The sequence below is a fragment of the Adiantum capillus-veneris genome, chromosome 10 (genome assembly GCF_014529385.1).
Source record: "Adiantum capillus-veneris isolate H3 chromosome 10, ASM1452938v2, whole genome shotgun sequence".
NCBI lineage: Eukaryota > Viridiplantae > Streptophyta > Polypodiopsida > Polypodiales > Pteridaceae > Adiantum > Adiantum capillus-veneris.
In genome coordinates, this window is record NC_140940.1 from 81,746,117 (window position 1) to 81,890,295 (window position 144,179).

At 43.1% G+C, this 144,179-nt stretch overlaps 1 protein-coding gene across 1 annotated transcript; it reads left to right on the forward strand.

Annotated features, from left to right (window-relative positions):
- The first annotated feature begins 49,866 nt into the window (after positions 1-49,866).
- Positions 49,867-103,815, forward strand: LOC147449146 (protease Do-like 8, chloroplastic). The gene is made up of 13 exons (XM_086521711.1): positions 49,867-50,024; positions 62,643-62,770; positions 63,089-63,171; positions 63,277-63,375; positions 79,579-79,645; positions 100,425-100,500; positions 101,094-101,160; positions 101,267-101,484; positions 101,642-101,709; positions 102,041-102,120; positions 102,289-102,375; positions 102,724-102,831; positions 103,595-103,815. Exons 1-13 carry the CDS (start codon positions 49,915-49,917, stop codon positions 103,721-103,723), a joined length of 1,320 nt encoding a protein of 439 aa, XP_086377837.1. The 5' UTR covers positions 49,867-49,914; the 3' UTR covers positions 103,724-103,815.
- Positions 103,816-144,179: the final 40,364 nt, after the last annotated feature.

Sequence of the window (144,179 nt, forward strand, 5' to 3'; positions counted from 1 at the left end):
AGAGGTAAGTCAGGAGAGATGATCTACTTGTTTATGCTTAACTCCTTTCTTTATTGCAGCCTTAAAGTCAAACTCCAACAATATATGAGCCATCTAACTATTCTTCTTATGGTTTGCTGGCTAAGTAGAGAAAGGCTTGGTCTTTAATAAAGAAGAAAAAATTAGTTGCAACAAAATAGTGCCTAAATTTCCTTATCAAATGTATCATGAATAACCCTTCCCACTCTATGGTCGATATATTCCTTTTTAGTCACATTCAACTTTCGGCTAGCATAGGCAATGGGGAGTCCATGTTGCCTAACCTTGGCTATGTCAAAATGCACCCTATAGTGTCGACACTTGCATCTATATGAGCATGAAATACCTTGCTCCATTTTGGTGCTTTTAAGCACTTAGCCATTGCCATTTCAAGCTTCTCAAAAGTGATGTCAGATTCAAAATTCCACTCAAAGGAGAATAATAGCCAGTACAAGGGTCTTGCTATCTTTGCATATATGTAGATGAAACTCTGAAAATAGCCACAATGGTCCATAAAAACTTGAACATTCCATGAGTTGATAAGATTTGGAGTTTTTGGTCTATTAAAATGGCAATTTTATCATTTAAAAAACATTTTTTGGGAGGCTTATATGTTTTAACATGCATAAGTGATCATTTTAGCTCACCTTGTTTTTTAAAGCAATACCAAGTACATAAGTCCAGAACTTCATAAGGAGCCGCAACCCAAAATGACAACAAAGCACCACCTCATGCAGTACATCTTCGAAGAGGTACTTAACAAGCCCAAAAATCTCGACTTTTGTTAGGGAAGCCGAACCACTTATAGCCACATACTTGTAGCAAGGATGCCACCAGACATTAACCCCCTCTCACAATCACAAGAGAATAGAAAGCACAAGATAATCAAACATACAAGTAGCTTGAGAGGAACGTTTGATTGTGCAAATTATATGTTTCATAAAAAAGAAAGGAGCAAAAATTAACTATATTTTCTTAAATTCGTTTAGTCTCTAAATTGACTTTTCAAAACATCAAACAAACAAAGTTTTGAGCAGAAAGTAAACTCTTCATCAAATTTTAACTTGAAGATTAGCTTCAATTGTTTGTTTTCAAATGACAAAAGCGTACAAATTGCTCATAGTTTGCCTAAGTACGCAGGGCTAGTGATTTAGTCACTTGTTAAGTTGTTTGTTTTAGATTGCCAACGTGACGCTTCACTTTGTTTTCAAAGAAAATAAATAAGCACACTTCAAAGTAATGGAAATATCTTCTAACAAGGTGAAAGGCCCTGTTTGCATTTTTACTAAAAGAAAATAATTAAATGAAGTCATACAAAGCTCTAAATGAAAGGACCTATTGATATGCTAAAACCAGATAGGATTTTAATGATTCACGTGCCAAGGTTTTTCAATAGTAAGTAGAAAAAAACAATACAATTTTCAAATATATGCCTGTCTCCCTTGTTTTCTAAGGCTTGTTCTAGAAAGCCAAAAAAGTGAATATGGCAATATCTTAATAAGCAAGGAGAAAAGAAAGCATGGGGATGATGAGGGAGGTGAGAGGAGGAGGGAGGATGAACACAAGAAAGAGGGAAAGAGGTGGACCATAGGTGCGGGTAAGAGGATAACAAATACGTTTCAGCCAAGTTTTTGGGTAAAAAGAGGAGGAGAGGGAGGGATTGTGTCAAGAGTGGGACAATAAAGGCTAGAGGGATTGAGAGTGAAGAGCAGCGACCTAAGAGAAAGGTGAAAGGGGTCAAGGGTGCTGGGCAAGAAAGATTGAGGATAGACAAGCATGAGAGAGGGGATGAGGGGAGGGTGTTGAGAGGTGGGCGAAGGCACAGGCAAGATGGGATGGAAAGTGAAGACTGGTGGACTGAGAGAAATGGGATGAGGGATCAAGAGGTGGATATGGTCAAAATATGATGGGAATAGCTACAAGAAGAAGAAAAATGATTTAAAATATATTGGAATCTTACCATCTTTGTGAGCTATGGAGGAAGGGTAGAAATGGCTGGAAAAAATAGTCATCTTGCCATCTTCTTTAGTTATAATTGCTTATTTAAGCCCTATATGTGGGTCGACCACAAAGCATAGAGTAAAAAGATGGGATTGAGAGTGAAAATGGTGGGATAAGAGAAAGGTGATAGGGGATCAAGGGGTGGATATGGACAAGATATGTTGGGAATAATTACAAGAAGGGGAAAAATGATTTAAAATATATTGGAATCTTTACATCTTTGCAAGCTATGGAGGAAGGATTGAAATGCCTAAAAAATAGGCATCTTGCCATGTTTTTTATTTATAATTACTAATATGTGTTGGGGTATTACTTGGGCGGGCCACCAGGTATGTACACATATTCTTTTGTAAAAACCTAATAAGAACTCACTATGCTCTACACATTACAGTAGAGCGAGTTCACCATATCGTCGTGCTCTTCTTCTCGCACTCTCTCTCGCGTCGCACTTCCGCTCGTACTCCTTCAACTGGTATCAGAGCTCAGATCGAGGCTCGGGGAAGCACTGCAGGAGGCTAGAGTCACTAGCTCAGATTGGAGTGAAATTCGACAGGCGAAGACACGGCCACCATTCGGCTTCAACAAAGGTCTGCGTAGGCCATTTTCGACTACGTGGTCTCGGCGGGTGCAAATCCGACTCTCCAAATTTGGGGTTTTTGGCCTACAACTGCAGGTGCTGAGGATATCGACACTCCCAGAGTGTTGATTTGTGGCTGTCTACACATCGAAGGACAGCTCATAGTTCTTGGAGGCGTGTCACATACGACACGGGCGCATCTACACATAGACTGTAGGCGACATCCACTAGTTCATCAGGTTGATATTGGTTCAGAGGTCAGTTTACAGGGGAAACTCTGCCGAATTTTTCCCAGGAAAGTAAACCACTGTGAAGCGTAGCTATGGCTGGATCACAGGACACTGCTCTTTACAATATCAAGAAGCTGGATGGAACCAATTTCCCATTGTGGAAGAAGCAGATTTGGCACGTGTTGGTACAAAAGAAGCAGATAAAACCTATAAAGCTCAAGGGGATAAAACCAGAAGATATGGACGAAGATAAATGGAGCGAAATGGATGAATTGGCACTTTTCTACCATTATGCTGACTTTGGCAGAAAGCGTTTACTTCAATGTAGCAGACGAGATGTCGGCTTATCAAGCATGTTTAAAGCTGAGTGATCTTTATGAGAAGCAGAGTGCAGCTTCACAGGTATACTGGCTTAAGAAGCTTGTTGACTTGAAGATGAAAGAAGGGACACCTATGTCCAATCATCTGAATGAATTCAACACAATCTACAGTCAGTTGTCAGCTCAAGGTGTCAAGTTTGATGAACCTGTTAGAGCTATGTTCTTGTTGATCACATTGCCGGAAAGTTGGGACACGTTTCGCACAGCTTTGAGTAATTCTGCACGTCCAGATGGTTTGAACATAGCAGATGTAGAAGGAAGTCTGCTTACTGAAGAAACCAATAGAAAGACAATGGACAAAGGCAAAGGAACAGCCTTAGTTGTCAGGGGAAGGACCAAAGAAAAGTACAAAGATGGAAAGAGGAATCAGTCTCGTAGCAAGTCCCGCAGTGCTAAAGGCAAGAGTGACATAGAATGCTACCATTGTGGCAAGAAGGGTCACATGAAAAGAGACTGCAGAGAATGGAAAGCAGAAAAAGGCAAAGAGAAAGCTGAAGACCATGGTGAGAAGAACAAGTCCTCAGTGCAAATTCAAGAAATAAATGTGGCAAACACTGTTGTAGAGGATGACAGTCTAGTGTCAGGAGACGCCTACTTCTTGAAGAATACAATGGACTCAGCTCTTCTTACAGCATCTGATGGAAATTCACTGAGTAACTGGATTATAGACTCAGGGGCATCACTTCATGTGTCTCCAAACAAGGAGCGGTTTACTTCTTATGTGACCACTAAAGATCATGTTTGGCGAGGCAATGGGCAGACATGCGAGATCTTAGGTGTTGGAGATGTTCAATTGAAGTTTCAGAATGGCTCTTCTTTCACGCTGAAGAATGTGAGACATGTTCCCGCAATTACAAAGAGCTTGATCAGCACAGGTTTACTTGATGATGCTGGCTACGTCACCACTTTTGGACAGAACATGTGGAAGATATCCAAGGGTTCTATGACAGTAGCACATGGAGTAAAGTCTGGAGGACTTTACATGATTTATGTATCAAATGTCTCTAAAAATGTAATCAATGTAACCGAGCAGCCGAACGTTTCTTTGTGGCATAGCCGGTTAGGACATATGTCCAAGAAGGGAATGGAAATCTTGTCTCGTTCTGGTTATTTGCCTGGCTTTTCATTTAATGATTTTGAATTCTGTGAACATTGTCTGTATGGTAAGCAAACACAGCAGCCACATAAGCATAGAAGCAGTAGAAGAGATACACAGTTGGCACTTGTTCATAGTGATTTGTGTGGACCTATGCCTAACCTATCTCTAGGGGAGCTTCTTACTTTATGACATTTATAGATGATTACTCGAGGAAAGTATGGTTTTACTTTCTCAAGCACAAGGATGAAGCGTTTAGTGTTTTCAAAACGTTTGTGACACTTGTGGAGAATCAGAGTGGCAAGAAGCTTAAATGCTTACGCACTGACAATGGTGGAGAGTATGTTTCAAAAGCCTTTCAGGACTTTTGTGAGTCAAAAGGTATAAAACGTGAACTTACTGCTCCTTACAATCCTCCTCAAAATGGTGTTGCTGAGAGGATGAATAGGACCATACAAGAGAAGGTCAGAAGTATGTTGTCTAATGCACAGCTGCCAAATGGGTTTTGGGCTGAAGCTGTATCAACAGTTGTTCATCTTGTAAATAGATCTCCTAGCAAGGTTTTGCAAAAGGATTCAGTGCCAGAGATGGTATGGTCAGGGAAAATGCCCTCATACAAGCATCTCAGAGTCTTTGGCCGTGAGGCATATACTCACGTTCCAAAGGAATTTAGGAACAAACTTGAGCCAAAGAGTAGAAAGTGCATCTTTCTAGGCTATGGTAATTCTGGTGAGATGGGGTACAGACTTTGGGATCCCGAATCCAGAAAGGTTGTCTGCAGCAATGATGTTCACTTTAATGAATCCAAATATCATTCTAAACCAGAGAGGGTTGAGGAGATTAGAAGAGTTGTCTTCCAAGAAGATGGACCTGCACGTGCAAGACAAAATGTCAGGGCTCAAGAGGAGCAAGGACAGGATAGAGTGGAACCATAGGTTGTGGCTGAGCCTGAGCCACCTATTGTGCGTAGATCGGGACGTGTCACGCGACCTCCTAATAGGTTTGTTCCATCTATGAACTATGTCATGTTGACTGATTGCAATGAGCCTTCATGTTACAAGGAAGTAGTGCAAATGAAGGACTCCGGGAATTGGCAATTGGCCATGCAGTCAGAGATGACAGCTCTGCATAAAAACAAGACATGGAAGCTAGTTAAATTACCACAGGGCAAAAAGGCTCTACCTTGTAAATGGGTTTACAGGTATAAGATCACCGCTCATGATAGTCAGCCAAAGTACAAAGCAAGGCTTGTTGCCAAGGGCTTTAAGAAAGAACAAGGCATGGACTTTGATGAAGTCTTCTCTCCGGTGGTCAAGATGACTACATTGAGATGCTTTCTTGCATTGGTTGCCATATTAGATTTGGTGTTGCACCAAATGGATGTCAAGACAGCGTTCTGCATGGTGATTTAGATGTGGAAATTTACATGCAACAGCCAGAAGGGTTTGTTGAGAAAGGCAAGGAAGATTGGGTATGCCAGTTGTTAAAGAGTCTTTATGGCTTAAAACAATCGCCGAGGGCATGGTACCATAAATTCCACAAGTTTATGCTTTCTCAAGGCTACAAACGTAGTGAGTTCGATCACTGTCTATATACAAAGAAGGCTAAGGATGGCAGTTGGCTGATCCTTATTTTGTATGTGGATGACATGTTGATTGCTGGCAAGCACTTGGAAGAAATTTCAGCTTTGAAGTCAAAGATGGCAAAATCGTTTGACATGAAAGACATGGGTGAGGCAAGTCATATACTTGGTATGCGCATTGAGAGAGACAGATCAAAGAAGTTGATTTGGTTATCTCAAACAGAGTATATTGACAAGGTTTTGCAATGTTTCAATATGGAGAAGGGAAAGGCATTGAGTGTTCCATTGCCACCATATGTGAAACTTAGCGAACAAGATTGTCCCGTGTCTGAGGAAGAACGGGCTGAAATGGATAAGATTCCATATGCGTCTGCAGTGGGTAGTTTGATGTATGCAATGATTGCTACTCGCCCAGACATTGCATTTGCAGTGGGAGTAGTAAGTCGATACATGTCAAACCCAGGCAAGAAACATTGGGAGGCAGTGAAAGGAATATTGAGATACCTAAAAGCTACAAAGAGTATGCGTATATGCTATGGGAGTCAGGAGCTAAGTGTAAAGGGTTTTACAGACTCAGATTATGCAGGTGACTTAGACAACCGAAGGTCTACGTCAGGGTATGTCTTTACATTGGCTGGTGGAGCAGTATCATGGCGTTCCAGATTACAAGATTGTGTTACTCAGTCTACTATGCAGCATCAGAGGCATGCAAAGAATCAATTTGGCTTAATCGACTAGTAACAGATTTGGGAATCAAAGAAGAGATGCCTGTGTTATATTGTGATAGTCAAAGTGCTATACAATTGGCTCGCAATCCAGTTTATCACTCAAAGACAAAGCATGTGGATGTGAAGTATCATTTCATCAGGGAAATGCTCGAGGATAAGCAACTTCAGCTTGTCAAAGTTCACACCACAGAAAATCCTGCTGATCTACTTACAAAAGGACTTCCCTCAGAGAGCTTTGCGCATTTTCGCAAGCAGTTAGGTGTAGGGTAGTACATCACTTCTCTACATCTTTTGTATATTAGCTTGTATAGTAGCTTCTTTCACACTTAAAGTACCACATTGGACTTTAAGTGGGAGGTTGTTGGGGTATAAAGCCCAATGTGGTCGCCCAGGTAAGTGGGCGGGCCGCCAGGTATGTACACATATTCTTTTGTAAAAACCTAATAAGAACTCACTATGCTCTACACATTACAGTAGATCGAGTTCACCATATCATCGTGCTCTTCTTCTCGCACTCTCTCTCGTGTCGCACTTCCGCTTGTACTCCTTCAATGTGAGCCCTATATGTGAGAAATTAGAGGAGTTGGTGAGGGGGGGCATAATAAGAGTAGCTTTTATGATGATAAGAGAATGAAGATAGCAACTACACAATGCAAGCAAAAGTAATTACTTTATTATGAAATGAATTAGCAAAAGTGCTAGCGTGTGTACAAGATGTGGCTACTTATATAGAAGTCGTATGGCAAGTACAAGTGGTAGTACAATGGCTAGGTGCACCTCTCAAGGTCCAAAAGGTATCTCCCAAACGGCAAAGAGCCAACTCCCAATGCCGCATCCAAAGGGCACTTCTTTGGCTCCTTGTGAAACTCACCTAAGCCCACATGCTTTCACATGGTCATCTATTGGCTAGATGCTAACTGGATTGCTGAATAAATTGAAGATGATACACACTAATGTTTTGTGTTATAGGTCAAAGGCCACATACCTAACAATGTGTAGGTTTAGAGGGGATGACTATCATGCCATGGCATGCATTTAATGTGAAATAAAAATGTTCCCCTCGCTTTTTATTCTTTTTGATATGTTGACATTAGAAGAAAGTTGGACTCACTTTTGGGCCCTGTAAGAAGTTCCACGTCGGCTTAGAGAGAGAAAATGAAAATGTTAAATTGTGCATTTTATGTGATACTTTTTTGCGCCAACAAAAAGCCAAAATGACATTCTTTGGTAGGTAGCCGCCGTCTTTAACATTCTTATCCTTCGTTCTCTTGTCAGGAATCCAACTAACCGTATGACTAATGATTTGAAATGCCAACTTACAAGCGTTCCCTCCAGAAACATAAGCCACACGAACTCTATCAACTCTAAACATGAGAATATGGCCTTCCCTCCCAAAACCTCAGATATTTCATGAGTTTCGAGTGTCTGTCTATTTCTCTATGAACTCTAGGAATGGAGAACGCTTCTTTTCTGATGAAAACACCATTTCAACTTGCAATCCTCAACCCCTTCATCTATAACACTTACCCAAAGAAAGAACACACATCATCTTCATGTTGATGTATTGCAAGTGTACGCACCATTGCAGAAACGTAGGAGGGTTTCCAATCAACGAGCAAAGAAAACCAAGCAAAGCCAATTTTCGAGCAAATATGAGTAACACCCTTGATAAATTGCTGCAGACGCAAGCTACATTGAAGAAAATAATTATGTCATGATGGATTCGACCTCCCAGCATCTCAATGAAAAATGGTCGTACATCTAAAATTGCCACAAAGTAGCTGAGGCTTCAAAATCTTAAATCTCCTTACATGTTGAGGCCCTAACAAAATCCCAAGTCACAAGAGATCTAAAATGCGGTTAATTATGGATGTGTCATCATAGATAGCTAAGGTTTTCAGCCCTCTCATTTGAAATCCCTTTCCTCTCGCTGCTCTTAAAATTCTTTCCTTGCATTAAATGGGCAACAAAAAGTTGCATGTTAGAACCTTGCAGACGTCAGAAGTGCAAAGGCTTTAGGGGTTGACATGATGGACCTTCTTTTGCTACAACATGTAGGCCAAGTGCATTTTCTTGCGGGTTGGCGACAACATTCCATGTCAAGGGAGCCTTGCCGAGGACACAACTTCCTTTAACGCTTTTTGGACTTGCAAATTTCAACACTAAAGTACATGTTGTACACACAGGTGCACACACACAGAGAGAGAGAGAGAGAGAGAGAGAGAGAGAGAGAGAGAGAGAGAGAGAGTTTTGAACGTGTATGTATTTTTGTCTTCTTTGCGAAAGTGAGACATTGGAAGAGACCAACTGAATATTGAACAAGCATGGTGTGTATGAGCTCTCATAATTTCTCGCTGGATTTTTCTATGGATCTCTAGATAAGCCAGCCCAACAGTATTGTTGTCTTTCTACTGACAAAGTAACTCCAAGGTAACAAATAAAGGAGACTATGAAGTTGCATGGTTTACTCTAGTATCTAGTCTTCCACGTCCTTTTCAATATTTTGACTACCATGAACCAACTGCTCTCTCTATGTCAAAATTGTTAGCATGAACCGGTGCATCATTGAAGGGATTGTCGAGGCCGCCTTGAGAAGGCTGGTATTCCTCACTTGATCTACACTGATCTCCTTGGACACAACAGGAATCATGGCAAATGGCATTTTCTCTAATTTCCTAGATATGCTTCTCGAGATGAGCCCTATTGACAAAAAGAAAAATATGAGCAATGAACACTCAAACGCCAATACCAATCATTACCCATGGTGTGAGCCCCTTGAATTTTCTAAGAGGAAATTTTAGAAAATTATATTTTTTGCCCTCCCCCCCTTGTCTCTACCCTTGTGAAACATGTTGAAACCATTCCGCGCCGGCGCGGACTGGTTCCAACATGCATCGTTGGGGCGCAACAGATGGGCTTCGTCTTCTGAAAGTGAGAGTGTGGAAAAGCTTCGCATAACGGTGAATCAAGTGGAGAGAGCTCACAAACATTGCACATGGGGAGGAGGGCAAGCTAACGGAAGAGGGCATGAAGTGTTGCATGCTCGTAAGGTAGTCAGGCAAGTCGGTGTGTGCTCGAAGGGGAGGTTGCTCAAGGTAGTCAAGCACGTGCTTCCCACAAGCAAGCATGTGCGTACGTCCACTTTGCATGCTAGGGGCCGGTTTCGAGCGCTGATAGACACGTCTCCTTGTTTCAAGCACTAGATGATGCGTGAAGGGAAAGTCAAAAAGCAATTGCAGGTAGCAAAGAGAATTGATACTACCTTTATGGAAAAATGTTGCATGCATATCGTCATATTCAATAGGAGCACGTCTAGCTATACACTCTACATGGATATGGCGGCCTTTGCAGACCAATCTGTGCAGTTGATAAGTCATGAAAGTAGCCACCCGGCCTCCTTCTACGTCGACGTATAATTGTCGGCACCGCTATCCGCGTGCCCGCCCCCCTAATTACCCTTGTGAAACATGTCGAAACCATACCGCACCGGCGTGGAATGGTTCCAACATGCATCCCTACTCCTCATGAGCTGCGCCAGCCTCTCTCACGCACGTGTGCAGGCTTAGCAGTTCTAGGGCTCTCGAAAGACAATTAGAGAGTGACGCGGATGGAGTGCAGGCGCGAAGTGATTTTGACATGCATCCCTACTCCTCTCTCGCGCACGCGCATGTGCAGGCTTAGCAGTTCTAGGGCTCTCGAAAGACAATTAGAGAGTGACGCGGATGGAGTGCAGGCGCGGAGTGATTTTGACATGCATCCCTACTCCTCTCTCGCGCACGCGCATGTGCAGGCTCAACAGTTCTGGGGCTCTCGGAAACCAATTAGAGGGTGAAGTGGCTGGAGTGCAGCTTGTTGTGTTTTACCTGCAAGGAAATGGCAACATGTGCCACAAAATATGGTGCAATAATCAACATACCTACTGGTTTTAAAAAAAAAAGGTAATTTGGTGACGGCTATCGCGTGGGCAGCATGGGGCCGGTTGGTTCTGTGTAGGCACGTGTAGGTCAGGCAAGGCAGCAAAAGGTGTAAGCAATGGCATGGCAGAGTGGGAAACTAAGCTTGTGTTGAACCAGGTGATGAGGTCTACAACTTCAGCTAGTAGCAAGCGGCTCCATGTTGCAAGGATTCTCTCTCTCTCTCTCTCTCTCTCTCTCTCTCTCTCTCTCTCTCTCTCTCTCTCTCTCTCTCTCTCTCTCTCGCACGCGCACGGGTATGTGCAGGCTTAGTAGTTCTGGGGCTCTCGGAAGCCAATTACAGAGTGTAGCGACTGGAGTGCAAGTGCATCTAGATGTGTTTTACTTGCAAGGTAATTGAAACACTAGCGAAAAAATAAGGTACACTGTCAATATATGTTGAACGATGCCGGTGTTGAGGGTGGTCTACATTTGCAGCAGCAAGCGGCTGCCTGCTGCAAGAATCACTGGGTCATGTGTGTGTGTGTGTGTGTGTGTGTGTGTGTGTGTGAGAGAGAGAGAGAGAGAGAGAGAGAGAGAGAGAGAGAGAGAGAGAGAGAGAGAGAGAGAGAGAGAGAGAGAGAGAGAGAGAGAGAGAGAGAGAGAGGGAGAGATCTAGAAGAAGAAGATAATTTTAACGTGGTAGGAAACTATACCAAGAGACCTTAAAAGATCTATCATGAGAGAGAGAGAGATAGAGAGAAATGAAATGTTATATTAACATCTTCAAAAGGCCAAAATGACCTATGAGACCAAATTGTTACAAAATTGTGAATCTGATACCGTGTTTGGGTACAAAAAGACTAGAACAAAATACTACTACTACTAGAATCCATCCTCATCCGCACTCTGGATGTCGAGAGAGTATGGCTCATATTCTCTAATGTAGTCTCTGTCGATGATGTGTAGCCCCTCTCCTCAATCATGGCCATCTAGATTTCCGTAGCTTCAGTGCTCGGTCGATGAGAGTGTTGGTAGTGGTTGAATGAGTGTGGGCCGGAGCTCTGCAGTGATGGCTGCTCCTCTGGCTGTCCCATATCTAGTGAAAAGAAATCTATAATCCGTCTCTAGGAGTGTCTCTCTAGCTCTCCCCAGTAAAGTCTCTCTCTCTCTCTCTCTCTCTCTCTCTCTCTCTCTCTCTCTATATATATATATATATATATATATATATAGCATGCACAAACTAGCCAACTTCTCTCTCTCTCTTTCTCTCTCTCTCTCTCTCTCTCTATATATATATATATATATATATATATATATATATATATATATATATATATATATATATATATATATATATTGAATCCACAGAGATCACCAATGAGCAAGCGCTCTCAGTCTGTTTGTGTGTGTATGTGTGCACATGTGTAGGTGCATTGATTCCAAAAGTGGCCTAACATGGAGGTGGAGTAATTTGATGTGGGTACATGCATGAGGCTTCATGCAACACAAGTGGTTGATGCATGATGAGCTCCTACAAATTTTGGAAAAACCGTCAAATTATAGTCACTTTAGCACAAAGGCTATGGTCGAGGAACTTGAGAGACAAGAGAGAGAGAGAGAGAGAGAGAGAGAGAGAGAGAGAGAGAGAGAGAAACTTAGTTCTAATGCACATGTTCAACACCTACTTAGCTTGTCAGCACCCTATTCAAAGAATTTTTTTTGTTTTTTTGTTTTTAGTTAGGCTCCAACAGGCTATACGAAGATAGATAACCACCACATATGGCCTTGGTGAAACTAGTCCAAATCCCTTTCTAGAGAGCGCAAGTTATATGATGTATAGTTTATGGGAGCCTTGTTCATTGCAAACATCCGCCCATCCTTTCCCATTGATGTTGTTGATCCACCCTCTCACCCTCTTGCATCTAGTAGATATATAACCAAATCCCTTGCTAGAGAGCGCGAGTTACATGATGTACACTTTACGGGAGCCTTGTTCACAGCAAACATCCGTCCATCCTTTCTCGTAGATGTTGTTGATCCACCCTCTTGCATCTAGTAGATCCGTGCAAGCTTGTAAGTTTTGTTCAACCCTAAGAGGATAAGTAGTCGATCAATTCCTTTAAGTCTTTTTAACAATTGTTTTGTTTTTGAAGCAATAAGCTCTTTGGACAAGATCAAGTAGATAACCGTAGAGCATGTGGTTGATGATGTACCTATTGTCACGGGTACAAACATATGCTTGGATGTTAGTACATATTTTTCATGGGTAGAATAGGTGAAAGTATTTATTATACTCTACAACCACTTATCACAATGTTATCACACTATGTCTCTTTTTTCTTATCATTTTTTAAAATCTCATTAATTTACAAATAAATTTATTGAGGGACTTGCTTGTTTTTTTTTGTTGCTTGGAAAAAATCGCTCACCGTCTTGTAAGACTCAAACGTAGGATGGAGTCTTTCTTATCTCAACGGGAGAAAGAACTTAGAAGGACAAACAAAGAACATCATTTGGATTTGTGGACCGATGTGTCTATTTATCCAAAGGATCCTGCGAGACAAATGCTCCACCTCCCTTTGCTAATATCACTAACCTCTTACATTTCACAGGCGATGGCAAGGATGGGCTATTGGGATACACCGAACATTTGGAAACGAGAGGATTGAATGCGGAAAGGAAAAGAAACCTCCTGACGATGGAGAACATGCAGCTGAAGAAACTTAATGAAGCATGCTCTCGAAAGATTTCATCAAACAAAGAGACAATCCAAGGCCTTGAGAAGAAGATCACAACTTTGCGAGAGAAAGACACCGTGCTTGGTAGTCAAAAAAGAAAACGAGATCTATGCAACATTGAGAACATGAAGATTGGTAGTGGTGGCCTGAAAAAACGAATATGAGCTTTAAGGTAAGTCGAAGTTTGTTTTTGCTTTTGCATCTTCAATGTGCTTCATTAAGAAATGGATACACTTTCCTATACATGATCATAACGCATGGTGCTTTTTTGGCAGGTCTTTACTGCATCCAAACTCGAACCGTGTAGGCTTCAATGCCGAAGTGCATTACAGCCGTTTAGTTCCAAAAGAAGTAGTTGAAGAGATGATAACTCAGAAAAAGTTTTGTAAGTTGAAAGGGAGGCTCCTTACCTCCTTCATGAACGAGAATCAGTTGGAACCAATGGAAGTGCAAGCAGTACTTGATGAGAGTGGCATCTCGCAGATGGGATACAGGGCACTCTTCAAAGCATTAGCTAAAAAGTCTCAAAATAAACTACAGAGAGGATCATTGCTGCCAAAGACATCACATGTAAAGGCTGCTCGCTGGCACGTAAACGATGAGGTTCTTGAGAAACTCGGGTCACCATTCCATATTGAAGCAACGTTCTTAGGCAAGGGCGGCAGAGAGGTACAGTTTAACGAGCACAACAACCTCTTTGTTGATCTTGAAGCATTGCAAAGGTATGCAGTTCACTTCTTTGACATCAATCGAGAGGAGTGTGGTGGGGTTCTCAAGTTTGTTTTGAAGCTCGACGAGTGCAAGGTCCTGAAGAACAAGAAGCTGGAGAGAGTCACCATTACCCTCATGAACAGAGCTCTGGATCCATCAAAAACGAAAGAGGATCCACGATACTTCAGCGTGCAATCTGAAAACAACATTCTAACTCTAGGATCATTTCAGGTATACTTAGTTCACTTTATAATAACAAAAATATTGATTATTTGGTTGTTGATTTTATGTTATCGTTTTTCATTGCAGGTTGATAAGGAAAATTTTGAAATCCTCGATTGGGTTTTTAGTCAAACCCAAATTCCTTCCATCATCAATGAACAAAGAAACAGAGTCGTTCTTTCAGTGGAAGGATTTGGTGACTATACAGTGGAATGGCACATAGCAGGTGACTTAAAGACTCTTAAGTGTATGTACAACATAACACATGGAGCAGTTGTGGCAAAATCCATGCTTATATAGCATGGCTGATGCACAAACTCTTGAGAGTGTGCAATGGAATAGAGCTCCCAACAGACATCTTCAAGATAAAACTTCTAGATCGGTGCTTGATATTCCTCTGAGTAGAGTTCACGTCTGTACACTTCATGCACTCTGTCGAATAATTGAAAAGGTGGTTCATTTGTACATATGTTTTCCATGGACATTAAAACCAGAGAGTGAGTCAAAAAGAGTGATCAAAGCATTAGAGGGAGTGCTCTCAGACATTGGTTTGCATGGAGGAAATGTCAAAATTGAAGAGGACCCTAAGATGTCTCAAAGTTGTTACAAGGTACCTAAGAAAGCATCGATAGGTGGTGTGAAGACCAGAAGGTTTCTTGGGTTTAGCCTAAAAGATTCAGATAGAGAAGAGAGGAGAAACCTGTTCAACAAATGGAATAGTTACATAAAGTGGTTAAAGACAACGCTGGTGGTGGAGCAATCCAAAATCACAAGGCGAACGTGTGGAAATCACTAGATAAAATTTTCCACTATGTTGAGCAGCATTCTTGGGACCAAAGTAAGCTCACATCATTTCAGGCAGCCTTGCTGGATTGGAAGAAGGCTTACCTTACAGGGTGGGGTGGGCAACATATCACACATTACATGGTGGGTTAGCATTCTATGTATACAAAATAAAATTTCAAATGGTACTCTACTGACCATTTTGTTTTATTTCAATGCAACACATACTGTTCAACCATGGTCCATACTTTGCAAAGACATACGGCTCACTATCAATATGGTCCACACAAGGCATGGAAAAAATCCACTACATGGCAAGAACGGGCTACTTTAAGCACACTAGACATGGGGGAGGAAAGGATAAGGTCAATGGCCTATTAGAGTTACACCAATGGACTTATAGACGACTAATTCATAGAGCAAGGCAGAAGGAGCTTCTTAAGAGTTCAAAAATTACACGGTCTTTACAACACATCTGCAAAGAGAAGAAACAGGTGGCTTGGGGAAATTCAAATGCGGGGGAGTGCCGTGCGAGGTGGCGGCAGTCACGAGTCAAGAGCGGGAGAAGATGGACCTGAGCCCAATCGTTTTTATCCTCTTCAATGCACCTCCTTCCTCACTTTGTACCTCTTTGATGTGCAAGCTCTGTAGACGAGCTCGTTCCTGTGTTGATGCCAGCATGCCTATGGACATCAGGCATCTTCTTTTCCTCAAAAACAGCTGCTTGTTGTATGGATCTAAGCTCTCCGGGTCTTCAACCCCTACAGCCAGATCCTGAGCTGTGTAGGACATGAAATAGGGGGCTCTGGGTGCTTGGCACCCATACCCAATGCCAAAGACGCATAGAGCAAACTCTTTCTCAATCAGAATTAGTCTTTCTAAGTTTAGTGGGAGGGGGTGCCCACCACACAATCTTGTAATAACTTTCATTGCAAACAGTGGGAACTTTGCATTGTCCTCGAAGTATTCCTTGTGGTATATTATGATCTATAAAACAATAGTACAACATTTATGGTCCGTAAGTGAGATGAGTACAATTTCAAAGTACTTGAATTGTTTCTACAAACATTTTTGTGGTTGAAACACTCGATGTAGTGAGACAACGCCGCATCCTTGCCTTGTACTCCAGTGACAAGCCCTTGCCGTGAGCCTCCCGCTCTTCTAAGGAAACTATCGTCATACACTAGAACCTGTCAACAAAAAGATTGATCATGATATTTTATCACTGGGCCATCTCCAATACCATCTCAATGCCTTTAAAAATTACCATCTGGTTCTCGTTCATTTCCAGCATCGACCTTCCCCACAAGTGAATAGACTGACTATTCATTACCTGAGCTCTGGGTGCCATGGGCCTACCCATGTTTTCCAAGCCGAGTTGTTTTTTTGTCAATTGAAACTGCTCATCTGTTGGCAAATTGGCCTCTCCGGACTTCGCTTCATTGAAAGTATCTTTGATCGGTTGCCACCCTGAAGTGAACTGTGAGTCTTGGACAGCTGTGTCAGCAATAAGATGTTGGCCACTCCATCATCATCCACAAATCCCATGTCTATCTCACAAAAATTCACAATTGGAGCTAGGCAGTAGTCCTCCCGTATATTCAGCTCATGCATGATATCTGTGAGCAGAACGTAGTGGGTGTCGCCCGCCATAGCAAAGTGCAATTCAGAGACAAAGTCACTTCCTTATTTGGGCTTTCTTGCTTGCACCCTAATGCTACATCCACAAGAGAAGCAGGAGTTAAGCCCACATCAAATTTTTCCTTTAATACCTCTACCCGCTCTTCTTCTCGGTCAAACTGCACCTCCACATCCCTCTACCTCTTCCTCCAGCGCAATGGACAACTATCGAAAGTTGTTGACTATGAAGTCTCTGACTCACCATCCGTCTGCAAGTACAAGTAACAGACAAACCCGTGGTAGAATTCCACTAAGCTACACTTTTTTAAGTGCTTCATACACCTGTCTTGTACAAGCAGTGCATTGAAGGGACACTTTTCTAGACAGCGATTTAGTCTCTTTGACGCACTCTTGTCAGGGTCAAGGTCGATTGGGTGCACATATCTCATGCCATCAATTGTCATGGAATTGTCACAAATGACTGCCTCGTAGTGTTGCAAATGGGTTTGTAGGTACTCAAATGAGCAATCTATGATCCTCTGTATAGAAAACTCTGCATTAAACATTCCTGAGAATTATGGTGCATGGTGATGAGCACGGGCGTTGTATAAGAACGTGAATAGTTTTTCTTCACATGTATCCTCGCCCACATCGTCTGTCTCTAGGACTATGATCCTCATGACTGAAAGAAAAAGCAAGCCAAAACTACTATTCAAAATTGGTATGGATTTGGTGTCATAACCAAGCAAATATTGAGCCTCGAGTATCCCTCAAGGTCTCTATTCGCTTGGTTCTGTCCCGTGCGCTAATGTCATAATAGGTGACATCACTTGAGTCAGAACCAGTGAGTCAGAACCAGGCGAATAGGGGCCCCAAGCATCTCCGAAGGGCCCTATTCGCTTGGTTCTGACCCAAGTTGAATTTAGGTTGTACCCACGTCCATTGGGAACAGGTGGATTGAAACAGAGCATTTAATGTTATCAATAAATGCTCTGTATCCTCGCCCACATCGTCTGTCTACAGGACTATGATCCCCATGTCTGAAAGAAAAATCAAGCCAAAACTACTATTCAAAATTGGTCTGTATTTGGCGTCATAACCAAGCGAATATCGAGCCTCGAGTATCTCTCAAGGTCTCTATTCGCTTGGTTCTGTCCCGTGCGCCAATGTCATAATAGGTGACGTCACTTGAGTCAGCACCAGGCGAATAGGGGCCCCAAAAATCTCTGAAGGGCCCTATTCGCTTGGTTCTAACCCAAGTTGAATTTACGCTCTACCCACGTCCATTGGGAACAGGTGGATTGGAACAGAGCATTTAATGTTATCAGTAAAAGATATATAGGCCTACTCACTCACTATGCCCAACATAGCATTGAATAACAACTCATGCACGGTCACATAAGGAGTAATTATTCCAACCATGCGGTGCGAGACTGACTACTAATCTTACCCTAATGACCACTCTTGGCCCTTGGACTGTTGTTCCCCTTGTGCTCTAACCCCGTAACGCAGTGGCTTCGATGCGCACACAGTTAACAACACACAGGCAGGGGGAGGGGGGGAGAGAGAGAGAGAGAGAGAGAGAGAGAGAGAGAGAGAGAGAGAGAGAGAGAGAGAGAGAGAGAGAGAGAGAGAGAGAGAGAACATGTCTCTGCAATATCCAATGGTGCCGAGTTGGATGGTGATGTTGCAAGGGCGTTGGCGAAGGCAAGGGCAATGGTGACGCGGCAGCAAAGGACTCGAACCAGTGGAGATCGCTCAATGTAGGATCGAGAGAGGTGGGCAAGGGAAAGAACGAAAAAATGGCAAAGGCAAGGGCAATCTGTTTGTTATACTTGGAGATATAGACGGCGACTGCAACGGCGATCGGCATCTGACTCTAAACGGTCACTCGAAAAAGGCACGTGGGTTGTGCTCACAAGAACAACCAATAATAAATGGGCTCAGATTCCCATGCAGTACGATCTACCAACCACAATCTCGGGTAAAATCATGCGTATAAGTGAAGTTGTCACCCTCGCCAAGGTAAGCATTCTAAGTTTAGAGGCAGTACCCCCACCAAACATTTTAACTATACCCTCGCCCCAGATGAGCGCTCTTCTACCTCTTTTCGCATCCTCTACTGCCCAGCGTTTTAACTCTGCCCCCGTCGACGCTACGCGGTAAGCAAACCATCTCTTTTGTGCTCCCAACCCTTTTTGCGCATCTCCTCTTACTCTCTAGTGCTCCTCCTTTTTGCGCATCCTCATCTTACTCGTGTTTTGCAGCGCTTTAGTGACGCAAAACTCTACACCCAGTGAAGAGGTATGCTACTACACTTTTGTGCACTTGTATTTTCTGTGGTCAATACCAAGCGAATAAGGGAAGGCAAACTCTGTTCGTTGCACTTGTTCGCTTGGTACTGACCATCGTCTTTATTAATGATGTTTGCTATTACACTTTTCTGAGGTCAGTATCAAGCGAATAAGGGAAGGCAAACTCTATGCGTTGCACCTGTTCGCTTGATACTGAACTCAAAAGATATTAATGATGTTTGTTATTACATTTTTTTGATGTCAGTACGAAGCAAATAAGGGATGGCAAACTATGTTCGTTGCACCTGTTCGCTTGGTACTGACCTCAAAAAATATTAATGATGTTCGCTGTTACACTTTTCTGAGGTCAGTACCAAGTGAATAAGGGAAGGAAAACTCTGTCCGTTGCACATGTTCCCTTAGTACTGACCTAAATATTAATGGTGTTTGCTATTACACTTTTTTGATGTCAGTACCAAGCGAATAAGGGAAGGCAAACTCTGTTCGTTGCACCTATTCGCTTGAGACTGACCTTAATGATGTTTGCTATTACACTTTTCTGAGGTCAATACCAAGCGAATAAGGGAAGGCACTCTGTCTTCGTTTGCACATGTTCTCTTGGTACTGACCATCATCTTTATTAATGATGTTCGCTATTATACTTTTCTGAGGTCAGTACCAAGCGAGTAGAGGCAATACAACCGTATTTGGTGTTCGCTATTATACTTTTCTGAGGTTAGTACCAAGCGAGTAGAGGCAATACAACCATATTTGGTGCACTTCTTCGCTTCATGCTGACCCTAGAAATCTTAAGTCCCTTATGCAACAAATGACATGTCGTTTTCTGTTATGCTATTTGTAGAGATGCCTCATGCAAAGGCCACGCCTAGAAGGGCAACATGTGACTCTTTGAATGCTCAAGCAAGAAGACATCGATATGAGGCGCACAGAGGTGTATTGCAAGAGCTGCGAAGGATCAAATGACACATGCAACCGACCATTCCACGTCTTCCTTTCTAGCGAGTAGTGCGAGAAATTTGCGAGCATTGGAGAGTGGACATGCGATGGGCCAGCAGTGCACTTCTCTGCCTGCAAGAAATTGCAGAAGACTACCTCGTTGAATTCTTCAGCGATGGATATATCCTAGTTGCCCATGCACACCGCGTTACTATCATGCCGCGGGATTTTGACACTCTTCGGAGGCTGCATTTCCACTACGATGGGCTGCTTCAGCCAGTATCTATCCGGGATAGTAGAATCATGGATATTCTTAACATCCCCCCTCTCCATACTCGTGTACGATAGACAGAGCGTTCTAGGGCTGAATTAAACAACAGAAGGACACGATCACAGGTCGAGAGGAATGACACAGATGGACAGGCTGAGCCAGTTGATGAGGGGCATGAGCAGGCCAGGGTGGACCCTGAGGAGGTCATTGAAGAAACCGAGACAGTTATGGAGGAACCTGCTATGAAGCAAAATGAGCAAGGCATGGAGGATCCGGAGCCTGTGCCTGTATGGGAGGAGCCTGTGCTATTAAGGGAGGAGAATGAGGCAGCCACGGATGAAGCTCAAGAAAGGCAAGGGAAAGGCTCTGCTTCACAAGGGCCATCCAACCAAGAGCCTTTATCAGAGGAGTTGATAATTTTAGAGCAAATCAACGAAGAGAACGAAGAGGAGTTGGAAGTTCTGATCAGCGCAGCGCCTCTGCATACATAGATACTGCTGCCTGGAAGGTCAGAGAAGCCCTGCATTTTCAACCTCGATCAACAAGAATTTTTGTGCATGCACAGTTTCTCCAACTCCAACGCAACAGATGCGGTCGTCAATATTGTTTTGTGGTACTTCTCAAGCTCTTTATAAGTCACGCTTGGTTCATATAATGGCTCTCTTTAGCTAAGACATGGGTCAATACGAAGAGAGTCAATGGCTTATGGAATTGGATAGTGATACCACTCGCTCGGTATTGACCCATGTCTTCACGGCAGTCGTCAACGTTGCTATGTGTTACGTCTCAAGTTTTTCTTTATAAGTTACGCTTGGTTCATTAGATGGCTCACTACCGCTAAGACATGGGTCAATACCAAGCGAGTCAATGGCTTATGGAATTCGATAGCTGCCTCAATCGCTCGGTATTGACTCATGGGTTTGTGGCAGTGACAGCCCACTAAAATATCTTAAGTCTAATCTCTGCCATTGATTTATGTTAGGCACGCTATCTCCCTTTTGCCCTCGCTAACGTTTAGAACAAAATATACGTAATAGATCCGCTGATCTCGCCTATGCTGCAAAATAACGGAGTTTCCTTTTTGGCTCTGATGGGCTGGTTTAGCAGAGTCAATTTTGATCTAGCACGTTTTCTGGTCACTGCATACAATCAATCGTGAGTTTCTTCTTGCCTTGTAAAAACCATGTTGGATTTAGGATCTTTCTCCTCATCTTTGATGGTTTTGGTGTAGTGATCATTAGAGTCTGTTATTATTTGACATTGAAGATAAGATTGTCTATTATGCAAACTCCGAGCAAAGTAGGTTGTTTCACGATCGTGTAAAAACATAAGGCACATCTGGGTACATTTGGAAGTAGTATCTCTTTGTAATGTGTTACTGTCTCAAGTGGTTACGTATGTAGTACCGCAAAAAAACTCGTATGCTGTGTAGAGCATGTTTTGTTGAAACATGATCTAGGGACTACCATCCGACACAAACGGGTCACTGTGCCCACCCACGTTGATGACTATAGTTGTGGCTGGCGAATTTGTTTGAATGCCTTGTTGCTCCTCAGTCAAAATTTGGATGTACCAAATGTAAATAATCGTGTTGTTTAATTGTTTATTTGCTGCAATGTTTGTATTAAAAGAAGCAACATCTTTACTTACTTTCCTATTATCACGCTTCTACAGGAACTTCAATTACATAACTACACCCCCAACGATGTGCAACATTTTTCTCTAATGGCCATCCAACATATTATAATCGCGGTAAATAGACGTACAAGAGGGGAAGGGGCGAGAGCTGAGGAGTTCGAACAAGCTCGCATTGACAAAATGGCTCAGCGCTACAATCAGACTCAAGAGGAGGTTCGAAATATGCAAGAATCAATAAATCAATATTATGTAGACGCCACAGAAGTAGAGAAATGGGCTACACGTCAACGACAAGAGCAAGAACAGAGGGACGTTTCATAGGTGCAAGATGCATGGGAAGCCATGGAAGAGGCCCATGATTTTGAACGACGCGAAAGGATGCCCGAGACCAACGTCCCCTGAGCCAGAAGTAGCAGCAACCGGGGGAGAGGGCAGGGGAGCAGTGGCAGCAACCGGGGGAGAGGGCAAGGGACTGGTGGCAGCAACCGGGGGAGAGTGCAGGGGAGCAATAGCAGGGTAAGGAAGCAATAACTTGTATACATCGAAAACAACACAATTTGTAAAGTTTTAAGACAATGAAAAGTGTACATTCTTTAAACATTGTTTGAGCGGCACACAATGTCTCTGTATTAGTCATTTTGAAGAGTACATCATGGTTTGCATGGCATCAAAGCTCATTGCGTGCACAAGGTATGTGACCTAGCTTCCGGTGGAAGCAATTAAGTGAAGTGTATTTGAGAGTGACTCCTTGCACAATGTTGTTTTCTCCTTACATCTTGGAATCTGAGAAGAAAGAGTTAGATTCTGTCTTAATGTATTAAAGACAATCAAAATTCATCCATTTAGAAAGCACCTTTCTATTCTTGAGACTGAATGCATACAATTCTAGCAAAAGTGGAAGTTCTTCACATATAAGATCTACCCTAAGCTGTGCAAGAGTTGTGCTTGACATTGTCTCCATCACAGTAAGTAGGTTGTCTCGAAAGTAGAGCTCCATTGATAAAGGTTTGTTCTTGAGGCTATAGTATGTATCTTGGTCCAGTGGAATAAGCTGCCCACTAAGAAGATGATATCTAAAATAGTAAAATGACACGATGAAATTTTGAGAGCTTATAATGAACTTGCAAATTATGGACTTCTTTTGCAAAATACAGATTTTGCCCTGTTGACTGTTTCCTATCCCAATTATCATCTAAAAAGTCCAAATAGCTCTCAGACTTGCAAATGAACATTGTTGCGGTAGTTCTTATTTGCTCATTGAAGAAGAAATCTACAAACACTTCAAGAGGCATAAATAGTGCGAGCCGAACTATTTTTGTGGCAATTGAATACTTGAGGGACTTTTGTATTTCCTAAAACAACCTATTCCTAAAGCTTTCACTAGTTTGCGAAGCTGGCAGAGACCAATCCTTGCTGTCAAAAGATGGAAGTGACAAAGGAGCTACATGAGCCCAACCAAAGGAAGTTCTCGGTTCCAAATATGACATATCATAAAAGAATATTCCATTATCTGCAAGTTCCTTGTGTTGTCTTCCTCAGTACATTTGCTCACCAATAAATGCATGGAAAGCATCAAAAATCCCAACTATGCTCTCAACTGGTTGCGAATCCGTCCTATTCGATGCATAAATATCTGAAACATACGAAAGATGATATCCACCACTTAACCTTCGAATATAATCATGCACTAAGTGAGATGCTCAAAGTAACTTACAGTTGGGTCGATGCCGTGGAAAACTTGGAGGAGATGTTTGCAACCTTAAGTCTGCATGCTGGAAAGCATGCTGTATAAGGACCTCTTTCACCTGCTTACTTTGTGGACACACTTTAAACTCTTTAACTTGTCCCTTGAAAGCCTCCACAAAATCATTGTGTTGCCTCCTCTTCCTCCTCCTAGTTTGTAGTAGAACCCAACTTATCCATGATTGATCATCTGTAGTATAACTGTTAAAAATGCTAACTTAGTCAATGGTAGTGCTAGGCCTTCGAGAAGTAGTCATGGTGTGCACTAGAATACACAGAAAAGTTAGCGCAAATATGAAAAAGGGAAGAAGTTTTGAGAGGGAAGTAGAGCTACTCAAATTCATATTTGGGCGGGAACATAGATACTAGATAGAGTCTTCAATGAAAGTTCTGAAATTTGTCAGTACAGAGTTAGTGCGACTTATGGCATTTATGCCTTGAAAGCGTGAAATTGTGCAATTTGATGAACAAAAAGAATACTTTCCCCTTTTTTCTAAAAGAGCTTGGCTCCAAAATGTTGATTCTCAACGTAATGTTAGCCTCTTCCTCATTGGTCGAGCACCACTCTCTCCCTAGAACTGAAAGGCCCAAAAGTGAGTCCAACTTTCTCCTAATGACTGAATTCTATAATGTACATAGAGTCGTATTTGAGAAAGCAATTGCCGCAGTTGTAGTCATGTGCATACCTTACTGAGGACTCGAGGCCCTAGATGTGGCTTCATTTCATGTTTTCTTCCTATACCGAATTCCCAATTTGAAAAAGTGGTTTGTGTTGTTATTTTAGCCCAAAGCTCAAGCCACAAACTCTCACAATCAGAGACCTGACACCTTCCTAACCAACCTATGAACTTCTCGACATAACTTTGGTAGATCCAACATAAAACACTCTAGGGGGAGGGTTCAAAAGATTTTTCAAAGTTTTTGATACAAAAATTATAAGACATGGATTGAGAAGAGAAAAACAGATGCACTTTGATGCAATACAGTGCAAATGTCTTAAGCGGTTGCACTATTTATGCAGCAACACCAAGCTATGGAGAGGAGAGAAGTGTCTACCACAATTTCTTTACCCTCAATTGTGGATGAAATGGATCAATTTAATGGGAAAGATATATCATATTTCTTGCAGCATTACGTAAATGGGGTTCCTAGAGCTGAAATGTTAGATGTTTTGAGCTTGCCATAAAGACAAGATGTGGTAAATAGTGCAAATTCTACCTCTTTCCTATACAAGAATGCAGCTATGCTAGCTACTATGAATCAAAAGAGTGATGAGTATTCAATGCTAGATGAACTTGTCAAAGGCAAGTGAAAAATGAAACTCAAACTAGCAAGACATAAGAATAGGGGACACCATATAGGCAAAAGAGTGATGAGTATTCAATGCTAGATGAACTTGTCAAAGGCAAGTGAAAAATGAAACTCAAACTAGCAAGACATAAGAATAGGGGACACCATATAGGCAAAAAATTTAAATTAAAGAAGGCTTCATGCATAGATGTATATGTTGTGATAGCACAAATCATGGTAGAAGAGATTGTGAGAACTATAATGATGGTTTGAAGAGAGATCTTGCTTTCTTCAAGGATGGACAAATCCATTTGAGGAAAATAGGTATGCCATTGGGAACAAACTTTGGAGGAGGAGGTATCAAAAGTTAGTGGTTAATATGTGCAACCAATCATGTCATCTCTATAGTGGAAGACACTACCCATGGGGCAAAGATAGAGGCCATTTGAAGAAAGGATCAAATCTTGATAAAGATATTTTTGATGAGGTTGATGGCTTGTGTCCATATTGAGAAGCATCACTTGAGAAGGAAAGGCGACTAAAGAAGTGCTACATCAAGCTAGTGATTGCATCTGCCACACAATAGGATGGGATGATATAGTTGGCTACTTGCCAGTGCATGTGTATCTTTCCAAATGTCATAACAACAAATCAATTCATAAGAGAAACATAGGCATGACTACTTGTCAGTGCATGCATATCTTTCCAAATGTCATAACAATGCAGCAATTGTAGAAGAGAAGCATAGGTGTAAAAATGGGGTTGAAGGATCCTCAACTCCAAAGAGGGGTACAAGAAGTGGGGGGGAAAAGGACCCAGGACCCTCTCATGAGGCTTCACCACAAGTGCACTTGAGATTGCAAGAAATAGAACAAGTAACACAACAAAATAAAATTTAAAAAATGCTTTAAAACCACTACAAAAAGTTGTTGTGTAGCAAGCCTGCAAAACATACAAAAGCATGCTACGAGCATAGAACCAAACATATTGGCCCAATCCGCTTTGTTGCATCCCCTGCGCTTGTCTTTGCCTACTCATTGTGTTGGCTTGTTCGTTTCCATTCCATTCCTTGCATTCTTTCCTCTTGTGAACATTCATTCGCGTACTTGCTCACTCTTTCCAATGGCTGGTGAAGCACCACTTGCACACATCCATATAACTCACCCCTTTTACACACACACACACACACACACACACACACACACACACACACACACACACACACACACACACACACACACACACACACACGTGTCCTCACATTAACTCACCTTATTAACCTCCAAATTTTCCTCTTAGATGCTTTTCCCTTTCATTAGTTGTTTTCTTCACTCACTCACTCACACACACACACACACACACACACACACACACACACACACACACACACACACACACACACACACACACACACACACACACACACGTGTGTGTGTGTGCGTGTGCATGCACCTACACATGTAAATTATAACTAGATGTTTGGGGGGGGGGGGGGGGGGTAGATGCTTGTGGCCACTCGCTCGTGCCTACACCCTCTACACACTAACTAACTTTACTTGCTCAAGTGTATATACAATAAAGGAAACACAACTTCTCATTGTGTGTTGTTTCTGCCAATTACTCTTCTCGTCTTCTTCCCCTTCCCACATGCACGTGCATGGGCATCGTAGTGAGCTTTGGTGCATAAGCAATTAGGTGGCCATTCTGGAGCTTACAGGTGACATCACTTAAATTTGGAGTAGATTGGAATGGAGAAGCATTAGGTGAGATTCATTTCTAATCACAATGAGTATAGGAGCAGGTATGCTCTTGCATTTGGTTCTTAGGAGCATTTGGGAGTGTATGTGCAGAAAGATTTGTTGGGGTATAGGCGCATGTGCCTTGCCCGACCGCCCAGAGTCTGGGTGCCCACTGACTTGCATACCTTATACATAGCATAAGTGTATAGGGGGCTGCTCACTCTTTGAGTCTCCCCACCCACATCGTGTGTGTGTCTCCTTCTCTCTCTCTCACTCTCCGTCTGTAGTGCTCCCCGATCTCCTTCAAGATTTGCGACAAAAATTTCAGCCCATTTTTGCAAATTTGTTTTGTTGTGCGTAAAGAGCTCATTTTGGCAAGTTTTGTGAGTTTTTGATCGATTTTTTGAAAGCAAGTGTTTCAAAATTCTTCACCGATTTTGATGTAGACTATTCAAATTATCTTTGGGTCATGGGTATGTAGCATTAGATTTTTGTAGCTCTAATTTCTCTTGCTTACAAGTGGCTTTTCATGCTCATTTTCTCAACCTTGACCAATAGTTTTGTGCTCTTCAGCTTTACAGAAGGAAATTTTGGCAAATTTTGAGAAGGTTTAGAAAATATTTGCTTTAGATTGTAGGGTGGTCTACTTTGTAGGCTCATCAACACACTCAACACATAGAGGTCTTGGAATTGGAACACACGATCAACATTGTAGAGAGAGAGAAGGTTTTGATGAGCTGTAGAGAACAAAAGAACCACATTGTTGTATTGATTTGAAACATTACATACAAATAGAACTAGCCAACCATACCATTCCCATGCAAACTCCACAACAAGGAGTGGTTCTCATTGGGTAGTTTCCCACATAGGGTACACACATTTAACTAGGGCTTGAAACCCAAAAATCCCCCCTCAAGCCCAAACCTTTGACAATGGGGTGAGTATAGACCATGGTAGAGTTCAACAAATCACCTGAAACAATGAGCAGAAGCCCCCCCCTGGGACAACAACATCGAGGTGTTTGTGCTTCCCTTGGACGACAATCGGAGTGGAGAACAACAAGAACTAAAACCAAAACTATAATGTCAAAAAAAATTAAGAACTATTGTGTACCTTCTTAAGTACATGCATCGACTTACGTTGCCAAAACTTCCCTTGATCTTGTTTTGTCGATGTCAAAAAAGCACGAGGGCCTTTGCTAATTGGCTCTGAGAAGTCACCAAGAATAATCACTTTGATGTGGTAATAATCATGTTGATTAGTGCCTAATTTGGTATTGAGTTCTTGCCCTCTTTGCTTGAGTATTGCGGCTCAAAACAAAGGTCAAAAATTCTAAACGGGTAGATGCAAAGAGATGGGTGTAATCTTCCACTTTGAATTTCTGTTGTAGAGTTCTTGTGCTTGAATTGTTGACTATGGCAAACTTCACAAATTTAGGTCATCTTGAAAGATTGACTTGCTTAGAATTTTTTGCAAATTTCTGAGATGTTCAAAAATTCAATAAATAACCTTGCTAATGCTTGTGCAGCTCATCCGATCACCACTCTTAAGGTCACCACGGAGACGGATTGTTTGAAGGGGGCGGGGGGGGCACCCTCCCTTGATCAAATTTAATTGCCTAAAGACCAAAGGCCTTAGGGCATTGAGGTATGAAAGGCTTTCCCACTGGCTATGGCGACGAGTTGCACTACTACTGATTCTAATATGCAAGGTGCCAAAACAAGACGACGGCGCTTGGATGGAAAATTCTTTCAAATGCAAAACTCCTTTTGGAGTTCAACTATGCGAAAGAGCATAGAAGTGTTATATTAAGCTTTTTTTAATTATTGTGGATGACAAGGTTCCAATTGCTCAAAGAAAATTCTCTGGAGTCCAAATGTGAATTCTTTGCTCAAGTAGTGAAATATGTTGGTCATATCATTTCTAAAGATGAAATCAGGATGGATCCAGAGAAAGTTCAACAATGGCCTGAACCTAAAAACCTAGAAGAGTTGCATATTTTCTTAGGAATGTCTGGATTTTATGATAGATTCATGAAACGAGAGAGGAGATAGTAAACAAGTAGAGAGAGAGTATCATTCTTCTTCTTCTTCTTCTTCTTCTTCTTCTTCTTCTTCTTCTTCTTCTTCCCATAAATGAGAGAGAAGAGCTTATGGAGATGGTGATGAAGAGCTTATACCACTCCGTATAATAGATAACTATTGCCTTGCGGTAGTAGACGCAACAGATGGCACTAAAAACTGAGCACTACATATGAATTTATAGGCACTTGGCAAGGCTGGAGTGAGCCCCAAGGCAAAAACTAGTGCTACTTCCCTAGCTAGGAATAGTTGTACACCTTTTGGGACTTTTCTAAAAACAAAGCTTGTCTTTTGGTGGTCAACTCTCCCACACTTGCTGGAGCTCTGGGGGCATGAAACGATGGAGATAGCTGTTGTAGGATCGCTCGCAGGAGATATTGATTGCTTTTGGGACCGAGTATAAGAGGGAGAGTGGAACTACATCAAAAGAGATAAAGCTAAAATCGAAGGCCCTAGAAGAAGTGCTATGAGTGTTTAGGGGTCATGAGTTGTCGGTAGGTCCATGATAAAAAAACAAGTGTATAAAGGGTGCTTCTGATGTTGGGAAGGAAATCCACTAGGGGCAGTACATGGAGAAGGGCATGAGGTACACCATCGATCACAAGAGGAGGGGATGGAGTTGAGAACAGAGCCGAGGAAGCTTGGAGTACTATTGCACGAGGATATGGCACTCTTGGCCATAAGGAGGGATGGTAGATATTCGATTGGAGGTTGCTGTGAGCCGAGAAAGGGAAGGAGGCAAACCGGCCATGCTCTCTTGTTCATAATCCACTGCGGATTTTCTCAATGCTACACCAAGGAGTTTCTTTTTAATGGGATTATCGTTATACATGCTCTGGTTTAAGCTTGTTGAATTAAATCTGATCCCTATATACTCATTGTTTAAGTGAATATACATCAGTTTTGAGAGAGCACTACAAGAGGTTGTGTGCTCTTGTGACGCTGTTAGCGACGGAAATACATTGGGTTTTTATAACCCCCGGCGTCGCTAAAAGCGTCGCTACGAGCGTCGCTACGAGAGCGTCGCTATAAGCGTCGCTATATGCGTCGCTATGAGCGTCGCTATATAGCGACGCATATAGCGACGCTTATTGCGACGCCTATAGCGACGTTTACCCAGAAGACTATAGCAACGCTCATAGCGACGCTACAGAGCCATAAATAGCGACGCTTATAGCGACGCCCGAGAGAATATTTTTTTGGTGGCAGGGCATTGAATGCCCTGCCACCCATCAACCATATTGTACTTGATTCACTTTTTAAAAAAAGTGCAAAGGTAGATAATAGACCCAAAATAGTCACCCACAAGACGTATTGTTTGCAAAATTGACAATTGTACACATCATAGGCAAAATGAATTGATTGGCAAATGTAATAATGACAATTGTACAACATCATAGGCATAAAGAATTGATTGGCAAAAGGAACTGCGGTGACAAATGTAATAATATACATGGTTCAAAAAGACGTATAAAATCCGTCTCATGATACATAAGCTATGAGAAACCCTAAACTAATGCTATCTAGCTACGGCTAAACTGACGTCGTCTAGTCAGACGTCCAAGCGGCGTATCTGTCGGATTCTGCAAAAAAAGACAATAAGACAGCTTTCAGTAAGTATAAACATATAACGACATTTATAAAACAATACAAAAAATAAAAAAGAGTAAACCCTAATACTAACCATGCCACCGCGAGAACTGAGAATGTCCATCAGGGCGTTTAAGCCCTTCCTGCCTGCGTACTCGCGCTCGTACGGTGTGGGATCACGTCCTGTCATCGACCACTGTCAAAACATACAAAGATCTCATTATGTTAGAACTAAAAAACTCATAAACCCTAAACTATCGAACATGCATAAAGAGCAATGTGAAAAGACTTACAAAATCGGCCTCAAATGATGCCCATCCACCGCTCCCCAAGTGGTGCGAGCTCCCTACCTCTACTCGCACTCTGGCTGCATCCTTTTGTTGCTTCCACTTGTCGGGATTCTCGCGCGCTGCTTTCTTCGCATTCTTCCAATCTTCTTTGGCCAGCCAATCTGGCCTATTCCACCCATTCTTGATTGCTTTTTGCACTTCGGAACGCTTGTGTTTGCAGTATTCGCGCATTCGAATCTTCATCAGGTCTTCATTGAAGCGTTGATCCCGTGTTGGAACGGGAAACTCATCATGAAGTATGCTGATGACTCTGTTTTTTAAATCACTTGGTACTTCACTCCATTTGTTTAGTATATAGTGTCTAAACAGCTGAGAGCAAAGACCACGCATGCGCGAGATCACCTTCTTGCCGTCATCATCCATGATGATGCCGCCGCTGATGTCGACGGAGTAAGGCAAGCCCTCTGGCCGGTGACGCGTGAACCTGGGTGTCCCGGCAGGGGTCTCTAGCGGCGTGTCGATGGGGGTACGGACGTCAGGTGTCTCCACCGGCGTCTGGGCCCCGAAGCGAGGAGTGTCGAGTGGGGTGGCTCCTGGCGGAGTAGGTAGAGGTGTGTAGCTTCTAGGAACAGTCAACCGTGCAAAACCTGGCGTAGATGGCGATGCTGTGGCTGGTGTGGGGGCGGGCAAAGAAGGGGAGGGTAAAGAGCCTCGTCGAACACGAGGCGGTGTGGAGGCATCGGTGGCGGAATCCCCACAACAACCGCCACCGCCACCACTAGAGCGCCGATGTCTAGACGAGTGTGAAGCTCGTCTCGTCGACGCCGAAGCTTCGGAGCGCGCCGAATGCTCCGAAAGAGAGGGAGATGCGGATGGTGTAGGAACGCGCGATGATGCGCCAGAGCGATGACGCTCCACGTACCACTGTCTCTGCTGCGGTGACAAAGAAGAAAGAAACTCCTCATCATCCATACCTGCATTAAACACACGAATATTTGAACTTAATATTGAATGAATAGAGTAGACAATGACGCAAAGACCATTAAATACAATGACGTAATGACGCATATAAATACAATGACGGAATGAATCGAGTGATAGAAGAGGCAAGTCGAAAACTCAGAATTTTCAATCAAAAGATGTGAGCGCGAGTAGAAAAGAGCGTTATACACCATGGAAGGTACTTAGAGAGCCAGAGCTTTTACAACACAGAGCAAAATTGTTCAAATACAATATTTGTGGCTTTAAGAGATCCGCAGCATTTAGTTTGGCGAATGGTATGGAGTCTACGTTGATCTCCTTTTGTGAGATCCATTGCACCAGCTTTGCAAGTTTGTAGATTGTGTTACGGATGTCGAGAGACAAACATCCCTCAATGGCAACTGGTAAAATAAACTGTAAAGTATGTGCAGCAATGATATTAAAGTCCACATTTTATGCAATGATATTAAAGTCCACTATGAACGTACCTGACACATTTTATGCCAATCGTGTGACTTCAAACCGGTAAGCTTTCCTTCTTTAGTGAAACACGTTCGGAGCGAGTGCATTACGCCAGTGGGGGTCCGCAAAGATCGAATGCCCTCTTTTACTTTTCGTTCTTGGGCTCCTGTGAAAATCCATGGTGCTTTAGGGAGTTTTATCGATCCATCAGACGCTGTTTGCGGCCAATATTGCTCCATACGATCCACATTTCTAAGGTCAACTCTGGCTCCCAAAGTATCTTTCTTGCCGGTCAAATGGTCCCATAGTAGATTACCCACATTCTTGAATATGTGCATTGGATCGAGCAAGTGATTGATCATGAGTCGGGGCCAGTATGGTAACTCGTACCATAGAGATAGTCTCTTCATCCCTGGAGGCAATCCGTCATCGCACATCTCCTTCTGCTCTAACCATGCTTGTGCAGACATCCTTGGTGGCTCTCTTCCCAAAAGCCGTCGCGTAACACATGATTCTCTGGAAGATACGCTTGATGACCTTCGTAGATTTGCTTCTTCAGTGAGGGTGCCCTACGTGCATTTAGTCTAGGTCCACATGTGACACATGCTCTATATCCGCTTGTTTGAAGCCCTGCATGTATACACATGATAATAGATCAACTATGGGAAAAAACAATATTTACAGTGTCTGAGTGAGGAGTGTCAATAGATCACCTGAGCATTCTGTTAGCCTGGGATAGTCATGCATGGTCCACATTAGAATGCCTCTGATCAAAGCATTCCGTCGTCCTGTGTGTCGGCTCATATCCACCACCTCTATGCCAATCCACAATTGTTGTAGCTCTTCCAATAGTGGACGAAGATACACATCCATATTCCCCACTTTATATCGCCCTGGCACAATCAAGCTTAGCCATAGGTGCCCCTTCTTCGTAGTCAACCACGGGGGAATGTTGTAGTTGACGATGACAACGGGCCATACACTGTAAGATGTTGATCTTTGACCAAATGGATTTACGCCATCCATAGCCAGGCCTAAGCGCAAATTTCGAGCTTCCCTGGCAAAATCCGACCATGTTCCATCTATATGTTTCCAGGCTGCGCAATCTGCAGGAATTCGTAGCACACCATCCGAAGATTTATTCTCCTCATGCCATGATGCTAGGGTGGCCATGGACTTACATTCGAAGAAATGCTTGATGCGAGGAAGCAAAGGAAAATGTCGCAAAACCTTTTGTGGAATTTTTGTCCCGTGGAGATCTACTCGATATCTTTCGGAATCACATTTCGGACACTTCTCCATGTCTATGTATTCCCCTCTGAAAAGAATGCAGTCATTAGGACAAGCGTGGATAGAATTGTAATCCATCCCCAAGTTTCGCAAAATCTTTCTTGCTTCATCTCGGGAATCTGGCATCACATTGTCAGCTGGTAGTATGTGCTCTTTCAGCAATCTACACAACATAAAAATATGATATAGTCGTGTAAAAATCTATCAGATCATTATACATTTAGAGTTCTATTAAAGTAAACTAACTGTAATAGATCACCTGAAAAGCGTTGTGACGCTAGTGTCACTCCATCCAAACTTTGCCTGCATGTTGAGAAGAACCAGGAGTGCTTTCAATCTAGACATACGTGCTCCATTATACAATGACGTATCGGCTTCACTTTTCATATCATCATAGATAAGCCTTTCTGAATCCATGATCGTCTCGATCATTTCATCAATCTCGGGCTCAAACATTGCCTCGTTGGGAATGTGCTCTGCATGATCATCCCCCGAGCTGTCAGAGGCTACATCTTGTGGCCTCACATATGCTGCTTGACCAAAGCGCCTGCGAACACGTCTATTGGGTTGCAAGATTGCTGCTTGTTGGCCAGCGTCAGAGTCCGACGAGTTATAATTGGCAACAACTCGATCTATAATAGATGGATCGAACTCACCAAATTCACGAACGTGCTGCAAAGAAACACGTCTTGTCCGTCGCACAGCATGCTTGCATTGATTACAAGGACATAAGACCCTCGTTGAGAGATAGGTGTTTCGGTTGGACGGTCCCACATCCTCGTCGCTACTCATAATGAGGATAAAAAACTTATAACCTGGACAACAAATTTAATATTCTATTGGCATTCTTCGTCTTATCTCTCTCTCTCTCTCTCTCTCTCTCTCTCTCTCTCTCTCTCTCTCTCTCTTTACCTCACATTCTCTAGTCATGTCCAATCCCCGCACACCTCGGTCTAGAGGTGCACGGAGATCAGAACCACCGGGTTATAATCTCGTCTTTATTGGTCAATACCTATATTTGTGGGTACAAGAAATCTACACACCCACGTCTACATGATACTGCATGTAGTGGACAAAATCCCTTTGCCTCTTCTCTAGCTGTAGCACTTCACTTCATCTTAACATCTTTTCACAGTAGATCTTTTCACTGTTCGTCTAACTCTAAACCCTAAACCGTAAGTAATTCTTGCGTGGACTCGATCTAACGTAAATAAGCGTAAATCTAAATAAACGTAAATCTAACTAAAAATAAAGCTAAATCTAATTTAACGTAAGTCTAATGACTAGAGGTTGTCTAGATGGTCATTGTGTCGGGGATGTAGTGACTCTTGCCGCCCTGAAGATCCACCTTCTTCCCTATCTTCTGAAGACATTTCACCAGTACTTTTGGATCGACGGAGCCCACCATGAGTGAAGGCAGCAATACCCTATATTCCATTGAGGGCTTTCTTCACCCGCTTCATGCAGGCATCGCAGTCTATGGAGACCTAAATCTAATCTCATATAACGTAAATCTAAATCTAGCTTAAATAAACGTAAATCTAGTTAAAAATAAACCTAAATCTAATTTAATGTAAGTCTACATATAACTTAATCTTTAACGTCTTTTAAGATAGTTTCCTACGACGTTATAACTCTCTTCTTCTTGTGTGTGTGCGCGTGTGTGGATGTATGTGCCAATAAAAAGAGATAAATGGTATAACCTTTCTATCACCCATGCCAAGTATGATAGATTGATTATGCCATTTCCCTCTTGAATAATAGGTCTTCAGTTCAACTCCTCGTCGGCTAGATCTTTAGGTCTTTTAATTTTAATTAGTTTCCTACGACGTTAAATTAGTTTCTCTCTCTTTCTCTCTCAATGTGTGTGCGTTTTTTTGGATCGTATGCATGTTTTCTCTCTCTTTTCCTCTCTCAATGTGTGCGTTTTTTGTTTATGCATGTTCTCTCTCTCTTTTCCTCTCTCAATGCGTGCGTTTTTTGTTTATGCATGCTCTCTCTCTCTTTTTCTCTCTCAATGTGTGTGTGCATTCTTTGTTTATGTATGTGAGTGTGCGTTTTTGTTTTTGTTTGTACTCTCTCTCTCTCTCTCTCTCTCTCTCTCTCTCAAAAACACTATGTGTGTGTGTGTATGTGTGTGTGAGACAGAGGGAGAGAGAAAGAGGGGAAGGGAACATGAGAATGAGGAGAGGGAAGGAGCATACCTGGCTCTCCTTCCTCTCCTCGTGTGTGTGTGTGTGTGGAGAAGAAAAAGAGAGAGAGAGAGAGAGAGAGAGAGAGAGAGAGAGAGTGAGGGAGAGCGTTACCTGCTCCTTGCTTGAGGGCGCCGAAAAACTCAGATCTGAGATCTGAGTTTTTGGGCGCGCTCGGTTATTTTTTTACCCCAGCCGGCGTCGCTATGAGCGTCGCAAATTTCTTTGTAAATTTGCGACGCTCATAGCGACGCCGGGAAAATTTTTTTTGAGCGTCGCTGTGTGAGCGTCGCTAATATGAAGAGCCTTTTGTAGTGGGGAGAGAGAGAGAGAGAGAGAGAGAGAGAGAGAGAGAGAGAGAGAGAGAGAGAGAGAGAGAGAGAGAGAGAGCTGATGAGCTTTCTTTTCTGGTTGGTGCCGATGGAATGGGTCGTGACGTTGTTGGTGATGATGGATCTGGGTCCATTTTTGAAGCTTGTAACTTTAGCGAGGGTGGGTACTGTAGCAATTACCGTGATCAATCTGGAAAGCACTATTAATGGCATCTACAAAATTCTCAGAATAAGGACTTCAAAGATGGCCTCACCAACTTCAGCAGATCATGTATATATATGCATACATGTATACACACACAAACACACACACATTTATATATATATATATATATATATATATATTATATATATATATATATAGAGAGAGAGAGAGAGAGAGAGAGAGAGAGAGAAATTGAGCGACTAAGAAAAAAAACTCGCTCCAATAATTGCTTAGTTGAGCAAAAATTCTGAAAAAAGCTCCCTCCAAAAGCTCTCTCCATTTCCATCCCCCTCTTGGCCAGTATGATACACAAAACTAGGTGTTGTGGGGTTAGGTTTAGCTAGTGAATTTTATTAGCTACCTATCTCACGTTGTGATCCAATTAATCATCCTCCAAATATGCAAAAATGACATAATTTTTTATTGGCTAATGTAGATAGAGGGACATCTCATGATGTACCGGCTTTAAAGCCAAAGTACTCATAGTTCTTCCATCTCTTGTATTTTTTGGCCTATCCAAAGGGCAGAAGTCTTAGAGGCGACTCCTCTTTTTTGTTGCAAAAATAAATAAATAAATAAATTATTTATTTATTTATTTTTACAAATTTTTTCATTGAAAGATACTATAAATTCTTGGGAGAACCATGATGCAATAATCATATTGACATTATACGGAGAAATGGGAGAGATCTTTCTCAGATACTCCCGTGATCTTGGGGGGGGAGAGAGAGAGAGAGAGAGAGAGAGAGAGAGAGAGAGAGAGATGCTTCATCTTCCTAATCCTTCCTTTCCCCTTAGATTCACTTCACCCCCTGTCCATGCGTTCTCTTACCAAGGTAGTGGCCACAAGTGATCAAGTGTGTTCGCAAGGGCAAGCTTGCTACCTTTGCAGGTCAAGTTAGTTGTCAGGCCTAGGGTAAGACCGGGCAGGCCAAGGGCTAGGATGGAGCCATGCGGTAAAGGGGGCCCTATTATTAGCAAGGCAGGGCCTTTCATAGGGCATGGCTGGGTGGAGAGTTGCAAGCTCCAGTCCCCCTTGTCTTGCGTTGGTATCAAAGCTCAAGGGAGAGGGGAGCTATGGAGGAGCGGGAAAGCTTCTTTGCATGGTGCATGCATGGTATCTCTCTCTCTCTCTCTCTCTCTCTCTCTCTCTCTCTCTCGGGTCGTGGACAAACCCTCTTGCAAGGGAGGAGCTGTGGGTCGTGGGCAGGTGCCCTAACCAGGAGATGGAGGGGCGTGAAGGAAGAAACGTGAGGCTCGCTAGCATGAAGGGGGGATTTTGAGCTTGTTGCGATTGCAGATGCATGCTGAGTAGTTCTCGTTTTTGTAGGTCTTCCAGATTTCCAACACACCTCTCTCTCCCTCTCGATTGTACTCTTGCACAGTTGTCTGTAGCACCATCGTTATGAGTTTTTTTTGGTTTACACTCTGGGCGGTGCCCGAATGGCCAAGGGTCAATATTTTAAAAGTTTAAGGGGTATTCCCCTCCACCTTTGGCACTCCTCCGTGTTCGGGAATTGAGGCAAGCGCATTGATCGACAACGAGGAACAATTCATTTAAAGTTTTAGCGTGCTGAATTCCCTTTATAACCGCCATTCTGATTCTGTTGATTCGTTCCCTATCGATTTTTTTTGGGGCAAATTGATTCAAAGCTTTTTTATTTCCTCATGTTTTGGATGTCAAAAGCAACATAACACAGAAATGGCTTCGGCGATGGAACGAATTTGGACACACAGAGCATTGGACTGGTTTTTAGTAAATCGGTAAAGGATCTCAAAGATGTAATACTAGGCAAGTTCAGAAGTTTTGCCAAGAAGCGATAGAATTGGCAAGGCATGGTGTTTTTTGTGGATCATGATAGACATGCGGGTGAGCGAGTATAGCTTTCACTGATTTGTGAATCGGGCAAGGTCCTTAACAGCATGAAGACAGAAGCAAAGGTATATGTCGACGGCAAGGCAAGTCGGCATAAGGTATGCATGGATTTCAATTTATTTGGAATTTTTTTAATAATATGTTGCATAGTCATGTCATACAATAGCAGTGAGTGCACTTTAAGCACTCCAAGCACAAGCATGGCTTGTGTGACCGTTACCATCAGCATTCCATTTTTGTTGCATATATTATTCTCAAGGACCAATGATTAGTTGCAAACCCAAATCAAGCATGGCTTGAGTACAAACCGCCTCTCTAGCATCTCAAGGAGATCGGCATGGCCTATTGCTAGACTTGATCCTACCGCAAGATGCGACTACTCCAATGGCAAGGTGTAGTATGGAGTTTTTTTTAAATCGATCGCGTAAGACATGCAATGGCTATGAGCCGCAATCAAGACGGGAAAGTCCTCGGACCACTCGTTATAGCTTGAGAAGTTGACAGGGGCTTCTCTATGTCATATTCTGGATTTGCAATTTTGCTAGGACATGGCTTCTCAGCAAATTATTTTTACACATCTATAGATCAAGACAAATCTATATGGTCAAGGACAATAGTAATCAAGCCAAGCAGGTACGAGGTACATACATTGCAAGTATTTTTTTGCTTTTCAAATTCGTTGTACAATCTGACAAGGTTGATTATCTGTGAATGCTCAACAAGGTCGACTTTCCTTTGCTATGACATTTTTCTGTGAGCAAGAGTATCTGTAGCTATGAGCAATGGTAGCATCCAAAGTGGGTCTACTGAGAAGTATCATGCAAAGACAAGACTTCCCGCGTTTGGAATATGCTAGGAGCATACGAACTTGGGGGAGACTTGCCAAGATGTCTATAGGTTAATATGTCCCAAGAAGGCATATATGATACATATGATAACTCACTCGAGCAGTAGATATGTCTATGAGCCATATAAGATGTCTATAGGTTATTACATCCCAAGCAAGCATACATGATACATCTGATAACTCACTTGAGCAGTAGATATGGCTATGAGCCATATTAGAGTGAGTTTTTTACTTATAGATTACCAGACACATGCCTACAACCAGGAAACAAGGTTAGTAAATTTCAATTTATGCTTGTTTCTTCTGTAATTCAACCTTTTATTTGAAAAAAGATTTCTCAATTGTGCAAAGCAAAGTGCTTTGCCAGATTTCATGCAAAGCAAGTCTTCTCTTATGTGCCAAAGTACTATTGAATGATTTCAGATCAACGATAATGACACACATCTTTGGCACTACGTGGATATAAGTTCACAATTTACGCAACGTTGCATTGTGATGTATCCATGCCGGTGTAATCATGGAGGGTACATATACCAGGGGATCACATGGTTGAGACTGTCATTGAAGCCAAGGGCTTATTATTCTATTTTTTGTATATGTATGCATGACATACTAGTATGATGGACGTATGACACCCATCATTGTATACGTTTTTCCTATAGCACTAGCTACTCTATCAAGGACAAAGTAAGTTATTGATGTCTACAAACACTTTTTATTTATGTTTATTCACAGGCAAAGTGCCATATTTACGTCACCCTGATTTAGTCACGATCAACATACAAGGTAAGTGGGTCAAGATGTGACTTATGGTACCTCTCCCTATGAGAGTGTTGTACAAGCACACTGTTGTACACTTATAGGATAAGCTACCACACAGCCATTGTCTACACAAAGGCATACACAAGGTAAGTGGGTCAAGATGTGACTTATGGTACCTCTCCCTATGAGAGTGTTGTACAAGCACACGGTTGTACACTTATAGGATAAGCTACCACACAGCCATTGTCTACACAAAGGCATAGCAGGGGGCATACAATACAGTAGAATAAGGAATTTTCCTTAGTCCAGAATTCTCTCTTTCTCTCCTTCCTAATTCTTTGCATGAAAGGTGAAATTAGGCATGATTTTACTAAAATCTTTTTGTGTCGATATAGTAAAAGGAAGGGCTAAGAGCCATCTATTTTTGAAGGGCTAAGAGCCACCAATTTTGGAATGGCTAAGAACCACCTGTTTGTAATCCATCAATGATTTTCAAGATCGAACAATTCCTATCCAGTTGAGTATCCATCGATTCTAATGGACAAGCAAGAGTCTTGCCATTACTGATTTTTTGGGTGGTCAAGTTGAGTTCTTGACCATTTTAAACTCGTAAGGGCTTATCTCTACCAGGGTGTATAGATGAAGTCAACATTTCAGATAGCACAGCTGCTCACAAAAACCCAAGATTATGGATTTTTGGGTCTAGAAAAGATCCGGTTTTAAATGAGATTCCAACTTCAGTGGATCTCCTATTTTATCTATAGCATTGAAAGTGTCTATACGAGTCCAATTTTGGGGTAAGACCTAGCTCGTGATTACTAAATCACTTATTAAGTGTTGATGGTCAATGCTTGGAATCTTCACACTTGCACTTTCAAGGAAAGAATTCCACAAGCTTCCAAGGGGTAGTGGAATATTTCAACTTCCAAAGTAATGTAATGCCAAGGGAAAACCCAAGGGGGGCCACAGATGTAGGCCAAGCGCTGGCTGCTAGTTGAGTAGTTCCTCTGCAAAGTCTACCAAGGGGTTTTGATTGCAAAGGAAATACCCAAGGTTACATGTGCAATACTACTTGCATTTCACTAACTTTCAATTAGTACTCCTAGGCCTTTGTAGGCAGGAAATTTGGGCAAGCGCCTTTGACTACAAATAAGTGAACACTATGTTCACCCTCAAGGTACACATCTGATTTGGTTTTGTTTACTTTTTTGAATATGTTTTTGTTTGCTTTTCCAAGCCGGATGTATCAACTTCTATTTTTTCATCCATTTTTCTCTTTAAGAGACATGACAAGGTCATGTAAGAGCAAAGTATTTTGGACCATAGTGTCCAATATACTGTTACCATATACATGTGGTAGTGATGTGTGTGAACACACTAGGACTGCCGGGGCATTTTTTCCCTCTTTAGGAGGTTTTTTCCCCCGTGCATTGTATATACGCCCATCACTCTAGGGCTATCTATCTTTCCATTGCGCACTAAGTAACACACTCTCTATTGTGTGCCTTGAGCTTCCTTCGTCTTCTCCAAGCTGTGTGTGTTTCTCTGCAACCCTAATTCCAACAATTGGTATCAGAGCAGGTCACGTCCTCCCGGGCTTAGTCGCCAGCTGCTCCAGCACACGCCTGCTCACTTTCTCCGATTTCAGTGAGCTTTGGCGAGCGTTCGCAGGTCGACAAATATTTTGGGAAAGCTCGAAGAGCTTGGTCTGCTCAGAATTTTGATTTGGGCTCATTTCGGCCTCCGTTTCCACTACGGGCAGTACTGCACAGGCTATTTCGTCATTTTGTGCAGATTTTCTGTCAGTGCCATTTTCTGCATAACAGGTGCCTTATAGTCTTCTACGGTTTGTGCTATATAGCACAAGTTGTTCCCGCTCCATTTCTCCTATTTTCGGGCAGTTTTCACATCAGGTGCAGCATTTACCATGGCTGACAACAACAACACAGATGTGTTCAAGATGTTTGCTGCTGAGGACAGGTTGGATGGGGACAACTACCCTATGTGGGCTTATATGATGCAACATGTTCTTGTGTCAAAAGGTGTCTGGAACATTGTGCAGGGCATTGATGTACGTCCTAGTTCTGAAGATGTAGGCGATGTTGAGGATGTTGCAGGTCTTGCTGCAAGGATTGCAGCTGTTAGAGTTGTTTTGCCTACAGCAGAACAAGCTCGTTGGGATGTTAAGGATGCGCAGGCTCATGCATTGATTGCGTTGTCTGTGAAGCGCACCATTATTCCTCACATCCGTTCAGCAAAATCTGCAAAACAGGCTTGGGATATTCTAGCAAGTCTTTATGCAAGCCGCAATGAGGCTAAAATTGCTTTGCTGCGTAAAGAGCTAGAGTCGAAGATTATGCATGAGGAAGATGATATGGACACTTTCCTTGCTAGTGTCAAGGATATCAATGAGCAACTCATTTCTGCAGGTGAAGTCATTTCTGACAGTTCCCTTGTGCAGACTGTTCTTGATGCCTTACCAGATTCCTACCAGACTTTTGCTAGTACTTGGAGACTGATGACCCAAGGAAATCCTGAAGTTGTCAAGTTTGATGCATTATGCACATTGCTGTTGCAAGAGTCACTTTCTAGAAAAAACAGGACTAGGCAGCGTGCAGTTGAACAGGCTTTTATTGCTTCTCAAAGAAAGGGTGGTAACAGTAATGCAGCCACTTCTTATGGGTCTGCTGCGAGTGGCAAAAATTCTGTTCCTAATGCTTCTGCTGGCAGCACTTCGTCTGGCAATTCTGGTGATAAGGGCAAAAAGAAGATGCGTTGCCATTATTGTAAAGCCAATGATCACTTGATCAAGTCGTGTCCTAAGTTGAAGGCCAAAGAGGCTAAGAGAAAAGAGGGTGGTGCATGGTGGTTCCACTACAAATGCAGCCATGCATGTTGAGTCTTCTGTGAAAGGAGATTGTGATGCTGATGTTGATGCAGAATGGGCTTTTAGCGCAGAGTGCACTTACAATCCTGCTGTCCATGATGCATGCTTGTCAGTTGCTGCAGATTCACATGTGTGGTATTTCGACAGTGGTGCTACAAAGCACATTACCTCACATCGTGAATTGTTTACCTCTCTCGAGTCTGTCCCTCATGGGAATTCAGTCACTTGTGCCAACAACGCCTCTTATCCAGTTCAGGGAGTTGGAAAGATTGTGCTCACTGCTGCTAATGGCAGTTCCTTCACACTTGTTGATGCACTTTATGTACCTGGGATCAAGAAGAATCTCTTGTCTGTATCCGCACTTGCTAGACTTGGACTTGTAGTCAAATTTGTGGATGACAGATGTACAGTTCATGATCTCAGTTTTGGTGATGAAATTGTTGCATCTGGGCTTTTGTGCCGTGGGCTGTATAAGCTCACTTTGTATGACAAGTGTGGACAAAATTTTGCAAATGCTGTTGCAGATTCAAGAGCTATTTCAGATGCAAAACTTTGGCATGCACGTTTTGGTCATCTGAATTTTGCCAGTTTGCTGCGTTTGCAGAAATCTGATATGGTTGCTTCTTTGCCGCCTCTTGAAGCACCTATCAAACATGTTTGTGAAGGCTGTATTCTGGGTAAAATGCAGCGTTCTAAGTTTCCAAAGGATGGTTCAGTTAGGGCCACATGCAGGTTGCAGCTTGTGCATAGTGACGTTTGTGGGCCCATGCAAACTCCGTCCTTGGGCAATTACCTGTACTTCGTGACTTTCATTGATGATTACTCCAGGCATGCGTGGGTATTTCCGCTTAAAGCGAAGTCCGAAGTTTTTATGTGCTTCAAACAATTTTTGGCTACTTGTTCTGCTGTGTCTCAAAATGTACTATGGGCACCCTCCGTTCCGATCGAGGGGGGGAGTATATGTCTCATGAATTTAATGCATTTCTGGCTAGTCGTGGGATAAAACACCAATGTACAGTGCCTTATACACCTCAGCAAAATGGTGTTGCTGAGAGGAAAAACAGGTCACTAACGGAAATGGCACGATGTATGGTCAAAAGTCAAGCTTTGCCGCATTCTTTTTGGCTTGAGGCCATCATGTGTGCCACTTATGTACTTAACAGGTGTCCTACGAAAGCTTTGCAGTCTATTACTCCATATGAAGCATGGCATGATAGAAAACCTTCTATTGAGCACATGCGTGTTTTTGGCTGTTTGGCATATGCTTTGGTGCCACAAGTGCAGCGCAAAAAATTGGATGATAAGGCTGTCAAATGTATTTTTGTTGGTTATAGTGCTGAAAGCAAAGGTTACAGGTTGTATCATCCGCAAACAAAACGTATTTTGGTTTCACGGGATGTAGTGTTTGTGGAAGATTCTGTTCAACCCTTGCTGTCATGTACTAGAGACAGTAATGTAAGCTCACAGGACATTTATGACACTTTGTTGCCTCTTTTCAGTGGTGGAAATACGAATGTAAGTTCCAACGAGGCAAATGTACAGCCTATGGGGGTTTCTGAAAATGTTTTAGAACAGCCTATTACTGATGCAGATGTACATGATGTACTTGATGAGGAAAGGGCTGAAAATGAGCAGGCTAGAGGTATGCCAAAATGGCTGGTGCACACTTTGCGTGACAGTAAATTGGATGCACCTTTATCTAGTCGTACTCGTTCAGGCTCTCGCCATGCATCTTATGCATCAGATTGTTATGCTTTGGCTGTGTCTAGTTTACATGATGTTGAGGAGCCTCTGTCTTTTGATGAAGCACAGAATTCAGAAAATTGGATTGCTGCCATGAAATCAGAATATGATGCACTTATAGAGAATGACACATGGACTTTATGTGATTTGCCTCCTGGCAAAAAGGCCATTGGTACGAAGTGGGTTTACAAGTTGAAACGCAAGCCGGATGGTGAGATCGATCGCCATAAGGCTCGACTTGTTGCAAAGGGTTATGCACAACAAAAAGGCATAGATTATGAAGAGACTTTTGCTCCCACTTGTCGTATGACTACTGTGCGTTTTCTATGTGCATTGGCAGCTCATTTTGGTTGGGATGTACATCAATCAGACATTGTTACTGCTTTCTTGAATGGTGACATATTTGAGGAAGTTTATGTAACGCAGCCTCGCGGTTTTGTCATAAAAGGACAAGAGGACAAAGTGTGCAAATGTAAGAAGGCTTTGTATGGGTTGAAGCAATCTCCTCGTGCTTGGTATGAGAAAGCTGACACTCATTTGGTTAAACGAGGCTTTCGTAACAGTCCAACAGAAAGCACATTGTATGTAAAGCGTGAGGATGATGTATTTCTCATTGTGGTTCTTTATGTTGATGATTTGCTGATCACTGGACCAAATGAGAGACATATTACTGAATTTAAGGCTGATTTGAATGCTACTTTCAAGATGAAAGATTTGGGGCTGTTGCATCATTACTTGGGTATACAGTTTAAGCAGTGTGATGGTGGTATTGCCTTGTGTCAGAAAAGTTACATAGAGACATTGCTATGTAAGTTTGGACTTGAGGATTGCAAACCTATTGCCACTCCCATGGAAACAGGTTTGAAGTTGAGTCTACATGATGCTGGCGATCCTGCTGATGTCACTCTTTACCAAACTGCTGTTGGCTGCCTCATTTATGTATGCAACACGAGGCCAGATATTCAGTTTGCAGTCTCGCAGGTCAGCAGATTTATGCATAGCCCAGGGTCTAAGCATTGGCAGGCTGTCAAGAGGATTTTCCGCTACCTTAGTGGCACTTTACATCTTGGCTTGTTTTATCCCAAGGGGGGATCACTGCCGCCAGACTTACATGCTTTTTCGGACTCAGATTGGGCTGGTTGTTTTGACACGCGAGTGTCCACAAGTGGTTTTTGTTTCATGCTTGGCAGTTCATGTATATCATGGTTGAGCAAGAAGCAACCTACTGTGGCCACTTCGAGTTGTGAGGCTGAGTACAGGGCAGTCTTCACAGCTACGGTTGAGTGTGTATGGCTCAGACGCCTTATGGCTGACTTGGGTGTTGGACAGGACACTGCCAACACTATCTACACTGACAGTCAGAGCGCATTGGCAGTTGCGAGGAACCCAGTTTTTCATGCTCGCACAAAGCACATTGAGGTGCATTACCACTATGTCAGGGAGAGGCTCTCAGCAGGAGAGATCAGCTTGGCTTATGTGCCAACACAGGACAACCTTGCAGATCTTTTCACAAAGGCATTGTCTCGTGAGAAGCTTGAAGCTTTCCGCAAAGCTTTGGGCTTACTCCCCTTTGTGGACTGATCCTGTCCTCAGGGCATGGCACTTCCCTTTACTCATGTGCCAGCTCTCGTTCACCGCATCACTCCAGGGGGGATTTGTTACCATATACATGTGGTAGTGATGTGTGTGAACACACTAGGACTGCCGGGGCATTTTTTCCCTCTTTAGGAGGTTTTTTCCCCCGTGCATTGTATATACGCCCATCACTCTAGGGCTATCTATCTTTCCATTGCGCACTAAGTAACACACTCTCTATTGTGTGCCTTGAGCTTCCTTCGTCTTCTCCAAGCTGTGTGTGTTTCTCTGCAACCCTAATTCCAACATATACATTCCTATATCATGCAATTTTGGCACATGTTGTCACATGAGATACAACATGGTCTAGGAACTCAAGGAGTTCGGTTTAGCTAATGTGGAGCAAAGCTAATGAGGGTCCCTCTCACTCTAGTTGTTGAGTGTTTACAGTTACCCCCACACACTAGTACATCTCGTACTTGAAGGATGTTCTTTTTTTAGACATCTTTAGTTAAGACATATTCCACATGTGGATATGAGTCTCCGGGACTGACATTGGTGCCCTCTATTTTAATTATGTGACGCTGGTGGAATTTGTTTCATAGACCATTTTTAGCACGTCGTATCAGGAACAATTTCAATGGCCAAAAATTGTCAGATACAGAATGACTTATTAAGGTTACAAGTGTTGTTAAACAACATTAATGGCTGGTTGTTTATGCATATAGAAAAGCTATGTGTTGTTAATTAAAAAGTTTCATTGTTTTTACCTAGAAGTGACTTATGTTTCACTTTCTATTATGGTTCAAACATTTCAGCAAGGCTTGCAAATGATTGCAATAGAAATATGTATGCTAGGAGCGTCACATTAGACATAAGTATTGGCAAGTATGACCATGAATATGTAGGTTCGGATCAGTTTGTGTTATATGCATGCACACTAGCTGTTATGGGCCCTAGTGTTTAGCAAAGGCTGATTTGGAGCAGCATGCATATTCATCAGATTAGTTGCTTATGAAGCATTTTACACTCTATGTGCAGTATCTCTATGAGATTACTTTTGGATCTACCAATCACCAATAGAGGTCATGGCTCAGTTTGGGTGCTTATGGATCTTTCAAGTTTAACCAAGATGGTTATTCATGACATTATTGATTCCTCAACAATGTTAAACGATATTGCGATCCCCATTTACCAATCATTTTGGGCGACTGTCTATAAATTGTGGAGAAACACACCTCAATACTGTTAGTTATCCAAAGAGGATAGGCAAACTACAAGTGTAATCTTGTGATAAAGGATGTGCGAAGAGCGTACGTTAGCAACAAGAAATCCAATTTGAAAGCACATGTCGCTCTAGTTAGAGTTTGTTTACCATAAGGTAAAGCATGTTTGTGACTCGATTTAATCCCTTCATGTTTAAGTCAGGTTCTCAACCTTGAATACCAGTTATGGTGGGGTTGTTTACTGATGAAAATTGATAACAAGTCAAGGACTTATATTTTGCCGATAAGTTACATTAGCCAGTTACTTTCATGGAAAGTGAAAAGAGGTACTCTTTCGGGTACATCTTAGTTGTGATAACTCGTTTATACTCAAGTGAGTTCTAAATGGAGTCTACACGCTATGATGGATATGAGCCGGTTACACAAGACGGTTACAAAGGGACAACAATGTGGAAAATCAAGATGTTCTTCTTGATTTCATTGAACCTCCTACTGAGTAGTGTTCTGATCAAACAAATAGTTGGATTCATGAAGGATGCCAATGTGGAAAACATTAGTGTTCTTATGAAGATACAACCACTTTTGTTATTCGAGGACGAAAACGCTTCTCCAAGGGGGGAGTAATGTCAAACCTAGGGTAAGAACAGGCAAGCCAAGGGCCAGGACGGAGTGATGCTGTCAAGGGGCCCTATTATTAGCAAGGCAGGGACTTTATAGGGCATGGCTAGGTGGAGAATTGCATGCTCCAGTCCCCCTTGTCTTACATTCTTGAGGCATGGACACGATGAGGAGTGAGTGCTTGCACTCGTGGTAGTTGGTGTGAGGCAGTGGCAATTTCGGGCGTTGTGTACGGCTCACGGTTAGCTCAAATTGGTGATACGGAAGTAAGTCGATGGACAGAAGAGGGGTCACGAATTGCAACCTTGCCATGGATTGTGGTCATGATGTGCTACTGAGGAAGGTATATGGGGCCCTACTGAGGGTGCACTTTTCGGTGACAATTAATCCCTCATCACCGCTATCAAGACACTAGGATTAGAAGCAAATCATCTTGCTATTTGTGTGCACACATCGCACCCTCCTGGACGACACGCTATTGGTGTGTGGGCCTTCATAAGCAAGGTGTGCAACTTGACCATAGCGTTAGTCTACTATCGAAAATAAAAAATTGCCCATTTGTACCAACCATCACACCCATGGCTATGAGCAAGACACTAGATTGATGTCAAGAATGTATGACTTGCCATGAGCCTTATCTTTTGTGTTTTAGTTCTTTCTGCCGAGCTTACACTTTGGTCTTCAATGGCTATGAGGGTGACTAACAACATGTTCGGGGGCAACAATGTACACATCTACAAGTTGCGATATCTCTTTCTCTTTTTCATGAAGAGCAAGCAAGGAGCATACAAAGGCAAGGGGAAGGACAAGCATGGAGGTGGCAAAGACTGCACAAAAGCATTTGGCCTAGGTGTGGAGTCCAACTCAAGCTAGAGTGACGTAAAGCATAGAGTTTGCCTAGGCATGAAGCGCTCAGCCTAGATGCCAACATCTTTTCAAAAAATGAGACTTGCCTAAATCTTGAAATAGGAAAAACTCTCGAGGCATTCTCTTTCTATATGTTAAAAGTCATTTATATACATTTAGCGACTTGGGCCAAGGATGTTGCTCTCTCTCTCTCTCTCTCTCTCTCTCTCTCTCAATTCCTTCTCTCTCATATTCATGTAGTATGTCATTAATTTCTTTCTAATTGTAAACTCAATGGTTGAGGTGGTTTATACAAAATGCAAGTGATTGACAACACGCAAAATGGGATGATAGAGCCCCGATGTGATTATTGTTGGGAGAGAATCCCGATGCTCGAAAAAAACCTAGGTTGAGTGTAATCTCACCTTCAAATTTTGAGATTTAACATTTTTATATTTCAAGGTGAGAAAACTCCAAAATTTAGAAAAATTAACGTAAATATCTTCAAATATATTCAATTTACCTCCAATATTACTTATATGTATGCTTTCCAAGTTTTTGGGAAAAGGGCTTTTTTAGAGCATTGCTAGTGACATGCAAGGGGAATCTATGTTAAACATTAAATGTTACATGTGTCACCAAAATTGTCTTGCATGGGCGCAAATGATGGGGTCTTTGAAGTAGAACACATATATCATGAACTCATTATGGGAGCTATCGGAGCATGCATTTTACTTCTTAACATAAGAGATGGCCTTGGAATTTGACTATGATATTGGTGCTATTTCTACACAAACAAATACGTCTGGGTCCATGGGATCTACCATGGAGTGATGTGCAATCGAGCTTAGAAATTGTGCAAGATTTTGTTTTGCATGAGTTTATCATAACCAAACATGCTTTTTTGTGCTAGCCTATCATCTTGTAATAGGGTAAAGGGGCCATAAAAAGCCGCCCCTTGAAAGAGGGGCACGACTACCCCAATGAGCAAGACCAAAACAAACCAGTCATGAGCCATCAAGCTGCCAGTGTTGTTGTGGTTAGCCTGAGTGAGGTCAAACCTCCTCCATGGGATCGCGAGATCAAGTGTGGGCCATTGGCTCGCTTCTCACCCTGCAGCGGCTTGCTTTGCACGGCCATTTTTGTTACACATAGAAGATGTTTTGCTGTTGTGCGACGTCGATGATGAGTTGTTCACATTGAGCTTTTTGTTGGTCGTAGCGATGAGCACGGGCCTTCTACTGTGCCATTGCATGATTCATTTGGTGCAGCAAATTTTTCGCAATCTTCCATGCTGCTTAGGTGGCCTTAAGTTGGCCCCTTTACCCTAGTTGTCCCCCATGAGTATGAAAGCTCCTATGATAGCCTGCTTATCATTGCAATCTCCAAAGGGCAGGGCTCGTGATTTAATCACTTGTTAATTTTTGAGCATGCCATCTTTGATTCTTTAATATCTTTTTTTTTTTTTTTTAATAGCAAAACTCACAATTGTGAGTGAATTATATTGATCATCTCAAAAAAAATTCTTTGATATCTTATGCTTAGCATGTCCCTGCGTCTTTAAATGGAGCTTCAAACTTCTATGTAATAGTGGGCGATGGCCACTGCTACATCACCTCATATCTTGTTATCTGCTCGAGCGTGCGCTGGCGAAGCAAAGACAGCCTTGAACGCCCGCGTTCCTGCTCCCCTCCACTCTACTCCTTGGTAAGCTCCATTTGAGAGAGAGAGAGAGAGAGAGAGAGAGAGAGAGAGAGAGAGAGAGAGAGAGAGAGAGAGCGCTAGCCCCCCTCCACTCTATTCCTTGGTAAGCTCCATTGATCACTCTATTTGTATTTGAGAGAGAGAGAGAGAGAGAGCGAGAGAGCGCTCTATGCACGTCATTTCGAGACCAAAGTTGATCCGCAGGACTGATCAAGTACTTTTTCTTGGTTACATTTCACTCAGGGTATCATGCCTTGAGGCATGTAAAAGAAAACATTATGAAAAAACTACACTAGCTCTGGAAAACTGTTACGACTCTAAGAGTCACAATTATGATGATAATCATTTTCATAAGGAGAAATTAGCTGCCATATCCATACTAGGATTATGGGCTTGCAAAAATTACTCTAAAATTGAGTCACTTTTGGGGCCAAGGTGCCATTAGCTCTCAAATTATGTGAGTTGGCTCACGCGAGCAATTGTAACCAATAATTTGGAATAATAAACAAAGAAGTATTGCAAGGGGCGTCTGTTAGATGGTCTAGTGGGGAACTCTACTCCACTATATCTCGCCTCTTTTAATTAAAATTTGCTGTTTTTAGTCAACTTGTGATATTGTTACACTGTTTTATCGCTGTGTTAGGTGAGTCCTGGCTTGCCGGTTGCAGTGGAGTGGTATCATATAACTGGCGAATTTGTCTCCTAGAAGTCGTTTTTGACCTGAAGCTGCAACAATCGACCATGGGCGTAGCACCTCCAAGACTCATGGGAGGAATGCAAGTACATGCAAGAGAACCAACCACCATACATCATGATAAATTGCGAACTCTATCTGAAGGAACTTCGTTGAGACTGAGAGTGAAAAGTGCTAATGATCTTCATCTGTCTGGAACACATTCCGAGAGAGTATCACCCCACTCTCAAAGTGAATCGGGGACATACATCCAACCTAGGAGAATCCAGAAGAACATCTCCCCACTTCGAGAATGCCATGGCTAACTGTAACTGGTTCCTAGTATAAGAAGGACCACTATCCGCCTATTAAAGAGCTACATGCCAATCTAAGGATAAGAGAAATAGGTGTGTCTTGAATGATACAGTCTCCAGGGATCAATCTAGAGGAAAAAACTTCGGAACTATTGCTCGGATGCATTGGGAACGTGTAGGTGCAATCCAATACAATATGTCAAACTCTATATAGATTTGGAGCACGTATACTCTCAGTGTTGTAAGTTGCTTCCTTAGAATCTTTATCAAAATAGTCCTTTCTACTTGTGCTGAAAAGAATGTACCCACACAACTATGTAGTCAATAACAAATACACAATATAACACCTATACTCAAGGGAAGAGTAAAAGAACTGCCTAGGGGGATTGCAACATGCTTATGAAGATCGAAATGGGCTGCCCCAAAGGTTGGAGCTCTCCAAGGGGATGTAGAGGAAGAGCATCCAAATGTTGCTGACTGCACTAGACGTCCCCATCAACTGCCAATGGGATGTATGGGAAGAGCATCCAAATGTTGCTGATTGCGGAACTAGGAACTAGACGTCCGTGTCAATTGCCGACAGTGCATGGAAACTTAGTCATCCATAGGATATTGACAAATTTGTTGTTGAACATCAAGAATACTGCCCATAAGAGAGCGCAAAAGTTGTCCCACAACTGGCACTAAAAAGGAATGCCCAAATCTATAGGGCCACACTACCATCGGTGAAGAGAGAACACGGAGATACGATTAGTCCTCTCCAACAAAACCTCCTCGAATTGTTGTCCGCTAAGCATCTAGCACCACATGCTCCACCTCTAACCCTTATCATTTGAAGTCTGATGATGATACAAGAAGTGGTTCTGGAGATACAAGAATCCTCCTTTTCCTAGCAAAGACAACTCCCAACACATGCATTGGAACATGCACCTAATTTGCTGCATCCGGATGAACAAGAGACTACTAAAGCTGGAACTGAAACTTTCATCCTTGGAGGAAAAATAAAAAATTATTGAACGTCCACTTCTTCTAGAAGGTTCCGTCGACAATTCCAAGAAAGATGTGCGCTTGCAAAAGGCACAACACACTTGCAAAAGGCACAATAAGTTTTCCAATCCACCTCCTGAAAGAAAACACAGCCATAGCAACCTGGTCCAAAAGTGTTGACGTGGCATGACCACCCGCGGACAGAGCAGAGCAGGATGACGTGGCAAAAAACTGTACAGACAGGCAGGCCCGAATTTCACGCTGACAGATGCCACGTGGCAGCAATATGGATTTTCGCATATCGCGTTAACATGTTGACGTGGTTGCTGTACGGAATTTCGCAAATTGTACTGCTTGCTTTTTTTGGGGCAGATTTTTGACTAGTAGATTTGGGACTATTTTGCTTTTGAGTTGGAAGCTTTTGGGGCTCTCCTTTTGGGGCATCCCTTGTAAGAATAAATAGATCCAAAGGGCCTCACTCTTGAGAGCATCTGGACGTGGAGTCTGAGAGCAGAGGACCCCTTTGGTGTTGTACTTTGCTCAAGCATTAATACAATAAAGAAATTCCGAAAGGGGTGCCAGGTTTTGGGGCCAATACCTTTGGGCACGGAACTACGCTAGGCAGTGTCGACTCTAATTTTAAAGTTGTGAAGTATTTCAAGTGATTCTCTGTCTCGTGCCTGAGTCTCGACTTGGGGTGTCCAAGTCTGCGACAGTGGTATGAGAGCTTCAAGCGTGTGCTTTTCTCAAAGCATACCGGTCCTATCAAAGAGCAGACAGGGCACTTGGGCACTTTGGAAGTTGTTATCAAAGAATCTTCGTGTCGCGACCCTGGACTTATTAGCCACTGCCACCCTTACTTCATCGCGCATCGGGTGTGCTCCCGCTTTGTCTTACAGGACATAAGCCATAAAGAATCCCAGATTACAAATGGGTTCTTGTGGAGAATCTGACAGAGATAACACCTTTCAGAGGAGATATTACAAGGCGAGGAGATACTCGCTCCATAACAGATTTTGGAAAGGAAACTAAAAGGGATATTGATATCTTGTTGTCTGTGTACAGATAACTAGTAGGAGCGAGGAACATGCATATGAAAGCATTTGGAAACATGGAACTGGACCTCGACTCTTTTGCAACGAGGTGAACCATTTGCTTAAAATTTTACCTGTTTTGCAGGTGAAATTGAGAAAAAGATGATGGCGAATTGGGAGCGACGAGTCGCTTTGGAATGAACCTGATCACATTTCTAGATAAGAATTATGAACTTTGAATGAATGATGATGATTCTAGTGCATCAAGATTCCCATATGAATGGGATGACTAGATATCGTCGTGAGTGCATCAAGAGTTCCTGCGGGATGAGATGGCTACACAAGGATCTCAGTGCATCAAGACTTCTAGACGGATGAGATGACTAGATGATTGAAACACTATGTTCAATATGAACTAAGTGTGTGAATGAAGAACTTTGAAATAGGAATTTCTCAAGATGAATCTGATTAATGTATGAAATTAATGTTCTCTGGAAGAACTTGCTATTTGTGTGCAGATAACAGGTGAAAATCGAGAATGAGATGATTTTGGAGCAATGACAGCTCCCAAAGAAACCTGATAACGAAAAGAATCATGAATGATTCAATGGAACTGTCCTGATCACATCAAGAGTTCTTGTGGGATGAGATGGCCACACATCTAGAATAGAATGATTGAACCACTCTGTTCATTATGAACTCAGTGTGTGATTGATCGATTGGGATCCCCGGAAATGATTACTCGCACATGACAGTGTGCAGATCGAATGATTGACCAAATGATTGCAGCATTTCGGTCTTGAGAAATCTATGGACATGATCGCAATATGGGATCAGTTAATTCGACATCAATGAAATCTGGGATGGATCTAGATGCGATTAACAAATATGTTGCCACGAATCATGGTTCTAGATCAAAACAAAATCTATAGACATGATTGCAATATGAGATTATTAAATCCGACATCAGTGAGGTCGGGTGCGGATCTAGATGCGATTGCTAAATACATTGTCAGATGGTCCTAGACTCTATGTGATATGATTTGAATGTGATGTGATTGTCGTCTTTGCACAAGTGTTGGATTTGTGTCGTCTAGTGCGTCGGTACTTAGTGAGTGTCTACTGAACTGGTTTATGGCTTCTGTCTGATTTTGCAGGCATAATCGAGGGCGATTGCAATTCTTTCAAGAGGAGGGTATGTCACCACCTGCGGACAGAGCATGATGACGTAGTAGAAAACTGTACGGACAGGCAGGCCCAAATTTTAGATTTCCGCATATCGAGCTGGCATGCTGACGTGGTTGCTGCATGGAATTCCGCAAATTGTGCTGCTTACTTTTTGGGGCAGATTTTTCACCAGTTGCTTTTGGGACTATTTTGCTTGAGTTAGAAGCTTTTGGAGTGTATGGTGCAGCGGAATGAATGTTGTATTTTCTCAAGATTAGTGATCTTTATTGCTCAAGGTTCCTTGTAGTTCTTAGGGAAAGAGAGGGAAAGAGAGAGCTTTCCGTCTTGTAGAGTGCTGTGGTCATGAACAAAGTGAGTGGATTGTGCCTACAAGTGAATGAGACTGAGAGAAGGAGAGAGAAGAGATACGACACCCGAGAGGTTGTAAAACCCTCCTCCGAAGGCCCCACTCTCGTCGGCGAGTGGTCTACTTTGATTGCACAAAGGTGTACAATGCGTATGCAATGGACAGATGCAATGGGACTATGCCGATGACGACGACGGTGATGACGACGACGACTCGATGGCTGAAATCTGTTGGCTTCCAATCACTGAATTCGGGGACTGTTTCGGTGGCTGAAAATGACTGTTTCGTACTGTGCTTATGGCTGAAAATGACTGTCCTTGTCGGGGCTTAGGGCTGAATAAAAACGCTGGCAAAAACCAGGATTTTGGCTGCGTTTTTAAGGCCACCACTGTTGGCTGAAAACGCTGGTTGTGCAGGTCAAAAACGCTAGTAAGCTGGGGTCAAAAACGATGGGAAACTGTTGTCTATGGCTGCGATTTATGAGCTGCAGACTTGTTGCAAAAACGCCACCATAGGCTGAGGTTCATGCTGTTGAAAACGCTACAAAGTGCTGCAGATCTGATGTGCTAACGATCTTCAAATGCTGAGGATGGGGCTGAATTGCTTGAGTCCAAAACGCTATGCCTTTGGGGCTGATCTGTAGGTGGGACTACTGCTAGAAGGGGGAGGACTTCAAGCGATGGCTGATCTGTGAACTGTGGGAGAAAAACGCGAGGCATGGGAGGTGGATGGCGAGGGATCTTGATGCTGAGGGGGGTACTGCTGAGAAGTTGCCTGTTGAGCGGAAGCTCCTACGCTCTTCTGCTAGAAAGTGCTAACTTGGGTTTGCTTATATATTAACTTAGCAAAATTGCCCTACCTACTTTTGTAGGAAAGTCACTTAAAAATAATAAGTGAAAATACCAATAAATAGGAAAATAGGTTAAATGCATTGGAAAATTCCCCTAACTGATGCTAATGGATTCTGATGGGAATTCCGATGATCATGCTGTGTGCAACCGGAGGATATGCATCTAAGCTAAGTGACTGGGCATGCACGGTCTACGAATAGACTCACAAAAGTGTCAGATCACTGCTAATCTAAATTGACTGGACTGAGTGAAACCTACTGTGGTGTAGCTTGTCCACGGACACATAGGGTTGGGATGTCACGTGACATCCCCTCCTTTTCAAAGTGAGGTACTGGTAATGAACTGTATGGCGTCGAGGGAGATCGCCAACAGCATCCGGAAATCTTGGAAGGGACTCTTCGCCGGCCCACTCTGATGTGTGGGTCGTGCGGTACTTGAATTTCATAAAGGTCTGCAACGCTGGCTTCTTTGGGCCGCGCTGAAAGCGACTCAAAGTATTCTGTGGCTCCTTCGATGGTTCAACTTCGTGGCCACCAGCATCACCATTCACGGGTACGTGCGTGCGCGCACACACATCTGTGTTCTGTTTTCTGTTTACAGAATTGAGAAATAAGGTTTAGGTTACCTTATATGCTCGTATGCACATGCGTACCACCGTTCTTCTGCTTCCATGTAACTCCGGGAAGGGGGGAGGAGAGTAGCGGCGAGGGTGAGAGGCTCACAACCTTCGGGTCCCGGGAAAAAAATTTGCTCTGATACCACTGTAAGGATTCTAGGTGCTAATCCTTAATTAAGTACTTAAACTCATGATTAAGACTTAAGAAACTGAAACTGAACTTAGAACAAGACTTAGAAGACTCTGTGTTTGATTTATTGAATGTGTGATACAAGGGTTCCTTATATAGGAGACGAAGAGACATAAATGAAAAGACACGTCTCCTAGTGAAGAGACATGACTTTAGACGTAAAGACACATCCTTTCGGCGAAGAGCTGCAACCATTGGGCGAAGAGTCGCACCCGTAGAGCGAAGGGGTGTGACCAGTCGTCGAAGGAGTGTGGCTTTTGGCGAAGAGGCACGTCTTTTGGGCGAAGGGGTGTGACCATCCAAGCGCAAGGGTCCTCCTTGGCATGGCACTTCGCGTATCTGCAACTAGGAGTAGATGTAATACTGCAACATAGTCACAATCGTGACACTGTGGCAAATCACAATGGAATGCCCATGCTTGGTACTCATACAATCATGTGCTCGTTCAGAAACTGTGTCATGCCAAGGAAGAGACATGGAATGTGACTTCCCGACATACAAACTTTTCAACTTTTCATGCACAATCCGCATACATTCGTGCTCATCCATGAGAGAAACGTGCTCAACATACAATATGTCTTGCCTAGGGAAAGGGATCACATAACGATGCTGACTAAAATACAGGAAACTTTCACGAATGAAACACTCAAACAATGCGTGCGTATCAATCATGCGAACACACAATACTTCCTGTGATGGTTCTTTGGACCAAGGCTCGAGAGCTAAGATCAGTTCTTCGGGATCTGTCGAATCTTCTTGTGGGGGATCTGTGGACCTCGACTCGAAAGCCAAGATCGATTCTTGGTGATTGATCGAATCTACAACGAGGTTAGTTTCACTAGGAAAAGCATCCACTAACACATCATCAATCACATCATCTTCGTGCAAGTCATCATGCTTGTCTTTGTCATCCAAATCATCATGCAAATCATTATCATTCAAATCATCATGCTTCTCATAATCATGCAAATCCTGTGTGTCAGGCTGTGGAGAAAAAGAGACTAAGAGAGTCTCCTTATCTCGAATCCTTTCAACCTTGTCGTGCATATTAGCAATGAGAGATGGAGAAGGAGAAGTATCCACTCCATGAAAGACAGTAGGAGAATCACTGTCGGCATTGAGAGTTATAGTGTTAGCCGCAAATTTTATGACAGCATCAGTCTCACGAAACCACTTAATGCCTAAAATCATATCACATCCCGAGAGAGGAGAAACAACAAATCTTCTACTGAAGGCAGTCTGTTGGATTGCAAACAACACATCAAGGCATTCCTCGGTGATGAGAGCGTTAATACCAGGACGAAAGCCAGAGACCTCGATAGGAGATCTCGGACTAACTTCGAGGCGGACTTTCTCAACAAGAGAGGAATTGATCACATCATGCATACTACCTGGTCAAACAATATGACAAAACGGTGCCCCGACGTAAGGCCATAACATTTAATGAGAGAATCATCAATGGGAGGGTCCTGAGAAACTTTGGGCACAATCGTGTTATCATTCATTGCATTGACAGATGTAGTGGGTGCTGTGGGTTCTGTAGATTCATTCGATTCAAGCTTAGGACATGTTCTTTTTATGTGACCCTTAATGTGACAATGAAAACAACGACCTTCTTTAGAATAATTGCTTTGTTCTTCCAACGTGATGTAACCTCCTACAATTTGTTGTGCTACCTTTTCATCTGGAGTTAGCTTAGGTTTAGCAATTGTGTTAGCCTTACCCTTAGATTCATTGGAAGAATTCTTTGATGAGATACTGTTGGTAGATTGGTTAGAAGAGTTATCATTCTTACCATTCTTACCGTTCTTACCGTTCTGAGGGTTCTGAGAAGTCTGCGAGGTACTTGTGGAAGTCTTGTTCTCCTTAGGCTTTCCCTTGTTGTGCTTTATCTCCTGCGCGAGAGCAATCGCTACCGCCTTGTTGAGATCGATTGGATCGAGTACCTCGACATCGTACTTGATATACTCGTCCAATCCAAAGAGAAAAGCCTCTTTGCGCTCTTCATCCGACATGCGTAGTTGGGTACCTAGCTGCAAAACACGATTAGAAAAAGACATAACCGGCATACCATTTTGCTTGAGAGCGCGCCAATCGTCCTTTAACCGTGCGAGGTACTGAGGTGGCATAAACTGCGCCTTGAGCTTGTCTTGGAAATCAGCTCAACGAAAAGAGAGGGGCCTGAAATCGTCGGCTGCCTCTAGGTGCGCGGCTAGCTGTGCCTCTTGCCATGCGTGGTACCAATTAATGGCATCACCGGCAAGGTACATAGCTGTCGTCAAAACTTTGCTATTGCTTGTCTTCTTAGTTGTCGCAAAATAAGCATTAAATTGATGCAACCAAGAATGAATCACCGTAGCATCCATCTTACCGTCATACTTACTGAAAATCAACTTTTCTGTAACTGGATGGTTGGAATCCGCATCGCGGCTTGCACCACGAGAGGAACTCCCATGATCTTTGGGTGGTTCGGTCTTCGAGACGAGAACTTGGGCAAGCAATTCTTGAGTGCGTAGCTCTCGTTGAGCTTCACGCTCGGCCTCCAATGCTGTGTGTCTTGTTGCCGCTTCTTCCTTCCTGAGTTCTTTTCTTTCTTTTCTTGCGTCGCGCTCGCGTTCTAAAGCAAGGCGCTTGTCTTCCTGTCTATCCATCATGGCCATCATTTGCTTCATCATTGCCTCCATAGGGTATGGCGTAGATGGCGAAGGGGGAGGGTTGGAAAAACCTCCTGGTGGGGAGAATCCTTCGTTGCCTCTCTCATGCTCATCACCTGAATGCAAAGTATCCATGCCGCTTCGGGTTACGACCATGCACTATGATCTTGGGGTCTTAAGCTCGCGAGGAACTTGGGTTCTTGAGGGTCTTGAGGTTCTTGAGGTCCTTGATTCGTGAGAATCTAGGGTTCTTGAGTCTTGAGGGTCTTGGGTTCTTGGGGTTCTTTCGCTTGCAAATCGTGTTGGAGAAGGATCTTCTCTTCACCCGAGTTCTACCCTTTTCTACGGGCGCACCCCTTGGCGGCCTTGCGCTCACACCAAGGTTGCTTTTTCCCACCTCACGTTGATTGGCCGGCTGCTAAGTGCACGGTCCGCTCTCAATGAGTGAAAAGAGACACAAGGGGAGGCTGGACAAGCCCTTCTTTCTTGGGATTCCTGTCACTCTTCAACAAAACACGATTAGGAATCGCCACGCCCAAGTAAACTTGGGTTCGTGCGATCGCAACAAGCAACAAAATTCTTGTGGTTCTTGTGGTTCTTTCCTTGAGTAATGCAGAACACTTCCAAAGCTCTGATACCAATGTAAGGTGCAGCGGAATGAATGTTGTATTTTCTCAAGATTAGTGATCTTTATTGCTCAAGGTTCCTTTTAGTTCTTAGGGAAAGAGAGAGCTTTCCGTCTTGTAGAGTGCTGTAGTCACGAACAAAGTGAGTGGATTGTGCGTGCAAGTGAATGAGACCTAGAGAAGGAGAGAGAAGAGATATGACACCCGAGAGGTTGTAAAACCCTCCTCCGAAGGCCCCACTCTCGTCGGCGAGAGTGGTCTACTTTGATTGCACAAAGGTGTACAATGCGTATGCAATGGACAGATGCAATGGGACTATGCCGATGACGACGACGGTGATGACGACGACGACTCGATGGCTGAAATCTGTTGGCTTCTAATCGCTGAATTTGGGGACTGTTTCAGTGGCTGAAAATGACTGTTTCGTACTGTGCTTATGGCTGAAAATGACTGTCCTTGTCGGGGCTTAGGGCTGAATAAAAACGCTGGCAAAAACCAGGATTTTGGCTGCATTTTTAAGGCCACCACTGTTGGCTGAAAACGCTGGTTGTGCAGGTCAAAAACGCTAGTAAGCTGGGGTCAAAAACGCTGGGAAACTGCTGTCTATGGCTGCGATTTATGAGCTGCAGACTTGTTGCAAAAACGCCACCATAGGCTGAGGTTCATGCTGTTGAAAACGCTACGAAGTGCTGCAGATCTGATGTGCTAACGATCTTCAAACGCTGAGGATGGGGCTGAATTGCCCGAGTCCAAAACGCTATGCCTTTGGGGCTGATCTGCAGGTGGGACTACCGTCAAAAGGGGGAGGACTTCAAGCGATGGCTGATCTGTGAACTGTGGGAGAAAACGCCAGGCATGGGAGGTGGATGGCGAGGGATCTTGATGCTGAGGGGGGTACTGCTGAGAAGTTGCCTGTTGAGCGGAAGCTCCTGCTGCCTCTTCTGCCAGAAAGTGCTAACTTGGGTTTGCTTATATATTAACTTAGCAAAATTGCCCTACCTACTTTTGTAGGAAAGTCGCTTAAAAATAATAAGTGAAAATACCAATAAATAGGAAAATAGGTTAAATGCATTGGAAAATTCCCCTAACTGATGCTAATGGATTCTGATGGGAATTCCGATGATCATGCTGTGTGCAACCGGAGGATATGCATCTAAGCTAAGTGACTGGGCATGCACGGTCTATGAATAGACTCACAAAAGTGCCAGATCACTACTAATGTAGTGATCTAAAATGACTGGACTGACTGAACCCTGCTGTGGTGTAGCTTGTCCACGGACACATAGGGTTGGGATGTCACGTGACATGGGGCATCCCTTGTAAAGAGAAATAGACCCTAAGGGCCTCACTCTTGGGAGCATCTGGACTCAGAGTCTGAGAGCAGAGGACCCCTCGGGTGTTGTACTTTGCTCAATTGTTAATATATTAAATAAATACCGAAAGGGACGTTAGGTTTTGTGGCTAATACCTCTGGGCACAGAACTATGCCGGGCCGTGTCGACTCTAATTTTAAAGTTGTGAAGCATTTTAAGTGATTCTCTCGATGGCCACCAAGGGGTAGAGTTTATTTACGCTCCCGATGTGAGAGGAATGAAGGGCTGAAAACGCAGATCTCGATGATGTCAATGATGGACAGCAATGGAGCACTCGATGATGGCGAGGGAATAGCGAGGAGAGGCTCAATGGGTTGCCGAGGTACCGGACCGCATCCGTGAGGGGCTAGCAAGGACAGATCCAAGCGGTTTCCGGTGAGGGAAAGGGGTTGAAATTTGGAAACGTTGGCTGATTTGCTGAAACTTGCAAGCGCTAGGACTGATCTGAAGCAAAAACGCTAGGGCTGTTCTTGTAGAAAATGCCAAGGCTGATCTGGAGCACTAGCAAATCTGATGCAAATGCTGGCTCCCTTTATAGGTGAGGAATTGGGTTTTTGAACGTCTTAAGGCTTAGGTAGGGAAAAGTCTCTGTCAAATTCTTATAAAATAAATCATTACAATGATTTATTAAAAAGTTTGACCAAGGCTAAGTTTTTGGGTGAAACTATCACACATTTGCCAATCTAGGAACCCTATTGACGGGGGGAATGGCTCATTGGATTCCTCTAACCTAAAAGTACATGCACGTCATGCTAGATGCCCATCATAGTGTAACAACATTTGTCAAAACGATTGTACAATTCATTCATGCAAGAGGGTTCCACAATTGGAAAACCTAAGCTGTTCGCAGGTCCTACGAACAGGCTCACAAAATTGCCTGTACTAAACCTCGCAGGATTCTAGACACTCCTATCTAGGGATAGGTGCAAAATTGGCTCTGTAAGTCCCTGAAACATGTCCACGTGGCACATTGAGCCATGTGCATGACAAGTATAGTTTTGAACCAGGAGCCATGTATTCTTTGGGTGATGCCATTAATTGGTATCAAGCCTGACAAGATGCACAGATGGCTGTGCATTGCGAGCATGCCGCGGATGGTGAGCCCTTGCCTTACAATTGTGTCGACTTCCAATTCAAGCTCAAGGAGCGCTTTATGTCGCCATAGTAACTTGATCGATTGAAACTAGAAAGGCGAGATCTCAAACGAAATGGGACTCCTGCAATGTTCTAACCGTGTTTTGCAAATTGGTGTCCAACTGCATAAGTTGAACGAGAAGCGTAAGGAGGCTTTCCTCTTTGGCCTAGGCGAGTACATCAAGTATGTACTATGATGTGAGGGTCTCCCGTCCCAGTGACTATAATGATGCTGTGAGGATTGCTCTCGAGCAAGAAATGAAGCACAACAGAGGTTAGCCTAAGGAGAACAAGTCGAGTATCCCATATAACCAAGAGAATCATCAGAATGGTAAGAACCACAATAACTCTTCTTCTCAATCTTTCACTACAGCTAGAGCATACAACTCTTCTTCTAACATTGATAATAAAGGAAAGACTAAAACTCAAAAAGCCCCTAAGTTGACACCCGATGAAAAATCTACTCAAGGAATAGTAGGAGGTTAGTTAAGTCTTGAAGAAAGAACCGAGTATGGAAATATTGTATTAGGAGCTCATTGCTTTTTTTGTAGTCTTTAACAGGTTTTGGAATAATGGAAGTTTATATGAGGTCCCCTAACCGTTGATTGATTAGTTTGTGCTGGCTATTGGTACAGCCTTGAAATTCTTCAGGTCAGTGGGAAAGACATCAATCATGAGCAAAGTTCATTCGCTAGGCGGAGGCTCATCTTTATAGGACTGGGTAGCGTTTGTGGAATTTCAGGTCATGATGGAAATTCATCAGGTTGGTGCTCGGGAAATTTTTCTGATGTCTTCCGTACTTTGTATTTTAAGAGCGTTAAAGAGCATAAGATGCAGAGGACTGTTTAAAGAGCATATATAGGATGCATAGGACTGTTTAAAGAGCATAGATAGGGTTGCATTGGACTGTTTAAAACTTTAAAGAGCATACAGATGTATCCTTTTCTAGGCTTGCCACAACAATTCGGCTGCAGATTTTGATGTGGAAACTGCAAATATTTAAATGCATTATCATGTCCAATAGACTATAACAGGGGCACATCGAAGCTTCTCACAAGAGCTTCATATTCCTCCTTTTCAGCCCTTGCCCTCGGTGATCCAACAGTAACTTTAAAGGATGTTACTCCTACTGTGGCAACTAGAGGTGAACTTCCACCTAATGAGGTAAGCTTCCCCAACAATTGTAAGTGCTTGCATGTTTTCAACCAAGAACCTGTAGTTGGTTATTTAAATTTCCTGAATGCTTAGCTTTAACTTGCTCAATGGCAGGAGCGGCTTGTCACTCTTTTTGAAAAAACAACCTACTCAGTGGTCAATGTCTTTGATGTGACTCTCCGTCCTCGAGCAACATTGACAGGGATGGTTGAGGTATGCCATGGAGAAAGCTTTTCAGGCTAATTGCATAATGGAGTAGTTCTGAAAATTTCTATGTTTGATTCCAGTTAGCACAATTATACTTGTGTTTTTTTTTTTTTTTGTGGTTGAAGAAAATCCTTTCATATTCTTCATTTAAAATCTGCTTTGAAAACCATGGGAGCCAATTGCAGCTATGTTGGAGATAGGATGGTGAAATAATACAAGCTTTTGAAAAGGGATTAGCTTTGATGGGGCCTATTAATTATAGATCCGGGTAGCAAATCCAGCATGGTCATGAAATCAAGATGTAGAGTGATGTGTCCTCTGGGTCATTTTTGAGTTCCACATCTGGCTCAAGCTCCTTGTTGTGTGAAGAATGCCAGCCCTGCAAAGGCTGACAGACTTGCAATTGTAGATGATGCTCACTGCCATGCAACAAACATTTTAATTGTGGCCTGCTATTCGATGCGCCATGATCTTCTTTCCAATATGAAAATCTGGTATGTAAGAGAGGGTACAAGTAGGACATCAAGAGCTTCAATGATCAAACCTGAAGAAGCTGTTTTGGCTTCACGACTGGTGTCAACAATAACCTTGAATGACTTAAAAAGAAATGATGCAAGCAGGGTCTGAGCATGTAAAACTGGGAATGTATGGACTTGCAAGGTTGTGTGCTTCCTCATGTAGGGTTGGTGAAAAGGAAGGGGCGGTGTTAGGTGATGGCTGTAGTTTCTCACAATGCTTTATCTTCATGTGGATTGCAATCTGACTCCAGAGACTGCGTACTCTACCGTGTGTCATCTATGGCTTCTTAGGTTTTAACGCACTGTCTCTATTTAATCTTTCCGAGAAGATACAACCAGTTCTTTTGTATTTATACTTCAACTGAAAGGAATGGAAAAGAAGAAAACAGTGTGGGTATCGAGGACATTATGGAGGAGCTAAAGGAGTGGGCTGAGGTTGTATATCACTTGTCTACCAAAAACGAGCCATACTTGTTCGAATAATTAGAATAAATTGAATGTAAGTGTTAGGTGCAGTGGAATGATTGTTTGCGCTTTGCTCAAGATGAGTGCTCCGAATTGTGCTCAACGTTCCTTTTGTTCTTATGGAAGGTAGAGCCTTCCGTTCTTAATGAGAGAATGTTATGATCACAAACAAAGTGAATGGACTCTGTGCGTGCAAGTATATGAGACTGAGAGATAGAGAGAGAAGAGAGATACGACACCAGAGACGTTGTAAAACCCTCCTCCGAAGGCCCCACTCTCGTCGGCGAGAGTGGTCTACTTATGATTGCACAATCTGGTCCAAATGGTATGCATGAGATTGATGCAAGTCTAGGCTATGTCGGCGATGACGACGGTGATGATGACGACGACACTAGGGCTGAAATCTGCAATCTTTCTACTGCTGTCCAAAATCGCTATGGGTTGAAATCTGCAAATGTTCTATCTGCTGAATTCTGACTCTATGTCGGTGATGATGTCGACGACGACGATGCGACGACGACGTGCTGAAAACGCAGATGCTGAAATCTGCGTTTTCCGGGCTGAAACTGTAAACCTTGCGGAAACTGACCGTGTGGCGAGGAACTGCTGTGGGAAGGTGAGATCTGCGAGGTTCGGGACTTGATCTGCGATGTCTAACTGCTGAAAACTGAAAATGCTGATGGTACTTGACTTTCCGTCGCGATGATCTGTAAAAACGCTGAGGTGGTGCTGCAAATCAAAAACTCTAGGGGCTGAAATTTGTGTTTCTGTCGCTGGGATTCTGCAAATGCAAAAACGCCAGGCTGATCTGCTGTGGTCTTGTCGCCGGGGATCTGCAAGAGCAAAATGTTGGCTGATCTGCGGTGGTCTTGTCCAAAAACGCTAGCCAAGCTGTTGTGAAGCAAAAACGTTAGAAGTCCTTGGGGTCCTGCTGAGAAGGTGCCTGTTGAGCAGTGCTCCTGCTGCCTCTTCTGCCAAATAGTGCTAGCTCTAGTTTGCTTATATACAAACTTAGCAAAATTGCCCTACCTACTTTTGTTGAGAATTCACTTAAATTAATAAGTGAAAAATGTCAAAAATAGGAAAAATAGGCTAAATGCACTGGAAAAATCCCCTAATTGATTCTGATGGGAATGCTTATGATCATGCTGTGTGCAACCAGAGGATATGCATCTATGCTAAGTGACTGGGCATGCACGGTCTACGAATAGACTCACAAAAGTGCCATATCACTTCTAATCTAGACTGATTGGACTGAACTGAACCCTGATCATGCTGTAGCTTGTCCACGGATACATAGGGCTGGATGTGTCACGTGACAATAATACCGCTGCACCACCTTACTTCTTAGGCGACATCTAAGTGCACTCTTTATAAAGCTTCCGCGACAAAGGAGCTCTACAAAGCATGATGTCTTTGCAATGCCAGAGAAACATGTGGTGAGGGAAGGTTGAAGCCATTCATACTGCTTTTACCTGCGATAAGTTGTTGGCAATGGACAGAACTCCAGCCGCTTAGGCTCTTCTTGGAGGCTTCTGTCACAAATTTGTGACGTGGCATATACTGAGGACAAGAGGGGTTAGGGTTTCAAAAACTCTTAACCTTGTGGAACTTCGAACCAATTTGAAGGTGTGGGCGGGGAGGGGGGGGGGGGGGGGGGGCCTAAGAACAATTAAAACTGGGAATCTGCTGCTGACATGGCACCTGTAAGGCAGGGCTGAAAACTGTGAAATTGATGATGTGGCGGTCAGCCCGCAAAACGTGGAAACCTGCTGACGTGGCAGTGCAATTTCATGGGGCAGCTTTTGGCGCCAGTTTCTGGAGTTAGATCTTTTGGGGAAAGAGCTTTTGATTTGATGCTTTTGGGGCTCTGCTTTTGGGCATCCCTTGTAAGCTTAAAAGGAACCCTTGGGGCCACTCTCTGGCAAAGCATCTGGACATAGAGTCGCATAGAGTTGGACCCTCGGGAGTTGTACCTTGGTGATCGGCAATAAAGAGATACTGAAAGAGCTGCCAGTCGTTAGGGCCAGTGCATCTTGAAGCGGAACTTTGCTGCTTCGTGTCGACTCTCCTCTTCTCTCTCTATATCTATTTAAGTTAAGTTCAGTCAGCGCAAAATGCAGAACGTCCGTACAACTGCCACGTCATCGAATTTTATGCAAGGTAATTTGTGTGTGTGTGTGTGTGTGTATGTAGATCTTGCTTTATTTAATGTCTTTAGGTCACTTGGGCCCCATCGGAGGCGGTCCCATAAGTTGGTGGGAACAATTTTTAAAAATTGCCCCTCTCGGCGAGGTTCTATAAGTTGGTAAAACTTCTTCTGTTGCTGCTTCTTCTTAAGGTTTAGGGCCCTCGGCTGGGATCTACAAGTCGGCTCTCCCCAGATCTCCTCAATAAACTATCTCTATGTCTCTGTAACTCAAGTAGATACAGTCCAAGACATCTCTGGTCGTGATAGCTCATGATTGTGGACAAGGGTCCGAAACCCTCTCTAAATAAACAGTGGAAGCGCCCCCATATCTCGTAATACAATGTGCACTAACATATATAATGTATCTCTGTCTCTGGAGCATAGGCTGCTTATCCGGCTAGTTGCTGGTATCCCTCTGAATCTACCAGTTTCAATCTCAAGCTGGTGTGAAGATGTTCGTATCTTACCAATGGCACACCATAACCCATGGGATAGATGTGTATCCATATAGCTGCGTTGAATCACAAATCCATCCCCTGTGAGTTGGAGAAGATGCTCTTTGCAGAAAGCCATCTTCGTGCCCAACTCCTGTGTTGGTTCTATCCATGTCCTCCTGGTGTCCAACTGGGTAAGGTCTGGCGAATGAGTCTAGTAATCTCCACCCGTGTAAGAGACAACAATGGTGCATCAAGGGAGTACTGGGAAGGGAGGCAAGCTGTCCATGCTGAAGCCACATGGTAGACACGAAGTGGCAAAGTTCCATTCCCGGAAGCACTGGCCCCAAAACCCTAGTGCTCTTTTCGGTATTTCTTTTATATTGCTCTGACAAAGGTGCAACTACCGGGGAGAGCCTTTTTATGTCGAGTATAGATGAGGATGGATTCATCACTCATTATATCAACCTCTTGTATTGGGCACCCATTGTATCAATGGTCATACATACCCCATACAGTTCCAACAAGTAGCACTTCTAGGTTCATTTTAGTATCTGTTTTTTGTACCTAGATATGGTATCAGATTCACGAGTTTATAACGGATTGGTCTTGTAGGTCGTTGTGGCCTTTTGAAGACTAACATATCATTTCATTTCATCTCTCTCTCTCTCTCTCTCTCTCTCTCTCTCTCTCTCTCTCTCTCTCTCTCTCTCTGCGTGTCCGCGCGCTGCCCACCCCCAGCTGTAGCAGTTCGCGGCACAGCCGCTGCTGCAGCCCCACCTGCCCCTGCCGCCCCTGCCGCCGCTGCCATTCGCTGCCGACTCCCCCCTGTTGCGTCGCTCCCGCCATTGCCCCCGCCTGCTGTTGAACTGCCCCCCCCCCCAGCCTCCCCCTCACGCAGCCCCTCCTCTCTCCCGATCACATAGCCATCTCTCTCTCTCTCTCTCTCTCTCTCTCTCACACACACACACACACACACACACACGGATACATACCCACACACACACTACACACATACACGCATACATACACGTACTCCCCTTCTCCCCTCTTCTTCACAATATGAAGAGAGGGTAGCTCCGAATACAGCTATGTCTTCCCCCATCATCAAGTCGCCGAAATCGACAATGAAGACAACCTTCATGCTCACGAACAAGAGGCTTGCACAATTGGAGAAGGACATGAAAGAATGGTGGATGGAGAGAGAGATATGGAGGGAGGAGAAAGCCACCTTCATCAAGCTATGGAACGAAGAAAAAGAGGACATGAGAGCGGAAATCCAAAACCTCAAAGAGGAGAAGGAGAGAAGGGCACGGGAGAACGAGAAGGAGAGGGAGAGATGGAGGAAAGAGCAAGAAGAGATGAAGGCACAAATCGACCTCCTTCATGCTTCCATCACATCCCTCACCCCCGAGGAAGGAGAGATTAAAGAGGAGGCTAAGGAAGCCCTCAAGGAGGAGATCACCAAAGCCCTCACCGCAAGCATTGAGGACAAATTAGAAGCCACCAAAGAAGGATGGGTCGAAGTGGTCAAAAAGAATATCAAGAAGGTAGCAAGAGAGGAAGCCCAAAAAGATGAGGTACTCATCGTACACACAACCATCGAGGAGGAGAAAATGCGACAAGCTCGCCGTCTCAATGTGCGAGTGACCGGCATCAAAGAAGAAGAAGGGTCCACACCCGAGAGCGATGGGAAAGCCTTATGCAAGAAAGTGGGATACAAGGAAGAAGAGATCCCTTTCTCCAAAGTTTGGAGAGCCGGCAAAGATCCAAAGAAGAGAGCTCTCATCCTCCAATTCGCCTCCGAGGAGTCTCGAACTTCTTTCCTCCGAAAGAGGGTCATCTTGAGAGGGCTAGAAGGCCCCCCGATTTATCTTGATGATGACCTCACAAAGATGCAACAAGATCACCGCCGCACGTGCATGCCTAGAGTCCACCAGGCCCGCAAAGAAGGGAAGAAGGCAGTATATCGAGATGGTAGGGTTATCATTGATGGCAAGACCATCGCATAGGGACTCGCGGCCTGTGGGACACACGAGGAGATTCATGTCACGGTTTGGAATTGCAATGGAGACCTATGGACACACCCAGAGAGACTTGAGGAGGTGATGAGAGGTCGAGACATCATTCTACTTACAGAGACACACGAGAGCCCAGAGAGAGGGTTACCACGGATACATGGTTTCCAATGGGAGTCTCTACATCGGGGATGTATGCGCCAGCACACCACTCGCGGTTCAGGAGGAGTGGCTATACTTTTTAGACAGGGGCTTCACAGCAGACTACAGATTGTTGCCCGGGACCCACAGGCCCGATACATGTGGATTCGCCTCGAGCTCTCACGAGACAGGATCGTCTACATTGCCCTTTGCTACTTTGCTCCCACAGGCTCCAGATTCGCCCCTATTGAGCAGGAGTCACCGTACGCATGCCTCACGGAGGAGATTATGGAGTACTCCACACTGGGTGAAGTCTTCCTTATGGGAGACTTCAATGCTCGTACGCGCAGTGAGCAGTGTGAGACATATGACCACGAGGACCCAGAGGCACTACACACTCTAGATGAGGAGGCCACTATGAGAGATACAGCAGACAGAGCTCCAGTCACAGCCTACGGACGACACCTACTTCGACTTGGCTCCCAGCACCGTCTCGTTATTTATAACGGGATGGCCCAGTGGCCCACCTCAGGGGGCCTGACTTGTATGCCACATGGAGTTACAGAGGGAGGGGGGAGTACAGTCGACTATATTCTGGGACCCAGGGAGGCTACACACCTTATCACATCCTTCACCATTCCACCCATACCCATCGGAGCCGACCACACATACCTCTCTTTCTCCATCACCGGAGATACCATCCCACATAGCTCCACAGCACACACTCCACACACCACCATCCATTTCACACATGAGCTAGCCTCTCTTTACTCAGCCGAGGTCGAGCATGGCCTATGCCTCCTCCACCCATCCACACCACTCTCAGTTCTCACATCACATATCTCTTCCGTTCTCCACACTTCAGCTATTAGCTCTTTTCCACACACCACCCACACAGGACGCACTCCCCCCCCCGGGACTATGCCTCAGAACCGTTGGTATGATGATGAGTGCAGAGAGTTATACCGACGCCTCCGTGCACGGCGAGCCTTAGGAGAGATCACAGAGAGAGAGGCCAGACGAGATATGAAGACGCTGACACGCCAAAAGCGGCGAGCATTCGAAGAGGCACAGGAGCTTGAGCTATACCGCCTATTCATGAGCATAGATAGCGCGACGGCATGGCGCACCCTGCGCGAGCCACGTCCGACCACAGCTATTGAGGATCCACAGATATGGCATGATTATGCAGAGCGCCTCTATGAGGTGCCAGGGCAGCCTCCTATCCCACAGCCACATGAGCCACGCCCCACGTGCTCCTCCTTCTTTACAGCAGAGATGGTAGAGAGGGCCATACGCCGCATGCAGCACAGACGATCAGCTGACCACACTGGATTACAGAGTGAGCACATCATTTATGCGGCCTCCACTATAGCCCCGTTGATTGCACATGTCTTCAACCGGGCTATAGGGGAGGGCTTCCCAGAGGAGTGGACACAGCACACTGAAACCGGCCTGTTCAATCCAAAAAGGGCGGTAGACTTTACTTTAAACCTTGATTTAGCTTTCACCCATTATTAGTCGTCTATTTTACCTGTACTTTCAAGACACAACAAAGGGGAGAGGGATACAGGCTGCTAGATTGCACCTGTATGAGTAGACGGACACCAGATTGGCCCCTAACTTAGGCTCCCCTTTCGGTATTTCTTTATTATTCAAAAGAGGGAATAAACGCTGTGGTTCCTACAAGCTGCCCCACACAAACTCGGCTGAATTTCCACTGTTCCAGCCCGATTTCGGCAGCATAACTGTACTAGAACCCTTCACGGTCAGTATTCCCACGCATTGACCGACTTTCCCGACGCATACGGGCACTTTGCAAAACCTGGCGAGAATCTGCAGCACGCTGAATTCTCTGTTTTCAGCCCTGAAAATGCGCCAGATCACCTGTACAGCGGTCCCCTTGCGTCCCCGAACCTCCTGGGGGTATTAGGGTCCGTTTAGGGCCAAAACCCTAAACCTGCAAAAATACACAGCAGGCTGTAATTCACTGTTTCGGGCTCCGTTTCGCGTGCCGGTCGCATCCCTAGCAAGTCCTCGAGCTCCCGCACCTGTAGGGCTACTTGCCCTTTGAATCGGACGAGATTTCTGGCGTGAAACCTCTCCGAATTCACCTGTACCTGCGGGGGGATTAGCCGCTAGCTAATCCAGTACCTGTGCAAGAGGCTCTTGCCTCGGCAATCGCGCATGAACCCACACAACTGTACATTGGTCAAATGAAGAGCCCACTAGAGGGGCATAACATACTGCCAAAGGGGAGAGAGAGGGCAGTGCGTAGCGTGCAGGGCATCACTCCTGGCACCGCACTGTGCATAAGAGGGAAAGCAAGCACTCCATAGCTCTTAACCTGTGACAGAGACTTGCAAAATGAGCCTCCCCACTATAAATCACGTTTTTGCCTTCTCTATAAGTAGTAAACTGGCCTCAAAGTGCCAAGTGTCACTCATTTGTGCATTTTCCCCGCTTTAGACCCTCGGGTCTAAAAATATCTCACCTGCAGCCTCTGTTGACTTGGCCACAGAGTAACAAAATGATCCCCATGTCAAACTGCACGTAATGACGCGAAGACATTTTCAGGTCCCAAAATAGCAGTTCCCTAAATTTTAGGAGATGCTGCCATTGTATCTTTCTAGGTCATCCGACCCTCTTTGTACACTGCGGCCACATCCAGAACTGAAATGTAGCCTCTGTAGCAAAGGATTCCACTTTGGCTAGTCAATGACCCCACTTGGCTAACCATAGTCCTTGTCCAACCTTAGTGCTCTCTTGCCCTCAGGCCTGGACTCCCTCTGGACAGTTCCACACTAGCTATGCAATGCAGGGCAGTTAGATTTCCCGAGGGGTGTTTCCAAAAAGTGAAAGTAAATAGATAATAAGAAAGAAATCAACAAAAAGGATAGATAGTAGTCACACGCTGGTGACACACACCATAGTGCCTATCCACAAATCTGGCGACACCCTGGACCCAGGGAACTACAGGACTATCATGATTGGCCACACGATGGCCAAGCTATATGGAGCAGTACTTGAGGCACAGCTTAGCTGCTACGCAGAGACCGAGGGCTTACGAGCTCCAGGCCAGGCAGGTTTCAGACGAGCTTTCTCCACCACTGACCACATCTTCGTTCTGCGCTGCCTCATTGATGGGGCAAAGGCGCGGAAGAAGAGGCTTTACTGCTGCTTTGTGGATTTCCGCAAGGCCTTTGACACAGTCCCACGCGAGAGACTCTTCCAGCGCCTTCACAGCATTGGGGTACCGACAGAGATGATTTGGGCCATATATACTCTCTACGAGAGGGTGACGGGTCGAGTTCGTTGCCCAGGCGGCTTTTCAGAGACCATTGCTAGCACCATTGGTGTTAAGCAAGGATGCCCACTCTCCCCGACACTCTTTGGGCTCTACATCGACGAGATCTCCGATTACATACTACGAGCAGGGGGAGAGGGGAGCGACTTGGCAGGTACTCCGGTCCACATCATGTTATATGCTGATGATATTGTGTTGATTTCAGAGTCACCCGAGGGCTTGCAACGCCATCTTGAGGCCTTGGACGAATTCAGCACACACAAGGGGTTGACTGTGAACCTTGGCAAAACCAAGGTCATGATCTTTCACACATCCAGTGCAGTGAGGAGCGCTGCCACCTTCACAGCAGCAGGAGGACAGGTTGATGTAGTCACCTCCTATGTCTATCTTGGCATCACATTCACCAGCCTACCAGGACCCTTCACTATGAGGCAGGCTGCTGTTGACAGGCTCACCCGAGGATATGCAGCTCTGACCATGCTAGAGCGGAGATGCCACCAGGCACACTTTCAGGAGCCCCGCACGAAGGGCTGGCTTTTTGACACCTTAGTCACCCCGGCCCTGATGTACTCGGCGGCAGTATGGGCACCAGGATTGACAGATGACCAGTGGACACAGCTTGAGAGGCCACAGGTATGTATGATCTCACGCTTGCTCCGCAGCAAGAAGACAGTGCCACATGACATTATTAGAGCCGAGCTCGCCACACCACCTATGGTTGTAGAGGCATTATTCCAGACAGTCTGCTTCATCCAGAGGATGAGAGAGCTACCTCCTGACAGACTTACTCGTAGAGCAGTCGAGGCAGCTATACAGCTATCAGAGAGTGGGCATGCGAGAGCTTGGTACTCACAGGTCAGAGCATGGTTTGAGGGACACGGTCTTGACATGGAGAGCCTACCACCATTCCAGTACGACCCCCACTCATCATCTGTTCACCTCTCTCGCAGTGAGAGAAACTTGGTATTGAGACAGGATCTGTGGCAGCTATACACTAGGAGAGTCTGGGAGTCACCTGGCTTGGGGACGAGGATGTCAGATTACAGAGACCAATTTCTCACCATATTGTCTGGGGGTTCATACAGAGACCACGCTATATGGACACATATATGCCACATAGCTCACGGGTGGCGATTGGTCAGCTGAGAGTGGCTTCACACAGGTTAGAGATTGAGATCGGGAGACACACTGGTGTTCCCAGGGAGGAGCGAGTCTGCAGAGCCTGCACAGAGGAGGTGGAGAGTGAGGAGCACTTTGTATGTAGATGCAGAGCATACACTGAGATCAGAGGCAGGTATGAGGCCTTATTCAGAGGACAGCCCACTCTCCGAGAGATCATGGACTCTCGAGATCAGAGACAGCTCGGACGTTTCTTACTAGAGATACAGAGCCATCGGGACACACTACTACAGCCACGCACAGCTACACAGACAGAGGGGAGACAGTCGCAGCTCACAGACTTCTTTCAGAGGATTGCCACCCCTACCTCATCAGATACTCAGAGAGGAGTGACACTCCCACAGGCGGAGGTGAACCGAGCTAGACGACGACCACGAGTCCCAGGCTACAGGGCGTGAGCTCCCACCACCGACAGATCGAGGAGATCCGAGCCCGGGAGCGCCGTGCCACTGAGGAGCGAGTAGCTCAGATGAGGGCCGACCCGACAGCTTTCATCCGGGTAGCCTTGGCACCAGCCCCGCCCATGTACCACATCTTACATCCCCCCATTTGTACAGGATGGAGCTAGAGAGCTTGATGCATTCTCATGATTGTACTACCTTGAGCATATAGACATGCATATACCCCTAGAGATAGAGCCCCATCCCTCCTCAGATACTCCACTACCTACATTCAGTTCAGTTTTGTATCAGTTTTGTTTCATTTGTCTTTCCGATAGACGGATGACATACACGCCATGTACATTTGATTTGTCTCATAGGCCGATTTCGGCCTGACATAGACGTTAAAAATCTTTCTTTCTTTCTTTCTTTCTTTCTCTCTCTCATTCTCTCATTTCTCTCTCCCCCTGCGCCCTTGCTCCATCGCGCTCCTGCAGCCCCTGCTCCCTCGTACTCCCGCAGCCGCCTCGCACCCCCCCCCCCCCCCCCCGGCTGCCTCGCCTTGTGCGCCCCCCCTCGGCCGCCCGTACGTAGAGAGAGAATGCTGAGCATTTTAAAGCGTAGAGAGAGAAAAGAACCAAGCATAGAGAGAGAAAAGTGAAAAGCGTAGAGAGAAAACTTGCACGCACAAAGAGAGAGAGAGAGAGAGAGAGAGAGAGAGAGAGAGAGAGAGAGAGAGAGAGAGAGAGAGAGAGAGAGGGATTTTTCCTCCCTCTTCAATTCTATCCCTCTCCCTCTCCCTCTCCTTTTGCGGTCTTGAATCATGAGGAAACAAAATAGCAAGGATGACCCTATGGAGGATGCCATTAAAAAATGCAAAGAAGAAATGAGCGAATCCATCAACAAGATTAATCGCCACCTCCTAGGTATTGTTAAGGCACTCGACGAGCGCGTGTTGGCACAGGAAAGCACTATACATACACTCAAGGATCGTGTGAAGGCCCAAGATGAGGAAATCACACTACTCAAGAAAGAGCTTGCAGAGGTGCTATGGCAAAATGTCCTCGAAGAGGGAGAGCTTCAACCCTCAGTAATTGAAGAGCTTAACACGATTAAAGAAAAGCATCAGTGTGCCTATAGAGCTCATATGGGGTATTCTGGCTTTATACAGGACACTGATAGGGCGAGTACGCACTACAGAGGGAACGTCTGACATGGTCCACTCTACTATTGGAGTGAAGCAGGGATGCTCCCTATCTCCGACTCTTTTTGGGATGTATGTAGATGAGTTTTCAGACTATGTAGAACGTCAGGGAGACAGAGGGGCTCAGCTAGCAGGGACATGGATCCTGTTGTTACTATATGCTGCTGATATTGTGTTGAGTTCTAACTCTCCAGAGGGGATGCAACGTCATTTAGATGCTTTGCATACATTTGCTCGTGACAATGGATTATCTGTCAACCTTGGGAAAACCAAGGTTATGGTGTTCAACACCACACCACAGTGGGTCAGGAGGTCAGCACCCACATTTACGTATGGTCAGGAAACTTTGGAGTACACAGATGCATATACCTATCTAGGGGTAGTTTTCGGTGGACCGGTGTTCTCACTGAGGAGAGCATAGAAACTAGACTGACGAGAGCATATGCAGCCTTGGGAGGACTGGAGAGGATGTGTTCGCAGGTTCGAAACTGAACCTGCGAACAAAGCTCTGGCTTTTTGACACTCTAGTGACTACAGCTATGCTCTACGGAGTTCAGGTATGGGGACCCTTAGTAGACCATCATGGGAAATCTGGCAACACAGATGGATAGAGATATATGGAGAGGCCTTTGGTCTTTATGATCGCTCGAATGATTTGGGCTAAGGCCTTAGTGCCGCATGAGATTATCCGAGCCGAGCTGGCCCCCCCCCCCCCCCCCCCCCCCCCCCCCCCCTCCTTGTGGTTGAGGCATTGACTAAATCAGTATCCTTTATACACAGTTTATGGGATCTCCCCAGGGACAGATATACTCGGCTTACCCTCGAGTCTTCTCGACAACTAGCGCTATAAGGCGATACAGCATGGACAGATGACAGCATGGTTCAGCATGGATAGACTACCTCCGTTTCAATACTCCCTGGATGCACCCTCCCTGTCTCTCACACGGACAGAGATCACCAGACTCATACACCAGGATCTGATTCAGCTAGATACCAAGAGCACATGGATACAGCCGACATAGGAGTCGGGCACGAAGATGGCCTTCTACAGAGAGCATCTTCTCCAACTCACGGAGGACGGTTTTGTGACTAGGTGTGCATACCTTGATACGCACTTATGTCATGGGATACGATGCGCTATTGGGCAGAACGCACATCCTCACATCAGCTCCAGATCAAGACTGGCCGATTTCGAGGGGTACCAGCAGGGGCCAGGATATGTCACCTATGTCAATTAGAACCAGAGACAGAGCTGCACTACACATGGCATTGCCCCGCATACTATGAGATACGTGGCCGCTTCCAGTGTCTCTTCAGAATCAGACCATTTTCTAGAGTCGTGAGATACGAGGATCAGAGGTGTCTCGGATTGTTCTTGCTAGAGCTGCGCAGACTTAAAGAGAGCTTGCTGAAGACATCAGGGGAGAGACAATCTCAGAGACGAATCACAGCTTTCTTTACACCAGCCTGGGGAGAGCCAGAGGAGCAGTCATCACAGCGGATATTAGAGCCCACCCACACTAGAGGTACGTTGATTGACCGAGCCATTGAGCTAGGCAGATCTCAAAGCTTACTGAGGACATCAGGGGAGAGACAGTCTCAGAGATGAATCACATATTTCTTTACACCAGCCAGGGGAGAGCCAGAGGAGCAATCATCACAGCAGATCTCAGGGGAGAGACAGTCTTAGAGACGAATCACATATTTCTTTACACCAGCCAGGGGAGAGCCAGAGGAGCAGTCATCACAGCAGATCTCAGAGCCCACCCACACAACGTTGATTGACCGAGCCATTGAGCTAGGCAGATCTAGACGCCCACGACCTCGAGGGGTCTCCCACCATCGACGAAGGCTATAGCAGAAGATACAGATCACTCTGGCTCGACATGCAAGACGCCCAACCAGAGTACTGACCATGGAGGAGGTTGATGAGATTCGACAACGACTGATGAGAGATTTCATTTGAACCCACCAACACACACCCCCCCCCCCCCCCCCCCCCCCCCCCCCCCCCCCCCCCCCCCCCCCCCCCCCCCCCCCGCCCCGCCCCCCCCCCTTCCCTCTATCTCGTCTCAATTCCGAATCAGCTTCAGATTCATTCCCTTAGTGTTTTTAGTTTTAGTGTTAGTTCTTTGTACTTTCCGTACTCAGACATGGTATCACATTATGGCTGAGTCTGCCCTTGATCTCCGGAGTCATGACAGAAACTCAGCACGCTGAACTTTGTGTTGATGTATGCTCATGTGTGTGTGCGTGTGGTGTGTGTTGTGTTTGGGAGCATATGTTTGTACCTAGTTCTACACCCACTATTGGGCACTGACGACGTTAGTGGGGATGTCGTGGTATTTAGTCAATACTATGCATGATGGAGCTGATGGTTATATTGTCTCGTGGGTGACTACCATGAGTCTATACCTTGCACTTTCCTTCAAGGGTGAATTTGGGTATATCCTGGATTCATCTAGGTATATGGTATCAGATTCACCAATTGTAATTTTTTGGTCTCATAGGTCATTTTGGCCTTTCAAAGACGTTAATATACCATTTCGTTTCATTTCATTTCTCTCTCTCAAGTTGTGTTGAAGTGCTAAAGTCTGTTCCAGTTTTGTTCTTTTTAGTTGGCATGTGGTGCCCTCCACGGTTACACCGCTCCTGGCGCTTATGTGCCTCTTTGAAAAAACCAATGTACGTGCTGCCTATGACCTCATCTATCCTCTCTACAAAACTCCGTTTCATTTACAAACTCATCCTGTGTATGTACCTCATTGATCACACTTCCTGATGCACCCCCTTGCTGTTGATAATGAGATGTCCCTCTTTTTGTACAGCCTTCTTCCTCCTGCCGTGTCTCTATCCCAAACTATAAAAATTGAGGGGCCGTACGCCCCAATATCTCACATAAAGCACTAACATTCGCACTTGGTGAGATCCTTATCACTCTAGCTTGGTGCATGTTTCTCCTCTAGCGTGCCCTTGGCACATGCCTTAATCCTGTTACCCGTACATTCAACCCTCTAGCTTGGTGCATGTTCTCCTCTAGTGTAGTCTTGAACCATGTGGTCTCCTTCTTTGTTTCCTCTATCACCTCTTTCTTGATCCTTTTTCCTACGAACTTCATTCATTCTTCTTGTCTTGTCTCAAGCAATTCCGCAACTTTTGGTCCTCAGTGACCAGTCTGGCGATCAACTGTTCATCCCTCTTTCTTTTGATATTGTAGTGCACTCCCATGTTTTGATGGCAGTAGCCATGTGCTATATTCTACGTCGTCCTCTGGCTGCCATATCAGTAGCAGCACACAGTAGCATGTTCCATGCCAGCATGCGCCTATGGAACCCCCCCCCCCCCCCCCCCCCCCCCCCCCCCCCCCCCCTCCTGTGCTGTCCGTCCCTCCAAGAAAAAGCCCTGATAATTTGCCCTCTGACATACTAGACATGAGCTGATACTGATAGATTCCCACCATTTAGTTATGAGGTTGCCTCCTGCACCAAGTAGGGAGCAATTGGGTCATAATATGCGACTTCATGTAGGACTATATCGGACAGGCATGGAATGCTCCTCAGCCATTCCTATGCTGATGCCCATAATATCAGATCATGGTAGATAGCACTGCCTCCGCAAAGAGGGGTTTTGTCCGTGCCAGAAAATTATGGGGTACCCGCATTAGACTTACGTCTTATGGAGATGCATAGACCAGAGACAGATCAGTGGAGCAGAGCTGCAGCAGAGACGGGGCTGACAGAGACAGTCAGCCATCGTTTTGAGGCCTACTACGTGGCATGCCTTACGAAGATTAAGGCCTTGACATTTATTTCAACAACATTGAGCAGAGATATTAGCCAGCTAGATATCAGGCACAGTAGGAGCAGCCCTGCCACCACACGTTTCTCACCACGATGTTTAGAGAGAGCATATCATCACTACCATGTACTGCATTCTCCTCCCATATTTCTTTGAAGATGGGCATAGTGTTATTCATAGATGGGCATCCTCATGCACCTCATACCATTCTAGGGATAGGATGCATGAGCACGGGTCATAGTGATACAGATGAAACATTTTGTATCTTTCCTTTTAGCTCTGACACTCAGAAGCATGAAAATTTTGAATATTTGATTTGTGTTATCGGTCAGTTGACCTTCATAGAAATCAACCTGATACCGTTATTCCATTTCTGCATCTCCCCTTTTTTTTTGTTTTGTTGTCAAGTACATTAAAAGCTTTTCTCGTCCTACATACTTTTTACATTTTTGTACTGTGTTATACCATTGATTGTTTGGAAGCTTAATGCTGTCTGGCAGTCATATTTGGAGAACAGTTAAGCTTAAAAAATGTGGTTCTTGCTGTTTTCTTTCTATTTGCATGTGAGTTGCAGATTCCAGAAGGGAATGGCTCTGGAATAATTTGGGACACAAATGGGCATGTTGTGACGAATTATCACGGTAAGAGTTTTGCTAATGGTGTTAAACTAACATGTTACTCACAGTTTGGACAGAGGTTAGACAGTAAGATTCTAATACTCAAGAATTATTTCCACTTTAAGAAATAATCTTGTGTTTGCTACAGGAGAAACTTCAATTGACATTGATAGAAACTTTCACTCTGCTGCATCATTGTACCCGTTCTTTCTCCTTTCATACAGCTCAACACAAGACTTTGCTAATAAGCTTATTGTCCACTGGAGGTGTTCGCTCACTAGCATGAAACTAACATACTTCATGTATCGTACTTAATAAAGGCCCCCGTTTGGTGTTCAATGTCTTATTTATCTGAGTATATATCTTGTTAGATTTTCTCTGAATCATGGAAAATACACAAGTTGCATGGCCCAAAGTGAGGAGAAGCAAGCCTGCAATCAATGGTATAGCCAAAGGTCACAAATCAAAAACATCTGAGACTAACAAACAAAACCATCCTAATGGCCAGCAAGTATTTAGCAGGTTTGTCACCCCCAGGTCACTCAAATGACGATAGAATTCTAAGACCTAGGGCCAGTTGCTCCCAACTATACCACGGGTCACCGATCCCGTTGGCTCCTCCACACAGAGAATTAGAATACAATGGAAGAATCTATAGCTTGATCTCCTCATGGCTGGTACTAAGAAAATGTGGACTCTGATCTGAGTATGTGCAACATCTGCCTCTTTGTTGCCAAGGTACCTCATGAATGAGTAATCGAAGCGCTTCCCCGAGTGGCTCATATCAAAATCAACCAAGCCTCTAGGCACTGCCGAGAGGGAGAAACTCAATTCGCATCACTCGTGGAGTGGGGTCTCGCTCTAGAGTGGTCTGCGAGAAAACCCCACTAGCAAATGCCGCACTGCACTAGGTTGCTCAATCCCAGCTGCTGAGGAAGAGGTGGTACGGATGTATGCGCAGCTTGATGGGTAGGGGTGGGGTGGGGTGGGGGGAGAATGGAAACAAACACATCCTAATATGAGTACGGTTTGTGATTAAAATCTGAGGATAGCTTTATGGGGAGAGACATTGTCTTTTACTTAGAGACACACCAGGCACCCGGACAGCTTATGCCACATGTGAATCGATAAAGGTGGGAGACAACTTGTCAAGCAGAGACGAGATCAGAGCACTGAGGCAGAGGGTCAGGAGGAGTAGGCCTAGAGGACAGTCCCCTTTCACTGCATTAGACGAGGACATCTGGGAGTTTTCCAGAGATGGTGACATTATTCTCTCGGGGGACTTTAATGCTCGCACGAGAAATCATCAGACAATTTTTTATGATACCTCAGATGTGATGCTCAGAGAGCTAGATACCAATAATATGGGGCTTGACAGACGTTCACAGGATGAGGAGTACATTGAGCATGGGAGATATCTATTGGAAATGGGGGCCTCACATGGACTGGCCATACTTAATGGTCTACAACAAGTTCCCGCAGCAGCTTGGTTTACTTGCGTCCTGCATAGGCATGGGGCCAGCACATTGGACTATGTCATGGGACAACCGAGCTTCATCCCCTGCATTCAGGATTTCACAATAGGACCCAGACTAGTGGATGTGTGTAGCAGTGGGTCATGCTCTCTTTACACTTTCAGTACAGTACAACTCAGGTGTCAGGAAGAAGGACACATACCCGCTATACATTTACACCAGAGACTGACTCTATCTAAACAGAGGAGATCTACGATCGTCTATGTGGAGCAGACATGCAAGGACTCTTAGTGGAGGAGATCACCACTTTACTGACTGAGAAATTGCATGATGCAAGAGCAGAGGCATACTCACACATTGCCTGACTAGAGACGCCATCCTTGGAGCATGTCTCCGAACAGCTGGTATGACGAGGAGGGTAGAGAGACGAGAGCACAACTTTAGAGGGATCTTCTCCTAGGGGTCATCAATCACAGACAGTCTCGGATAGCCTTCCAGCGCCTTGTGCGACGGAAGAAGCGAGCGTTCCTAGCTTAGATGGAGTGATACTTATACCAGTTTTTCTTGAGTAGAGACTCAAGAGAGGCACGGCGTCTCTTTCATGAGCACTCCCCTCCCCGAATGATTACTTCCCCTGATGTATGGGGTCGGCATGCAACATCCTTATATACGGTCCCTGGACAGACACCCCTTCCAGATCCTCTTGAGCCATGCCCATGAGTACCTTCTTTACCATTGAGATGGTAAAGACGGCCATTGATAAAATGAGGACTAGGAGGGCCTATGATCATGATGGTCAAGTAGCAGAACACTTTATACATGCTAGAGAATGTTGATAGAGGTTCTTGAAGTTCTGTTCAATCGTGTGATGTGTGAGGGTCTACTTGAGACTAGAGACTGTCTACTATTGTGCCTATCTTCAAGGTAGGTGATCCTACGGAGCATGGAAACTGTCACCAGGAGGTGTATTTTTCCTGTTGCCTTTTGTAAATAAGTACTAGATATTTTTATTTATTTTATTTTTACTTGTTTTCCCCGGAACCCTTGAAAAGGTGCAAGTGGACATTGCATGGCTACTGTGAAACGGCTGCGGCTGAATAGGTTTCTCAAAGCGGGAGTCTGGGTCGGTCAGTTTGGGACTGGCCAGTTAGCACTGAATTCTGATGAGTATGGAAGCCTGTGTGTGCCAAATGAAGTCTGGGCCACTCGGAAAGTCACTTATAACCTTTATAAGTCAGTGGGAACTAGAGAATTAACTCAAAAGGGGCAAACTGGACACATGGCGGCTCCAGGCAGTTTTGCCACTTCCAACATGAAGAGGGGGCGCCCAATTTGAGAGAGGAGGCTGATTTGACTCATAAGTGAGCTACAGTGTGTGTGTGAGTAGTGGGTGCAGGTCTACAGCTTTAATGGAAAGCTTGCCTTCTCCTCTGTCTCATGTAGCGCGATGATTTGCTCTCGTGCATCTCTCTCTCCCCTTTGGCACATATGGTAATGCCCCACTAGTTGGGCTACTCAGTTGAACATGTATAGTTTTGGGGGTTTATGCGCGTTTGCCAAGGCAAGAGCCTTTTGAACAGGAACCGGATTAGCTAATTGCTAATCCTCCACAGGTACGCACAGTTTCATCACGAAAGATTGCGAGTTCGGAGAGTTTTCTCACGTGAAAACTCGTCCAATTCACAAGGGAACTGTCCCATTGCGTGCGGGAGCCTTTGGGACACGCGTAGGCGTGTTCGCTCCGCTAAAAACGATCCGAAACAGCGAATTACAGCCTGCTGTGTTTTTCTGCAGGTTTAGGGTTTTGCACCTTAACTGCAAGGGAACACCGGGGGAGCCTCGTGAGAGCCTTGGGATCCGCGTACAGGCTTTTGGGCACCCGGCAGTGAAAAACAGGGAATAACAGCCCGCTGAAATTCTGTGACAGCTCACCAGAAAGCTTCCAGATAGCAAGGGAATCCGTCCTAGACAGGTGCTTTTGACCTACAGGGGTTTTTGCGCCGTTATGTTGCCAAAATCAGGTCGAAAACCTGCGTTTTCAGCCCTCGCCAGGTTTGGACAGCTTTGTGAAAGCTTGTGCTAAGTGGTCGGATCGTCTACCTTAATTTGAATAAAGAAATACCGAAAGGGGCACCAGTCTTTGGGGCCTACAGGGTGTCGGTCTCGTGTGTGCATTGACATTCTAGTCGCTGGACGCAACTGTGTTCTCTTCCCTTCTTAGTGCTCTGTGTAAAGTTAACAGGTAATTGAAATAGCACCGCCCTCTACGTTGTACAGGCCAGTTTTATGGTTCCATCGACGGGATAGTCACTTTTTCTTCAAAAAGTGCAGCGTGGATTGTTGTGGGTGAAAGCAACACAGAGCTTGTCGTTATGGCAGAGAAGAGAGACCAAGTACCTGAAGAGGGATCTTCCTCACATGACACTGAGAAAGTTCCTTCAAGTCTTCAAGAAGAGGACAGGTTGTTTAGAACTCAACTGCGTTGCTGCATGGACATGTTTCAGTAGTTGGCTAACAACCCAAGGATGCAGGAGTTCTTACAGGCTCCGACACAGGGTTTTCAGTCTCCTACACAGGGCATGACTGAGCCGTTGCAGGAAAAGGAGATTTCCAATGCGCAGAGGACTCATGATGCTCGAGGAAAAGCCCATGTGGTTGAGCAACTAGCGGTGTCCAATGATCCAAAGCAACTTGCTTTAGCTGGACAGGAACCAATTGTGAATGGTCAAGGGAGTAATGAACACGCCATGCGTCAGACCCTTCCATTACCTAATACTTATCCTGGTTATTTTGGAGGTGGTTCAGTGTTTCAAGCTATGGCTAGACCTTCCACAGGTTATATGCCAGGGAATGTGTTTGGGACAATGCAAACAGGCATGGGTAACCCTATGTACGCGAACATGGGTGTCCAGCAAGGTTTTCAGGGTGCCTATGGCCAGTTTCGAGTGCCTGGAACACAATTTGGTATGGCTGGTTTTTCGCAGCCATACGTACCAAATGCAGATACCACAGGTAAAACAGTTGATGCAAGTGCTGGAATGAACAATCATGGAGCACCACTGTTACAGGCACCTGTTTATGATAATGTGGCTCCTTTGAGTCAGCTTAAGGATTATAAGGAAGGTGGGCAGGGAGTGAAGTTTGAAACTTTTAGAGGAACTGAGGATCAATTGAAGGCTTTGACCTTCATACAACAGTTCGATGTAGCTTATGCTGGAGGAAACTTCACGGAATCTTCAAAGATACGCAAGGCTGCCACTTTCTTGAAAGGCAATGCACTTCAATGGTGGACCGCATTGTTGAACCAGGGTCAAGACCCAACAACGTGGGTCCAATTCAAACAGCTTTTTGCGCCTGCATGGTTGACAAACACTTTCGAAGTGGATGTGATGACAGAATGGCACGAGTTGAATGCTAAACAGTGTGCGAATCTGGAAGAGTACAATAAACAATTTTGGGCCGCACTGTTGCCAGTCACCTCTTACAAGTTTGTGCCATTGTCAGAACAGATTGAGAAGTACTGTTGCGGATTGCCCAAGAAAATTAGGGACTATTGCACAAAGACTACTGTCATGAATATGTTTCAGTTGATAGAGAATGCAAGAGTGGCTAGCAATCTGTCGAAGGGAGATTCCAATGGATTTAATAGCCACAAGAAAGGGTCCCAGGGCAAACAGTTTTCAGCCAAGGGCAATGTTGCAACAAAGCCTTCTGAGCCTCCCACAAAGAAGCCCTCCACTGAAGAAGGTGATACGTCCAAGAAGCAGTCTAAGTCTTCTTCGGGACGAGGACAAGGACAAAAGAGACATTTTTCTGGCAAAACTTTTGAAGAACGGAAAGCTCTTAGGGAGGCCAAGAAATGCTACATTTGTGAACAGGAAGGACATTTTGCAAATGAATGCCCATAGAAGAAGTCACAGGATAAGGATGACAAGTCAGACCAGAAAGGGAAGAAGCCAAAGCCAAGTGCAGGACTTGTTCCAGATTTGGTCGGAGACCAGCCAAACACAGATGCCACGGAGCTGTGCAGAGCTTGGGGCAAAGTTAGAGACCAGACAGTGCTGGTTTTCTTTGATCCAGGAGCCCGTGCAAATTTCATATCACCAGAATTGGCATCAAAGTTGGGCATTCGTGCATAGGAGATGGGTATGACAGGGGAAGTAGGTTTGGCATGCCCAGGTCATTCAGAGCCCGTTACTCCCATTTTGGGGAAGCTTCGTCTGCACATTCAGAGTTATGTGGATGCGGAAGAGTTTCATATTATGCCACTTGAGGACTGTGATGTGTTACTGGGTATCCCATGGTGTTACAGGTTGCATGCTATGGTGGATACTTACAACAAAAAGATTACCCTTGTACATAGAGGAAAGACTCATGTCCTTGATGTAAAGCTTAAAGGCGAGTCTGTTCTAGTTGTTTCTGCTTCTGCTATTTCATCTGTAATAAAGAATCATCTTTCTGCGTACTTGATCTTTGCAAAAGAAGTACCTCAAGTTGTATCTAATTTGTCTACCTTACATAAAGACAGGTCAACTTTTTTGAGTGGTTTCAGTGATTGTTTTTCGGACTCTTTGCCAGGGGAGTTACCTCCTGAGAGACCTGAGGATCATACCATAGATCTTGTGCCAGGTTCTAGTCCACTGAATAGACCACCATATAGGGTTAGTGCAGCCCAGCAGAAAGAGATTATGAGTCAGGTCAACGAGCTTTTAGAGAAGGGGCTGATTCAGCCCAGTTCATCCCTTTTTGTTCGCCTGTACTCTTAGTGCAGAAGAAGGATGGTTCATGGCGCATGTGCATTGACTATCGTGCCTTGAATAAGAATACTATCAAGAACAGGTTCCCCATACCGAGGATAGATGACATTCTTGATCGGCTTGAGGGAGCGTCATTGTTTACAAGAATAGACCTAAAGAGTGGGTACCATCAGATACGCATTAGGCCAGAAGATGTCCATAAGACTGCGTTCAGGACAACATTTGGTCTGTATGAGTTTCTTGTCATGCCATTTGGTCTCACAAATGCTCCTGCCACGTTTAATAGAATGATGGACAGAATTTTTAGACCACATAGAAACTTCGTGGGTACCTTCTTTGATGACATGATTGTCTATCCGAAGTCCGAAGAGGAGCATAGGGATCACTTGACTGCAGTTTTCAATGAGTTACGTAAGAACAGGCTACTCATTAATGCGAAGAAGAGTGAATTCTTTTTGCAATAAATTCACTTCCTTGGGCACATTGTTTCAAAGGATGGGGTACGCATGGATCCCGCTAAAGTGGAAGCAATTAGATCATGGCCAGACTTGAAGTCCGTACATGACATTCGAAGCTTTCTAGACTTATGTTCCTACTACAGGAGGTTCATCCGAAATTTTGCTGAGATTGCTTCTCCACTCCATGCACTACAAGGAAAAGGAGTTACTTTCAAGTGGACAGCCAAGGAAATTTTAGCGTTCAAACACTTGAAAGAGAAGCTGACTTCAGATCCGGTAATCATTTTGCCAGATCTTTCAAAACCTTTTGTGGTTCAATGTGATGCGTGTGGCCATAGTCTTAGTGCAGTTCTAATGCAGAATGGCCGAGTAGTCGCATATGAGAGCAGAATTCTTTTGAAGACTGAAAGAAACTTGCAAGTCTATGAGAAAGAATTGCTGGCAGTAATTCATGCTCTCACTAGTTGGAAACACTATCTGCTAGGGGCTGATTTTGTTGTCCAAACGGATCATCAAACCTTGCGATATTTTCTCACACAGACAAAGTTGTCTGAGAAGCACATGCGATGGGCAAACATCTTGTCAATGTTCCATTTTCAGATTGTGCATGTGCAAGGGAAAAAGAATGTGGTGGGTGATGCGTTGTCACGAAAGCCCCAAATTTCAACAGTGTCAATTCCATACCATTGTGAACTAGACGAAATGAAGACACAATATGCTGAAGATTCAGATTTTGCAAGGATCTATGACCAGCTTGTTGATGGGCAACATCATGAGCACTATATGCTTAAGAATGACTTTCTCATGATGCATGGAAAGTTATGCGTTACTAAACAGTTACGGCCAAAGATTTTGATGGAAAGTCATGCTCAACCTTATGCTGGGCATCGTGGAATTGATGCGACAGTGAAAGGGGTTGAGGCATTCTTCTATTGGCTAGCTTTGCGTCAAGATGTTGACACATTTGTAAGATCATGCTTAGTATGCCAAAAAGTCAAATTTGACAGACAAAAGCAACCGGGATTGTTGCAGCCATTGCCGATCCCAGATAGGCCATGGGAAAGCATAGCAATGGACTTTTTCTTTGATCTTCCAAGGACGCAAACAAGCAATGATGGGATTTGGACTATCATTTGTAGGTTCAGTAAACAGGCCCATTTCATTCCTGTGAGGAAGAAGATAAAGCCAGAACACATGGTCAAGAGATTTATGAGCAATATCTTTAAATATCACGGAATGCCTCAGTCAATTGTCAGTGACAGGGATCCACGTATGACGAGTCTTTTCTGGAAGGCATTGTTTGAGAACATGGGCACTACGTTAAAGTTCTCTTCTTCCTTTCATCCGCAAACTGATGGACAGTCAGAAGAGGCAAATTCTACGTTATGTGTCAGAGCACAAGGCAACTTGAGAACACCACCTTCCATTGGTTGAATATGCTTACAATAACACTGTGTATACGTCAACAGGTAAGGCACCATTTGAGATAGTGGAAGGAGGGAAGAAAGTCCCGCCCATTTTGCAGACTAAGGACAAGATTTTTGAGGCAGACAAGTATGTGCAAGATATGGATGAAACATACAGGAAGATAAACATTGCTCTTGAGAAGACTCAGGCTAAGGAAAAGAAAGCTACTGATCGTCACCGTCGTGAACTTGTATTTTCACTTGGTGATTGGGTGCTTTTGCGCTTTGAAAAGGCCAGGTTAAGGAAAAGGAAAGGCAAGGAACGCTTGTTTCCTAAGCTCAATATGCGATATTATGGTCCTTTTCAGATTTCAGAAAAGATTAGCGATGTAGCTTATAGGTTAAAGCTACCAGAAGGCTGGAAAATACATAATGCTTTTCATGTCAGCCTTCTAAGACCCTTTGTTGGTAATGTGCCAGAGAATATGCTTGATGAGGACAACCCGAAGTGGAAGAATTGGATGAAATCCTTGTTCCTGAACAGATATTGGCACATAAAGAAAGAAAGGTTAGAGGAAAGGTTGCAAGACGCTATTTGGTGAAGTTCAAGAACTATCCATCGTTGGATGCCAAATGGATGGAAGAGTGTGAATTGGTTGATTCACCTCAGCTATTGCAATTGTATCTTGAAGCCTTTTAGATGGAACCCACAGTGACTTGATGTAGACTTTTTGGAGCAAGGCAAGAGCATGGTTCATGATGCTCAAGAGAGTAATTAAGCAATTGTATCTACTCTTTCCATACAGAATTTAGCTAGAGAAGTTTGTGCTTGAGAGTACACTAGAAGACTTCTATGCTTGATATATGTGTCGTTGCCAGGTTGGTGGAATTGTTTAATCGTCCAACGCTACATTTCCGGAAGCATGTATATCTTGGATTCCCATCATAGAATATATGTGATATCAGGAGATACTGCATGTATTATTGGCATGCAAGCGAGGTCGCTTGCAGTATTTCAAGGGTGGGGTGTGTCACCAGGAGGTGTATTTTTCTTGTTGCCTTTCGTAAATAAGTACTAGATATTTTTATTTATTTTATTTTTACTTGTTTTCCCCGGAACCCTTGAAAAGGTGCAAGTGGACATTGCATGGCTACTGTGAAACGGCTGCGGCCGAATAGGTTTCTCAAAGCGGGAGTCTGGGTCGGTCAGTCTGGGGCTGGTCGGGCCAGTTAGCACTGAATTCTGATGAGTATGGAAGCCTGTGTGTGCCAAATGAAGTCTGGGCCACTCGGAAAGTCACTTATAACCTTTATAAGTCAGTGGGAACTAGAGAATTAACTCAAAAGGGGCAAACTGGACACATGGCGGCTCCAGGCAGTTTTTCCACTTCCAGCATGAAGAGGGGGCGCCCAATTTGAGAGAGGAGGCTGATTTGACTCATAAGTGAGCTACAGTGTGTGTGTGAGTAGTGGGTGCAGGTCTACAACTTTAATGGAAAGCTTGCCTTCTCCTCTGTCTCATGTAGCGCGATGATTTGCTCTCGTGCATCTCTCTCTCCCCTTTGGCACATATGGTAATGCCCCACTAGTTGGGCTACTCAGTTGAACATGTACAGTTCTGGGGGTTTATGCGTGTTTGCCAAGGCAAGAGCCTTCTGAACAGGAACCGGATTAGCTAATTGCTAATCCCCCACAGGTACGCACAGTTCCATCGTGAAAGATTGCGAGTTCGGAGAGTTTTCTCGCGTGAAAACTTGTCCAATTCACAGGGGAAGTGTCCCATTGCGTGCGGGAGCCCTTGGGACACGCGTAGGCGTGTTCGCTCCGCTAAAAACGATCCGAAACAGCGAATTACACCTTGTTGTGTTTTTCTGCAGGTTTAGGGTTTCGCACCTAAACTGCAAGGGAACACCGGGGGAGCCTCATGAGAGCCTTGGGATGCGTGTACAGGCGTTTGGGCACCCGGCAGTGAAAAACAGGGAATTACAGCCTGCTGAAATTCTGTGACAACTCACCAGAAAGCTTCCAGATAGCGAGGGAATCCGTCCTAGGCAGGTGCTTTTGACCTACAAGGGTTTTTGCGCCGTTATGTTGCCAAAATCAGGTCGAAAACCTGCGTTTTCAGCCCTCGCCAGGTTTGGACAGCTTTGTGAAAGCTTGTGCTAAGTGGTCGGATCGTCTACCTTAATTTGAATAAAGAAATACCGAAAGGGGCGCCAGTCTTTGGGGCCTACAGGGTGTCGGTCTCGTGTGCGCAGTGACATTCTAGTCGCTGGACGCAACTGTGTTCTCTTCCCTTCTTAGTGCTCTGTGTAAAGTTAACAGGTAATTGAAATAGTACCGCCCTCTACGTTGTACAGGCCGGTTATAGAAACTCCGATACTATTATGATTGGACACACATTGGCACGATTGTATGCATCTATCCTTGAGCAGCAGATGGGCAGAGAGTGAGGGCGGGACAGGCTGGGCCGGTTCACGAGAGGCTTCTCCACTCTTGACCATATTTTGACACTCAGAGCCATCATAGAGGAGGGTAGGGCACATGTGAGACGGATTTATTGTAGCTTTGTGGATTTCCGCAAAGCATTTGAGATGGTGCTCAGAGCCAGATTGATGCATAGACTACTAGAGATAGGAGTGCCCAATGAGTTGATTTGGGAGATCATGGCTCTCGAGTCTCTACAGATCAGTGGTGGGACATGTACGCACTCTAGAGGGGATATGTGATTTAGTGCACTCCACTATTGGGGTGAAACAAGGTTGTCCATTGTCCCCCACTCTATTTGGTATGTAAATAGATGAGGTTTCTGATCAGATTTGACAGAGAGTGTGACAGAGGTGCCCGTCCAATTGGCAGGGACATGGATTTTATTGTTGTTATATGATGATAATGTTGTGCTGATCTCAAACTCACCGGAGGGTATGCAACGGTATCTAGATGCATTACATAGCTTTGCAGAGGATAGTCTGTAAACCTTGGTAAAGCCAAGGTTGTGGTGTTTAACACCACACCGTAGTAGATCAAGAGATCAACACCTACATTCACTTAGGTCAGGACCCAGTTTGAGTACATAGATGCATACACTTATCTTGGGCTAGTCTCCATTGGGCCAAGGTTTTATTTGAAGAGAGCAGCAGAGACTAGACTGACCAGAGCATATGCGGCCTTGGGGGGATTGGAGAGGTCGTGTTCGTAGGTTCAGTTCGCACTGCCCTTTGGAAGCACGCCCTCGGGCCCTCCTTTGTCGGGTGCTGCTGGTGAAGCCCCTCTAGCTCGTGTCTTGCCCGCGGTAGATGAGCAAGCCCGCCATAACTACTCAAAGTTGTCACGATGCCAACCAACACTCCAAAGACTCTTGCACGAAGGCTGAGTTTTGCTACGGTGGTGGCAGCTCTAAGAAAACTCGATCGTATCGCGTAGCTTCAAGCACTACTTTGTTCGCAGTTGTTTAGTATGCCAAAAGGTCAACTTCGACAGGCATAAGGCACTAGGACTTCTCCAGCCTTTACCCATACCCTCTCGTCCCTGGGAAAGCATTGCCATGGATTTCATTTTTGACCTTCCAAAGACGCAAAGTGGACATGATGGCATTTGGATTGTCATCGACATATTCAATAAGCAGGCCCACGTCATTCCGGTAAAGAAGACAATTAAGTCTGATCTCGGATAGATCTAGATACGATTGCTAAACAAGTTGCCGACAGGTCATGGTCCAATATCTCGATGGACTTTGTGTGATTTGATTTGAATGTTCAGCGATTGTCGTCTTTGTGCAAGTGCTGGATTTGTGTCTACTGAACTACTTTCTGTCTTCTGTTTGATTTTGTAGGTGTAATCGAGGGCGATTACAATTCTTTCAAGAGGGGGTGTATGTCACAAAGTGATGATGTGGCATGTGGTTGGACAAACCCCAGTGAAACTGAATGGAGGAAGCACCGGCCGTGGGGCCAAAAACCCTAATAGATAGAAGCTTGAACCCTGAAGGAGATTTTCGTAAAATGCGCTGACATGGTGACATGGCAGTCCGTATGGATGGTGACATGGCAGGACTGTACGGAATTTTCGTGAAATGCACTACTATGCTGACGTGGCGGGTTGTACGGATTTTTGAAAATTACGTTGGTTGCTTTTGGGAGTCCCCAGCGCTAGCTTTTGAGGGCAGATGCTTTTAGGGGGAAGTGCTTTTGAATTGCTTGTTTTTCATCCCTTGTAAGAATAAAAGAGCCCTTGGGGCCTCACTCTGCAGAGCATCTAGACACAGAGTCTGAGAGTGGAGGTCCCTCGGGAGTTGTACTTTGCAATGATTAATGATAAAGAAATACCGAAAGGGGCGCTAGTCTTTGGGGCCAATGCTTCTAGGCGCGGAACTCCGCCGTGCCGTGTCGACTCTTTCTCTCTCTCTCTCTCTCTCTCTCTCTATTAAAGTTCAGTGATTTTGAAGTTTTTGTTCGTGTGTTGCTATTGATTTCTCGCTTGGAGTGTCCAAGCCTCTCCTTCTCTCTCTCTCTCTCTCTCTCTCTCTCTCTCTCTCTCTCTCTCTCTCTCTCTCTCTCTCTTTTTGTCTCTCATTATCTCTTACATGGGTGGAGATTGCCAGACTTATTCGCCAACCCAGTTGACACTAAAAGGACATGAATAAGAGCCTACATAGGAGTTGGGCGCACGAAGATGGCTTTCTATAGAGAACATCTTCTCCAACTTAGAGGGGATGGGTTTGTGGTTTGATCGAGCTATATGGACACACATCTATATCATGGGTTACGGTGTGCCATTGGTCAAATACGGACATCTTCACACCAGCTTGAGATTGAGACTGGTAGATTCAAAGGGATATGAGCAGCTAGCAGGATATGCCTCCTATGTCATACAAAGCGAGAGACAAAGATGCATTATATACACAGAGATGCATTATATATGTCGATGCATAGTGTATTACAAGATACGGGGTCGCTTCCACTATCTATTTAGAGAGGGCTTCGGCCCCTTATCTAGAGTCATGAGCTAGCAGGACCAGAGATGTCTTGGATTGTATCTACTTGAGTTACATAGACACAAAGATGTTGGGTTAAAGGCCCAAATAGTCCCCTTTAATGTATATTTTAAAGGTTACTAACCTTTGGCCAAGTTCACATTGAACTTGGCCACTAACTTATAAATTGGTCCTATACAAATAATAAAGGGTAAGTGAGTTTTAACTTACTCACTCACTTATTCCCTTGCAGATAGTGTGCTCTCTCTCTCTCTCTCTCTCTCTCTCTCTCTCTCTCTCTCTCTCCTCTATCGTTCTGCTAGCGCTTTGCTCCTTGCTGGTCTTCGCCACCTCTCCCTGCACACACCCCGCACACTCTCGCGTGCTCTTTCACTTGCACACACCGCGGCGCTTATCAACTGGTATTAGAGCCTGATTAGGTTTTGCCCCCAAACTTGCAAACGCTGAATTTCAGCCAAGAAGGTCAACTTTCACGCGAGATTTTACAATTTCGTCGCCAAAGGACTCGTCCCCAGACACTAGAGAGTCCCCGACAACCCAAATTGACCCAAAACAGGTTGAAATTAGGTCAAAAACAGCAAATTACAGGTTATGACAGCAAAATACAGGTTTTGCAAATGATGTATTAAGGTGTGGGAATACTTTTGCTAAGTCCCCGCTACCCGAAAACACTGAAATTGCCGAAAAACAAGCCCTAAAACAGGTGTTTTAAGCAAATTTCAGATTTGCGCAGGTTTTTACAAGTGTTTTTATGGTCCGATTACATTGGGGAAAGTGCAAATTGATGCAATCCACGCACATTTGACAAATTTTGGCAATGTATGACCATTTGTAGCTCAATTTCATGCAATTTTGATGCTACAAAGTGGGGCTTTTGCTCTTACATGCTTCTAAAGGCTGTGTAGCCTTATGTATCTTCTGTGAGGCTAAAAACAATTAAATTTGTTGTTTTCGAGCACAAATTCGCTCGCTGAAATTTCCTGCGCATAAATTTCAGAAATTGATTTTTGTGCCCAAATTGACCTATTTTGCCCCAAATTGCTCCTGTGACCATTTGGAGCGCACATCTCTGTGAGACTATACTCCGATTTTTGCGCATTTTGCCCAAAAATTCAGCGTATTATCCCTCTTATTTCGTGCAACTATGGCCTCATCTTCTTCGGATGTGAAGAACCTCTTCGAGATTAGGAGGTTCGATGGAACAGGTTTTGATCTTTGGAAAGACAGTATTCAAGGAATCCTATTATTAAGGATTGCAAAGGGACACTTGAACAAGTAAAGCCACAGAATATGACGGATGAAGCATGGGTTAGCATGAACAGGAAGGCCGTTACATACATTAAAATGGCCATGACGGATGAGACCGTCATTGATGTGAAAGGTCTCACGACTGCTTTTGATGTGTGGGAGAAGTTAAAGGGAATGTATGAAAATACAACGCTTGTCAACCAGGTGCACTTGATGCGAAAACTTGTTGGCATGCAACTAGATGAGTCCAAGAGCGCGGCAGAGCACTTGTCATTGTTCGCAGGTACTTTGTCGCAATTACAGGATTCTGGCTTGCCCCTTTTTGATGATAAGCTGAAAGCTATCTTCTTGCTTATGACCTTACCTGAGTCATGGGAAACTTTGGTGGTTTCATTGTCCAATAACCCCAATTTGTCCTTTGATGGTGTTAGGGGTTCTATCTTGAATGAAGAAATCAGGAGGAAAGCAAGTGGAGAGGGAGGCAGCTTTGCCAACATGGTTGAGCAGAACAGAAAAGAAGAATGCTTATGCACAAAGGAGTAAGAGTAAGAGTAAAGAAAGGGGAAATGCAAGCAAAGGCAAGGGTGATGTGACTTGCTATCAATGTGACAGGAAAGGTCACAAGAAACCCGATTGCAGGTACTATAAAGCTGAGTTAGAAATGAAAAAGAATGGCGGAGACAAAAAGAAAGAGAAGAAGGAAGTCAACGCAGATGCACAGGATAGCTCAAAGGACAAAGAGAAGGCCAATGTGGCTTCTAGTGTCGTGATTGAGGAGCTGTCAGATGTAGAGGACATCCTGTGTGCCACTTTGTCAGATGATGATGCTTATGACTTTGATGCCTCTCTAAATGTTCATTCACAGGACATGCAGATCACCAAGAGTGATCTTATTGATGCTTTGTTGACTGTCAATGATGCATTGTCCTGGACTTGGATTGTTGATTCCGGTGCTTCATTTCATGTGACTCTTATCAAGGAGTGTTTCTCTACTTTTGATGTAGGTAAGCGTGGCCATGTATACCTTGGAAACAATCATGCATGTTCCATTGACGGTATTGGCACTGTGCATCTCTCCATAGATGGCACAAATGAGCTTGTCTTGCATGATGTTATATATGTGCCGGGAATCAAGAAGAGTCTGCTTTCTGTTGGTCAGATTGATATGCATGGTTACAACATCTTGTTTGAGAGAGGATCATGGAAAATGACTAAAGGCTCAAGGCTGATTGTAAAGGGCACAAAGAAAGGGACACTTTACTGCATGCATGGATCGGCCGTGGTGGGCAAGTTTATTGCATTGGCTGAAATTAACTCTCATATGGAGTTGTGGCACAAGAGGGTTGGCCATATGAGCCAAAAGGGTCTTTCTAAACTTTGTACTTTGAACAAGCTTGATGCTAAAAGCACAAAGCTTGACTTTTGTAATGAATGTCAATATGGCAAGCAAGTAAAGCGTTCTTATTACTCTGGTGTCTCTCTGTTACGTGACACATCCAACCCTATGTGTCCGTGGACAAGCTACAGCATAACAGGGTTCAGTCAGTCCAGTCAGTCTAGATTTTGAAGTGATCTGGCACTTTTGTGAGTCTATTCGTAGACCGTGCATGCCCAGTCACTTAGTGTAGATGCATATCCTCTGGTTGCACACAGCATGATCATCATAATTCCCATCAGACAAGACCACAGCAGATCAGCCTAGCGTTTTTGCATCTGCTGAATCCCGACGACGGAAACTCTGTTTTCAGCCCTAGCGTTTTTGCATCTGCCAACAACCTCAACGTTTTGCAGATCTATCGCGACAGAATCAGCCCTAGGATCAGCGTTTTCAGTTTTCAGCAGTCAGACATCGCAGATCAAGTCCCGAACCTCGCAGATCTAACCTTCCCGCAGCAGTTCCTCGCCGCAAGGTCAATTTCCGCAAGGTTTACACTTTCAGCCCGGAAAATGTAGATTTCAGTATCTACGTTTTCAGCACGTCGTCATCGCATTGTCGTCATCGACATCGTCACCGACATAGAGTCAGAATTCAGCAGATTTCAGCCCATAGCGTTTTTGGATAGCAGTAGAAAGATTGCAGATTTCAGCCCTTAGGTCGACTTCGTCATCACCGTCGTCATCGTCGACGTAGCCTAGACTTGCATTCATTTGTATCAGATTGTGCAATCATAAGTAGACCACTCTCGCCGACGAGAGTGGGGCCTTCGGAGGAGGGTTTTACAACAGTTTCTCGTGTCGTATCTTTCTTCTCTCTCTATCTCTCAGTCTCATACACTTGCATGCACAGTGTCCATTCACTTTGTTGTGATCATAGCACTTTCCATTAAGAACGGAAGGCTCTCCCTTCCATAAGAACAAAAGGAACCCTTGAGCACAGTTCGGAGCACTCATCTTGAGCAAAGTGCAAACAATCATTCCGCTGCACCTAACACTCTTGTAAATCTTGTGTGCTTGATCTTGTACATTCTGATGTATGTAGCATGCCTACTAAGTCTATGGGAGGTGCATGCTATTTTGTCTCCTTTGTTGATGATCATTCTAGGAAAATTTGGGTTTATTTGCTTAAGTCTAAGGATGAAGCCTTTGCTGCGTTTAAGAGATTTCATGCATTTGTGACCACCCAAACATGTAGAAAGCTAAAATGCTTGTGTACAGACAATGGGGGGGAGTACACAAGTGCTGAATTTAACAAGTTTTGTGAAAATTTGGGCATTAAGAAGGAGCTTACTGTGCCATATAGCCCCTCTTCTAATGGTGTGGCTGAAAGATTCAATAGGACACTTTGTGAGAGGGTGAGATGCATGCTGTCCACAGCTAATCTCTCTCATGGATTTTGGGGAGAAGCTTTGAAAACTGCAGTGCATATATGTAATCGATCCCCTCACATGTCTTTGAAAGGTGACATCCTTGAAGAGGTTTGGTTTGGCAAGCCTGCTTCATATGATCACTTACGCATTTTTGATTGCGAAGCTTTTGTGCATGTTAGACCTGAGTTGAGGAGTAAACTAGATGCGAAGTCCATTAAAGGCCTCTCCATGGGATATAGTGAAGAAGGTGAAATGGGTTACAGGATTTGGTTACCTCAACTCAAAAGGGTTGTACGTAGCTGGGATGTTGTCTTTAATGAGGCAAGGCTGCTTCAAAACAATTGTGTCTCAAAGCATGACCATCAAAGGGTCAAATTTCAGCATGACCAGCCGCCTGTTAGGCCTATTTTTGACCCTCAGGATGCACCACGTATGGCTGAAAATGTAGATGATCCTGTGGTGTTTGAGCCAGATGATGTTGGGCAGCAAATTGAGGCTCCTGAAGGGAATTTGCAGCCAAGAAACAATGCTGAAAATGGTCCTGAAAATGATGTACAGCAGCCCATTGTTGATGATTTTGTCGTGCCACCTGATGTAAACCCATTGCCGGATAATGTGGATCATTGGGTGAGGCGGTCTACTCGTCAAAGACGGCTTGTGAGTCGATATGACCCCTCTTTGCATTACATTATGTTGACAGATGAGGGAGAGTCTCTTACGTATAAAGAGGCAAAGACATGTGAGCACAGCGACAAGTGGGAGCTTGCTATGCAGGAAGAGATTAAAGCTTTGCATGCTAATCATACTTGGGATTTGGTTGAATTGCCCAAAGGAAGGAAGGCTATTCCTAACAAATGGGTGTATAAAATCAAGAGCGTTGATGCAAAACCCAAGTATAAGGCAAGGCTTGTTGCAAAGGGATATGTTCAAACCAAGGGCATAGACTTTCAGGAAGTGTTCTCTCCTGTTGTGAAGATGACCACTTTGCGTGTACTGTTTGCCATAGTGGTTGCTCTTGATTTGGAAATGGACCAAATGGATGTACATATCGCTTTCTTGCATGGTGATGTGGAAGAAGAGCTTTACATGAAGCAACCCGAGGGTTTTGTTATCCTTGGCAAGGAACATTTGGTATTTATGCTCAATAGAAGCTTGTATGGGCTGAAACAATCATGTAGACAGTGGTACAAGAAGTTTGATCGCTTCATGCTTAAACATGGTTACAAAAGAAGCCATGCAGACCATTGTTTGTATACCAAACGTGATGAGGACGGCAGCCCTATCATTCTTGTGCTCTATGTAGACGATATGATGATAGCTGCAAAGAAAAGAAGCACTGTTGATGCTCTTAAAGGGCAGCTGAAATCTGCGTTTTCAATGAAGGACCTTGGGGCAGCTGAACATATACTTGGAGTGCGTGTTACACGGCAAAGAGACAAGCGCCTATTGTATTTGTCGCAAGAAAAGTACATTGAAAAGGTGCTGGACAGATTTAACATGGCTGAAGCAAAGCCTCTTGGTGTGCCATTACAACCATATGTCAAAATCTCCAAGGATGATTGTCCCAAGTCAAAGGAAGAAGCCAATGACATGCAAAGTGTGCCTTATGCTTCAGCTTGCGGTTCACTTATGTATGCTATGGTTGCTACTAGGTCTGACATAGCCCATGCAGTGGGAGTTGTGAGCCTGTTTATGGCTAATCCAGGCAGGTTACATTGGGATGCAGTGAAGTCCATTATGAGGTACTTGAAAGGGACTAAAAACAAATGCCTCTGCTATGGTAAAGGACCAATGGAGTTAAAGGGATTTTGTGACTCTGCCATGGCTGGTGATGTGGATACACGGAAATCCACAAGTCGCTATGTATTTACTCTTGCGGGAGGTGCTGTTTCATGGTGTTCTAGATTGCAAAAGATTGTTGCATTGTCTATGACAGAGGCTGAATATATTTCAGCCACTGAGGCTTCCAAAGAAGCTATTTGGTTAGCACGCCTATACAGTGAGTTTGGTTTGCCTGCCAAGGCACCTATGCTTGGTTGTGATAGCCAGAGTGCCATATGTCTGGCAAAGAACGCCATGTTTTATGCACGCACAAAGCATATTGATGTGCGGTATCACTTCATATGTGAAGTGCTTGAGGATGGCCTTATTACATTGGTTAAGGTCCATACATCACAAAATCCAGCAGATGCTCTCACTAAGTGCTTACCCAAAGCACAACATCATCTATGCATAGAGATGGTGGGAGTCACATAGCTTAAAGGCGCCATTTATGCCTTTAAGTGGGAGGTTGTTGGGTTAAAGGCCCAAATAGCCCCCTTTAATGTATATTTTAAAGGTTACTAACCTTTGGCCAAGTTCACATTGAACTTGGCCACTAACTTATAAATTGGTCCTATACAAATAATAAAGGGTAAGTGAGTTTTAACTTACTCACTCACTTATTCCCTTGCAGATAGCGTGCTCTCTCTCTCTCTCTCCTCTATCGTTCTGCTAGCGCTTTGCTCCTTACTGGTCTTCGCCACCTCTCCCTGCACACACCCCGCACACTCTCGCGTGCTCTTTCACTTGCACACACCGCCGCGCGCTCATCAAAAGATAGTTTATTGAGGAGATTTAGAGAGAGACAATCTAGAGCGGTGAGCATTGGAGGTAGGGAGATCGAGACACCCACGACTGAGGAGAGGAGCTTCACAGCATCGATGGAGACTATATTAGAGGATTAGAGCCATACTATCTCGATATCGAGAGTACAAATGAGGATGGATTCATCACCCATTATATCACCCTCTTGTATTGGACACCCATTGTATGAGTGGTCACACATCTCTTTTTTTGTACCCAGACATGGTATCAGATTCACCAGTTTGTAACGGATTGGTCTCATAGGTCATCTTGGCCTTTTGAAGACGTTAATATATCATTTCATCCCCCCCCCCCCCCCCCCCCCCCCCCCCCCCCCCCCCCCCCCCCCCCCCCTTCCTTGTAAGTCTAGGTTTATTTTAAACACTTTTGTCATTTTTGGTGGATATTCAGCTGTCACACACATATACGTCGTTTTTGAAATATCATATCCTGTGGCTGATCCTGAGGGTCCAGATGCATGACCAAACCTGTTCAGGGTAGATGCGCTGGTCCTGCATTACCTTTGACTGTCGTAAAAGAATCTTATTTTAAGTTGGTTCAACAGTGTGAAAGCCTGCAAGGATTCAGGAAATGGACCAATGTTGACAAATGATTAAGAAGTTGTACAGTGCTATTGGATTCTGCTCATTTAAGCACCCCCTTTTCCAAAAAAGAAAAAGAAACTACCCCCCTACGATAATTTCTCTCCACTGGACCAGAAACAAAACCTCAACATGTGTACTCTTATGACTGCAGTTATGTGAGTATTCAATGTATCTGCATACAGTTCTTCATTGGTTCAGCGTTCTGATCTGTTATCAAGCCCATACATGAAATACACGAGCATCTGACAGTTATGTTTTTCACTTTTCCTCATGCTTAATCATCTCAGTGATTGAGATGAGGAACATCAAAGTGATTAAGAGTGACATTTTAATTGATGCAATGCTTGTTTTTGTTATCATCCACATACTGGAAATACACAGGCATTTTGACACTTATGTTTCACTTTTCCTCACTCTTAATCATCGCAGTGATTGGCAGTGCTTTATCAAAGGGCCTTGCACCTGGACAAGTTGTTGCTCGGACTGTCATTCTCACAGGAGACGGGTTTGTCCTTATCTTACATGATGCAACTTGAAATATGCCTGCCTGCTGTATTTCTAAGAGTGCTTGAACATAAGTGCTGCCTTTTCTCGCGTCAACTTGTTATTGCTTATCTGTAATTGCAAGCAATGTGTGAGAAGTATATAAGTTTTAAGAACAAAGGCTGTTATCTAAAGAAAGGCAATATAAGTTGATATAAACTTGAGCTTTCAGATCAAGCTTGAAAGAGACGCCTTGAGCTTGTTGAGTGAGTTTGTTTACTCGTTGGTAGGATGTAGAGGGAGTAGCTTTCCAATATGCTTGCATCATTTTAGTTCAAGGCTTTTTGAGGGAATTTGAAGTTTCCCTTGTGCCTTTAATTTGTAGGGTCCTCGTGGAAAGATGTCGATCCAATGTGTTCATATGCCTGTGCAAGGAATAACATGCCTTCAGCAGAATTCTGCAGTTGAGAATGTGGTTAAGCAAATAGCGCATGACTAACAGAACTGCCTGACGTTTATGGAGGTGTCTCCATTTAAAACTGTTATACACTTTGCGGCTGTGCATTGTGGTTTGTAAGGTACATCAAATCACACTAGTATTTTGTTTATTTACAGGACTCGAAAGACCTATGATGCAAGGTTGATTGGGGCAGACAAAACCAAAGACCTGGCAGTTTTGAAAGTGAGTTTTTTATCTTTCCAGTAGGTTTTGACCTGATGAGAGCAACAAAATAGTTGAAATTGAGATGGGCAAACGTGGACTGCACTAAGTTCCCATCTTTAACCAGATAATGGCACCAGCTGAGCTTCTTCAGCCGGTTGTGGTAGGGCAATCATCGAAGCTAAAAGTCGGACAAAGATGCCTTGCAATAGGAAACCCCTTTGGATTTGATCACACATTGACAGTTGGTGTTGTAAGTGGCCTGAACAGAGACATATACAGCCAAACAGGTGTTGTGATAGAGGGAGGAATCCAGACAGATGCTGCTATCAATCCTGGAAACAGGTTCTTATCATTTTTTAACTGCTGATGTTCTACATCAATGATAACATTGTCAAAGTTTAATGTCAGTTTCTAAGTGGCGTTTTTGAGTTGCAAGTTTGCTTTGATTTTGTGAAATCTAAGGTTTTCTCTCCATTAACATAATTACTCAATTTTTCAGTGGCGGTCCTTTGTTAGACTCAAGGGGGAACTTGATTGGCATCAATACAGCTATATTTACACGAACAGGCATGCACGTGTCCGTTTTTTTACTTTTCTCTCAAAAGCAGAAAGTCAGCCTGTATATGTACCACGCCTGTATTTGTAAAATTTCAACCTTGGAAGCGGGACACTATCCGTGCTACTTATAATTCTAAGCTTGGGAGAGGGGCATTCTATCTTGTCTTTTAGCCACAGTTTTTCATGGCTAGTATGAATGCTAGTTCAGGCTTCAATCACTACTCTGTTGTTTTGTGTATGTATCCTGTGGGATTTTGATTCAGACTATGAGATAGAGAGGACCACCTTTATTCTGGTTTGGACTTGCTAATCTTTTGTATGCTGTTTGGTGAAAACACAGGAACTTCTGCTGGCGTAGGATTTGCAATTCCTGCTGATTTAGTGTCAAAAGCTGTTTCACAGTTGATTTCTTTTGGAAAGGTAGGTTAGATTTTTATGGGTGAAACCATTGAATTGATTAGTTTTGCAGAAAAATATTACTGGCATTGATTTTTTTTTTGAGAAAAGATAATAAACTGGTGCTCCTTTTTCTTTCTCTTTCAGTTGTTTAGCTTCATTGAAGGTAACTCCCTTGTTCAAAATCTACAGGTTCGACGGCCCAGCTTGAATGTCCAGTTAGCACCTGATCTTGTTGCAAGGCAGCTCAATGTCAGAGCAGGAGCTCTTGTTGTTTCGGTAAGCTGGAATATGTTACAACACTTGATCACGGCACGCATTTGAGCAAATATGGAACCTCCCCAGACAAAAGGCTAGCTAGTGTGTTTCAATAGAGGTTATATGAATGACTCCAGCAAAAAATATGAAGTCTTTGAGGTTTAGCGCAACCACCGCTTATATTTATAATAAGGATTTTAACCAAGTGTAGAATGCTATATTATGCACATCCCTAGGAAGACCCCAAGATCATTCAAGTATAATACAGCTTAGAAACATGATAAATGCATGCAAAAAAATTTTGTGGATTACTTGGCATTTACTAGTTGTCATTGGTGATTGTAATCACTCCTCTGTTCAAATCTACAGGTAGCTGAGAAGGGTGCAGGAGCCAAGGCAGGTCTGAGCCCCACAAGCAGAGGGCTTGCTGGAAACATTGTTCTTGGTGACATTATTGTTGGTGTGAATGATGTTCCGGTGAGTAATTAGCTTGGTATTTCCTCTCTATATAAAGATAGGGGGGCATACAGAATGGTTCGGTTTGCTCCTATCTTAGAGCTTTTCAAATCAATAGATCTTTGTGGTACAACGTTTGTTTTTGTTTAGACATCTGGTAGGCTACAGAGATCCCTTTGAACGATTATTTGAGATTGTAATATAAAGGGAAAATTACCAGAATGCCCTTGAAATTTGTGTAAATACCCACTCTCATCTAGCAAATGTTGCCAAAAATTCCCAAAATTCCTAAAACACCCCTTGTCAATCTCACAAATGACAAAAAACATTATTTTTGCATCTAAGGTTGGTTCTCTTTCAACAATAGATGATTGAAATAGGATTTTAGATGGTATTGGGGGCTCTCAGGACGAAACAATTTATTTGTTGTAGACACAAACATCGCTATTTGTGAGCTCATTTGTGAAATTTCTTGCTTAAGGCACTTGAGACAGATCTTGATTACTGAGGAGCATAAATTATGTGGAGTTGGAGCAATCCACCCAAAATTTTTTCAGGGGCATTTTGGCAATTTTTCTTTATATAAATACAGGACCCTGAATTGCAGCTTTCGTTAGGCCACATATTCAACATGTTAAAGAAAATTTCTAAAATGAAACATGAGTTGTCGAAGTGTTTGGCTCTCAATTGTTGTCCATTGGCGATTTTAAGAAGGAACATGTGCAGTTTTGGGGATTTTTAACATCTTCACCTGATTGTTTCATGCTTGCCTCTTTCAATTCAGGTCAAGAATGCTGCTGAGCTCACTAGGGTCCTGGACAACTTTCAAGTGGGGGACAAAGTCTCACTTCAGGTCCAGAGGAACAATGAGAAATTTGAGCTATCTGCAATATTGGAAGAAAATAAGGACTAATATGTACTTATTATGCAGTCACCTATTGTGACACATTCTTTGTACCACGTACATTGTATAATATACAAGGTGAAAAAAATGTTCAGTTAGAACATTGTTTTGTACTTGTTTTTGTACTTGTTATTTGGTTAAGGTTGTCCACTTGCGCATACACGTTGCTATATGGAGTGAGCTCCATTTGGTAAGATCATTTAGCTCCTTGGCTGGGTGAGACCCTATTTGTGTGTAGGCTCATGTCGAAAACGTGGAGTAGTGGAGCCCATGTTCTCACCTGATTATGTCCATTCGTGGACCTCTCTCACGGTTATCATGGGACCCTGGGGAGTGCTGCTGGCCCTCAGCTGCGGATCAGTGTCACACAGTCTCCTTTTTGTAGTATTCTGCTAGCATTGGTCAGCATAATCTATTGCGGCAGCAGAGTTTGGAGCATCGCAGCCTACACGATTGGAGTCTTGTCTGGATGCTGGCCTATCTCATTCCTTCTTTCCTCTGGGATTTCCGGATCAGCAGCCGTGTACTCTACTTCATGTGGTTGATGGTTCATGCTGGTTTGCCAGTGGGGACATGGGCTGGCAATATTGGCTATGATCGGACTTGTTTGCACTGCACCTCAATCAGATAAGACTATTAGCCACTGCCTTTGGTTTTGCCCACATCTGCATATGGTATGGCGTGCAGTTTGTGCCCCGCTATGGTATGTGGATGTTTGCACAGGTTTTGTCTCTCAGGAATAGCTTTGTTGGCTATTACAGTTCCTGGGTCTTCACCTATCTTTTAAGGGGGAAGGAGAGGGTCACATTTTCTTTTTTACGGATGTTGGCTACCAAAGGGGCACATTGGATATGTTGCCGGGTACTATATATGCTTTGAATTCCACCCTTGGGAGCTCATTTTCACTACTCTAGTTGTAATCACCTTGTGGATGATTTGGAAGGCTATATGCTTGCATGTTGTTGGCGGTCAGCCTTCCACTTCCGCGGATAAACTTAGCGGTATTTGGATTGAGTTAGTTCACACTCGTGGCTACTTCAACCGGCTCCTCTAGGGCATCATGGTCAGCCATGGTCAGCCATGTGTCGATTCACTGGTTTCATTGTGGAAGCCATCACTAACTGAATTGTAGACATGGTATACTCCCCCTGAAGCTTGACACCTTGTAGCATAGCTTCATCACTAGTATTCAATCCGCTAGCTGTCAACTTGACATCATGCATATGTGGACCATACCTAGCAATAGATTGAAGGACATGCACAAACCCCACACCTAGTGCAGCCTACATCCAGAGGTCCAATGTCACAATGGCAACACATCATGAGCCATAGCCTTATCACTCCAGTTATGACCAGGTCTCATTAATGGCGGGCCCATATTCTTGTGTATTCACCTTGCAGTTGTGCCACCCACTCACGAGACGCGGTTTAGCTATGGCATGGCACCAACTAGGGGAGCCCAGCCACGCACCCCGATTGAGGACCCACAGAGATGGCATGACTATGCATAGAGAGACTATTAGATACCTGGACAACCACCGATTCCAAAGCCTCAACACCCACGCCTGGCTACATCTACGTTCTTCAGAACCACGATAATGGAGAGGGCTATTTGCCTGTAAATATGCCGCATGTAGTGTGGCCATTCCCAAGAGCTAGATGCGGCATAGTTACAGGGAATGGCCTCTCTAGAGCGAGCATGGAGCTCTTGAGGCATCTAGGCAGTTGGCAGAGGCAACTGAGAATAGATCATGGTATGTGTGTATGACACAGTGGTTCAACACAGATGGTCAAGATATGGAGTGGCTATCGACTTTTTAATACAACATAGTGAGAACCCGATTCCTCTCATATAGTGAGAGAGAGAGGGATCGGGTCCTTAGACAGAACCTATGGCAGCTATTCGTGTGAGAGACATGGATTACACCTAGACAGCATCTTCCATCAAAGGTGACATATTATAGATAACAATTCACGACTATTCTAGAGGATAGCTTCATCTAGCAGCCACGATACATGGACATATATGCCACATAGTGCTAGAGTGGTGGCAATTGGGTAGGTCACGGCCTCATCTCACATATTAGAGATTGAGGCTTGGTGGGCAGCACAGATTCATAGAGATCAAAGGACATGTAGGGTATGTGGACGTGGGATGGAGGAGGAGCACTATGTATGTAGATGTCTAACTTATGAGAGGATACAGGGCTGGTATGTAGTGTGAAGTGTTTTCTTTTTTATTGAATGGAAACTCCAATCCTCCTCGGCTTTCAAAATGGAATCCGAGCCAGGTTGTGTGTGTGTGTGTGTGTGTGTGTGAGAGAGAGAGAGAGAGAGAGAGAGAGAGAGAGGAAGGAGTTTCGGAGAAAGTAGGCGGCCAATTGGAGCAGAGCTCACCATATATTGCAGGGCTACCTTGTCCTGGATCGAAGTTGCCTCACCTGTGTCCACCACTCTCTGTGTGTGTACATGGACGCGCACGTGGCAAGGCATGCCTCCCTTCCTATCATTCAAGCCCTCAGAATTTGCATGCGAGGCAACAATGACCTGTTGCAATCTCTCTCTCTCTCTCTCTCTCTCTCTCTCTCGTGTGTGTGCAGAGAGGCGACAGGTGGAAGCTGGCACACAACTCAGAGTAGTGTGGCGGTGAGTTTGAACAGGGGACGGGGCAGAGGAGTCGTTGAACTGGGCTGTGCATTAACGTTTTCAGCAAGGCGGGTCAAAAGCAGGGGCTGTTGGAGAAAGATGCCTTGCTAGGAGACCTCAGCACTATCTCACACGGGCATGGGCTGGATGGGATCAATGGCCCACGCCTATTTCCCGGAGCGGGTGCATCGTGGGCCGTCTGATGTTGCGGCACGAATTTACCAATTTGCCCGAATTTAGTAAACTGATCCGAATTTAACAGCGGCGGGTTCATCATAAGAGAAGCCCTTCTCCCAATGCTTTCAACAAGCACGCACAGGTGAGGTGGTTAAGGTGATAGGCTTGCAAAGGTGATATTCTGGGTTCGATCCTGGGGCAGGGAGGGGGGCGCCCGAATTTACAAGTTTTGATGCACCCAAATTTACTTATTTTTTCGAATTTACACAAATCGCATCAAACGGCTCATATCGCACTTGCTTCGGAAAATGAACGTGGGCCATTGATCTCATCCAGCCCATGTCTGTGTGAGATAGTGAGGAGGGGAGACGATAGCTGATCATAGCAGGGAGGATGAGTGAAAGACGCACGATTGAAGGAGGAAGGGAGCACGGGCAGAGCCTTAGCACTAAGTAACACCTATATTCAAGAAGGGGAGGCAATGGGATCAAAGGCGGAGAAGTTTCCGCACGAAGGCCGAGAAGATCACAGCCGCAAATATCAAATCAAAAACTAAACCTGGACACGCACTAAACCTGGACAGCCTGGGCAATGCATGTTTAGTTACAATATAACGTTGTAAAAACGTTTGTGGATACACAATGCATGCGCGCGTGAGGTGGTTAGCCAATGTGATCCTAATCTTGGATTGCAAGGTCTCGAGTTCAAATCTCCTCGCCATGTCTTGTTTTTCCCGCTAGCCAGGCTTAATGTGCCTTGCTTTTTTGGCGGCGCACCTCGATGGTCGATCCCATTCCCCCCCCCCCATCATTAAATATAGGTGTCACTTAGTGCCAAGGCGGGGAGAGGGCTGGATCAGAGTGCTTGATGATTTTTTTAATTTGGGATGTTCGCTATTTTTGGGCATGCGAGAAGGCTCCTGGACGAGTAAGGGTGGGTTCAGACTGCCGCTCCGTGCACATAGCAAGACGAAAATGTGCAACTGATGCAGTAGCAAATTGCCCAAGCCTACATGGCTTCCCCCATTCATTGCTTAGGGCGTGTCCACACGGCCAAGGTAGAACCCCTGCCACTCATCAACACTTTTGTCGCTTACGGATAACATATTCCAGACGAGGCGTGGGTAGCCATCTTGTTTTCTAACTCTGCCGATTCGGCAGAGTTGAGCCTCGCGATGTTTGTTTGCTAATGATTGCAGGCTAGGTCCCCCCCCCCCCCCCTCGTAAACTAGTAAGCTTATTGGTTTCCCTGAAAACCTTCATTACTGAGTCTTGAAGAGTCCACTGCTTGCAATGAATAATACCAGCATCTCCTACACTCATTCAAACAACCAGTAGTTAGGTTAAAGCAAGAGTTTAATTTGAGCTAGGGCCATCCACTGACCATTGAGCTGCAAATCTTTCCAAGTCCTAATACCCATTTTGAAGCATTTGTGAGCTCTGATGGAGAGCTGAGAACTTGCAAAATAAGGTGTCCTCCCATAGCAGATGGAATCATGCGTAAGGAAGCGATGAGTTAAAATTGTCTTCTTTCGGAGATGCAGGTTTTTTTACAGCTCGAGCCAAGCATTCCATAATGCTACAGTGAGCCGAGGGCTGTTGCGGGGGGGGGGGGGAGGGGGGCAAGGCGTACAGAGTGTAAAGGGAGAGGAGCGCGGGCAGTTAGGGAGGCAACATTTTCTGGGGGATGCCTTTGGTTGTGGGTGAATCTCTTTAATTAATATAAATTTTTATCATCCGAGCCAAATATGTAATATCTGGCCACTATTTTGAAAATTATTGTAGGCCGGGTTTAGATGAGCCGGGTGGCAAAGAGCCCAATTTGTATCTCCTTCCCCCTCGTTCACAAGAGGTGGTAATAGGATACAATGTGTATTTTTGAGCGGCATTTTTAACCATTGATGGGGTTGTAGACTTTGCACGCATTGGCACCAATTTGACCCCCTCGTTCACAAGAGGCGGTAACAGGATACAATGTGTATTTTTGAGCGGCATTTTTAACCATTGATGGGGTTGTAGACTTTGCATGCATTGGCACTAGTTTGATCTGCGTGCGACGCATTTCACGGTGAAAAGTGGGTGGTAGTGAAGCATTTTCAGGGGACGGAGGGGAGGTTCGCGAGTTTTTATGTGGAAGCCTTAAATATTTTGCCGAATGAGACTTCTCTATGTAAGGTTTCTTACGAGACCGAGCACCCTCATGTTATATGTGGTTAACTACAATTGAGATAGTTGAAGCGTAATGGTTAATGAATGTGCTGTCTTTCTATCTTTACTAATGTTGAGTTGATGACTTGTAGATTGGAACTCTGGGAGTTGAGGAGAAGACGTCGCTAATAAATAAATTTCTCAGCCATTTTACATTTGCACAATGTTCTAGATCTTTTATCAATAAGTCACTATGATTGCTTTGTAAATAGGATAGTGAGAACCCACTTTAAGAGGACCATGCAATAAGTGATATGCTCCACTCATAAACTAAAGAGGAACTAAGTATAAAAGAACGGACTCCAATTTTTGGTACCGATAAACAATATCAAATATTAAATACCAAACTCCACAAGAGGTGCCTTAGAGTTTGGGGCTACAATCTTTATACTATTGATTTGCAAGATTCCTCTCTCTCTCTCTCTCTCTCTCTCTTATGCTATGTTATGTTATGCTTTGTACTCTCTAATTTTGTCTACATCATCTTTCCCCTTGCAATTTTTCACTATCAAGTCAATGCTTGTGTGTGTGTGATAGTCTAGGTGTGTGTAAACTTGAAAATTGGGAGCGATGGTGAGAGGTTGAAAGGTAAGTGTGCAAGCAAATTGGAATTGGGGGAAGCAACCGTTCTCCCCTTCTACTCCCAAGAGTGGTATTAGAGCGAGGTTGTTCGAGTTAATCGGCACTTGATTTTCAAATTTGAAGAGGAATTCTCAAATCGGCAACATCGGGTTTGCAAAGGGAAGCTTAATCGGCAATATTATTTAACAATTTCGTCTATTGACAATCGCAACTTGGGTATGTGTAACATTTAATTCAAGCAATTGTTAAATTTATGGATCTATGAAGATATACAGGCGAGGAATCGAGAAGAAGGCAATTTTAAAGAACTTTGAGAAATTTCGTGATTCCGACTCGTCATCAGATTCTATTGAAAGAGATTAGAAGAGACAAATTTGGTGGAGAATTGAGAGAGACGGTCAATCAAGAAGAAGAGGTGGAGAATTGAGGAGAGGCGACCAATTAAGAAGAAGAGGTGGAGAATTGAAAGGAGGCGGAAGAAGCTGATTGGGAACTTCAGATTCCAAGCTTTGCAAGCATTGAAACCCTTCGAGTTAGGCCGGCCAACACCGTGGGAATTTTCCCTTGCATGTAGAAAACCCTTTAGTCGACCTTCACCAAAGCTTGCAAGAGTGGCATCAAAGGGGGGGCCTTGATTGTTCGACATCTTTCCTTTTCTACCTCGTGGCCTAAGAGCGCCTGCAATGCCCGCCATCGACCTCCTTTTCTCTCAGCCATCGCTCTCTGTTGCTTGCTCACAGCCGACTTCATAAATTGTCGTTCACACCTTTTAGTTTAAAAGGTGTGGCTTAATTTAGCCCGCGTCAATTGGCCGGCTGCCCAATGAACTCCCAAGACCAGCCATTTAAACATCAATTCACACCCCCTCTCAACTCCTTAGTTGACAGCCGAACACAAGAAGAAAAATAAATGAATCTTCTTTATTTCAGTTGGCTGCCCAACAAACCCTTCAATTGTCGCCGCCTTTGAATCTTCGAACTACAAATTTAAAAATTCTTTTTGGCCGCCCACCAAGGTCTTTGAAGCTGGTTTCCCAAAGTCGATGCACTTGACTCGCAAGAGCTTGGACTGAGATTCAGATTCTAAATACAAAGTATTTTGACACGTGTTCTTCGTGGATGCCAAAAATCCCAAAGGTAGTAGTAGTCGCGTTGAGCTAGTTATCACCAAGTTACCATATCCAAAAGTTGACCGTGCTCTTAAATTGCCATTGCCATTGGGAACATGGGAGTCCGGACGTCGAAAATTCAATCAACTTGCATCCGACTTGTTCAACCGATCGCCGCTTTTGACTTTGTCCTGGTGCTCCAGATTTGGATTGGACGTCATCACCGACCGTCCAGCTAAGTACAAATTATTTTGTTATTATCCTTATTTTCTGATTAAGTTTGCATATCGAGCATATGCATTTCTATAGAGCCAATTTCTTTAATTTAAAAAAAAAAGAAAAAATCTAAGTAAAAAAGAGAAAAAAAGAGAGTAAAGCACTCCATCATGAAATCTGCGTCTCTTGAAGAAGGTACGACTTTGATTTTGGTTCCTGTCAAAGTTCGTAGAGGAAGGAATTTTCTTGTTACGGTTAGTATTAGTAGCTTGATCAATGTGAAGTTGATGTCCACCTTTCTTTTTCTCCACATTGAGTGCAAAATTGATGGCCTTTGACAGTGAATCTGGCACAAACATGTCCACTTCAACACCAATTTGTAGTGCTAACTTAGATATTTACTTATGCTTTAATTTCCTACAGCTAACATGTTCGCTAGCTTGAAGTTGAATGAGACAATTCCAAAAACGGTTAGTGTAAGCTTGTATATCTTCATTTCTACCTTGGCGAGTTAAATCCCATTGACGTTGTGCTTTAGGTTTGTACTCTGTTGGTAAAAAATGGGATAAAAACAACTTTTTAAGTGCATGCCAGGTGCAAGGTCTTCTACCGTGCTGTTTGGCGGCACTCCATCATAGTGCAATATCACTTGTAAGGTGATTTGATGTCATGTGTACATCTAACCCTATATCTAACCCTATGTGTACGTGGACAAGCTACTTCATGACATGGGTTCAATTCAGTTAGATTAGGAAGTGATCTGGCACTTTTGTGAGTCTGTTCGCAAATCGTGCATGTCCAGACACTTAGAATAGATGCATATCCTTTGGCTGCACATAGCATGACCATCAGATTTCCATAAGAACCCATCAGGAGCATTTTTATAGTGCATAGACCTATTCTCTCTATTTTTGACATTTTTCACTTATTATTTTTAAGTGACTTTTGTTGGGAACTAGGTAGGGCAAATTTACTAAGTTTGTATATAAGAAACCTAGCGCTAGCACTCTCTGGCAGAAGAGGCAGCAGGAACTCCATGTTCAACATGCACCTTCTCAACAAGAACCCCCACCGGCAGTAAACCTTGCGTTTTCAGCCACAAACCCAAGATCAGCCTAGCGTTTTTCATCAAGGATAACCTGGAGTTAGCAGAGACAGGAGATCAGCCCTAGCGTTAACAGTTTGCAACAACAGGAGGCTAGCGCTTTGGGATCAGCATAGCAATTCAGTGTTTTGCAGTTCCATCGCGACAAGATCCATAATAGCATCAATGTTCTTAATTTTCAGCAGTCAGACATCGCAGAACAAGTACTGAACCTCGCAGACCTCACCTTCCTACATCAGATCCTCGTCGCACGGTCAGATCCATCGAAGTTTGTAGTTTCAGCCCGGAAAAAACAGATTTCAGCATCTGCGTTTTCAACGCGTCGTCGCTGCATCGTCGCTGTCGACATCTCACCGACATAGAGTCAGAATTCAGCAGATAAAGATTTGCGTATTTTCTGATTTCAGCCCATCTCGTCGTCGTCCTCATCGTCGTTGGCAAGTCCAAGCATTGTAGAGATTTGTGCAATCAATAGTAGACTGCTCTCGCCATAGAGAGTGGGGCTTTCGGAGGAGGGTTTGACAACATTCTAGTGTGGTATTCTTCTCTCTCTATCTCTCAGTCTTAGTACAGTGTTTATCCACTTTGTTTGTGTCCATTGCACTCTCTCACTAAAGGAATGGAAGGCTCTCCCTTCCGTAAGTAAAAGGAACCCTTGAGCACAGTTTGGAACACTCATCTTGAGCAAAGTTCAACATTCTCAGCTACACCTTACATTTGATGCACACTTAACCATATCACGCTCGAGGAAGTCTTCATCACGGAAGTAGTCATCAAGTTGACTAACCCATGCCAGTACTGTGCTGGTATCTTTAGTGCCATCAAAATCTTTAAATGTGAAAGCCTTTTTGCTAATTTTATTTTTCTTGGAAACAGGTGCAAATTCAGTGCGAACAACGCGCAACAACTTATCTTCTAATTGCTACCTTCGTATGCGGCCATATGCAAGTGATTGATGCAAGGTTGCGATATGTTCAACAACAATGGGTGGCTGTGGGAGATGGGCGACAACAACACCCACATGCAGCAGAAGACCAACCAGAATCCTTCCAACAATCAACGCCCTAATCAATCTTCCAATGGTAATAAAAATGTGAAATGTTACAAATGCTTTCAATTTGATCATTATGCAGATAAGTGTCTAAAAAACCCTGTTAAGAGCAACAATCATTCCAATGGCCAACCTAATGGAGTTGCACGCAACCACAACCAAAGACCATTCAACAATAACTGTCCAAACGGTGCACAAATTAACCTCATCGAAGATGCTAATCTTGACGACAATGAAGTTGATGTCAATTATGGTGAAGGCTATGATCATGAGTATGTTGCCAATGACTATCCTTCTCCCAATATTCCTATATCTTCACACACTCTTCTCAAGGTGAAAAGCACAATTAAAGGTGAAGATATCACAATTCTTTTAGATGATGGTAGTAGCCATGACTTCATCTCTACACAATCGGTACATCAACTATCTCTTTCACCACTCTCTTGACCTCACAAAGTGAAAAGTGTTTTTAATAATCAACGTTTTAACTATAGAACTCAAGTCACTGTCGAAGTTTGCATTGGTGAATTTTCTCATACACGTATATTTATAGTTGCAACTTTGCATGGTATTAATATGATTTTGGGGATACCTTTTCGACATGAATTTAACCCACCAATCAATTACAATACACACACTTTAACTGTCATCCATGAAATAAAAAATTACTCCATTCAAGCAATCCTAGAACACCAAAAATTCTCACTACTCTCTTACACTTAAGCCAAACGAGAAATTCGAAAGCAAGGGAAAACCTATCTAGTGTTTGTAAACCAACTTTTTGCTCAAACCGAAACTTCTCAAGACTCTTCACGCGATGAATTTCTCTCACATTTTAAACATTGTTCATGCATGACCTGCCTCCTGGAATACCATCATCATGTCTTGAAGACCATAAAAGTGATATTATCCCTGGTAGTGAACCTCCTTGTGAGCACCATACCATGTAAACCCAATTGCACATATAGAAATACAAAATCAAATAACAGACTTATTTGAATGGGGACTTATTAAACCTAGTAGTTCACCATACGGAGCTCCGATACTTCTTGTAAAGAAGAAAAATGGAACCTTTCATATGTATATTGACTATATGGCTCTAAACAAGATTACCATTAAGAGTAGATTTCCTATTCCTAGAGTGGATGATCTATGTGACAAACTCAAAGGGAAAAACATCTTAAGCAAAATAGACCTAAGTCGGGGTATCACCAAGTTAAAATGTTTGAAGATGTCTACAAAACTGCATTTAGAATACAACCATGGCACTATAAATTCCTTGTCATGCCATTTGGTCTGATAAATGCACCGACTACCTTCATTGGTATGATGAACCGAATTTTCGTTGACCATCAAGACTTTGTCATTGTATTTTTTGATGATATTCTGGTGTTTAGTAAATTTGAGCAATAACATAAGGAGCATTTAACACGTGTCTTTGACCTTCTTTCACAAAACCATCTATACTTAGATTTCAAAAAGAGTTCATTTTTTCAATTTAAAATAGAGTATTTGGGACACATTGTATCGGGTAAGGGAATACATATAGACCCCATGAAAATTGAAGCTATACAATCATGGCTTAGACCTAAAAACTTGTATGAACTACGTTCTTTCATTGGTCTGTGCAATTATTACATGAAGTTTGTTCGTAATTTTGCCTACAAATCACACTATTTGACTCTCCTATTAAAGAAAAACACCCCATATGTATGGACTTATTTACGAGAAAGCTCATTCATTGCACTCAAGAATACTTTGACTAATGTATATGTGTTACAAGTGCCTGATTTTTATCGACCATTCTTTGTGGTAGTCATTGATGCTAGTGGAAAAGATATCTGTGCAGTTCTTATGCAAGATAACCATCCACTTGCATTTGAAAGTCATAAATTTAAACCATCTAAATCTAAATTTAGTACATATGACAAAGATGACTATTGTAGTGCAACATGCCTTGAAAATTTGAAAACACTATCTAATGGGTGTTGATTAAACAAAGTACTTGTGTTCTCAACCCCTAATAGACGATAGACATATTAAGTGGATTGCTTTTATTCAAACTTTTCAACCCAACATTCAATACCAACATGGTAACGAAAACGTGGCTGATGCTTTGAGTCCAAAACCCTCTCTTAACAATCTATCTATTATTACGGGAACTTCGTTTCATACTATGCCTGATACTTATGCACAAGGTGATGATTTTAAAATCACTTGGTTGCATATGCTTGAAAATTCAGTGCACACCTTTCTTGAATACACTATACAAAAAAATTTCCTTTACTTCAAACAGAAACTATGTGTCATAAAACCATTTCGTGTTTTACTCATCGAAGAGTTACATAAAGCACCTTACGTTGGACATAGAGATTTTCTTACTACTTTTCAAAATTTATGTCGTGATTTTTATTGGCCTGCTATGAAAAGTGATGTTAAATAGTATGTTTTATCTTGTTTGATTTGCCAAAAGATTAAAGCAATAAGAGATAATTAAGAAATTAGGTTTGTTACACCCTCTCCCTATTCTTGAAAGACCTTGGGAACACATTTCTACAGACTTTGTTACTGGTTTTCCACTCAGTGCTCACAAACATGACATGATTTGGACTGTTATTGCTCGTTTCTCTAAGCAAGCATATTTTGTCCCATGTAAGAAAACTCTCACTACACATCAAGCTGCACTTCTCTTTTTGAAAGATGTTTTTTGTCATCATGGTTTTTCAAAAGTAATCACACCTGATAGAGATTCCAAATTTTATAGTACTTTTTGGACTACAATTTTTGAAAATCTTGACACTACACTTGATTTCACTATTGTATTCTATCATGAATCTAATGATCAAACAAAAGTCACTAATTGCAACATCATTGATTTATTAAAAGCTTATATGTCTTATCAACCCAAGAAGTGGGATGATTACCCACATATTTTATAGTCTGCTTATAATAACACCATATACTCTGCTACATGTAAGTCTCCATTTGAGATTGTGTATGGTCATTCTCTTCCTACTCCTGCTTCAAAAGTTTCTAACATTGTGCCTGTTGTTGACACTTTTACAATAAATTTTTAGAAATTTATGGAAGTGTACACTCTACTATTAAGCATTCACAAGAATTGTACACTAAGCATGCTAATAAGCACCGCAAAGCACATGAATTTAAAGAAGGAGATTATGCTATGCTTCAAATTGAAAAGAGAAGAATTAAAAGTGTTGATTGTTTTGTCAAGCTTGCTCTCGTTTTTATAGTCTATTCAATTTTTTTGATGTGATGAGTGATGTTTCATTTCATTTAGAATTATGTTTACTTTGTCACATTCACAATGCGTTTCACATTAGTTTATTGCGACCCTTTTGAAGACCCCTGTCTACACATCATATATATGAGGAACCACCTACACTTGTAGATCAAGAAGAGCAACTAATCCTTGGCCAAATAGTTAAAACCATAACTACATGCACTGACATGGTTTATAATCGTTAGTTTTTGACATTTAAAGGCAGCCCTAGATAAGATGCTAACTAGATGCTTGTATTTTTTTTTCCAAATCTTCCCATATCTTCTCCACACATTTCATCACTGACGGTCCATTTGATTCTCCATTGAGCAATTGAGAAAAGTTGTTATCTTTGGAGGGAGGATGTTACGAGATTGGGCACCCTCCTGTTGTTGCTGGGAGTTGAGGAGAAGGCATCGGTAATAACTAAATTTCTCATCCATTTTACATTTATACAATGTTTTAGATGTTTTATCAATAAGTCACTATGACTGCTTTGTAAATAGGATAGTGAGAACTTACCCTAAGAGAGTCATGATAAGTGATATGCTCCACTCATAAAATAAAGAGGAACTAAGTGTAAAAGAGGAGCCTCTAATCTTTGGCACCAGTAGGCTACAATCTTTAGGCCATTGATTTGCAAGATTCCTCTATCTCTCTCTCTTATGCTATGTTTTGCTATGCTATGTACTGTCTAATCTTGTCTACATCATCTTCCCCCTTGAAATCTTTCACTATCAAGCCTATGTGTGTGTGGTGTCATAGTCTAGGTGTGTGTGTACTTGGGAATTGGGAGAGATGGTGAAAGGTTGACAGGTAAGTGTGCAAGCAAATTGGAATTGGGAAGCAACGGTTCTCTCCTTCTACTCCCAACAAGGTTCACGTATCTTTGGTTTTGCCTACCGCCACTTCATCTAAACCCGACCTTATTAGTAGGTATCTAGTGTAGATACCTACCTTGTCGAATAGAGAAGCATAGGGAAAGGAAAACATAGGACACATAGAATAATGGGGAGGAGGATACGTGAGAAGTGAAAAAGTAAAACAAAGTGTCAGCTGTTGTGTGACGTAATTGCGAGACCCGCGAGAGGCAGGTGGTGGGCAGGGCAAGGGAGCCACAAGGCCAAGGGGGCTGCACATGAGAGAGAGAGAGAGAGAGAGAGAGAGAGAGAGAGAGAGAGAGAGAGAGAGACCTACTTTTTTTATCACTATGGGTCACACTCTAGGCAACTTGGTCTCGTGGTGCACTGGTTAACTGAGAAGGCTATTTTGTTGCCTGCAAGTGATGAGGTCTCTTGCTACCTTATTTTGGGGGCTGCTGCACCTACATTGCTTCCACATGGAGTGAAATTGAATCTTGTGAGATTCCAACTAATAAACGTGAGAATCTTCCATGATGAGGTGCTTGTAAGAGCTCCACTTTTTGAGTTTGATTAGTAATACTTAGGAATCAACTTCCTAAATTTTAGAAATCCTACGTGTTTGTTGTGTACTAGTTGACTTTTAGAAAAGCTAACAAATGAGAATTTATGAAGAACATCTTGAAAAGTGAAACTCCTTGTAAAGGGAATCCAACATCTGGAACTAATTTTGTGCTTTGTGCAGGAATCAAGTTGAAATCTGATTATCCCAACAAGATATTTTTGTTGCAAAAAGTAAATTTCCAATCCAAAAAACCTACAAACAGTCTATGCCAAATATCTCAAAACTGTCAATCGGTGGCGATTTTGACAAAACTTTCTTCTGCAACGTTGTAGACAACAATATATCAAAGCATATCATGAGTAAAAACCTCAACATTGTTTTATATCGAGAAAAACCTCTAGAAAAAATATGCTTGTAATTTTCATAGCTCATGGTCTACAAACTACTCCAAATTGTTGACGGATTACAATGGTTCTTTAACCCCATCAGAAGCAATAGTTGTTCTTCTCAAGACTGTAGACAAGCCACTATTTAATGTGCTAGTGTCCACATTACAAAATATGGATAAAAACTTAGAAGTTTTGACGTACGATTCAAAGAAATGTACAAAGCTAGAAGCACTAGTAGCCACATTGGAACAACTAGAGACAAAAAGAAAAAGTTCACCCATAGATGGTCCGAAGGGAGTCACCATATTTCATGGACGAGGATAATGTCAAGGTGAAGGAAATATGCAAATAATTTACCACAGACATGCAAGACAAGGGCACTTTGCAAGGGATTATAATGAAGAAGAAGCTAAGAGTAGAAGAACAAGAAGCATAAAAAAGAGATGGACAATCTTTGGAAGAATGCTTTCAATTTATTGTTGTATCTTGTGTATGCGCTTGTCAAGATTTGGGCCAGACAATGTAGAACTAAAGGAGCTTGGAATACAATAATCAAGCTAATCTACCATAGGGAAACATAACTTAGCTGCAAATTAGCTATTGGCGTTTGCAACTACGAGAAGGAGAAGGAGAAGGAGAAGGAGTTTCTTTTAGTCCACATGAGGAGTATAGGATATGGGAGTGCACAATATGTAACTTTGAGAGGGCGTAGGGTGTTAACATTAGTTCTGTAATTGGACACTTAAGTGTCCTGAGACACTAAAGTGTCCTGTTTTTCTACCAAGTTTTGGCAATTTAAGCTAGAAATAAGTTTTTTACACCTTGCTTCTACCATAGATTGGTAATGAGGGAAAGAAAACAATATGTTTTTCTCCATATCAAAATACAATCTGTATGGAGAGAATTTTGGTAAGTTCTAAGACATAAATTTTAGTAAAATTTCAAGTTGTTTTGCCAATAAAATCATAAAATTATTATATCTTTTTGTAGAGATGGCCTTTTTTATCTTTATAAAAGACAAGTGTTAGCACTTAGTGTTACAAAACAATGGAATGCACTTTAAAGATAAGTTTTCAACTCACATGCAAGCTATAGACATGATTTCATACTTGAGCACGTGCTGAATAAGAGAATAATTTTGGTCTTCCAAAGGTCCCCTCATGAACATGGTACTATTCTAGTGCAATTTGACAACTACAAATGACTTTATATATTTAAACCAAGAAACTACTTATTTTCTGGGCTCCCTAGCTCAATTAAATCTCGTTGCTTGAACTCTATCTTGAATTTTTTATCATGCAAAAACTCTTGAAAATCTTGAGTTCTCCATAATAACATTGAAACCAAGGTTTTAGGCACCCCAATTGTGTATGTACCACGTAATTTGATAGATTTACTCGATCTACATGGAAAGTTTGATATTATTTGAGGTTTTGAATGCTTATGTCTCAAGAATGAAAATATGAAAGTTTTCTCTTATGCTGTTTTGAATATTTAAAATGATCCAATAATTGTTGCACAGTGAAGTCCTTTTACTTGCCACCTTGAGTGCTCAATGGAAAGGGCAAACAATGTATCACTTTTTGAAACTCACAAATACATCAAAAAGATATTTTTCTTTGTATAAAACGATATGCTTGAAATGACCATATCAAACACACGAAACTTTCCATTATTGTACATACTCCAAAGTCAATTTTTTTGCACATGAAACTTTCAATTATCTATAGCAAAACTATGGAAGAGTCACCTAGAATTTTCTACAAGATCGCTTCATTTTTTCTTGAGCTTATAACGGCGATTTCTTCAAAACGTCAATCGCAGTCTTACGAGGGTCAACTTGATGAGTATAGTTCTTGATTATGATAGATTCTAAAATGCAAGGTTATATTTTTAAAAGACCCTCTAGCTAACATATTTAAGCATATCAAGAGGGTTTTCTTAATTAAACCGTCTAATGCAAGTAGCCTTTAATTTAAATTTGTTAAAAAAGGACACTTAAAGTGTGCTGTTTTGGTACCAAACTAGTGTTAAATTATGGGAATAGCTTACATGAGCTATAGGGTTGTGTGGGAGAGAAGGGAAAGAGAAGTGCCAAGTGAAGGTGTCAAAAGAAAGTGTATATATAGTAGTTTATTTAAAGGCTATGTCTTTTAAAAAAATGTGAAGTTTTTTTTCTTTTTGAATGAAACAAACTCCAATCATCCTTCACTTGCTCAACTTAGAGTGCTCTTGGAGTCGAGAGACTAGAAACAAGGGGGTCGATTCTTGTTAGAGATTCAAAGACATCGGGAGACTCTCCTCTAGTTAACACCCCCCCCCCCCCCCCCCCCCCCCCCCTCTCAAAAAAAAATAAAAAAAATAAAAAAAATCTCTCTCTCTCTCTCTCTCACACACACACACACACACACACACACACACACACACACACACACACACACACACACATGAGTGGAGGTGACAACCACAATGCATAGAATCTTGTCAGAGATTTATCCCCTGACACTCAGAGAGGGGTCTGGCTATAAAATGGTGAGATTATATAGATGCCCTAGAGAACTAGGATACTAAGGCCACATAGTATATCACAAGGCAATTTAGGAGATCCCACTATGATATGAACACACAAGCCAAAGGGAGATTTAGTGGCCTTCTTAGACCCTACTGCTATGTTGTGGGGACTTTCACTCCCAACCCACCTATGCATGCCACACAACACCTTGAGTTGGTATCTGATGGAGCTAGCTAACCCTTCGCATATAATGGTTATACCACCCAATGCATATACCCATACATCCATTAGAGTTAAAGCTCCATCCCCCACACCCCTCATATACATATATAACCCCCCCCCCCCCCCCCCCCCCCCCCCCCCTCCACCCCACCCCAATGTCAGTCCTTTTGTTTTTTGTTTTGTAGCAAGTTTATTCTCAAGATTTTTGTCATTTTTCTTGGATACCAAGGACACACACATGTATGCCGTTATGTATCATAGGTCAAATTTGGCCTCTAGAAGACGTTAATACATCCATCTCTCTCTCTCTCTCTCTCTCTCTCTCTCTCTTTGGTCTGTGTGTGCGTGCGCACGCGTTGCATGAGTGTGCTAAGGTGAGAGTATGTTCATTAAGGCCTATCAGTTGCTAAGCAAGGGGTCATCTTGGAGAAAGGGGCTTTCTTGAAACTAAGGCCTTGTTTGGAGTAGATTGGAATACCTAGGGAGTAAGATATACAAAGACCTTGTTTGCTGTGCTATACACAAGTGAAGGAGCAATGAATTGAGAAATTAAAACTCTTCTTACTTGGAAGTCCACTCTTAAATGTTCTCACCAAGTGAATTCTCTCTTTTTTGGTAGCTCTCCAAAGTTAGACATGGAAAAAGTCTATGTGTTGCGGGAGCGAATCACACCACCTATAAAGTGCATGCAACACTACCTAGATCAACATAATCGAGGACACAGATGACACGATAGGTGCAAAGAGGCAATCTCTTTAGCTTGTTAGGATGAGACAATCCCACACATACAACACTCTAGAAGGCTAAATAAACCATAATCTAGAATCTCACTGCTCTCAACTACACCACTCAACCCACATACACACAAACGAAAGGAAACTCACCAAACCATGCTAGAATCGTACGAAACTTAAGGAACACCATCCCCTCACTAGGATACACATGTTCTAAAGTCTCTACACTCAAAACCCTCACTCTAGACCCATCTGCGGAGAACTCGTATGAAGACAGAGCCAAATGTTTGAAGTGCTTAAAATTGAGGTTTATGAAAACATATGCATAGCTTATCTCTCCACGATTCTAATGACTACTTGCACGTGGAAAACAGACATTGTTTGGTATACTTATGGCCACAAATAGCTCATAGATATGCGAGCACGTTTGCTCCATCTTACGTGGAATGCTTGGTGTTGATGCGAAGCTCTTGCCGAGCCTAGCATGATAGTGCAATTGGATCTCCAATGCTATGAGCGAGTGGGGAGTAGCGCTAGGATGAAGCTCACACTCTCTATGTTTCTCTCTCACACACAGTCGAGGGCAGCTTCAAACTTGATTATGAGAAAGAGTTCTCTTTACAAAATGACCTATGTACCTTATATACTAAGGCTACCATAGGTTAAACCTAAAATAGAGTTTAATGGGTCAAATGGATTTGTATGTACAATTTGGAAGTGCCATTGCACCTCGGCTTCTACAACTAGACTAACAACTCATTACAAATGATGTTTTTAACTATACTACATAGAATTTCATAACTCTCAAGAAATAAGACTTTGGTACGGAAATGAGTTATAACGTGTTGTTGACCCATGGGTCAAACTTCCCCTCTAAATTCATGTCGTCTCTGACATGACCTGATTGTCACGATCTTTGTTGTCATTCTTGATTTCTTGTGCTCCACTGCATGTACGTTTGTCAACTCACAACAAGAACTATGATCCATGAAATCCGGAATTGATGACAAACTTTATGTCCTTCACATCCAAGATCCGAGCTTCAACAGCTGCTGCAGTCATTATAGGGCTATTGCCAGATCTAAATTCAAAAAGAATCCAATATCGTTCATCTTGACTCTTATACTTCTACAATCTATAGAATTGAATGATTGGATTTCAGATTTTGTGAGCCAACGACCACTTTGTAAGGATTCTGTAGAAATCGTTTGGCTAAACCTGCAACTTCTTTAGGCCAAGTTGCACTCCAATAAAAATTATGTATGCCAGGTCGAGTTTGGGGGATAATTTTTTTGATTTGAGGTTCAACACCCATGTCTAGCATTTAATTTGCCTCATCAAGGACAAGATATGTAACCCTACAAAGGTTGGTTTGTCTAGCAGTTGTGTCTTCTCTTCTTCGTTGGTCTATCAAGGTGACCAAAGTTGCATTTTCCACTCATTAGGGCCAAAAAGACTCAAAAAGGGTTGTTTGTTAATCTAAGGATTAAGGAATAGTCCAATAGTCATTTGACACGTATACAAAAGTATGGCATTCTTGTCTCCTCTATTTTGGGTTTTGGTGGTCCTATTTTGACAGAGAACGGTGTCGGGGGATTTGTATTCGAAAGGTGAGCCGGGAAGGCACAGGGCCTCTGGCTGTGAGAGGTGCAAGGAAAAGAGTTGAAGCAGACACAATTAATGGGAATCAAGCTTAAAACAAACAGTTTGATCCAGATTCTGAAGCTTGATAGCTCAAATCAAATACTTAACAATAACCCTGCTTAATCAAATATTAATGGAGGAGTTTAAGCGCCTTACAAGGTTTAACCTACCGTAATCCAAGTGCTAATTAAGAAATCAAATTTCAGTAATGATGGTAATGTCTGGTCTGATGAAACAATACCAAATAAGAGATCTATCGCCTTAATTGATCTGCGAAAAACAGCATTGATCTTCTTCCTTTGCCCCTCTGCTGCTTCAAAGTCAAGAGAGAGTTTGATTTCTCTTCAGCTATGGCTATGGGAGCTTAACTTCGGCATCAAATGGCCTTAGGAGTTTCAATTAGAGAAGTCTTAGGATTATGGTTTAGGATTATCGCCTTAGGATTATGATTTAGGATAATCGGTTTAGGAGATACTGCTTGTGTGAGAAGAAGAAAGGATTCAAATGGATTTAGGAGGGTTTGATTACAATTGGATTAGCAAGGGTTTGTTTAGCATCGAATTTGGAAGTCTAGCTTAGCCCGGGAGAGAAGAAGCTGTGGGGTGTAGCTTAAGATTAGAGAGCTTAGGATTATGATGGCTAAGAAGTTCCTCCCAAAAGAGCCGCCTCTCTTTTTTATAATAGCCCCCTTTTTAAAGATTGCATGGACTTGCCTTGCTAAATATGGCCAACCCATTAGCGATGTCGCTAATGGGTAGCGCCCCTTGCTAACGTGGCAGCAAATTTTGGACCTGCATGGAATTCGATCGGACCAACACTGAAAGTGTGCGCCCTGGCGAGCTCTCCCCTTTTCATCTCTTGCTCGCGCTCAATGGAGCATCAGCGCAGCCTGCGCATCCTTCCTCCACGCTCTGGCACCCTCCTTGCCTTCATGCCATGCCTTTTTTCTTTCCTCCCTTGGTTCACACACCCCTAAGGGTTTTAATTGGCGGGCAACCAGCCTATTGCTTGGGCGGCCATAGTGCCATATAATTAGTGGGCGGCCTTTGGGCACCACATTAAGCATACGTGTCTACTAAGGATTTTCTTCACTGTGCGCGTCTGTCGCACGTGTCAATGCAAGGGACTTGCCGATACACTGTGTGCGAGCCACAAATGGCTCCAAGCACGCAACTAGCTTAAACTAGTAAGCTCAAAGATGACGATGGTGTGTCACTCTATGCTTGCTGTCGTGGAGGATTCCTCGCTATGAAGAAGAGGGAGACGCCGCTACACCGTGCTCAACCGCTTCGCGGCCATTGTGCCATCATTGCAATGCTAGATCACACACACTCTCTCTCTCTCACGCATACACACACACACACACACACACACACACACACACACACACACACACAAGGAGATGAAGAAGAAGAAGATAGAGATGGAGCAAGAGCACTCTCCAATTGCACAAACGAAAGAATGAGTGAGTTTTAGGTTTAGTTGACTTTTATATGAGCTCACCCCATTCACACGTGGGCGCCCATGCTTAGCCAACTAATCCCTTGAATGTTCCAGTTAGAGTGTGCCTCTCATCGGCGATCACTCTTACCCTTTTCCTGTTGGACCAACAAGCCCGGTACCTGACTCTACCAAATAAATAATACGGCGTCCGGATTAGGTGATAGGAATGTGCGTGAGGGTTAACATCCACAAAAAATGAAGGCACCATATTTGGTACACATGCCGATCAAGGCAATGCCAAGCACGACATCTCCAAGCGGCTCTCAAAGGGCACCTCATTTAACATGCATATCAACTGAAGCTTCCATTGCTTTGAACACCACACTTGGTATACATGCCAACCAAGGCAATGTCTTGTAAGACATCATTATTTCCAACATCCCTTGACTAGTGATATTACCGTGAATTCTCATGCCTGTAAATGACCTCGAATAGTGCCACTAGCCTGCTAGATGCAAGTATGAGTGATTGCATTGAAGTAAGGCCTTCCCATCACATCCGATAAAAAGTGTCAGAGTTTTATTCCTACTAGTCGAGTATTGCCAATCACGACCACTGCCGGTCAAGCATTGCATGTCTAGGTCATAATATCCCATCCGTACCCACTTCAAGCATAGCCCTTTTTAGCATCATTAAAGCATCTGTTGGCCCTTTAAAGCCACATGTGGCATACATTAATCATTGAGTTTGGCCTGTTAACAAGCCCTGATCACTGACCATTAACCAAGTAGGCTTCAAAGAAGCTTGGTGTGCATTTTTCTGGCATCTTTCCTAGCATGGGAGAGGAGTTGCACGACATCCACCCCCTCTGAACCTGCACAGCCTCCGGTCTATGCCAACTGCACTTATGAAGCATCATCAAGAGCATCATCAGACTCATGATCTGATGCATACATAACAATATCTTTTGGAGATTGATCTGTGTTAAAATCTCTAGGATTAATCTCACCATCTCGTTGCTTAAACAACTTAACTCTTTTCTCTGCAATAGGCACCTTGAACTCAATGCCATCAAGCTCGCATAACTTGTAGGTCGCATTGTCATAAACATACAGTACTACATATGGTCCAAACCATCATTTAACCATCTTTCCCATAGCAGTGTACTAGTTCTCCAAGCTACTGTCATAAACAAGTACCCAATCACCATCTTTGATAGCATATGGTTGTAGTCTGTGCTTCCCCTCAAATGCTGCTTTATTCTCAACCTTGCCTCCTTAAGCTTTTCTTTATCTTCTTGATGCCCCTCTCAAGCTGGCGAATACGTAGAGCAAGCAAATCTTTAGTAGACATACCTTCTTGCCACGGCATTATGGTCCAAGTCATAACTGCTTCTTCTATAGGCATAATGGATTTTTGCCTGTGCATCAATTCAAACGGCATAAAACTTATAACAGAACTGTGTGTAGTGTGATCAACCCATAAAGCAAATTGCAAGAGTTTAGGCCAATCACCAATATGCCCTTCACATGCCTTCGCTAAAGCTTTAACAATAGGCGGATGCCCTCTTTCACTTTTCCCGTTACCTTTTGGATTACATGTTGTAGTGAGAGCGAGTTTAATGCCCATATGAGGAAAAAACTCTCAAGCTTCATCTGCATCCAGCTCTCCTCTATCTGAAGTAATTTTGCCAACACATCCATACGTGGAGATAACATCTTCAAGCAAGAACTTGCATACTGAACTGGTAGTTGTGGTACGCAAAGTTCTTCCTTCAACCTGATTAGTAATATCTTCTCTAGCAAGAACAATATACCTCATCTTCCACACTCCTACTGGCATTGTAATAAGGTCCACCACCCACTTGTAGTGCATAGCCAGTGGATAGGTGGGATGCAATCCAGCTTTATGTCGCACATTAGAGTACTATTGACATGTTAAGCATGTTTCCACAAATTGAACCACATCTTTATACATACCTTTCCACTAATACCGGTCTTTAATCTTGACAAAAGTTGCCCAGCCTCCTCTGTGTCTAGCCCATAGACTTTCATGAAATTCTTTGATAACCTATTGTTGAGTCACTTTATCACAAATAACCCGTTGTGGTACCCCTCCTAAGAGCTTTGGTTGCTTCCACAAATGTCCATCCTTCAGAAAATAGCCATAGGCCTTTTTCCTGATCCTCTTGTAATCTTGGTCACTCCATCCTTCTTGTCTAGTGAGAGTTCTTAGGTAGCGGCCAATCATAAGACACTCTCCATCATAGAACTCTTCAGAAAAAACTTCAAAAACATGAGCAATATTACCACAATTGGCATGTAGATAAGAGGACGTGTAGAACTTCAAGCCAACATCATCACTCGTGGTCAGCATCTCTTCTTCATCTTCAAACCTGGCTCTTGATAACATATCTTCAACAGGATTATCTCTACCTGCAATATGACAAAATTCAGGGTTAAGAGACTTAATATAGGCTATCCACAGTAGCATGGCAATGTCCGGAGTAGAGAAGTTTGCAATCATCCCTATCAGTGGCAAGCAATCTGTCTCTACCATGACAAAAGCTCCAATAAAGTATTCTTTATCAGACCTTAGAGCAGTAGCAACACCCCAAAGCTCCCTCTTAACCTGTGGATAGCCTCGTTGACGAGCATTGAGCACCTTGGCTCCAAATCTAACTGCATACCTGTGTCCTTATGTATCATCTTGACCTATAGCCTATCCAATACTTGTCGGGCTAGTGTCAACTGTTAAAATAACTGGCCTTCCGCATTGGTAGTTAACTTTCCTCAAGGTCGGAGCCTCAAGAAGCATCTTCTTTAATTTTTTGATAGCCTGTGTGTGAACTTCTTCCCAAACAAACCTTTTACCTTTTCTCAACAATTGATACAACACATCTGCAACATGAGCAAAGTGTGGCAGCCAAATAAGATAGAACACACACGCACCCAAGAATCGACAAACTTCAGTAACCGAAGAGCATGTTTCTTTCATCTTCTGGATAGCTTCAAATTTGGCTTGACTCAGCCTTCTACCCTCAGGACTGCACATATGTCCCACAATTGAGACCTCTTTAGCACCAAAAGTTAATTTTTGACCTGAAAGTGTTAAGTTAACTTCTTCAAGCCTCGATAAAATAGCATCACAGTCAGCAATATGTTGAGCAACAAACGGTCGGCACCCCCTCTGATCTTTTGCCTCATCTTTTGAGCCTTCCTCACAAACCTTAATTGGTAGATCATCAATGAAAGTCATAGTAACATGTGGGATAAAGTCCCTTAATACTTTGTTCATGCCATTCATCATAAGAGCTACAGAATTAGTAGCACCCTGTGGCAGAGTGCACATCCTTACCAAACCAAGAGGAGTACGCATTGTAGTAAGATCCCTACTCTCCAAAGCTAACTAGAATTGATCATATCCGGAATAAAGATCACCCATGGAGTAAATAGATCTACCTGCAAAGGCCTCAAAAAATTCATCCACAATTGGGCCAGTACCCACATTGCGGATTGTTACCTTATTAACCGGTTGCATATCCTGAATAAACCTTATTATACCGTTTTTCTTCGGAACAGTAAACCATCGATTAGAATATGGTGCACATGATGGCTCCAAAATTCCCATTTGAATCTTTTCATTAAGCAAATTGATAAGCTTTGGCAAATGACCTTTAGGAACTGGAATAGGACGTAAACTCCATGGCATGTGAGGAACAATGAAAATAACCATAGGTGAAACAATACTTGGATTCACACACCCAATATCACTCGGCTCAAAAGCGAAAGCTTTACCATGTTTTACGAGCATACCTTGAAAACACTTGATTTCCTCTTCGTTAAGAAAATCATCTTCTCCAACCTTCAGCTGCTGCAATGTCTCCTTAGTAAATTTATGCCCTATGTTATTTGGATTCCTGAGTATAGGTTGTCGAGCGGTGTAGCCACTGGTCTCACTTTCTTTGCAACAATCTTGTATTTTGTCTCTACCTGTGCTTCAACTACTTTACCTGAATCATTCTCAATATGCATAAGTGCTTCATATATACCTAACTCATCATACATGTCCATTGAGTGGACCTTAACCACTTTAGTTCCGCTTTGTAACCTGTGTTGCCTGATCTCCTCAAGCTCTGACATAGTATCTATATAAGATACCTCTTCAAAGATCCTTGAAATCACATCATTTGATTCAAGCACATCACATCCCTGCAATTCACTTTGGATATCTGAAACATACTGTTTTTCCCACTTTGTCAAATCATTAAATTTTCTGAAAGATACTGAACCTTCAGATGTTAACCACAAAAACCCTGAAGAGAAAGCTTCTCTTTGCGAGAACTTCTCCTCACTTGTACCACCATAGTCGCGCTTTATAGTGGCACTCCGAGAAAATCCTGTGCAAACCTGCGTTTTTTAAACTCTTTGCATATCTTTGGCATTGGATGATCACGTAGACTATCCTTGTTCCTGGCATGGTCAACACATACATTCAAGAATTGAACTGCTTTCTTACCATCTCGGCTTCGAACCCTGGCATAGGCCGAGCCATCATCCAAAACCTTGGTTTCCATCCGCACAGACGTAATGTAGGGTTGCCCCAAAATTAATGGATAAGAGGAATGCTCCTGTATAAAGAAATTTTGCTCATCACAGACATCCCTACAACTACCTTAACATTTGCACATGCACCATAGAGGTCGCCTGGAAGCATGTTGGCAGCTCAAATCCGCCAACCATGGTCCACATCAATAGGCCATTTCCCCTTTTTGTGCAAGATTTTTGCCATCAAATTTATCTCTGATTCATGATCTATTAATGCTAAGATTGGTTCTCAATGTCTCCAAGCTTCACAACAGTTTCGGTTGTTGCCCTTGCCCAATGAGTCCTTGAAAAGTGACTCCTGGGTATACTTTCATTGTCTTCATCTTCATTAAAATGAACATGCCTTACCTCTGGTACAATTGGGTTTGACACCACCACAAACCTCGACTCTTCTTCTTCAAGATCTGCCAAATACTCTTCATAATCATCCAAAATTGCTTCAATGTGCCGAAACGTCTGGCTCTTAACTTATTCTGGCTCCTGCTCACGTGGTATCTGCCACTTTCTTTTGATATCAATAATATCCTCATGAAACTCGCGTTTGGAAATTCCCAGAACATCACCCAATGTGAGCTCCACTTTGCTATTTAGAATGCTCTCTTCAAAAACTTTCTTTAGATCTGTAGCTAATTCAATGTCAGATTTAAGCTTACACGAGGATCCCCTGGGTTTACCTTGATTTTTATCCTTAGGTGTCTCCTCCATAACCACTTCAGGAGCGGGCTTAGGAGTAGGACCTTCTTCTTTTTTGCTCTTGAATTTCGTTGTCATTTTCGATGTCCCAGAAACTTCTTCATCTCTTTTCCACTTTTCCTCCAAGATACCTTGAGACTTAGCTAAGTCTCATTAGCTTGAGACTTATCAATGAATGCATACACTGGGAGGGAATCCACTGAATCAGTCCACCCTGTGGTTTCTCAAATTGAATTCCCTACCTGTCGTAGCTTCCCATAAGTTACCTTCCCTGTTTCTACTGTCTTCAAAGCATAAGGCCACAATTGACCCTTTGTACCTGCACCATCCTCATCACCCTTCCCACAAACCTGCAGCCCATATGTAGCTGCTTCCACAAGAGAAACATTATGCTGGATTTCTTCAACTATCTTTTTCATGCCGCCCCTACCAAAGTTCAGGCAGAGCATCTCACTTTTTGCCCTAAGGTGAATCTTCTTGTCCTTCCAGAAAACCACGTTCCTTTTATACGCTTCATCAAATTCATCACATTCTTTAACATACCCGTGGTCTTCACTATAGCACCACCTGCATCGATCCCAACCTTTGTGTGGAGGCTGTTGTCTAGGCTCATAAGTAGACCCCCTTTGCAGCTAACCCTTCAAATTTTATAGCTTTGAAATTCAAATTTAACTCTTGAATATCTTTCACCAATTCGTCGAGAACTGGCTCCTCCATTCTGGGTATTGCCGAGGTTGGTTTCTCCTTAGGTTCCTCTTTCACAACATCCATGATATCAGCCATAGTCAGCTTATCGACTCTCATCTGCCATTTTACGATCATATTTACTGCTTCAGTGACTATCTTCCAGTCGGATGTTAAGCCCAATTCACCTGTTGAATCCTCCAGCAACTGCATTAGACTCTTCTGAAGTCGTGGATCAGCCGCCTGAATGAGTAGTTCAACCTTCTGATCCTTCATTGAACGTTGCTCTATCGAGGACAATTGCTCAAATTTCTTTTCTAAAGTCGTGGATCAGCCGCCTGAATGAGTAGTTCAACCTTCTGATCCTTCATTGAACGTTGCTCTATCGAGGACAATTGCTCAAATTTCAAACTCCCGTAATAGTTCTCGTGCAGATAAATTTTTGTTTTTCTTCTACACACTTCATAAAGCTTTGTCTGGTTACCTTTGTGAATCCTCAAGAAAGTATTCCTCCTGCAGCGCCTTCTTGAAGTCCTACCAATTCGGGCCTCGAATCACTTGAATCTCTTTTATTCAGCCCCTAAGTTCCGGCACCGCAATTAAATGAAATCCTTCCACTGCATTCTAATCATCGATTCCTTTATCTTCCATTGCCTGCTCATAGATATTGCAAAACTTGCTATTATCCCGGCCTTCAAATCGTTATAATTTCTCGGTAACTGTGTGCCGAACTTTACTAATCCTCTCTTGCAGATTATACTGTTGTTGGGCAGCCTGTTGTTGTTGCATGTATGCAGCAAACTGCTGCATCATTAGCTGCATGGCTGCCTCTTGTGGTGTTGACATATTTCTCCACAAACACTTCTTACCCTGGCTCGTTTCGCGTCGGGTTCACCAAGAATGTCGGGGGATTCAAAAGGTGAGTTGGGAAGGCACATGGCCTCTGGCTATGAGAGGTGCGAGGAAAAGAGTTGCAGCAGAAACAATTAATGGGAACCGAGAGCTTGAAACAAACACTTTGATCCAAATTATGAAGCTTGATAACTCAAATCAAATACTTAACAGTAACCCTACTTAATCAAATATTAATGGAGGAGTTTAAGCGCCTTACAAGGTATAACCTGCCATAATCCAAGTGCTAATTAAGAAATCAAATTCCAGTAATGATGGTATTGTCTGGTCCGATGAAACAATACCAAATAAGATCTATTGCCTTAATTGATCTGCCAAAAATTGCCTTGATCTTCTTCGTTTTCCCCTCTACTGCTTCAAAGTCGAGAGAGAGTTTGATTTCCTCTTCAGCTATGGCTATGGAAGCTTAGCTTTGGCATCAAACAGCCTTAGGAGTTCAATTAGAGAAGTCTTAGGATTATGGTTTGAGATTATCAGCTTAGGATTATGATTTAGGATTATTGGCTTAGGATTATCGGTTTAGGAGATACTGCTTGTGTGAGAAGAAGAAAGGATTTGAATGGATTTAGGAGGGTTTGATTACAATTGGATTAGCAAGGGTTTGTTTAGCATCGGCTTTGGAAGCCTAGCTTAGCCCAAGAGAGCAGAAGCTGTGGGGTGTAGCTTAAGATTAGAGAGCTTAGGATTATGATGGCTAAGGAGTTCCTCCCAAAAGAGCCGCCTCTCTTTTTTATAATAGCCCCCTTTTTGAAGATTGCATAGACCTTCCTTGCTAAATATGGCCAACCCATTAGCGATGTTGGTAATGGGCAGTGCCCCTTGCTGACGTGGCAGCAGATTTCGGACCTGCACGAAATTCGACGGGACCCCCCCTTTTCGTCTCTTGCTCGCGCTCAATGGAGCATCATTGCAGCTTGCACATCTCCTTCCTCCTTTGTCCACGCTGTGTGCACCCTCCTTGCCTTCACGCCATGCCTTTTTTCTTTCCTCCCTTGGTTCACACACCCCTAAGGGTTTTAATTCGCGGGCGACCAGCCTATTGCTCGGGTGACCATAGTGCCATTTAATTAGTGGGCGGCCTTTGGGCACCACATTAAGCATATATGTCTACTAAGGATTTTCTCCACACAAAAAATGAAGGCACCATATTTGGTACACATGCCGGTCAAGGCAATGCCAAGCACAACATCTCCAAGCAGCTCTCAAAGGGCATCTCATTTAACATGCATATCAACTGAAGCTTCCATTGCTTCGAACACCACATTTGGTATACATGCCGACCAAGGCAATGTCTCGTAAGACATCATTATTTCCAACATCCCCTGAGTGGTGATATTACCATGAATTCTCGTCCCGTAAATGACCTCAAATAGTGCCAGTAGCCTGCTAGATGCAAGTATGAGTGATTGCATAGAAGTAAGGCCTTCCCATCACATCCGAGAAAAAGTGTCAGAGTTTTATTCCTGCTAGCTGAGTATTGCCAATCATGACCACTGCCGGTCAAGCACTGCATGTCTAGGTCATAATATCCCATCCATGCCCACTTCAAGCATAGCCCTTTCTAGCATCATTAAGGCATCTGTTGGCCCTTTTAAGCCGCATCTGGCATACATTAATCATTGAGTTTGACCTGTTAGCAAGACCTGATCACTGACCATTAACCAAGTAGGCTTCAAATAAGCCTGATGTGCATTTTTTTGGCATCTTTCTTAGCATGGGAGAGGAGCTGCACGACAATGGCTAAATGTCTTGATCATAAGGTTGAAACTGCTATATTTAGGTGCTTTCGACGAGTGAGCTCATTAAATTTGCGGCCCAAAGTAATGAAGTCTCATCTTTTATTCTATTTTATATTTCAAAAAATCGTTGTCAAAAAATACAAAATCTATGTCAAAAGGCACTCAAAACAAAGCCATTAATGACAAATCACCTACTTTTTTCAAACGTATACCTTTTTCACTCTCTCTCTATTTTGTGAGAGGTTTAAGTCTTTTCGTCTCTATATTTTCTTTCTTCTTCTCTAATTTCTGAGTTTCCATGGCGTCTTCTGCACGTCGCCCTTCACATAACATAACCTATTGTGACTTTTATGACATTAGAGAGGATGGTCTTTGGAAGCCCATATCTTTTCATGTGAATGACTGGGTAACAATGCTTCCTTCATGCAAAAGGTGTACACAGAGTGAAGAGAACTAAACGTGATAAAGTAAAAACCATTGGAAAGGTCGTGTTCTTGCTTCCAGAGTGACTGACAATGGATGGCTAGCTAAGGTTCAACATGTGTACATGGCCAAGGATATGGTGTTAGACTGGGACGAACATCCCACACTGCATTCTTACTATAAGTAAAAAAAAAAACTTCTATTTGATACAATGAATTTTTCATTCTCCCATTTTTTTTTTCTCATTTTAATCTGATTCCATTCCAGATATATTTCCTTCAACATGTGTGGAATGCCAGCCTGTGGAGAGTCTAAGTGGGACGTTCAAAGCAATGCATAGAGGATTGCAGATGCTATGTATGCTGACAATCCACCTTCCTTTTACAAAACAATGGATTTGTTTTTCTATTTTGTAGAATACGAGGTTCCATCAGGAGAAGGTGCATATGGAGAATTAAATCAGTTACCCGTTCCCACCATAAGTTCACTTGACTGAGAAGCTCCTGATGCATGTACTATGTCAAGCTTCAAATCCAAGATCAAAGAAGACATCCTAAAGCTATGTCTCCGGGCAGGATATCAAGAAGGATTAAAGTTCAATGGTTCTTGCCTATACATGTCTTTGTGGCATGTTTCAAAACAATGGACTTGTAGAGGACAAAGACGATGTGGCTTAATAGAAGAATTTCTATGATTGAATTGGATAATGTACTTGGAGATGGATGGAGTACTAAAGAAACTTTCCATATTAGCGATAATATTAGTTGTAGCGTAAGCCCAAATTCTATGTCTATCTCATATCAATTATGTCGTCAATCATTAGTTCTGGGCTACGATTATAGGAGATGGAGAAGCAAATTAGGTAGCTGGGTTCCTCTCGACTCTGAGGAAAATTGTCCAGAGTTTGAACTAAAGGTCACAGTCCATCCACACACCGAGTATAGAAGCCTTATAGTAACAACAAATTGGAGACTACATGATGTTAGAGAATCTCTTGAGTTTCTTGATGAAACATCTCCTGAGTATAGATTCAAAGTGGATGGAATCGTGGTCACAAAGAAGGAGAATTCAACCTCTTGCATCACATGCCTTCCCCCAGAAAGAGTTGTATTTGAGCCACTTGCAAGGACTTGAAAAAACAAGTTCAATATTGTAATCATTGCATTTTGCAAATATATTATCTTTTCTCTACCTTATTGTGATCATTATTTATGTTGTTTTAAACTTACGTGACACCATGATACACATTTAAGAATCGAATAGTTGGTATTAAGTATTTGAAGTACAAAATTATGAATCAACAAAGGGTATATGTTCATATGGACAAAATGAACAAAATTGTACATAACTTTTGTGGAGTAATCAATCATGAAACTCCATGTTTCTTTTTGCCTGAGAGGATTCTGTATCCTAAGAGACCCTTTTCTTTTTGTGTTCAGGAGGGGGTGAAAGTTCAAGAGTGGGTGGTGGTGACTTGGGCTCCTCAGGGCTTGGCACGGGGGACTTGGCAGGGGTTGGTGCTTTGGGCTCCTGAGGAGTGGTTGGCTTGGGTGACTTGGAAACCTTCTTTGGCAACATGAATGGTATCTTGAAAGGTGAGCTAGGTGCCTCCCCCTTACTGTTCTTAGCTGTACGACGCTTTCGAACCTTGAATTTCAATGGTGAGTGGAATGGATCGCCCTTCGTATCTGCTCTTATTTTTGCACGGCTCTTCTTCTTGGTGGGACTCTTCCCCTTGGCAGGACTCTTCTTGGCATGGCTCTTCTTTGTAGGACTCTTCTTCTTGTGATCCCTTTTCTTTGAAGGGCTTTTCATTGTATGGATCTTCTTTGCAGGACTCTTCTTCTTGTTATCCATTTTCTTTGCATCCAAACCCTTGGTGGCTCTACCTTTCTTTGGTAGCAAAGGAGATTCTGGATCATTTGGGTTTATTGATCTTTCCAAAACCATAGAAATAGCCTTCTCTCTCACCCATGTGACCCAAGACTCTGGATAGTCATGCAGCTGAAACAAATAGAAAAGAAATTAAAGGACATGAGTACATACATACATACATAGTTAAGAAATCAAAATAAATCAATGGCACATGAGATACACACTTATAGTGAGTGTAGTCATCCTGCACCTTGACTCAAGATATCTCCTTGCATTGGCAAGCACCCTCCATCCACAAGATGTTGAGTCTGTTTGTAAAGGCACTTTTTGATTGTAGTACTTGAAACCTTCTATATTGTAATCCTTATTTGTGGCACTCAGGTGACCAGCGATAAGTTTGGGAGCACTGCAAGAAGGCATCAATCAAAAAGCTACTAATAGAAAACAATGGGCCATCAAGCATAGATCATACTTCATACTTACAATTTACTTCTCCCATGGATACTTGACAATGAATTCATAAATATAATATCTTTCTCCAAAAGATTGAAGATAATAAGACTCCAATGTCCTCTACAAAAAATAACAATTAGCTAGGAATACCACAAAATGTTATAAATAACATGTTAGGAGTTAAGATTTACCCTTCAACATAGGGGTATATTATGTAATTGCAGGTCAGCATGTTAAAATCTTCAAAAAAACTTGAAAGGCTTCCTTGCTTGTTAAAAAGGCACTGTGTCACTAGAGGATCAAGTATGGAAATTTTCATAGCTATAGCCTCTGGAAGATCCCTCATAAGACACCTGAAAAAGAAAACACATTCCTAATGAGTCCCTTGTGCCTGCACATGCACTAATAATTAGCAAAGGGGCAACACATACCTGAGACAGATAAATAGCACAGTATCACCAAGCTCAATGTTGGGGTTTACAAGCATACTTGTGTCTTGAGGAAATATGTCACAGTACACCTCATCATCCCCACACAAGGAGACATCCACAAACATTTGGCCTGTAACTTTTTCATAAAGGAGAGAGTTGGATGCTCTTAAAATATTTGCTTGATTTGTAAGGATAGCATCCTTTGACATCATGCCTTGCTCCCTCTCAACCTCCTTGCCTACTTTGATATCCTGGGCCTTTCTTGTCTCATACTGAATGATAGCTACATTGCAACTACATTTTCTCATAGGGTCACACTTATGAGAAAAGATTTTGTGCTTGTGTCAAGGCTGAGGTACAAGTTTGATAAGGCTCTTGAGATTATTCCTAGTGAGGATCTTAAGGCCTTCCAAATTTTAAATATCCCCCCTTCCAGGCAGCAGAAAAATTCAGGGGTTGTCATTGAAGATGTCACACATTCATAAAGTCTATAAGAAAATCCTCAGCAACCTCCTGAAGGCACATCAAGGCTTGAGATTGCCACCTTACTGAAACAAAGATTTTGATATTCATCATACTCACAAGTCTATCTGATATCTCTTTGATAACTCTCATGAAAGGTAGCTTTGGAATGAGAAGACAAGTAGACTTTTGTGCTTTCCTTATTTCCCTTAGAGATTTGACTTGATAATTCAATCTTTTTCTAGCAGTAGGCCTCTGACGAGGTTGTGTAGGTGGTTTCCCTTCTTTCTTTACAACCTCTGGATCGACTGGTTCTTTTTGGTTGTCATCATCTTTCTCTGAATCTTTTGGAACTTGGTAAACTTTTTTTGCAGTTTGTTTTGTCCTCACCATTTGATAGTCGAAATTTTTTTCTTTTGTCACAAAATTCTTCAAAACAAGACCCGCAGAGAGGTCCAAGCGACTTCTAAAGTATCCAAAACAATGCGAAAAGAGATCCTCCCACAATTTGGAAGAGCTCGGTATCGCGTAGCTTGGGAATATGAAAATATACCATAGGACGCGATAGGAGGTCCTCCCACAATCTGGAAGAACTCGCTATCATGTCGTACGGGAAGATGATGAGCTCAGTATCGCGTGGCCCGAAAAATATAAAAAGACACCGCAGGACGCGATAGGAGGGACACCCACAATCTAGAAGAGCTCGCTATCGCATCGTACGAGAAGAGGATAAACTTGTATTTGCATCGTACAAGAATATGAAAAGATACCACAATACGCGATAAGATGCACTCCAAAAGTGTGGAAGTTCTCGCTATCATGTCGTGCGGTAAATCAAGCAGAAAGGGGGTGTGCGGGTGGATGAAATAACGCAAAAGATATTGTGCGGGTATCGGTGATGAAAGAAGAGATGCCGGAGGATGCTTGAGGTACAAAACGACGTGAACGTGTTGTTTGAGGGAAGGTGAAAAATGAACACGTGAGTCGAGCTTTTTATACAACCGACCGTCCGTACAATGATCGTTGGAAGCATGCCACGTGGCACGTGTGAATGAAGGACACGTGTCCATAATGGTCATTTTTACCCTCCTTATATAAATCTTGATCGCGTCTTTTTGTGGTGTTGTACTTTTTTTTGGTGCTACACGATGCGAGAATCTTTTAGTTTCAACATCAAGCTCTGTTTCACTTCTCTCTCAACTCTATCTCACTTCTCTCTATCCATCCCGCACGACGTGAGGGTGAGTCTTTGCAAACTTTGGAACATGGCTCTATCGCTTTGTTCGGGCTTCTTTGGGTGCGTTCTTATCGACTGGCACAACGCGATAGACGAAGGCTGCAGATTGTGCCACGTGCTTCTATCACGCCATTTGGGTTTTGCTGCCTAAACCTCTGCATGACGCGATAACGGTAGTCCACAGATTGTGTGTGGGGCTTCTATTGCGCCGTTTGGGTTCTTCTTTGGCCTTAGCCTCTCTGTTTTGGTCTAGCTTCTTCGATTTGAACTTTTTTCCAACCAAACCATGAACGAAGGTCGTGAAGAGATTTTAGAGGAGAGTCCAAGTGAGAAGCTCTTGGTTGCTGTCATAGATGGTGGTGACATGGAAGTGTACACCAAGGGTTATGAAATATTCAACCCTTTGTTTGAACTTGCAGTTATGGTAGACTATTTGAAGGACTTTTTGTAGAAGAATTCAAAGAGTTTGAAGAGGCAGTTGAAGGCAAGTGTTTGGTTTTAGATGGTAAGACTTATTGCCATCTAGCTGAATTTACTACCAACTCAATTGAGAAAGGAAAAGTAACAAGGAGGTTTGGAAGATTTTCTAAGAAGACTTCATTTATTTGTCCACCTACCATTTCTTGTCAATTACATTCAAAGCCCCTCAACCTTGTTCCAAAAGAAGTTGCCTTTCTTTTCTTTTTGTTCCTTAAAGTTGATATGCAAGGCAAGGGTGATGAAGTGAAAGATACAGACAAAGAGCGAGCAAATAAAAATGTTTCCACAGTTTTGCAGCTTGAGAAAAGTGAAATCTAGAAGAGGAGGAAATTGATGTTGCAGCTGAGGAGTAGGAGAGTGCAAATTTTTATGTGGCTCAATAATTAGAGCTAGTACTGTCATTGATGAGCCCACAGAGGAGGTAGAGGTGTCTGAGGCTTCCCTTACTGTTCCAAACCTTCCCTACTTCTATATCAATGGAAAAGAGTATATCCCTCTCCATCATATCCAATGTCTTCTTAATATGAGGGAGGACTACTGTATTGCAACCATTTTTGAAGCTTCTGAGGTGGCCGAAGATTTTATTGACACAGAAGAAGAGTCAAAAGAGGAGTTTTTGGCACTTGATCTTCAGACATCCAATAAAGATTTTCTTCCTACTCCTGATGCACTTGCTCTATGCATGAAAAGAGTGGAAGAAGAGAAACCTTTCCTCAAAGATGAGGATTTTGAGAAGAGACTTGTTGAGCTTGGCATCCAATCTTTTGGCAGAAACTTTAAGCTGAAAAAATTTGGAAAGGACGTTGACATAAGAGAGATGACTGGATCATGCAATCTCCTTCAAGAAAAAGTCATTGCTGAGGATGAGTTGCAAAAGGTAGATTTAGTTTCACCTTGATCTCCCTTTTGAAATCTTCCTTTTTTTTCAAGTTTGTTTTAATTACTCATTATGTCTTCTCTTGCAGATTAAACTCCTTGACAAAGACAATTTTCTTGGGAGAGCTAAAGGCTCGAGAGGGAAAGCAACAGAGGGCACTTCAAGAAGAGATGCCTCCTCTCTCATGCACTACATGCTTACATTGGATAGTGCCACCTTCTGTGCTTTTCACATGTAGTATTATGAAGATTCTGAGTTGCCAATATTTTCCCTGAAGATATTGTAACAATTTTTGGGGTACACTCCCCTTCAAATCAATGCAAACAAGATCATGCTACTTGAGAGAGCTGCAGCACTTAGAATATTTGGGTATGCTGCAGGATTCAATGCCTCAAGAGCAGGATACTTTCTTTGCTACTCTAACTATGCAGCAGCAGCTGAGGAGACAAATGTCAACCTTCTTGGGGGCTATAAAAGACGAAATGTTTTGAGATATAGGGGTGACATGCCTAGAGATTAAAAAAAAAAACAAAAACTGATGTAAATTTGATAATTTTTTGCACCAAAATATCTTTTTTGAATTTGGATCTCTTTAGAAAGATTCGGTACAAAGTTTTAAAGTGAAGCATTAATATCCATCTGTGGTTGAGCAGCATGGTTGTTTGATCTCATCCGTTGTAAGTGCCTCCTATAGAACCAATTGAATAATTCCTTTAGTGCATTGCTCCTTCTTTGTCCCCCTCCCTTTCTCGTACATTTGAAAAAAGAATTCCTCGCTTGATAGTGAGATTTTTCCATTCCTTGAGTATTCCATGTTGCAAGGGGTCCTTGTTTTGCAAAATATGGTCCATGCAGGTACAAAATATGCTAAAATTTAAAAAAAAAGGTTAGTTGAAGTCATAGATGCAATGTAAAATATAACCATACTTTAAAAAGTAATTGAATACTCACCAAGTAATATGTGATGTCTTTTGCTCCCAAGCATCTGTAATAGCAGTTACTAAAAGCTTTATTGTTTTTTTTAAAGTCATCTTCATAAGTAGCAAAGCTAACTTGTTGTCTCAAAACTTTCAAAAAATTGTCGAGCTTCTTCCACACTTCCATGCATTTGTTGGTTACATCTGGTCTACTTTTGACATTGGTTGTTATTACACAAAGATCCTTCCAGCAGTTCCACATAGCATCAACTTGTTTGTTGTCATGGTTACTAATAAATCTTCTGGCTTTTGCTCCACCCATTGAAACATCTTGCAAAACATCACCCATTCCTTTTGAAAGACTAGGATCTTTTTTTAGATGCACTTGACCACCATGAAAACCCATTTGAGAGAGCAAAGCCTCGCATTTTTCTATGCACTCATCTGCAAGTTTACTTGGCCTAAAAGAATATGCATAATCAAGATGGAGTCGAAGCAATTTGTCCAACATTATAATTTCTGTATGCATTGTACATATATGTACCATTTTAAAGTCTATTGTTAGAATTGGATCCCAAATCATAGAAGACGATGGGTAGTCGATGACGTTCACACTATTTCTCGATGGTGGTTTTCCAACCTCATGTTCTGCAAGCCATCATTTTGTTCCCGTGCTTTCCATGCAATATAGACATGGATACTTGGTATTGGCACCTCCACATACACCAAACATGTACTTCAATGCTTTTAGGTCGGCACCCAAGTGCCATTCTACAATAAAGTCACCCATGCCATCTACACGGAGTTTTTCACCTGCATTTCGGTCCTGTATAATAGAAGGGATATCAGTCTGCAAAAAGAGCCATTTCAATGTATCGTGATTTTCTACTAGTATTTAAGCTGCTCCGATCCGCCAAAGCTCCATTTTTTATTGAGTTTTGTGGTATGGGGAATCAAGCTTACCCTGGCTATAGTCTAATGCTCTATTCATTAGGGATATGGAAACTCTTTCCATTTTTTGACATTTCTGAATTTGAGCTTCATCCAATTTCATAAAAAATGTAAGTTTTTCTTCACAATCTACTTCTCGCATGTTATAGTATCTCACCATAGCGGATTGAGATTTTTTTATACTCATCCAAATTTTATTAAAAACATACTCAAAAGAAGATTTTTTTTTTTTTTTCATATGGCATCGTTCCTTCTATATGAGAGTACTCTCCAAAATGTTCGGGTATTTCTTCGTTTTACAGAGTCCTTACTTTCCCAACATTGTGAGGCGTAGGCAACCCAAAAGCTTTAATCTTGTAATACTTTAAAATCTAAAACCAGGTTTTAGAGATGGCCCTGTAACCCCTTCTACTCACCCCCACTGTGTCACAAACTTCTTGCATTTAAGAAGCTTGGACCACTAAACCTATATCTTTCAGTAAATTTTGAAATACCAATTTCTTTTAAGTTTCATTTTCAAGAAGTTTCAAAATGTCACTTTTGTTCATTACCTCATTCAAAAATCTCATCATTTCTTGAACATTGGACATATCAAATCCTAAAAGACTAGTCACATGTTCTCTAGTAATCTTTAATCATTCTTTGCTTTGTCCAGAACCTTCTATTAAATTTACTACATCTCTCATTCGTTTTACTCGTGCTCTTAATCCTATTGGAGTTTCTTTTAAAGTCTGAAGCTGATGATTTTCTTGTTTTAGAAATGCTATTTGGTTTTCAAGTTCTAAAATTCTTGCTACATTTGAAGACAAAGCAGTTTTGAGATATTGAATGTAATGTGTATGATCAATGTGTAAATGAGATAGCCTAAAACTTTATCCTAGTAAGCCATCAACCCCATCACCAACAAATCTCATCAAATCATGAGGTGTGTGAAAAGATGGATACCTTCCAGTGCTAGGATCCGGTATGATACAAGCTCCCATCTGTCCATATATCAATGTGTTTCTTTCCCTCGTTGCAAAGTTGTTGTGCTTCATTTGCAGTTGTAACAGGTCTTTGATAGACACTCCGCATAGTAGCATATTCTTGTCTTAGCTTAATGTTCAAGTGAAACTTGCGGTTATCACTAATGGAAGATGTATTACTCATTGTAAGTAATGAACACACAGAAAGTATAATGGAAATAGCGTAGTACCAGAACAAGATGCATCAGAGAAGAAGAGAGAAAGCTCACGAAAGGTGAGAGAAAAAAGAGAGATTGAGTGATTCAAAAGTGGAAACAACTATTTACCGCCAAGTGAAGTAAAGGAGATGAGTTGTCTACATCAACATCTGACTCTGCAACTCCTAGCCATATCGGATATTCTAGATCTGTGGGTCTCACAACAACAAAATCCCATTTCCTTACATCAATTTGAGGCCTAAAAGCTTCCTGCAACCTTGCACTTTGAGGACCATCATAGTGATCATCCAATTCTTTGTATCCTTGAAACTCATCTGTGTCTTCCTCTATCTGTTGCATTCAATGACTGCCTTTAGTCTTTGGCCAAAATGATGTATATTCATCATTTTGTTTATTGGTTGGTTGTTCAAGTTCACTAATTATGTTTTACTGATATATAATAACTGGCTCCATGTATTTTGTAGAATCGTGGTCATTCTTTAGTAGAGTCCATCTTTTCCAGAATTCAAGATATGTCTTAATCCCTTGATCACATAGTCTGCTATAGGTTCCACATCTGGACAACTTACTAGAAGTTTTGGTTTCCCTTGATCATTTTTTTCCACATCCCTTGATCGGCATCCAATCAGGTGATTTGGGGTGAATTTTGTACTGCATTACTGGGATTTCACCTTGCATAAAGAAACAAAATTAAAGTGGCTTAGAGTGTCCAACAAGAGCATCTTGTCTATCACACATGTACCCTTTAACAAAGAATTTGAAGTGAGGAACTTGTGTCATCAGAAATGGTGTTGAAGCTGAGCTTTCACATTTTTAAAAATGTTCCATCAAATGTAGAAAAGTGAATGCCATTCATGTTCACAATCTCTCTAAGAACCTGCTAAACATTGCATCTATGTCCTCATGTGTATGACCCATCATTAAGAATCTCAAATGTACGGTTTTGAAAACACCTTTTGCTACTATCAAGGATAAGTATGCAAATTTTCAAAACACGGGATTGGACATGGTATCCACAACACATTGAGAGGAGGTTGATTGCAAGTTATCAATATCTTCATTACATCATTCAATGGCCAATAGTGGTGTTATTGTTGATGCATTCCTCTCACGGTCTTGCCTCATGCTTGTGGTCTAGAGCCGTCCTTGAATTCAATGGATTGAATAATGTTACATTGTTGTGTGGCATACGATCATGGCATAAATCTCCTAGTCCAAGGTTATCTGTTCTTTCCAAATTATGTAAGCATAATGTAAGGGAACCAATTGTAGCATTGGGATCGGAAGGCCATAGACCATTAAGCGTTAAATGACCATACATCCCTTGACCATGTCCATGTATTATCATACCTATTAGTGATACTTGTAGTTGATATGCATTTGCATAGTCTTTTGAGTTCACACGCAATCTAGGTATTGTTGTCTTTTTTTGGTCCATTTTATCATGTATAATGCATAAATTCTTATCCTTTTACAATTTCGAGAACTTACACCATGTGTATTACACATTCCTACAACTTTGTTGTTGCATCATGTGAATTCTACGTTCATCCTTCAAACGTACAATCAGCTCATCGTCCTTTGTTGAGTCCAGTTGAGACTTTATCCTACTACACATGACACATTTGGAGAACTCACTTGTTTTTGACAAGGTCACATTAGAAAACTCTGTATTACAAACCCTATTGAATGTAGTGCTAGACATTGGCTTGAGACTCATACTCTCGAGCATATTGACATCATGTAAAATGTCTATTTGCTTATACGTGTTCCGTATTGCAAGAAAAGTTTCCCTAG

What these genes read in the sequence shown, in the direction of transcription:
- LOC147449146 (XM_086521711.1), top strand. Translation starts at nt 49,915, where the DNA reads ATGGCCACTGCTACATCACCTCATATCTTGTTATCTGCTCGAGCGTGC. An exon ending in TGTTGTGACGAATTATCACG is followed by an intron (nt 79,646 to 100,424) that starts GTAAGAGTTTTG and finishes TAATCATCGCAG; the next exon opens with TGATTGGCAGTGCTTTATCA. An exon ending in CAGGAGCTCTTGTTGTTTCG is followed by an intron (nt 102,376 to 102,723) that starts GTAAGCTGGAAT and finishes TCAAATCTACAG; the next exon opens with GTAGCTGAGAAGGGTGCAGG.